The sequence below is a fragment of the Rhinolophus sinicus genome, chromosome 2, assembly GCF_057876585.1.
Source record: "Rhinolophus sinicus isolate RSI-liver-muscle chromosome 2, RSI-T2T, whole genome shotgun sequence".
NCBI lineage: Eukaryota > Metazoa > Chordata > Mammalia > Chiroptera > Rhinolophidae > Rhinolophus > Rhinolophus sinicus.
The window spans coordinates 114,050,784-114,179,742 of NC_142502.1; the positions used below are offsets into that span (position 1 = coordinate 114,050,784).

The 128,959-nt window shown below is 49.2% G+C and overlaps 3 protein-coding genes and 1 non-coding gene across 22 annotated transcripts; 3 read left to right on the forward strand and 1 right to left on the reverse strand.

Moving 5' to 3' along the window:
• Nucleotides 1-580: 580 nt before the first annotated feature.
• Nucleotides 581-24,560, forward strand: LMAN2L (lectin, mannose binding 2 like). Of its 5 annotated transcripts, none has more exons than XM_019725909.3 (9): nucleotides 583-797; nucleotides 1,966-2,084; nucleotides 5,250-5,367; nucleotides 6,144-6,226; nucleotides 18,679-18,711; nucleotides 19,752-19,913; nucleotides 19,996-20,110; nucleotides 22,703-22,822; nucleotides 23,161-24,560. In XM_019725909.3, exons 1-9 carry the CDS (start codon nucleotides 611-613, stop codon nucleotides 23,301-23,303), a joined length of 1,080 nt encoding a protein of 359 aa, XP_019581468.1. In that variant the 5' UTR covers nucleotides 583-610; the 3' UTR covers nucleotides 23,304-24,560. The 5 variants fall into 5 exon arrangements, with proteins under 5 accessions (XP_019581470.1, XP_019581468.1, XP_074188651.1 ...); XM_074332551.2 differs by having other exon boundaries at nucleotides 606-729; XM_019725911.3 differs by lacking the exon at nucleotides 18,679-18,711 and having other exon boundaries at nucleotides 581-797.
• Nucleotides 24,561-25,432: 872 nt separating this feature from the next.
• Nucleotides 25,433-79,805, reverse strand: FER1L5 (fer-1 like family member 5). Its single transcript, XM_019725908.3, has 53 exons — nucleotides 79,721-79,805; nucleotides 76,143-76,195; nucleotides 75,497-75,588; nucleotides 74,686-74,794; nucleotides 72,996-73,050; nucleotides 72,228-72,334; nucleotides 70,294-70,422; nucleotides 69,553-69,615; nucleotides 68,769-68,819; nucleotides 66,465-66,495; nucleotides 65,716-65,831; nucleotides 65,374-65,497; nucleotides 64,912-64,964; nucleotides 63,686-63,754; nucleotides 61,423-61,466; nucleotides 61,249-61,331; nucleotides 61,078-61,172; nucleotides 60,046-60,174; nucleotides 58,248-58,425; nucleotides 42,087-42,211; nucleotides 41,188-41,288; nucleotides 40,474-40,651; nucleotides 40,236-40,391; nucleotides 39,057-39,188; nucleotides 38,230-38,393; nucleotides 37,836-37,950; nucleotides 36,900-37,002; nucleotides 36,236-36,399; nucleotides 35,971-36,144; nucleotides 35,598-35,739; nucleotides 35,395-35,472; nucleotides 34,744-34,925; nucleotides 34,378-34,559; nucleotides 34,014-34,104; nucleotides 32,878-33,024; nucleotides 32,641-32,803; nucleotides 32,525-32,547; nucleotides 31,901-31,951; nucleotides 31,687-31,791; nucleotides 31,264-31,383; nucleotides 30,642-30,803; nucleotides 30,310-30,401; nucleotides 29,735-29,905; nucleotides 29,386-29,534; nucleotides 29,037-29,176; nucleotides 27,817-27,905; nucleotides 27,511-27,606; nucleotides 27,204-27,345; nucleotides 26,907-27,006; nucleotides 26,641-26,834; nucleotides 26,365-26,474; nucleotides 25,962-26,109; nucleotides 25,433-25,845 (listed from the first exon to the last, which is right to left on the reverse strand). Exons 1-53 carry the CDS (start codon nucleotides 79,803-79,805, stop codon nucleotides 25,615-25,617), a joined length of 6,186 nt encoding a protein of 2,061 aa, XP_019581467.3. The 3' UTR covers nucleotides 25,433-25,614.
• LOC141572037 (U6 spliceosomal RNA) lies at nucleotides 47,563-47,669 on the forward strand. Its single transcript, XR_012497048.1, has one exon. It is a non-coding gene; the product is annotated as a U6 spliceosomal RNA (small nuclear RNA).
• Nucleotides 79,806-88,246: 8,441 nt separating the features above from the next.
• KANSL3 (KAT8 regulatory NSL complex subunit 3) lies at nucleotides 88,247-124,117 on the forward strand. 15 transcript variants are annotated; one of them, XM_074332540.2, is made up of 23 exons: nucleotides 88,247-88,322; nucleotides 89,295-89,560; nucleotides 92,252-92,422; nucleotides 101,002-101,092; nucleotides 101,212-101,397; nucleotides 106,140-106,271; nucleotides 106,509-106,625; nucleotides 106,862-106,963; nucleotides 107,067-107,138; nucleotides 108,178-108,252; nucleotides 108,416-108,573; nucleotides 110,398-110,461; nucleotides 110,852-111,052; nucleotides 111,227-111,383; nucleotides 112,784-112,861; nucleotides 114,185-114,367; nucleotides 114,747-114,831; nucleotides 115,232-115,362; nucleotides 115,807-115,860; nucleotides 116,179-116,288; nucleotides 116,667-116,889; nucleotides 117,224-117,357; nucleotides 121,758-124,117. In XM_074332540.2, the coding sequence occupies exons 2-23, from the start codon at nucleotides 89,346-89,348 to the stop codon at nucleotides 121,776-121,778; spliced, it is 2,760 nt and encodes a 919-aa protein (XP_074188641.2). In that variant the 5' UTR covers nucleotides 88,247-88,322; nucleotides 89,295-89,345; the 3' UTR covers nucleotides 121,779-124,117. The 15 variants fall into 15 exon arrangements, 12 of the variants coding, with proteins under 12 accessions (XP_074188641.2, XP_019581453.3, XP_088652055.1 ...); XM_019725894.3 differs by lacking the exon at nucleotides 115,807-115,860; XM_088795929.1 differs by lacking the exon at nucleotides 115,807-115,860 and having other exon boundaries at nucleotides 114,197-114,367.
• The last annotated feature ends 4,842 nt before the right edge of the window (nucleotides 124,118-128,959 follow it).

Here is a 128,959-nt window from a genome sequence, read left to right on the forward strand (position 1 = left end):
TTGGCCCAGACTGAGTCAATGGTTCTTTTGCACCGGAAGAGAATGTGTCGTCCACTGTTATTGGGTGGACTTTCTATAAATGTCATCAGGTCAAGTTGTTTGATAGTGCTATTCAAGTCTTTTATAAATGTGATTACTTTCCTGACAATTTACCAGTTACTTTAACTGTGGATTTGTCTATTTCCCTTTTCAGTTCTATAGCCTCCTGATTGATAAGTCTGCACAGTCAGGAGGGTACTGTGGCAGAGAGGATAGAACGTTTGCGTGGGACAGGAAGAAACTTTTATCTCTTTAAATTTACTCTAGATCGCAGAAGAAACATTTTATCTCTTTAAACTGACTCTAGACCTCAGAGACAAGGAAATCATTACGTATCCCAGCAGGCCTAGCGGAGCTCAGGACAAATGCAAATAAGGGAGGCTAGGCATTCGGCCACGCCTCCTCTATGGGTTGGCAAGGCAACTGATACCCAAGCCAACCAATCGGTGAGATGCTCACCTGTGGGGGCGGGGACTCGACGAGAACCAATAGGACGCCTGCTAGGTTGTTCCATGGGCAAATGGCTTGTAAGACTGGGCGGGCTTTTGATGAAGGGACGGCGGTGGGAAAGATGGCCGCGACTCTGGCACCCTCGGGGTGTTGGCGACGGTGGCGGTGGTGTTTGTCCGCTCGAGACGGGTCCAGGATGTTGTTCCTTCTCTTTTTGTTGGGATCTTGGCAGGGGCCACGGCAAGTCGGGGCGGGTCAGACGTTCGAGTACTTGAAACGGGAGCACTCGCTGTCGAAGCCCTACCAGGGTGAGGCGCCCGGGGCGAAGGTGGTCGTGCTCGGGGAGGGCTTCGGGACCTGAGCGCCTCGGTAGAGGCGGGCGGCGACGAGCTTTGTGGCCCCAGGGAACCACCAGCGGTGGGTGGGAGCCCACGGGGACTCCCTCCGCATTTGGGAGCCACGGATCCGAGGGGCAGGGGTCAGCGTCTCCCCCACCCTTCCTCCTCGCGCACTTAGCTCTGGAAGTTTCCAGCAGGTCAAAGCAGGGCTCTTGGATGCCGCTAGCGCTTGCCCTGGACGAAGTGGGGCTCGGAGTTGCACAGGAAGAATGTGGGGAGGGAAGGGGATTGCGAATGGTGGCTAGTGATGGAGGACCACTGGCAATGAGCTGGTCTCCCGATGGAGCTGTGGATGTGCTTGACCCGATTGAGAAAGAAGATACAATTCTGTTGCCGGTTAAAACACCTGTTCACCAGTCCAGGAGCCTGGTAGCTTTTCTCTGTTTCGGGTTCATAGGCCCCTAGGCACAGCTTATCAACCAACAAATTTATATAATTGGCTACAAAGAGGACCAAATCAGTGCAGATGGCATAACTCACACAGGTCTGTTTCCCCACTGGAGTGTGGGTAGGGGGACAGCAAACAAAGAAGACCACCAAGTAAGAGGACGCTTACACTGCTGCTAAGGGTGATCATGTATTCACTTAGCAGGTGCATCGAATGCCTCCTCCAAACTGGTTGCTGCTAATGCTGTGGGTCATACAGACACACAGTTCTCACTCTCAAGGGGCTTATAGTCTGAGGTATTAGGTTCACGCTTGGATTGTTTAAAGAAAGGATGTGATTAAGCCCCAGAGGCCTGAGAGTCCAGCTCTTTTTGGTTTAATTGGGGAATTTCTTTCTTGGTGCTAAAATTTACTCACATATAAAAATGGAAGAATGGATTTGAGCTATGGTTACTGTGGCACGGATAAAGTCATACCTCTGATGTGTTTTGGGGTCTTCCCCTGAGAAGGGCTTTGTGAAAGGAAGCTGTAAAGATGGTAAGGATTTAAGATTGATGAGTGACAGAAGGTTGGAGATTGAGTGACATGAAAGAGAAAGAAAGATGATGACTCCAGCTCCTGGAGAGCCCAAGGTGGCTTTCTGAACGGGTTGGTGTTGAAGAATGTGAACTGATTTACTTCCTTCCCACAGGTGTGGGCACAGGAAGTTCCTCACTGTGGAATTTGATGGGCAACGCCATGGTGATGACCCAGTATGTCCGCCTTACCCCAGATATGCAAAGTAAACAGGGTGCCCTGTGGAACCGGGTGGTAAGAATCTTTCTCCCTCCTCTGTTGGTTACCCAAAAGTTCTTAAGAAGTTCACCAGGAGCATAGTGACTTAATTTTACTGTATTTCTCCAGGATTCTGACTTCTGTGGATATCAAGGGTTTTCATTTCAGGAATTATGATGACCTTCATAATGAAATCAGCTATTTAAGGAAATGCTCTCTATTTCTCTAATTATGGAAAATAATTCATTTTGAGTCTGTTTTCTGAAATGTCTTTAATTTCTGATTGACCTGATTGTGTGACTTCTCGGAGGTTAACAACTCAACGTTTAATTATTTTGTAAAGTAGAAGACTGCTCTTTTAAATATATCCCAAACGTCACCCCAGTGCCCCCACCCCCAGCCCAGCTTGTTCTTTAACTTTGCAGTCTAATTTTAAGTTTTATTTTCATGTGAAAGCCACTTTGAGCCCTTGGTCATTTTGTTTGTCCTTCTCTGGACCTTTTCTAGCTGCCCTTGAGGAATGGCGGCAAGAAGTACGTGCAGCGTTCCTGCTGTGGCTGCACTGTGATCTTATACAGGTGTACGCTGATGCTTTCTTTTCAGTTTCCAGGGCTCTTTCTCAATCTTTTACCACCACTTTACTTTTGGGAACGACTTTGGCACCCTTTGATACTTGTTCCTTGGGTTTCCATCAGCTAAGAACTTACTTTTCCATGGTTTTTATCATTAGTTATAGATGAGTAAACCTCAGAAAAGAGGAGTATTCCTTTTCCCTGGTCATTTTATGTGCAGTGAATTCTAAAGTTGCAGAGGGAGGAAAGAAGTTTCTATCTGAGCCATTTGCACAAGCTGGACCCTTCCTCTAGGCTGTAGTGCTGAGCCCATTCCTGGACAGGGTTCAGGGCCGTGTGTTCTGGCAGAAGAGGCGAAGGGCCGCCAGTTGAAAGACCTGGGCTCCAGATCTAGCTGCATCACAGCCCCACTGTGAGCCCTAGGCGGTTAGTTAACCTCTCTTAGTTTTCAGTTTCTCCATCTGTCAGATGTGCTTCATAATAACTGTTCTAGTTTCCCACCAGGATTGTGAGAGTAAGATAATAACATAGACACGAAGAAGCTTTGGGACGTTAAAATGGTTACAGAAACATGCATTGTTATGTTCTGCATTTGGTATAAGGTTCATGGATGGAGGTCTCCGGATTACTAAATGATTATTATGCAGGGCTCGATACTTTGCTGCTTTCTTGCCAGCTGTCTCTACATAGCTGTCTTAACAGCAGTTCTAGTCTAGATCTAGAATCTGCCTCATTTCAGCTCCTCTGCTACCTGTATTTTTTGACATCTGACTACCAGAGAGAGATTGGAGTTGTTTCTGAATCATTTGGATACGATGCATTGGTTGAGCTGTGGTTGTCAAGTTTGGTTGAAGTCCATTGGACTTGATGCCTGAGTCCCACCCCAGAGATTCTGATTTAATTGGAACGGGGTGCATCTTGGCCATTGCGATTTTTTTTTAAAAGCCCTCTAGGTGAGTCTAACATGGTTAGACATAGTCCTGAGCTGAACTGCACAGCGTTGTGCGGCACTGAGGCCAGGGATAAGTGGCTGGCACCCCTTGGCTCAGCGTGAAGCTCTTTGGCCTGCCCTCCTCCCAGGGGCATACCTACCCACTGGCTGTGGAGCAGCTTCCTGCCACTGATGTCACTCTTGCCTTGAAATCGAAATGGAACAGCAGAAAGATGAGAAACCAGAATGACAACACAGGGACTGGGTCCATCAGAGTAGGGAGATCTCAGAGGTGTCAACACCCCTTTCATTTGGGCTGTGTTCCCCTAATACTAACACTTTTGGAAGATTTCCCAGAAATTAAACTGAAAACTGAAAATGATCTAGCAGTGTGTTGCTTGAGAGCCAGAACAATATATTTGGAGAGCTTTAGCTGAACCCTGTTGGTCTGTCCTCTCCTCCTTCCCCTCTTTCTTTTTTCTTTTTTTGTTTTTTAAAGATTTTATTGGGGAAGGGGAACAGATTTCATTGGGGAACAGTATGTACTTCCAGGACTTTTTTTCCAAGTCAAGTTGTTGTCCTTTCAATCTTAGTTGTGGAGGGTGCCATTCAGCTTCAAGTTGTTGTCCTTTCAGTCTTAGTTGTGGAGGGTGCAACTCAGCTCCAGGTCCAGTTGCTGTTGCTATTTGCAGGGGGCGCTGCCCACCATCCCTTGCAGGAGTCGAACCGGCAACCTTGTGGTTGAGAGCCCACTGGCCCATGTGGGACTCGAACCAGCAGCCTTCTGAGTTAGAAGCATGGAGCTCCAACTGCCTGAGCCACTGGGCCGGCCCCTTCCCCTCTTTCTTCACAGTGAACTTCAACCAGGAGACTCTCTAAACCAAATACCCACTCTGGTTTCTACTTGAAAGCATTCGACTCTTTAGTGCACTTAACCATCCGCTTACCGTCTCCATTTCCCCAAGGTTTGACACACAGTTCCAAAAAGAAACAGGAGTCTGATTTCTACCCCCTCCTTAGTGTCTTCCCACTGGAAGCTGTCCCGGTGGTGGGGAGGGGGGTGGTGTTCTCAGTTGGTGCATTTATGCTTCCTGGCCACGGGCATGAGTGTTAGGGGAACTGTAACTTACCCCTTCTCATGGGAACTCTGGCTTACCCATCAGCTTGGCATAGGGCCAAGTCTAATTAGAATTGTGTATAGCTTCTGCTAATTATCCCCGGGAACTTTTGCATAGTAAGTTAGTTTTTCTTATTCTTTCGCAATGAATGAGGCTTTGGCCTTTCTTTAAACCCCAGCTTTTTAGAGTCTTTTTTTCAGAGGGGCGATCGTACGTTGCAGATGAGTTCGTTCAGCCACCCATACTTACATGCTCGGCTGCTCTGCTGGCTGTAGCATTCCAGTGGCCTCATGCGGCGTTCTCATGTCTTTTCCAATGTCAGAGTACTATCCAGTTTGTCTAGGAAGATGGTGAAGATAACTGGGAGGTTTATTCACCTTTCATGTTAAATCTCATATATAGTTGAATGGTTCAGTCTGTTTAATTTTATGACAAGCACGTAGCAAGACTTAGATTTCAGTTTTAACCCTTGCCTCATGGTACCTGCATTTGTGTCTTCCAAGTGTGTAGACTGCTGGTGAGGGCTTGAGGGGTTCCGCGTTTCGTGCTCCTCGCTGAGCCCAGTGTCTTTCCTCTTTAGCCTTGTTTCCTGAGGGACTGGGAGCTGCAGGTGCACTTCAGAATCCACGGACGAGGAAAGAAGAATCTGCACGGGGACGGCTTGGCAGTCTGGTACACAAAGGATCGGATGCAGCCAGGTACTGGGGCCCTGGGTGCTCTTGTGTGAGGTGTGACCGGCCTGCTTTCTCGTGTGCCCTCTCTTTTGGGAGGGCACATCTCCATAGTGCCAGCAATTTCCCCTCTCCCTTGATGTTTGTGGATGAAGGCTGGCTGTCTAGTCTCTACAGTGGGGTCTGAGTCCTAACAAGCAGCTGAACTTGACTCGTCCTGGGCGATTTCCTGCTTATTAGTCCCTTCTGATTTCCCTGTACACACTCGGCCTGTCGCCTGGGTAAGAGCACTGGCTGTCTCGAACACTGACACCTCCTCCTGGGCACACACAGGGGCCTATCTCAGTACTCCTAAGTCAGGAGACGAGGGATCTGTTTGTCCCGTTGTGCAGGAGCCATTGCTCTAAGCAGATTCAAACTCCACGTATTCAACCCAATCTATTTTGCAACAAGAAGTTGAACTTGGGAATTCAGCTCTCTCTCAGGGGAATGGTCATCACCAAGTATTTGTGAGGCAGAAATCTTTAGGGATGCCTTACCAACCAGCTGGGGTCAGAAGCAGCTGCGGTGCTAAGCCAGGTTGCCGTGGCCTTCCATCTTTCCTGCCATCAGTGACAGCTCCAGTTGCTCATCTGTGCTTGTGCCAGGCCACGTACGTTGCCAGGTGCTGGGACATGCTTTCTTGTCTTAACTGAGGCCCGGCAGTCATTTGAATGTCCCTGTTTCTCCATCGTAGTGATGTATTATTTCTTTTCCAACTCTTGGCTTTATTTCATTGTTCATCATCTGTTCTCTCTCTCTAGGGCCTGTGTTTGGAAACATGGACAAATTTGTGGGGCTGGGAGTATTTGTAGACACCTACCCCAATGAGGAGAAGCAGCAAGAGGTAATGGCAAGTGTCAGAGCGTAGGGCAGCCACACGGAAGTCCCATTCTCTGCCTCAGAAGCACTGTTCAGGCGGGAGCAGAGGGGACAGGAAGTGAGTTCATTTCCACTTCCTTAGTCTATTGAACTTCAGAAGTGAATGTCTCTGTCAGGCACTTTTCTAGAGAGAACTGTGTTTGGTATACATTTTGGGGAATGGCTGTCTGGATGGGGGCTTTCTCTTTAGTGTTAACGGCATTCTGTCTTGTGTACTAGGTGGCTGCTGGGAGAGCACAAGCTCGGCGGGTTGGTGACTCGGCTACCAGGCCCGCGCCAGAGCAAGCTAACTTGTGTCACTCAGCCCGCGTGACTTAGTATGTCACCGCTGTGCTGTCCCTTGAGCTGGCTCGCCCGGCCTGGCATCCTCTTCCTTCTGCTCTGCCCAGACCCGGACAACACTTCTCCTCTCCTGTAGGAAAGGCCTCAGAGGAAATGGGTTTCCACCATTTCTCAGCCTTTTGTGGGAACCTGGTGTCTGGCTGTTGTTAGAAGTGTCTTGCTTTTTTTTGCTGACCCTAAGGGTTCTTCAGTACTTTCTTATGCTAGCAACAGGTTGGTCCTGTTATCAGATGGTGGGAAAATGGTTATGATGGCTTGTTGCTGGGTATCCTGTAACTAAATAATATTTAGCAAGAAAGGCAGGGTTAAGAATAGAGGTAGAATTCACTTTAGTTTTACCCCAAAAGTTTATGAAAAATTTCAAACTTATTAAAAAATTGGAAGAACAGATCACTGTATATGCAACCCCTACATTCAACAGTTTTTAACATTTCGCACAGTGTTCACATGTTGAAGATGGAAAATGAGACCTGAGTCGGGAATAACCTTTGGGCCAGTTACGGAGTTGCTTCTGGGCCCCTCTTCACCCCACTGTCCGTCAGGCCCTGTCTGGAGCCAGGCCCTGGGAGTCAATGATCCTTGCAGGCAGTAGCACTGATAAGTGCGCATGCTGGTGGGGGAATGGGGAATGAGGGGGTGCAACAGGAAGACGGAGCAGCTGCATTGAACCTGGGGTGGGATGGTATGGCCGCGGTAGCAGGTGGGGTCGACTTTTTTCCAGAAGTGACATGTACATCGAAGTCTGCAGAATGAGGAACCAGTGTTTCATGTGGAGGGAAAAGCATGTGTTAAGGTGATAAAGTGAGAGAAGGGACAGTGAGTGAGGACAGAGACAGATGACGCTAGAAAGAGAAATAGGCCAGCAGTCTTGCCGTGTTGCACAATTCCAGGGGCTTCCATTCCTATCGCATTCTCTACTGTTAATACTGCTCTCTCCTGGGCACGGTAACTGGCCTCTGACGGTGAGCAGTGTCTTGGGTGGCAGGTGGTTTGGCTATTTAGACCAACCCTGGAGCAGTCTGCGTAGGTGTGAGCCACCCCCACTGTGCGCCCTGTGGGGCCAGGTTGTGAAGGGTGGTGTTCCCGTTAAGGAGTTGGGGCTGCGTTCTAAGGGGGTCCATGAGCTGAAGGATTTTAATGAGGGGCGTGTCATGACTCGGTTTGCAGTTCTGCCGAGGACATGGTGGTAGTTAGAAAGCATCTGAATGAGAGGTCTGGGCTTTGGGGCTTGACTAGCGTTTAAACCTGGCTCTCTGTTTCTCCCAGACGGGAATTGTTCAGACTGTCTTAGCTTCCATTCCACCATCAGATAGCAGTAATTCTGATTTGAGAGGGCAGATCTGATGAGCTTATTTTTAAGGAGAGTAGCTGTTAATCAGAACAATTAGTTTCACATGGTAAAAGTCAGGACTTCTTATCTGGCTAGCTGTTATGGTTCTCACTCCCAACTACATGTTGGAGTTACCTGGAAAGTTTCAGAAAATACTGATGTCCAGGCCCAACCTCAGAGAGATTGATTCTGTTTGTCTTTGGTGCAGTCTAGGCACCCTTACTCTTTCAAAGCTTTCCAGGTGAGTCACGTGGATAGCCAGGATTGAGAACCCCGGGACCAAAGTCATTGTTACCTTATTATTTGTTTATCTATTAAACAATTTTTAATTAAAATGAAATTTTAAAAAACCAAATAAAGGGAGTTTCTGTTTATTAGTTGGCCATTACGTGCCAGGCATTTTACAAATATCGTCTTCATCCTCATCAAGTCTCCTTATAGTCAGTATTATTTTTCCCATTTTGCCAATGAGTAAACAGAAGCTTAGAGAAGATAAGCGTCTCGTTCAAGGTGACAGCCAATAAAGGTGGAGCCAGATTTTGAAAACAGGCCACCTGATTCTGGAGTCCGTGCATTTAATGATGATGCTCTGTCACCTGCCACCCGTTGCTTTCTTTTGCCTGGTGGATTTCCTCGAGTCTGGATACATTTGTTATTCTCATGTGATCTCTTGTGCAGTTGCCATTCTTCAGAGCTGCTCAGTACAGAGGGTGTAGAAGGTGTCCTCCTTCCTGCCTCCCCACCATCTGGAACAGTCTTAGAGGCGAAGATCAGATGTGTTTTGTTAGCGGCATGGTTTACTTTGACATGATATATAAAGGTGCCAGCCATTGTTCAAGCACTTTTACACATGTTACATATGTATTCTAACAACCCTTTGGGGTAGACATCATCCCCACATTATGAGTAAGAAGCTGAGGTCCAGAGAGGTTAAAAAACTTGTCAGAGACACGCAGGAGTGGGTTTGACTTGAGGTTCAACCTCATTATTTTGCTTTATTGTGTGGAGCACATAAGGAAAGGGTGACAAATGTCATGTGTAGAAGTTGTGCTGGACCAGGAGGACAGGGAGCTGGCAGGAGGGGTGTGGAGTAGTCATCAGATCCCTTAAGGTGCTGGAGTGCAGGCGTTTCTCTGGTTTCTTGTTTCCTTGTCACGAGAGTGCACATGACCTTACAGGTCAACTCACTTCCTATCATGTTTGTCCATGAGGAAATACTGGGAAAGCGTCAGCAACCAGTAATGCATCCAAAAAGGGGTGAAAGAGTTCAGGATCTGCATTGAGTTTAGGCTTGGCTCTGAAATCAGGACAGACTGTCCAAAGTCACATTGTCGCCCACCAGCAATGCAGGAATTGCAGTTTAGGTAAGTCAAGAGCTTCGGTATTTGGGAGTGCAGGCTACTTACTACTTGTGTCACAGTGAGGTTGCTAGATCATAAATGGTTATTAAAATGATAATTGAAGAAATAGACAATTTGGATACATCTGTAACAAGGAAAGAGAATGAACTAGTAATTAAAAATGACTCACAAGGGAAAGCCCACACCCAAATGGCTTCATTGGTAAATTTTACCAAATATATAAAATAGAATTAATACTAATTCCTCTCAATCTCTTACTAAAAATAAAAGGAAGGGACACAACCAGCTCATTCTTTGAGGCCAGTAATATCCTGATACTAAAACCAGATAAGGACATCACAAGAAAATGATAGACTAATAAATATCTTTTATGAATAGGTATAAAAATCATCAACAAAATAATAGCAAGCCAAATCCAGCAACATATAAGAAGGATTGTATACCATGACCAAGTGTATTCATCCTAGGACTTCACATTTGGTTTAATATCTGTAATGTGATAGACCACATGAATAGAATAAAGGACAAAAACCATATGATCATATCAGATGTGGAAAAGGTATTTGACAAAATTTAATACCGCTCTATGATAATAAAAACATGCAACAAATGAGGAATGCAAGGGAACTTCCTCAACCTGATAAAGGGCATCTGTGAAAAACCCCCAGCTAACATCACACTTAATTATAAAAGACTGGCTGCTTTCCCCCTTAGATCAGGAACAAGACCAGGATATCTGTTCTCACCACTTCTAGTCAACATTGTACTGGAGTTTCTAGTCAGAGCAATTAGGCAAGAAAATAAAAGACATCCAAATTGGAAAGGAAGAAGTAAAACTATTTCTATTTGCAGATGACATGATCTTGTGTATAGAAAAATCCCAAAGAATCCACAAATTATTAGAACTAATAAATGAATTGAGCAAAGTTGCAGGATACAAGATCAACATACAAAAATCGATTGTATTTCTATATTGCTTGCATTGAACAATCAGAAAAATGAAAGAAATCCATTTATACTATCACCAAAAAAGAATAAACTACTTAGAAATAAATTTAACAAAAAAAATTGTACTCTGAAAACTATGAAATATTGTTGAAAAATTAAAGAAGACTTAAGTAAATGAAAAGACATCCCATGTCATGAATCAGAAAATTTAGTATTGTTATGATAGTGATACTTCCACATTGATCTACAGATTTGATGCAATCCCTGTCTATCAAAGGCCTAGCTGGCTTCTTTGTAGAAATTGACAAGCTGATCCTAAAATCAATAAAAATTCAAGAGAATCAGAATAGCCAAATAACCTTGATAAAGACGAGCAAAGTTGGAAGACTCACACTTTCTGATTTCATAACGTGCTACAAAGCTGCAGTAATAAAACAGTGTGGTACTGGCATAAGGACACACATATGGGTCAGTGGGGTAGAATTGAAAGTCTAAATACATCCTCATATTTATGAGCAATTGATTCTTGATAAGGGTGCCAAGACAATTCAATGGGGAAAGAACCATCTTTTCAACAAATGGTGCTGGCACAGCTGGATATCCACAGGCAGAATAATGAAGTCCCCATCACACCATACACAAATTTTAACTCAAAACAAATCAAAGAACTAAAGGTAAATGCTAAAACTATAAAACTCTTAGAAGAAAACGGTTAATTTTTCATGACCTTGGATTAGGCAATGGTTTCTTAGATAGGACATCAAAAATAAAAGCCACAGGGGGCCGGCCCCTTGGCTCAGGCGGTTAGAGCTCCGTGCTCCTAACTCCAAAGGCTGCCGGTTCGATTCCCACATGGGCCAGAGGGCTCTCAACCACAAGGTTGCCAGTTTGATTCCTTGACTCCCGCAAGGGATGGTGGGCTGCGCCCCCGGCAACTAGCAATAGCAGCTGGACCTGGAGTTGAGCTGCGCCCTCCACAACTAAGACTGAAAGGACAACAACTTGAAGTTGAACGGCACCCTCCACAACTAAGATTGAAGGACAACAACTTGACTTGGAAAAAAGTCCTGGAAGTACACACTGTTCCCCAATAAAGTCCTGTTCCACTTCCCCAATAAAATCTTTGGGAAAAAAATAAATAAAAGCCACAAAAGAAAAAAATAGATAAATTGGACCTCATGAAAATTAAAAACTTTTGTGCTTCAAAGGACACTATCAAGAAAGTGAAAAAAAAACAAACACACCTACAGACAGGAGAAAACAAATGTAAATCATATGTCTGAGAAGGGACTTTATATATTCTAGTTACAACTCAGTATTAAAAAAGACAACCTACTTAAAAAGTGGCCAATGGATCTGAATAGGTATCGCCTCAAAGAAAATACACACATGGCCCATAAACGTAAAAGGAGGCTCAACATCATTAGCCATCAGGTACATAATAGGTCAAAACCACAATGAGATGCCATTTCACACCCACTTTTATGGCTAAAATGAAAAAGACAGATGGTAACAAGTTTTGGAGAGGATGTGGAGTAACTGGAACCCTCACACTGCTGGTGGGAACGTGAAATAGGGCTGTTGTTTTGGAAAACAGGTGAGCAGTTCCTTCAAATGGTTAAACATGGAGTTTGCATGATCCAGCAATTCTACTCCTAGGTGTATACCCAAGAGCGTTGAAAACATGTCTATGCAAAAACTTGTACGTGGATATTCATAGCATTAGTCATAATAGCCAAAACACAGATACAACTCAAATGACCATCAACCTGGTGAGTGAATAAACAAAATACGGTATATCCACACGATGGAGTACCACTCAGCATTAAAAAGAAGGGAAGCCTTAATATGTGCTCCAACGTGGATGGCCCTTGAAAACATGCTAAGTGGAAGAAGCCAGTCCCCAAAGACCACGCATTGTATGGTCCCATATATATGACTTGGCAAATCGATAGAGATGACGAGGAGTGGTTGCCCGGGGCTGGAGAGAGTGACTGTTAGTGGGTACAGGGTTTCCTTAGGAGGGGATGAAAATGTTTTAAAATTCATTGTAATCACAATTTTAACTCTCCAAATAGCCTAAAAGGCATTGAATTACAGACTTTAGGTGAATTTGTGGTATGGATTATATCGTAGTACTGCCATTTTGTTAAACTGTGGATTAGAACGTGACCCGATCATCTTTTGACACATGAAATCATCAGCTGATGGTCGTCAGTTCCTCACGAGAACCCAAATGTTGGTGAAAAGTTGCTGGGAACTCTTATCAATTTTGGAGCAGGAGTGTGTTTTTTCATTGGAAATCAGAGTATGGTGATGAGGCCTTGTGGCAGGAGAGCACGGAAGTGCAGCCCTTTGCAGCCTTGGCCTCATCCTAGTGAGACAGTGGGGCCTTGCTCCCTGGAGATGAGACAGCTGGCGGGAGAGTGGGGAGAAAGCACACTGCTCTTGCTGGGTCAGGCCAGCGTGGAAGTCGAGTTTCAGCGGCTCCCCATATTTTTCAATGTGATGATTGTTCTTCCTCCTTTGAAACTGGAACAAAATCAACAACACTGTTCTACCCAGTTTAAAAATACATTCCCTTGATGAAGACACTGATCCCTCTTGGTCTCTGTTGTTGGCAGAGAATATTTCCATTATTAAAGGAGCTCCGTACTTCTTAAATTCTCTTATCATCCAGTGTGGATGTGATTTAGGGTTTTTGTTTCAGTCCCAGGTGAGGCAGTGTTTTCCAGGAGACTCCTTAGGAAAGTAGGTGTGGGGAGTGTTGGCAGGCTCCGAAGTGACTACATGTTGAGGCATAGCTGCACCGGTGAGGGCTAGTTTTCGAGAGGAGCAGAAATGGATGGCTTTCGTGCTGGAATTGAGTGGAAGATAGTGTTTCCTTTCTGAGAGAGTGAAAGAGGGAGAGAAGGAGAAAGCAGGAGCCAGTGCTCCTGAGGACACTTGGCCTTGGGGCGGTTCTAACCTGTCTTTGGGTTTTGACCCTTTGGAGAATATGATGAAAGTGGTGGGCCCACAGAAAGATGCAGGTACACAGAAGACTTTACATGCAATTTTAGGAGGTTCATGGACTCCCCAAAGTAGAACTGTACACAAGGTCCTCATGAATAAGTTGTCACGTTCCATCAGAATGGTGGGCTGCGGTGAAGTGGAGACATTAGGCTGTGTTCTGAATCTTGGCCCTTGTACTCTGGGTAAATGGGCTGTGGACGTCCATGTTTGTTGTTTGGGCAGACGTCAAGTTTTGTTTCCTGATTTCGGAGCACTCTTTATTGAAGCCCTTAGATTACCTTATTTATGTTTGTTCTAGTGGGGTCTCCACTAAGATAAATGGGATGAAAATCATCCCATGGACTTGAGAGCTCATGACCATGTCCACATCTGTGGAAGTGTTCCAGGCGGTCATCCAGCTGGCAGAGGCCCCCTTTTATGTGTCCTCCAGACGAGGAGCTTTAAGACTTGGGGACAGAGCCCTGACGTAGATGAGTAGTAGTTTGGGGGCCTCCTCATGCTGCCAGTGGTGTGGTAGAAGCCCCCGGTCTCAGACTGTGTGGAATGGGTATTGCCGAGTTAACCGGTCACCTCTGTACCCAGAATTCTGCCGGAGGTTACTGTAGGACCAGAGACTGACAAACCTTGTAAGTCTCCAAAGTGTGGAAGTGACAGTGAGGTTCCACTGGTGACCCAAAGGGAGGGTCAAATGAGGCGTAAAGGGAGAGGCTGTGGAAGGGGCATTTGTCTGTTAGTTCTTACTTTATATAAAAGCCCATTAGAGAAAAATCAGAAAGGCCGAAAACAAAAGCAAAACTGTACGAGCATCTTTTTAAAAACAACATTACATCATATGAACATACTTTTGTTTTAAACTTTTAATTTTGAAATTTTGTAGATATATAGAAAAATTGAAAAATGGCAAATACTAGATTCAGATTAATCTTTCGTTTTTAAATTTTGATATAGTTTCAGGCTTACAGATAAGTTGTAAGAATATAGCAAAGAATTCTGGGCTGCTCTTTACCCAGATTCCCCAAATGTTAATGTTTTACTACATTTACTTTGTCCTTTTCTTTTACCTCAGTGTGTGTGTGTGTGTATACACTTCTGTTTTTGTTTGTTGTTTTTCTATCTCACGGCATATACCAAGCATCCTTCCGTATTGGTAGATGTGGGAGCAGTGTGGCATGGTGACCTAGCCAGGGCTCTGGTTCCAGACTACCTGTTTCATATCCAGGTGTCACTACTGAATACCTATGTGCTCTTAAACAAGTGTCCTTACCTGTGAAATGCAGATACTAACACTACCATCACATGGGTTGTGAAAATTAAAGGAACACATACGTGTACAGTACTGAGTACAGTGCCTGGCTCTGAGTAAGCGCTCAGAAAATGCTGTTCTTCTTACCACTAAGTGACATACATGAGGGCCATTCTGCAGACATCTGGGCAGTAGCCGTTGTGGCTCTGTCCTCTCCCCTCCCACCGTCCTTTTCTTCTGGTCTGGGTTCCAGAGAGCAAGCTCAACCGGCTTACTCAGCGCAGGATGGTTTAGATGGCAAAGCTGCATGAGAGGGCTGCCAGGTGTTCAGTGTTCACGAGCTCGTGTTGGTTGGTGACGGAGTTTCACTGGTCTGGGAGTAGGGACAGTGAGGTTACTTTTCATAAATGCCAAATATTTTATTATGACATTACACAGTTCTCTCTTTTTTTTGGTGTTAAAATGTTCTTTTAAAAAATGATGCTTAGAGGGCCGGCCCGGTGGCTCAGGTGGTTGGAGCTCCGTGCTCCTAACTCTGAAGGCTGCTGGTTCGATTCCCACATGGGCCAGTGGGCTCTCAACTACAAGGTTGCCGGTTCAATTCCTTGAGTCCCACAGGGAACGGTGGGCTCCGCCCCCTGCAACTAAGATTGAACATGGCACTTTGAGCTGAGCTGCCTCCCGGATAGCTCAGTTGGTTGGAGTGCAGGTTCTCAACCACTCAACCACAAGGTTGCCAGTTCGATTCCTCAAGTCCCGCAAGGGATGGTGGGCAGCGCCCCCTGCAACTAAGATTGAACATGGCACCTTGAGCTGAGCTGCCGCTGAGCTCCCGGATGGCTCAGTTGGTTAGAGTGCGTCCTCTCAACCATGAGGTTGTCGGTTCGACTCCCACAAAGGATGGTGGGCTGCGCCCCCTGCAACTAGCAACGGCAACTGGACCTGGAGCTGAGCTGTGCCCTCCACAACTAAGACTGAAAGGACAACAACTTGAAGCTGAATGGCACCCTCCACAACTAGGATTGAAAGGACAACAACTTGACTTGGAAAAAAGTCCTGGAAGTACACACTGTTCCCCAATAAAGTCCTGTTCCCCTTCCCCAGTAAAATCTTTTAAAAAAAAAAAAAAGATGCATATAAAGATGGTTGTTCTGTCATTGTTTTAATATATTTAGTAGGTCAAAAAAGCCCCAAAAGAGCAAACCTATTAATCCTCAAAATATTTTTAGAGGTTTTACTGGTCCATGACAAGCCAGCGGTCTGGGAATTTCTGCTGTCAAAGATGTATGTTTGGCTTTGTGCTTTTATCAAGTACCTATGAATACTATTTCTAGCTCGAGATTCATTAATTTGGTCATGGATCGAATGAACACTCCCTCCTGAATGCTGGCCACTGTACTAAATGCTTTACGTGTCTCATTTCACCTCCGTAATTTACCCTGTGAGCTGTGTGTTGTTCTCCCCGCTCTAGTGATGACATAGAATCTCAGAAAATAATAGAATCCACCCAGGGTTACGTAGCCAGGTATGGCGTAACTGCACTAAGAACCTGGCTCTCCCCGATGACAGGCATGTGTGCTCTTTTCTGCCTGTGGTTCACAGCTCCCATGCTCAGACCTGCGGAACGTTAGCCTACAATCCATGAATCCGCACGTTCATGGCTCTCCTTTCAATCAGTATACCGAGGGTATGCCGAGGGTACAGTGATCACGTACAGGATCTCTCTTTTTTTTTTTTAAATTTTTTTATTGCCAAATATTGTGGAACAGTGTGTTTTTCCAGGACCCATTAGTCGTTGTACTTCAATATAGTTGTGGAGGGTACAGCTCAGCTCCAAGCCCAGTCGCCGTTTTCAATCTTAGTTGCAAGGGGTGTAGCCCACCATCCCATGTGGAAATTGAACCAGCAAACTTGTTGAGAGCTTGCGCTCTAACCAACTGAGCCATCCGGCCCCCCTCCAGAAGCTCAGAGGCAGCTCGTTGTCTTGAATCTAGTTGTGGAGGGTGCAGCACACTGGCCCATGTGAGAATCAAACCAGCAATCCTGTTGTTAAGAGCTTGCGCTCTAACCAACTGAGCCGTCCAGCCGCCCCAGGGTCTTTCTTTTTAAGTGGCCTTATAGTACAAAATGTGAACACATTTGTCCATCCTACAGACAACAACCATTTGCTCAGCAGGCAGGAGTTCTTAATTTTTGGTGACTCTTGAAATCGGAATGAAACTGCCTCGGTTGCCTAAGTCAGTGAGCCTTCGGTTCTGTAGGCTGCCTTCCAATAGAAGGAAATCTCCGCTGTGTGAAGTGAGTGGCTACCCAAGAAACACTTCCCGAACTCCTGGCTGGGCAAGAAAAAGAAGATTCATTTAAAGACTTCCTATAATACGAGGGGCAGAGTTGGAGGCCAGGTCACGAGTTGCTGAAGTAGACAGCTTCCGGCTTCCAGCTGTGGGCTCTGGGTGTAGCACGCTGTTCCTAAATTTGTGGTGCTTTTAAAAAAATGATCCTGTGCCCACTCTAGACCCACGGAGTGAGACTCTGACTGAGGGACGCACATGTACGTGCCCCCGAAAAACTCCCCAAGGCGGTCCTGAGGCCCAACTCACTGGTTACTGGGTGCCCCCGCCCCAAGCCTGGGGAGGAGGAAGGCGCCTTAGGCTGAGGCTGGGTGTGTCCTAGGCACTCTTGGGATCTGTGAGTCACCCTGCTGACCAGGAGTGCTGGGGTCACTGGCACTGGAAAGCAGCCTCTGGATCATCAGCGCTCCCCCGCAGCACTTTAACCCCCGCCTTTCACTAAGTGCTCACTGAAGTGAGAGCTTCCTTGTCAAGCACATTTCTGTAACGTGCTTGGTAATCTGCTCACAGATCCTTGTCCTAGATATGAGTTGTACAAGTAGGTGACAGTAGTTTTATGGCAATTTGACCCCCCACGGGTTTCCCTCACACCTTCCTCTAGTCCTGTACAGAGTCCACCAGCGGCCGACGAGGAGAGCAGCTGGGGGCTGCCCTGAGGCCCACCCTGAACTCCTTGCTGGGGCCTCCAGGACCGGGTGGGCTCTGTCTCCTGCCTCAGCTCACACCAGCCTCCCCGTCGCTCGCCGAGTTTCAGATGCTCCTGTCTAGTCCACACGTGTGCCACCCGTGCTGCCGGTGGACCCCCCTCTCACTAGCTGGGTCCCAGCTCACATGTTGCCCCAACATCAGTTTCTACTGTGTCCTCTCTTTTACTTTCAGCATGGTGTTTATCACGGTCTGAAATTTTATTTCCTTATCGTTGGTCCCTACCACTCTGGTGTCAGCTCTGCCTTATTTCCCATGGAACCCTAGCATTTGGAACAGTGCCTGGCCCATGGTAGGTGCTCATGAGGCGTCAGAGGAAGGGGTGCCCTGGGCTCTACACCCTGGCCCACCCTTCCCGCAGGGCAGGGCTGAGCTGAGCCTGTGTGCGTGTATCTTTTGTTGCTAGAACTAGTGGTTTTCTGGAGCAAAGCCAAATACCCTTGAGTCTCATGATTTTTCTAAGTGTCATGTTGCTGCACTCCCACGATTTTCCTTGCCCACATATCAGGTTAGAGTGATGAGCTATTTGGAAATATGTGTCCGTAAGCTCAGTTAGAGGGTAAATGATCCCTTTGGATTAGTGTTAACTTCACAGCCTCTTAAGTGGTGGTGGGCTTTTTGTCTTCTGGGCAAGACCTATATCCTGAGACCGTAGGCAGCAAAGGACGTCTTGAAATTGGAAGAACTTAGACCTATTTGTCACTCCAGTCCCTTTGCTACAGAAATACTGCAGTCTGGGTACAGACAAACTTGATGTCTACAGAATATCCCCTGACTCTCAGAGTCATAGTGGGGCCTGCTTGAATGGTGTGTCACTGTATGTTTCATAAAACTTCTGCAAGCTTCAGGACCTTGGAGAGGTCTTCCCAGTGGACACATCTGAGGCTCTAGTGATAGTTACCACCCTCTCCTCAGGAAACAGGAAATGTATGAATGCCTGTGCATACAGTTGTGCCTATAATTTGGGGGTATAAGGCCTTGAATCCCCTCTGTGGGGATTGAGATTGTTTTGCTCGTCCACCTCCACTGGTCTTAGCTCTTCCCTGGCTGTTTCTTTCTGACTTGGTCTCCTGTCTTCTGTGCCCTCTCTCGTTTTTATAATAACCTGCTGGACCCTCTCAGGCCCAGAAGAGGCGATATTCTCCAGGAGTCCAGGTACTCAGTTCTTGACACCCCACCCCCCACCATCCCTTATTCCCTGTGTGTCCATCCAGCATTCACTCCTGTTTAGCGTCCATGTGGCTGTTGTCTGGAGCGTCACCCGGCTCTGATTATGAGTACGTCTTCACCTTGCATGTTGACTGTTGAGGATGGTGAGGAACTCACCAAGGAAGTGGCATGTCTCATGTTTCCTCCCCTCTCCTCTGCACTGCCCAGCACCCGGCTCGCTCTGGGATGGTTTGCTCATCACCCCTAGGGAAGAGTTTGCTCCTGAACTCTACTGTTGAGAGAGGGCCTCCGAAGTAGGTGGGGGAATGGGTGGGATCTGAGCAGACTTGCAGCAGGGGAAACTCGCCCTGAGTGTTAGATTGGGAGAAGCGGTGTGTGGCTGAAGCTAAGTGGGCCGGAAGGTCTTTTGACTGAGAACAGTCATCACGGCTGGAGATCTGTTCTGGCAGTTCTGAGTCCGCTCCATTGAGCATCACGTGCGAGGATTTTACCATTTGAAAGGAGCTATCCTGAATGGAAAAATTTCCCTGATCAAACAGGTATTTTCAGAATACCTGCTGTGTGTAGGTATTCTTACGGGGTAGGGGCTTAGGGGGCAGGGTGGGGATGGAGCTGAGGTGGAGACATGCAAAGCATAATAAATGATCTTTTTCTCTAAGAAGTTTACTCCCCTCTCCTCTGGCAGTTGATAGATAGGTGTATATGCATAAACAGAAGAACATTAGTCTTGGGCAGAGTATCAGTGCCTGGTAGTCTCTGGGAGGGTTCGAGTCAGACACCCGAGGCTTACAGGGGCCATTTCAGACCCACCCGAGTCTGTGCAACGAGTATTCCTGAAGGCAGGGACAGAGTTCGGTTGCTTCCTGGGCCATATCCCCTGAGTGACCATCAGAATGTGGGTTCTCAGGGGCTGTCAGCGGTGAGGCCGAGGGTCGTGTGGTCACGAAGGGGCTTGGCTAGTATGTGCACAGCTCCTGTTGCTGTTGCATTCCTGAGTATTCCCTTACTGTCGTCTGCTTTCCCAGCGAGTGTTCCCCTACATCTCAGCCATGGTGAACAATGGCTCCCTCAGCTATGATCATGAGCGAGATGGACGGCCCACAGAGCTGGGGGGCTGTACGGCCATCGTCCGCAACCTCCATTACGACACCTTCCTTGTGATCCGCTATGTGAAGAGGCATTTGACGGTAAGCCCGTTCTGGACCAGCCAGCAGTGTGGCTTGTCTGGCTTCTGCTCCGTGGCCTCCCTGACCTCTTTTTCTATTCCAGGTAATGATGGACATTGATGGCAAGCACGAGTGGAGGGACTGCATCGAGGTGCCCGGCGTCCGCCTGCCCCGTGGCTACTACTTCGGCACCTCCTCCCTCACTGGAGACCTCTCAGGTACTGCCACCTGTGTGCATGCCCTGTGCACCCTGACCAAGGTCACGTCTCGGTAGCCAGGCCTCAGTAAGGCTTCTCAGGGAGAGCCAGGCAGGCGGAGCTCTGGGAAACAGGTTTCCTGGGAGTGCTTGTCTTCCTGCACTCGGGTTCCCAGATCCTTACGACCCCAGCTGTCCCAGGAGACGTCGGTGCCAAAGGACAGCAGTGTCTGCCTCTTCACGGAGCCCGCTCCAGCCTGGGTTTAGAGTTCCACACTTTCCTGTCTCTGGGGCCGCCTTTCTACCCTCCTGACGTGCTCAGTTCCCCTTCTCTTAACAAGGCATCCCTGTGACTCTTCCATCCCTCTTCTGACCAACCCCCAAACCCTCCTTTTTGCTCAGGCTTTTGACTGTCATGTTTTCAGATGCTCATTTCCAGCCACCCGCTTCTGTGCTGTGTGTGCTTCTCTGGGCCTGTGTCTGCTGCGCTGTTAGCACTCCTTGTGAGCGGTACCCTTCTGGGTCCTCGTCTGCTCCTCTCCTCTCTCCAGCCCGGCTGGCCCGCTGGCCCGTCACTCTGAAGCTCTCACCCACTGTGATGGTGTGGCCCTAATGGCACCTACTGCTCTTGCTTTCCTGGCTCCTTGGGGCTTTCTTCCTCCTTGTCGCCGTGTGGCTTCTCTTTACACTTGTTCTCCCCCTCGGCTTTAGCCCCCATCATAATGTTGTTTGAGAAGACGTAAAGAACCGGGGGTTTTGACATAATTTACTAGGAATAAAGCCAATATGAAATAGGATTTTCTAGTGGCAAAAAAGGAAAGACAAACACCCACTGAAATGAGCAACAGCCACTCAGTTCCAGCTAAGAAAAACTCGGCTCAGTGAGGCCATGTCTTCTAGTGTTTCAACAGAAGCTGGGAATCTTCGATTTTAAAAATGAAATCTGATTTTTTAAATCCTGGCAACTAATTTTTTTAAAAATCAATTTTATTGAGGTGTGTTTTCCATACAACAGAAATACATAGTGTGAAGAGTTGTGACAAATACTCACGCCTATGTCATCACTGCCACAGTCCAGATGTAGGAAGCTCCCCTCGCAGCGCTGCTCCCTGTCCCGCTCTGCTTGTTGCTCTGCTTGTGTCCCGTGAGGACTTGGCTTTGGGCCGCTGGGTTCTGAATACTGTGCATGCAGGCTGACGCTGTGGGACACCCCTGTGGCTCAGGGCCAGGAGGCAGCCTGAGGTCTGCTACGTAACCCCGTGTATGTGACTCAAGGTGAAAGAGGTACCCGAGGCTGCTGCGAGGTTTCTTCGGGGCCTACAGGTTTCTGTGCCCTATCAGTTAACCTCTCAATGTACTTTTCAATGGGAATTTGTTCCCAACTGTTAGATGTTGCCAAAGAGAATACAGTCATTTTTTGTTCATCCAAAGGAGTTCTTTGCTCTGGTTGTTGGTGGTAATACCTGGTTAGCAAGTCTGTGACCTCTGCTCACAGATACCCCTAAATGCAAACTGTGTCTTACTCTGGAGGTCTTTCTTGTTGATGTCTTCCTACTGTTACGCAGTGGCTGGTCGAGGACATCTGAGAAACTGGGGGCACGTCCCAGCCACCCAACCTTTGCTGCCCCACATGTAAGGGGCATGGGCCTGGCCTTTTATCCTGTCCACGGTTTGAACTCAGTTCTGACAGTGGAAATGTTTTTCTAACGGAAGGCAAATCCAGTATTCTACTGTCTGGGGTCGGCTAAAAATTCTGAGTCCAAGCAGGTGTGGATGTCATCCTAGTAATAGAAACAGCAAGAAATCCAGTCCCCTTAACCAACTGAGTAGCCGTGATCTCCCCCGGCACTCAGGTTTGTGGTCTCTGGAGACCAGTGTCCACTGAGAGGAACTAGGCTTCTTGGAGAAATGGCAGGTCTGAGGCAGGAAGGGTTCCAGCGGGAACTTTCCAGAAGAGCAAGGGAGATATCCAGAACTTTTGGGTTCACGTGCGAGAACTCAGGAACCGACTTGAACAGGCTCCTGCTGGATTGAGCTGGGCGTCAGTGTGGTGCACACTGGAACCCATCACATGTGTTTAATTGATGAGTTTATGATGATATTTCAAAAAGAGAAAAAAGTACGTCCCGAAGTCCTCGATCCTTTCTCTTGTAACTACTGGTGAGATTCCCAGTTACACGGAGCTGCAAAGCATGAGGCCCAGTCCAGAAGGGGAATGCGTCCCATGCCGTAGCCGTGCCCGTGCGGGGCCATCAGGCAGCCCCGTGAGGCCCTTTCCCATCTCGCCCATGTGTGTCCTTCCCACTGAGTGGAAACTGCATGCTGCTGGCTCTCCTCTCACTGCTAGAAGGTTATGCATCATGTGGGGTTCACCCTTGTATTAGCTCTCAATTTTAGGTGATGTTGGTGATGCATGCTTGTTGATAAAAACTTTAAGTACGGAATAGTATAGACTATTCCCCACCCCTATTCTTATTTAGCTGAGAAAACAGAGAGGTCTCAGTTATTTTTTCAAGGGCACTTCTAATCGGTTGTGGAGCAGAAGCTTGACCCAAGATACTCTCAGATCTGTCTTTTCTGGGGGCTTGAGCGATTCTTGTTCTTTTTCCTGTAGACAACCATGACATCATCTCCCTGAAACTGTTCGAGCTGACAGTGGCTAGGACCCCAGAAGAGGAGAAGCTGCATCGAGACGTGTTCTTGCCCTCGGTGGACAACATGAAGCTGCCTGAGAGTGAGCACAGGGACCCTGGGGACCCTGGGGACTGGCCCACAGTGGGGGAGGGGCAGCCCTGTGGGGGTTCTGAGGTAACCTGCGCCCACGGCTCTCAGGGCCACCTCCTCTCTGTCCTCCCTTGAGGAATACAGAGCACTGGCACCTGCTTGTCACTCGTCTGCAGGGTCCAGATGAGCAGGAAGAGGCTGCTTCGTGTTCAGACTGAGGCATCTGGAAAGAGAGAGTCCGGGCTCTGTCCCCGGAAATGGGCGTCAGAATCGGGGAGAGCTTGTTGGGTGGTCCTTCCCAGCAGGCTGGGTCCTTGGTGCTGACTTGCTCCTCTCTTGCTCCCTCAGTGACAGCCCCTCTGGCACCCCTGAGTGGCCTGGCCCTCTTCCTCATCGTCTTCTTCTCTCTGGTGTTTTCCGTATTTGCCATTGTCATTGGGATCATATTCTATAACAAGTGGCAGGAGCAGAGCCGGAAGCGTTTCTACTGAGCCCTCCTGCCGCCACCTCTGTGGCTGTCACCATGGGGTGTAGGAGGGGCAGGTGCTGGCCTGCGCGCAGCCCGGCAGTCTCCTCCAGTCTCCAGCCTCTGGTCAGGGGCTCTGTGGTCACTGGAGCTTTGAATGCAAGGACACTGCGTTCCCGTGGTCACCTGTGGGCCCCTCTGACTCTGGTTCAGGACGCCCACCCACCGAAGGCCACGTGGCGGTGATGTGCCTTTCCCTGAGGCAGTCTCTGCTGTCACGACACCCAGATCACAGAACAGAACTTCAGAGGCGGCTGCCTTGGCGTTGGACTCAGGACCCTCATGCTTCACATTGAAATCTGAAGAGAATGGAAAACTCCTCACACCTTCCCGCCATCCAGTCATTGGTGTTTGCTCTTTGAGCCTCTGTCCACCTGAGGAGGTCTCCTTGGCACTCTGGATGGAAACTCTTCCCGTCTCACCTCCTCACCTCTGTTTAATGTCCTTCCAAGTACAGGCTCAGCTGGAGAAGACAGCCGATGCCTGCCTGTCAGGGCTACAGAACAAGCGGTTTCCCTGGCCCTCACTGGGTGGCCAGAGGGAAGGGCTGGCTGCTTTGGCTCCCTGCGCTAGCCTTTGTCTGTCAGCGTGCATCTGGGTTCTGTTGGCGTGTTCCTGACCTTCCCAGTGAGGTCCCTTTACGCCCTCAGTCACGTTTGTCTGCAAGCTGGTGTGCAAGTTAAGAAGCTTGGAAGATTTCATGGAGGCCGTGGGATTAACTGTGACACTGGCCAGGTCTTGACCCAGAAAGCAAAGTTTGCGTGTGATCTGACCACGTGGAGATGTTTCTGGATCATCTGGAACCCCTTAGCTGCATGTTTTGTATCTGTCATGGTCTTTGGAATCCTGCGTTGAGTGTTCAAAATTCAAGGACACTTTCTTCCAGCCTCGGCCTGGGCACTGCCCGGGAGGAGATCTGGCTTCTCTTCCTAATGGATAAGAGCTGCTGTTCTCAGGTCACTCGTCGGGGGCGATAGACCGTGGTCCTCTGTGCCTGGGAGAGACTGTTGTCACTGAGCACTGGGGCCTGCGTGTCACCCTCCAGGCCCGCCCTTATGCCACTGCCTTACTTGACAAGGGGTCCATGCTGCTTACCTGTCTGCCCCGTGATGAAACCGGCAGGGGGCCAGAGTTTCCCTGAGTGCCTGCTCTGAGCTCCCCCGCCTAGCACTTGTGTAGCCTGAGGGAGATTTGTAAAATGACCGATGGAAACCAAACCCTAGCTCCTGACACAGTGCGCTTCCTTCTGGGGGTGGGGTTGGGGAGGGTCCAGGCCTTTTTCCTGAGCAAGCCCATTTCCTGGGCTGGGAAGTCCTCAGCTCGGCTCACAAGGAGAGGAGGGCCACCTTGGCTGGGTGGGTTTCCTTCTCTTGGGCTCTCATGTCCTGGCCAGGTGCTTACTAAGTGCCTTGGGCTGACTGCAGGTGGGAGTAAGGTGGGATCCTCCTAACACCCCCACAATGACAGCGCAGCTCCAGAGGACGAGCTGAGACCTACAGCCTGGACCAGGCAGAACTGAAAAAAGCAAATGGCTGTTTTGTCTCCTTTAGGTTCAAGGGGAACTTGCAGAGACCCCTGGGCTCTTGACATGGCCCAGGAGGGGTCTCACCGTGGGGGAGGGGTATGTGTGAGTCCGGCTCACGCGTGCCTGAGGCTTTTTAAAGGAGGAGGGGAAGACCCGAAAGCAGTCCCTACCCAGCCTGGGAAGCCTTCGGACCAAGCATAGTGTGTCCTGCCCTACCTCTTTTTGTTCTAGAAACAAACGTTTCCCTCATGAATGGGGCACTGGAATCCCAGCTGTGCCCTAGAGGAGGCCTTGCCCACTCTGTGGTGTGGCTCTCGTGTGCACACACTGAGGGTGACAGTGTGGTCATGGCCAGCTGCTGACCCCACAGAGCCATTTGTCTCCTCACAGTCACCCTTCCCTCTGCTTCCCTCTGACGTCAGAGCGTCTCAGAGTGCAGGAGACCCTGAAGACCAGAGGTGGCATGGAAAGGTGACATTGTGCGCTGTGCTTGTGAGCCTGTCCACAAGCCGTCGTTTTCAGCCTCTCATGTTGTCGTCAGCCCCCCCAAATCACAAGGTGGCTCTCTGTTCTAAAGCTTGTTTATTTTAGTGCAAAAGTACAGCTTTGCCCTGTGCTGCAAATGCTCTGAACAGAATGGCTAGAATGTCCCTGGCCCCTTGCTGTCCCAGAAGATGAGAACAGGGAACTGGCAGGAAGCCCCGGGCAGGGCTGACGGTGGGCAGAGAGAACCCAGGCACATACGGGCAAATTAGCCTTCCGGGGCTGGGAGTTCTGGAAAAATGTCCTGCAGGTGATTCCTGGGGCCGGGGAGGAGGGGTTTCAGGCCATCGTGTGCTGCAGGTTCTGGGCCCAGGGGCCGCGTGGCGAGGGTGGCAGAGCTGCCATTGCTGGTGTTGAGTGAGCTGATGACACTGGTGAATATTTTAATGGGCGCATTCAGTCGAAGTTCAGGTTTGACCCAGCTCATGGCCAGATAGCTCTAAGGAGAGCAGGCGACGGTTAGCCTGAGGTCACGCTCAGAAGCCTCTCTTCAGTCAGCCCAGAGCAGCCCGTGCCTTTGTCCCTGTCCCCACTGTCCCCATGGTCGGCACTCACCGGAGTTGAATACATGAAGTTGAACAGCATAAGCCCGATAATAGATATGATTGAGACAGCTATGATTTTGAAGCGGTAGCGTTTCCAGAAAACATGGCACATGTTTCTAAATGGTGACTGAAACCACGTAAGCATGGGGTTGGTGTGTCTGTCCGTGAGCAGGGTTGATGCCGGAGGAGAAAGGGCAGAAGGCTTATCCAGAGCAAAAAGCTTGCTTTCCCCACTCTGCTACCCCACACCTTGGCTGTTCTCTCCCGATGGTCACTGAGCATTGAGCTAGGGTGGTGGAAGGAACTACCCTCCACTGTACGCCCTCGCTCACCGCCCCATACAAATGGCTGGGCCCCACAGCTCAGCTTGTGAATGAGAAAGCTTTGGCACCCGTGCCCCGCAGGACCCTTACAGGGGAGGGTGAAGTGTGGGGTACTGGTTGGGTTCTGACTGGCCACGCCCGGCTGGCCTGACTAAGGCTTCCTTCTCTGACAGAATCTCCAGCGTCATCTTCACTTTACCCTAGAAACACCGTGGTGCAGGTGGTCAGGGTGGGCTGAGTTACCATAGCAGCAGCCCCCTCCCAGGACCCACAGAGAGAGGGACTAGCTGCAGCCCTCAGGGCGCTGTTAGAGCCGCATGACAGGGCACAGCGGTCCTTGCAGTGGACATCTTCCCCAGCTCCTACCGACAAGCGCCATTTGCCATTCTCGAGGACCTGGCAAGGCCACCAGCCAGTGACAGCCTTCTTCTTAAAGAGGGAGAAGCGCTGGTGCTGGAGGAAGTGGGGCCACATGGAGTCCGTGTCCATCATCCTGACAGAGCACAGCTTGGCATGCTGGGCTGGCAGGGGCATGTCACACAGGTCTAGCTCCAGGACCCCTAAGCCCAGAGAAATGCCGTCAGCAAGGAGCTCCCTGTCCCGAGGTCCCAGGCCCCATGCCAGGACCTTACCTAGGAAGTCATCAGGAGAGAAGATGTCATTGTCCCAGACCTGGATGATGAGCTTGGGCGGGAACTTCATCTCTGTGGGGTCCAGGCTCCAGATGTAGTCCTGGGGGACGGCAGAGGAGCCTGTTACCGCCAGTCTCCTTGGAGAGTCATCTTGGCCACCCTAGGAGGTCCCTACCCTGCATGATGGGCTGTCAAGGAAGAGGGTTTTTCCCGTGGCCTCCTTCCGAGTGTTGTGGTGCAGCTTGCGGGTATCCGGAGGGAGAGGGGGAGAAGAGGAGCCCGCCCCAGGCCGGCTACCTTCTGGCTCAGGACGCACACTTGCTCGGCTGCCAGGTAGTCCATTGTGAAGGTGAAGCGCCAGTTGAAGCTGCCCTCCCCAGTGAGGGAGTGGTAATGGATGTCCGTCGTCTGCCTGTCCTTCTCAAGCCCGAATAACCACCTGGGGCCAGAGTCCTCTCACCTGGGGTTCATGTGCACTGTCCCACCCCTGAGCCGCAGCCCTGTGGGAGGGACGCTGGGCGGAGTAGAAGGACAGGGAGGACCTGCAGAGAAGCTGGAAATGGGGAACTTGGGGAACTGCTGGGGCCCTGCCCGTCTGCCTCACCCTTTAATGTAGATGTCACTCATCTTCTCGTTACTTAAGCTGACGCTCTTCAGGTCCACCTGGGCAGTTTTCCAGATGACGCAGCGCAGCTCATACCTGAAGCCAGCGGCAGCCTTGGTGAGGAAGACAGGCTGGGTGACTGCCCTCTGCCCTCCACCCTTTGTGCCCACAGTCCAGCTGCCCTGGGGGCCTCAGGGTAGAAGCGCCCAGGGTGCCCAGCAGAAGAGCATGACAGCCCTGAGGGCTGAGAACTCACTGGTGTCCCGCCCCTGGGAAGGCTGCCCCGGGAAGTGTGCCCACACTCACCTTTTAGGCTTCCTGGGTCGGATGTTGACTGGGGGGCCAGGAGGCCCCAGCTTCTTAGGGAAGATGTCCACCCACATTTGTACCTTTCCCTGGAACGGAGATGGGTTAGTTGGCTGGGGTTCGCTAGCCTCTGCCCTCAGCGTGCTGGCCTGGGGGGCCTGTCCTTGGTTGCTGATCTCTGTGGAGGCCGTTCCCAGCACTGAGGGGTGGGCACAGTGTCTGTGAGGTGGAACGACGGGAAGTCAGGTAACCCCCCACTAGCTTCCGCTTTTTCCTTTTTTGGCTGGGAGAACAGTGCAGTCAGGTTGGTGTATGATGGCTTCCAGGCTGATGGCCATGGCATTGGGGTGTCATCGTGACTGGGGTCTGCAGGGAGTTTGCCATTTAGCAGGTGACACTAGAAGCCTCTGGACGGCTCCGGGGGCTTCACTTATTAATCAGCTCATTGGCCCTGGCTGAGTGCAAACTGGACGGCCAGTCCAGATTTCCAAGTCTCTCTAGGGTGTGTGACCACATCCAGAAGATAGGAAGATAAAGCACAGAGGTCTAAGAAAGGGCTGAAAATGGTGAGAAAAAGGGAGAGAAAAAAGGAAAAGAATGGGACTGCCAACCTTGGAAGAAAGATAAACATATTATTTCAAACTACCTGACCTAATTTTTATTTTTTTTGAAGTTGACCCCATTTGAGCAAACAGGTTTGATGAGAATGCTTTTTAAAAAAAAAAAAAAATGCTGGGCAGAGAGCTTTGTGTCTAGAATGTGGTATCAGCTTGAGAGATGTGGAGAAGGAGGTGAGCCATTCTGGCAGCTGGAGGGTGGATAATAGGGGCCTGTGGGATTTTTATTCCTTCTCTTTGGGGTTCCTTGCCGTGGAAAAAACACAGCCTGTAATTAACAGACAAACCATGGCTGTGATGTGTGCATCCGAGCCCGGGCTGCAGCCCGCCCGCCCTCAGGAAAGCCTGAGGCGCTGTTGGCCTTGGGTGCTAGCCGTCTGAGTGTATCCTGCAGTGGTGCTCTGCCTGGCTGCCGCACACGGCTTTTCTGAACCTTTCCGTTCTAAGTGGCAGCATGGAAATTGTTGCTTAGTAACCTGGGCAGACTGTGCGTGTCTCCTGCATGTGGGCATCTGCTCGGCCTTTCCTTCCCCTCATCTGTCTGGGGCTCTGTCCTGAGTGGGTAGGCTCCCCCTTCCTGGTCCAGCCCCTGCAGTCTCCTACCTGGTCGATGCCTGGCTGGCTGTCGCTGTACAGCGTGCGGGTCTCGATGTGCTCGGGTACCAGCCCCTGGGTGTGCAAAAGGTGCAGTGCCAGGCGCTCCCTCTTAGGTCCCAAGTAGCGAGCACTGGGGGGCTGGGGCTCTAGATTGGAGCAGCCGGAAGGAAGGGATTGCGAGGTCATTAGAGCCTCCCCCCCCACCTTCCCCGTGCCCAGTCAGGACAGTGCCTGTGGTTGCCCTCCACAGGAGGAAGGGGGTAGGGGTTACCCTCTGGCAGCTCTTCCATCCTGGGCCTCCCTGTTTCCAAGGCCTGGGCTGTGTTTTTCCCGGCAGGCAGTGTACTCTACTTACCAAAGTGCTGCAGTTTGAATTTTCTCCCATTGTAGAAAACTGAGTCGTCTTCAGGGCTAAACAGAGGCGGAGGCAAGCCTTTCCACTTCGCGTGGTGTTCCAAGAGGAAGCTCGGGGGCACCTGATCCCGCCACCTAAAGGGCCCTGACCTGTGGGGACAGGAGAGAGGAAGACGAGGGCCGTGTGGGTTCTGGACAACACGCTCCTTTGAGCTGTAAGCTGCCCAGTGTGCAGGGCCCTTGGAAGGTTCGGGCCCTGGGGCCCCAGCTCAGGATGCAGGCCTCTTGCAAGGGAGCTGTGGTTCACGCCCCTCCCCCCCACCCTTGCCCTGGGTCAGGCTCATGCTCACCTGCAGTACGACTGGGAGAGCCCACAGCGAGCTCCGTAGCCAGACAGGAGTCGGTTTTCAAGGTCAATGACTGTGCTTCCAATCTTATCATCGGGTGAAAACAGGTCAAAGTCATACAGCTCGATCTTCAGGTCCTTCTCCAGAGGGATGGTGCAGCTGAGTTCAAACATGCTGGGGGAGGGTGACGGCGACTGCAGGGGCCGTGGGCCTCGTGACCTGCGACCCCCCGCCAGCATCTCGTCCTGTGGGTCAGGCTCCATCCCCTTGCTTGGTCATGGTGACTGGAGAGCCAAGTCTGGGATCAGGCTCTTGTCTGCCGATAACCAGCCCCCAGGGTGGCTGGAAATAACCTGATGAGCCTAGGCTGTGGGACTCAGCTCCCTTCCCAGACAAAGTGTGTGAGGGAGGGGAGAACTGGGCCGCCCTCCTAGTCATCTTTCATCTTTAGCGTGTAAGGCACTGCTGGGAACTGGGCGTCTAGAAAGGAATGCAAGCACTCTTTGCTTCTGGAGCTTCCTCCTGGCATGGCGTGGATGGGAGTGGAGAAGTGGGGTCGGCGAGTTGGGTCTGCTCACGTGCCAAAGATGGGGTCCAGAGTGTTGGGCCGGTACTTGTCCCGATTGCCAAGTTTCGTCTGTCCCAGTTTCAGGATCACATAACAGTCACACTGGGGGTCAGGAATAAGACAGGGAAGGACAGGAAATGGACAGTCAGTCCAGGTTGGTCAAGAGGTTGGGAGGGGGGCAGAAGTACACCCCTTGTACCAGATGGAGCCTGTGGGGAGGTGACCGTGTGGGCCCCAGCAGCTTGAGAGCTCCAGGACACAGGCTTAGGGAAGGGAGTGGAGGCGCCTGGGCTGGGTGGGGCCCGGGAAAATGGGCGCTGCAGGTCTGGGGCTGCTCGTTACCAGGCCATTGTAGTCTTGGGGCTGCAGGTTGATTGCTCGTACCACGTACACCCGTACCAGGCACTGCTGAGGGAAGTCGTCTTTCTCAGGCCAAAGCTGGAACTGACGGGGGGGTGGGGGGGCTTCCGGGTTCTCAGGAAAGGGGTAGACACGGAAGAGGCCCTGTGTGTGTGTTGGGGGGGGGAGGGGGTTAGTGTTGGCAGCGGATCTGCAGAACCATCCAGGAGGGGCCCTGGTCCAAGCCCGGGAGAGAGTAGGTGTGAGGGTGACAGGGACAGCAGGCCTTGAGGACAGGGACAGTGGGGATGTTAGGAGGGCGCTGGCAAGGCACCGCTCGTAGGTGGTTCCTGGCCTGCTGATGTGAACATTCATCCCACCCCCAGCCTCTTCAGGTCTTGGGAGACTGGGGTAGGTCAGAGCTGGGGGAAGAAGGCCCTCACCCTTCCCTTGTAAGGGGGGCGCACCCTAAACCCCGCATAGGTCAATCTCTGCTCTCCCACTCCCAAAACTTTTTAAAGTCCTCCTTGCCCCATCCTACGAGGAGCATACAGAGCAGAGTTTTCTCTCTTCTGGGGGTGGTGGGGGCACGAAGAGACAGCAACGAGCTGCACTGGACACCCACCTTGAACTCGCCCACCGCAGGGCTGTCAGGCCTGGGCTGTTCCTGGTAGAGTCTGAAGGTCTGGCAGAAGTCCTGAAGGCCTTGGAAAGCTGGCACAGACTCTAGCTCGCAGTCATATACCTGCAGGAGGCTGTGTGGCAGCCAGGCCGCTGGGGGACCAGCCTGGGCGTGACCAGAGGGGCCACTCCTGCAGTCAGGACACTGAGGGACCACCGCTCCCCGGCCTGGCCCCCCAAGCGTCTGCCCACTCAGCGGCCGGGGCAGCCCTGCTTCCCGCGTGGTGTGCTGGTGGAGGTGTGGCCTGGAGTCTTGCGGTGACAGTGAGGAAACCCCCATGGTAGTTCCCAGAGGAGTCCGGGCCAGGTGTGCTGGGCTCAGCATCTGTCATCCCCCCTCAGCTCTCCCTCCTGGGGGCCTCCAAACCTTCAGGCTGTGGTAGTCTCTGTCCTGGTACTTCGGGGACCTGTTGTCCCCCGTGGCCCAGAACAGCTTGCTCCACCAGTCTACCTCTTGGGGTTCGTCTTCATCCTGGCCAGGAAGAGGGGCAGCTGGCCTTCCTCTGCTCAGGCTCATGTCACCCCCAGCTCCCAGCCTGCCTGCAGTTGCTCCTTGACCCCCAGGGCTGAGCCCACATCACCTCGGCTTTGCTAGACTTGAACCAGAACTTTTCGAAGAGGTAACCTAGGAGCTGAGAAAGGAGAGCGGGTGAGTGAGGTGGGGCCGGCAGCCCACTCCAGAGGGGGCGGGGGGGGGGCCAGGGCTGACCTCACAGGGGCCTTTCTATTCAGGGGCCTTGCCACATGGGACTGGTGCAGAAGGGTGGGCAGGTTTTTCGCTGCCACTGCCCACAGCTTCAGACTGAGCTCCAAAGGCTCAGAAGTAAGTGCACAACCCCGACCCACCCCAGACCGACATTCAGACTGTGTTTTGCTCAGGATGTTCCAAGGAGTCCTGTGCACTCAAGTGTGACAAGCGACACTCTAGAACAGCAGCTCGCCCGGTGGGTGAGGGGGGTGGGGGGCTTGTAAAAACTGCTGCTGCCTGGGGCCTGCCCTAGCAGTTCTGATGGTCAACGGCCTGGCTTTCGGGTTGTTGAAAGCTCTCAGGCAGTTCAGAAGGGCAGTCAGTTTGAGAATGACTGCTTTAGCCTTCTCGTGTACAGTTAGGCCTCACGCTGGGAGCAGATACTAGAACTGCCAGGAACCAGGGTTGCTCCCTGGAGATGTTGTGGGAGAAGGTGGGACCTCAGCCCCTTGCTCACCTGGTACTTGTTCACAGACAGTTCTGTGTGGAGAAAGTGCAGTCATGAGTCTTGGGGGGTGGGGTGGGGTGGGGCGGGCCTCGCCCCTCCCGGGGCCGGCCTGGGGGAGGCCGTACTTGGAGGCCGAGGGGGCACGTAGTCTGAGGCCCAGGGGTCGCAGAAGTAGCGCTGCAGGCAGTCGATGTTAGCCTGACCCACAATGGTCTGCTGGCCGAAGTCCCTGTTGTCCACCACCTTCAGTACGAGCGGCAGTGCGTAGTCTGCCTCCGTCGGCATGAACTGCGGCCGGGGAGAGGCCGCGTGAGGCCTCCCTGGAGGAGCGGCTGCCCGAGCCCCGCCCAGGGCCCTCTTACCAGCGTGAGGAAGAGGACCGACTGGCCAAAGTTGGGGTTGGTCTGGTAGTCCTTGATGGGCTCCGTCATCAGGGTCTCTTCCCAGCACTCGACCAGCAGCTGGGGGCAGCGCACCTGCTTCAAGTTCCGGAGGCCCCAGACCAGGATCTGCCAGAGGGAGGGGCAGCGTCTGTGTAAGGGGTCCGGTGGGGGCTGTGCTGGCAGTGACGGTCACCGGGGAGCACGCGGGGCTGTGGCTCAGGGCTGTTTTCAAGGCCTGCTGGACACTGTCCCCCCCTCCATGCAGGAGGTGCCCACTGGCCACAGTGACTGCTTCTGACCTCCACTGCCCCCTAGGTGTTGCCCTCTGTCACCTGCCACCCTGTCTGGCCTGTCATCTGTTCTCTCAGGAGTGAGTTCCTGACACTGGCTGGCTCCAAGGCCCCCAGGAGCAGGGGGAGAGGGCCCAGATTTTTCAGGTGTCCCTAATGCCAACTAGCTCATTGCTGACTGGTCTCCCATACAACACCATGGCTGTTCAGTGACCTGGCACCCTGTGACCTCACTGGCAGCTGGCGGACACTGGGCCTCCCCAGGAAATGTCCACATCCCCAACTCATGAGGGCCTCCTCGGGACCAGAGCAGAGACCAGCCGGGGAGCCTGACCCTGGGGAGGCGTCCACTGCTGGCAGGAGCTGGCCACCTTTTGCTCTTTGCCAGACTTGTGGCCAGACCCATAGGTTCCCACATGGGGACCTCCATGCTCCTCTCAGAAGAGACGTGAGAAACTTGGTCTCCGGAGTCAGCTGAGCCCGGCGCAGTCTGCCTCTGCAACTTAGCCCATGTCCCTGTCTCTCAGAGCCTTGTTTCCTTCTCTGCAAGGACTGCTTCTGCAGGGGCAGCCTTCCTGCAGGCCCAGGTGTGCTCATGAATGCTGAAGCCCTGTGCCCGCCCCCCATGACAGACAGGCCACAGAAATAATGGACAGTGTTCTCAGGACTCCCGCTTCCTGGCCTCTCCTGTGTCTCTCCGCCTCAGGTCTGATCCTCTTGGGGCCCATGCTTTGGATCAGGCGCTCGGGTCAGCAGGGAGCTCCACGGGCCCCAGTGCTCCGGTGAGGCTCACCCCTGCCCGCCCTCGGCCCCACACCAGGGTACCTCAATTGCCATTTTCCTTAACGTGGGCTGCATGCTCTTGGGGAGTGTGTAGACGCCGTTCTTCCAGGGAACACTTAAGATCGGCAGCTTCCTTCTGAGACTCTGAAGGGGTGAGATGGGAGAGTAGGAAGCATGAAGCCCCTTTGGGCGGCTCCTATTGTCCCCTACCCCCAACTCAAGCAGGTGCTTCAGGGTTCAGCTGAGGCAGATGCTGGCAGACGCTGGCTGGCGGGGAGCTGGGGCAGAGGTTGTTGGGCAGGCCAGCTGGGTTCACCAAGGCCCCAGGCCTTTCCTGAGGGAACGGAGTCAGGAACCCCTGGCTATGGGGACTTGTGGCAGGGGTCTGGGGCAGGGGCGTGGGGGCAGGGCCCTCTCTCCCAGTACCTCAGTCTCAAGAATCAGCTCACAGGATGCCAAGATCTCGCCCTTTTCCTCCCCAAACTCTTTCACAAGGGGGTGCCACTTCATGAGGGGCAGGATCCGGTGTTGAACATCCAGCCAGACCACTGGGGACCACATGCCCCGTCCCCACAAGCTCTCCTTGCCCTGGAGGGAGGGGGAGTTCACAGAAATGAAGGCCAGGTGGGCAGGTTCTGGCTCCTCCCCAGTCTAGGAAAAGAGCTAATATTATTAACATTTAAGTCCACACAACACCCTGCATGTCAGGCCCATATATTCTCCTTGAAAATAAAAACTCGTCAGCCACTCTACCCCGGCAAGTCTGCCTCACCCCGGAGTCTCGCTGCCACAGTTCCAACACCACGAGTGGCGGGCTGTCCCTGGTGTCCTGGGGGTTCTCGTACAGCAGGAGGTGCTGGAAGATGAGCGTCTGGGCCCATGTGGGGGCCACAGAGTCCCTCAGGGTCTGCGTGCACTGGCTGTGGTTCAGGAAAACCAACCGAATGAAAGGCCCTGGAGGGGGGAGGGTAGCGTCCTGTTGTGCCCTTGAGCTGTCATGTGAGGCTCTCACCGCTGCTGCTGCCACTGGACCCAGTGCCCAGGGAGGCCCAGGCCAGGCTGCCCAGCCACGGCCAGCTGCCCAGAAGGCCACCTCAGTGTAAGCCTCAGAGCAAATGGGCGGATAACCAGAGGCCAAGGGTCACTTGGTTCCTCCCACATCTGTTTCACACCACCATGGTAGAGGTCTGGGTGTCACACAGGGAGGGCCCCCTGCCGCCTTTGCAGGAGTTCTAGGGACCACGAGTTCATGGACACACCTTGTAGTCCACGTTTTTGTCTTTTCCCCAAACCAGGGCCATGAGCTGCTGGTGGGGGAGGGTCTGCATGTTTGTCACCCTCTCCCTTGCCACATTCTTCATACTGCAGATGGCCACATCAAAGGGCCCCGAGGGCTGGGGGAGAAGGGGTGCCTGCTGCCTACCCTGGAATGTCTGAATCTGGTGGACCATCAGGTTCCGGGCCTGGTAGATGTAGCAGAAAAGCTGGTAGTAGTGGGGCTCTGGATAAGAGAAGAGCCGAGTCCGTCAGTCACCCCCAGGATCCCCACCCCAACCGTCCCCAATCCCTGCCCTCAGGTATGGGGCCTCAGGGGCCACCCAGGCTGACTCTCAATTAAGTGCTTACTGTTGAAGACGCAGTAGATGAAGGGCAGGTGGGGTGTCTGGGTGTCCTCTGCAGCAGGCCTCCAGGAGTCCCCAAATGTTTTGCCCAGATCCTGGGATGGCGTCCCATTCTCCTCCTCAGCCTGCTGTTTCAGGCCCATCCCCTGTGCCCAGGACGGTCTCTCCTGAGGCTCTTGGTGCCCAGGCCCAGGTCACCCTTCCCCCTTCTGGGCTTCACGCTCCAAAGCCTAAGGATATGAATCTGGGGTGCAGACTTCACCCCAGCAGTCAGTGCCCCAACCTGGGGCATGTCTGCTGTCTGCCACCCCCAAGTTGGGCCCAGGCTCCAGGAGGTGGGATGCAGGGAGGAGTCGCCTAGCCCGCTGAGACTTTACCAAGGACCCCTCCAGGAGGAATATGGGTGCAATGCCCTTGTCCTTGTTGGGGGCCAGTCTGCGGTGCCAGCAGCGGCGGCGGAAGCGACTCTGGGGCTGAGGGTTCAGCTGGAACTTGGAGCCCATGGTGCCGTACTCCCAGCCCTCCTCCTCCCCGGCCAGACCGGGGTGGTGCTGTGGGAGGAGATCACAGTCACCCTCCCGCCGTGGCCTGGGGTAGGTCCTGCCTGTGGTCCCGCCAGGTCCCTGCCAGGCAGCCCCTCACCAGCTGCAGGAAGGACAGGGTCTCCTGCTCCAGGCTCAGCTTCCCGTGGTTCCGGCAGCGCACACGTGCCCAGCGCCGCCGGCGACATGAGTAGTAGGTCTTCTCCACTGCGTTCCAGGCCTGGGGCAGGCCCGAGGGCGGGATCCACACGCCGTACTCCCAGCCTGCAGAGGCAGGACCATGGCGCATGGGTGCCAGGTGCCCACAGGCTGGGCAGCTTGGACAGGCCTGAGAGATGGGCCCCAGAGGGCAGGCTTTGGGGACAGTGCTTTTCTAGCCCTGGAAGGTGTGGTCACACTGTGTCACCTGCGTGGCCTAGGCCCAACTGCCCATCTTACAAATGAGGAAGGTGAGGCTCAGAGACGTCGTGTGACCCCTACAAGGTCACACGGGCCATAAGTCGCAGAGTCTGTGTCTGGAGCCCAAGTCCTCCCGGAGCCACCTGGCATGACCCCAGGTTCCGTGACCAGATTCCTGTTCAGATGCTCGGGAGGCACTTACAACCTTTCCTGTCTCAGCACTGGGGCCCATATCTGCGGAAAGGGTGACAGCCCCACTTCCTGGAGGGTGGGGGACCTCCAAGAATTCAGACCCGGCTGTGGGAAGTGTTGGAGCCTGGCGGCTCCCAGCCCTCCTGCCCGCAGCCGGTGAGCAGAAGACTCACCCTCACTGTCCACTGCATGGTTCAGCTCCACAGCCCAGTTCTTCTTCACATACCAACCTTGGGGACACTTCACATTCTCACGGGCCTCCGTGGGCTGTCCGCTCTGTGGGTGGGCAGAGGGGGCGGGCTAGGAGGCCGCCTTCACTCGTCATCCACATGTTGGCTCGCCCACCGCAGCCCCAGGGGCAGACAGCACTTGCTACGTCTGATGTCAACCACATAGTCACTTCATATGCTTTTACCAACTTACACTAACTATAAATGAATGTATTTTTAAAAGGAAAGTTTATATGTCTGCTCGCAGTGGAAAACCAGTATCATTCCCCATAAACGGGAAGCAACCACTGTAATGACTGTGAAAGCAGCATTGTGTGCTGGCTGTCCCCTGGAGGTGGCCGGCCGCTTGCCAAGCACAGGCTGCAGGTCTTTGCTGAGGAGGGGAGCCCAGCATGCATGTGATGGGCTAGACCCATGCTGTCCCATGCAGTAGCCACCGGCCTCCTGGGGCCACTTCTATTTAAATTAATTAAAATGAAACAAAATTCAGAGTTCAGTTCCTCACCCTCACAAGTGCCACATGTCAAGTACTCAGTAGCCACCTGTGGACAGCACAGATACACAGCGTTTCCATCATCACAGAAAGTTCTACCGGACAGCGCTGCTTAACCAGCCCCTCCCTCATTTTCACCTTCACAGGAAGGCCTCCCTTTCAAGAGGCCTGAGCAGGAAACATGGTCCCCCCCGCTCCCGTGCTGTCTCTCGCAATCTGATTGAAGCACCTGTACCCGCCATCACTGGTGCTCGCCCAAGGTCCACACAGTGGGCAGCAGGGCTCAGATGGTAACTCCTGGTCAGAGCCCTTTCCACTCAGGCAAGCTCCCAAGGCACCCACTGCCCCACGTCCCCGTGCCCCGAGGCCGCCCCAGCCCTGCTCACCGCATCCGTGTTGGGGGTGGCAGCCGGCACCCACGCCCCCGTGGCATCACGGTGCTGGTTCTCATACACCTCCTCCAGCACCTGGCTCTTGTTGATGTCTGTGTCCAGGCAGAGTCTGGGGGCAGCGAGACCCAAGTTCCCAGCACATCTCCCTGAACTTCCAGGCCCCTGGGGTCTTCTGCGGGCCGAGTGCTCCCTCACTGGGCAGCCCCACCTGCTCTGGGCAGGGCTGGGCAGTGGGCTGGGCATGCAGGGCCAGGGATGGGCAGAGCCCGTGTGGGCACCCCAGCCCGGGGACCAGGCTCCAGTGGCTGTGAGCCTGCCTGTCGGCTGACTGACTCCTGCGCTGTGTGTCCAAGACACACAGGACCCAGGTCCCACACCCCAGCCTTACCTCCTCTGAGGCTCCACTGTCCACTGCCCCTGCCAGTGCCATCCCGGGGGCACCTTGAAATCCTCCCTGGGGACAGCCTTGCGCCCCAGGACATCGGAGAAGTTGGGGCAGCGGTACAGCCCCTGCGGCCCCCACTGGTCTTTATACTTGGCTTGATTCTCGTACTGGGAGTAGGGGGAGGCCATCAGTGACAGCCACCTCCCCAGCACACAGTGGGACAGCATAGAGCCTGTCCACCTGTGTCACTGGGGTGAGGTGCAGGGACCCCAGCCCTGCTCCGCCACTTGCCACCCCTTTGCTGCCTCCGGGCCTTTCTTCCACGTTCCCTGCTGGGTGGGTGTGTGGTCCCTGCATCTTCCCCTGAATCCCCACTCCATCCCAGGGTCTCCAAGCCCTACATCCAGGCTGGGTACGCATGGCTGCTCACCAACCCCTGGGTTCATGGCTCTGTGGAAAGATGCCTATTTTCTACCCCTCTGACTGTCCCAGGCCATCCCCTTCTGGGACCACCAAACTGGCCCAAAGGACCCAGCTGGGGTCTGTGGGAGTCCCAGGCTGCCCTGTTGGTGACAAACAAGGCCCATGCATGTCGCAGCCTTGCTTACCTCACATGCCCTGAACTAGGAGAAACTCCCCATAAACCTCCACCAGGGAAAGAGGGAGCAGCCCTGAGGGACCACTAAGCTTGTCATCCAGAGACCCCGTGCCGGCAGCATCTCCGTTCACTCTAGTGTCTGCTGCCTCCTTCTCAGACCCGCTCTCACAATCCCAGATTCTTCAGTAACCTTGTTCTCGGAGCTGGGCCATTGCAGCTCCCAGCCACTCACCGTCTCTGCGAACACGACCACCTCGCCTTGGCGGAGCATCTGCAGATCTGTGCTGTCCGTGACGTTGCCCAGCCATATGCAGACCCGGAGGTGGGCTGGGAGCGTGTCCTTCTGTCCTTCACCCTCTGGGTACTGAGCCAGAAGCAGGTCAACCCCCAGGGACGTAGTTCCCACCTGCCCCTTCACCCTGAGTCTCAGCAGCAGGGGCCTCACACAGAGCTGGGTTAGCACACGGTTGTGCCTGTGACCCCATGCCCACAGAGGGGCTGGTTGGGCCTGAGGGGGGGGGGGCGGGGCAGTGCTGCCTAGGGAGCCAAGGAGGCTCCATGGAAGGGTGGTGGTGACGGTGGCGCTGACAGTGACCCCAGCGATCATGATTGTGTGCTCATGGTGCACCAGGCGCGGTACTAAGTGCTGAATATGTGGCATGTGCTCTGACCCTCACATACCACTGTGAGCTGGGTGTCATTGTTACCAGGCCCATTTTACAGAAGAGGAGACTGAGGTTGGACATGGCCAGGAACTGGCCTGGGGTCATACAAGTCAGTGAACGGTACAGCCAGGGCTCAGGTGTCAGTGCTTCTTGCAGGATGAGAAGGACTCAGATGGCATAGGAGGGACCCTTTACGCTGGTAGGGCGGGCAAAGGGCAGGCAGGTGTGAGGGCAGGGACCCAATGTGGCCTGACTGTTGAGAGTAGGGGACCTAAGAGGGCTGATGAGGAGAGGTGGTGGGAGCCAGGCCAGGGAGGGTGAACCTTCTCCAGGAGGCAGTGGGGATGCAGGGGGAGGGCTGAAAGCAGGGGGCTGTCATCAGGCCGGGGGTGGTGGTCATCACCGTTATTTATGGCTCATCTGTGATGTGATGGGCTGGTGACCTTAGAGCATGAAATGTTTTGGATTGTACCCAGATGTAATCCAGGGGAGAGATGACAAGGGCCTGGACCAAGTGTGGTATGAGGATGACGTGGGGCTGAATCTGAGGAGCATGGACGTGGCGTTGGCCCCATGCTGTGGCCATGGGCCCTGCCTTCCCCTGGAGACTGTTGACACCCTAATTCACTTGGTAAAGGCCTGAGAGGGAAGCAGTGGGAAGCCCCCAGAGCTCTGGGCTTCTCCCTGGCTGTGTCTGGGCTTCTCCTTCTGAGGACTGGGGCAGCCGGGGGACCCCCATTCCGCACCTGCAGAAGGAGGGTCTGTGTCTTCCCACAGAACCTGCCGCAGTGCAGGGCCCCGGTCGAGGAGAACAGGACACTGTGGGCGGGCACCTGTGCGTAGGCCACGCGCTGCTCCTTGGCCGTCAGCCAGATCATGATGTCCGGGAGGCTCACCTGGGGCTGCCGGGGCGAGAGGGTCAGGCCGGGGCGAGAGGGTCAGGCCTGCGCCACGGCCTGCTCCCGCGGCGTGTCCAGTGCCCACCTCAGGGAGCACGGCGTTGAGGCGGTATAGCCAGCCCTCCGCGGTGGCCACCATGTCCCTCGGCTGGGCTTCCTTGGCCTTTTGGGCCAGTTCCTGCAGGAGGAGTCTGCGGAGGTGCCACCTTTTCTTGTCCAGGTTGGTGGCTTTGGGCTGACTAGTCATGCAGGACAGAGGACGCCTGTGGCCAAGACCAGTAAGGAGGGGGCTGGACCATCTCATGACCGACCGCCAGGCCTGCCTTAGGCCGATGTGCCTGCGGGCCTGACCCAGGGCGCCCTTCTCTCCCATCCTCCCAGCCCTGCAGTGAGCGGTGCTCAAGGACCCCTTCGTGGACAGGACGTGAGCCAACCAAACCCTGGGGGATAGGGGTGGGGGTCCAAGCGGGATGGGGGCCAGCAGAGGCCTTACGAGGAATCTTCCAGAGGAGCAGCAGCAGGGGAAAGGTATGGGGCTGGGATGTGCAGGGTTCTTCTGGGTAACAGGGAGAGGCTTGCTTTGGGGGGAGCACCAGGCGTGAGTATGGGGACAGCAGGGACAGTGCTCAGGGCGGGGGCGGGGGCGGGGAAGGTCAGGGACATTTTCTGGAAGGCCTGATGGGAGAAGAGAAGCTGCTCTGTTTTTTGAATCTCAAGCTGGGGAGAGATCTGAGGAGGCGGGTGGGGTGGAAGGGCGCTGGTCCGAAGCCCAGCCCAGGTGCAGGCGCTGGGCTCCTACTTGCAGTCCTCCACCAGCTCCCTCAGCAGTTTCTCCCACTGGGGGTGCAGGGCAGGGTCCCTCGGGTTCCTCATAGATTTCAGGGTGTCCAGGTTGGCTTTCTGCCCGACAGGAGAGAAACGGCGGGGAGCATTGGTCACCTGGCCAGGCTGCAGGGCTGATGAGCCCAGGATGTTTTCAGCCCAAACTTAGAGACCTTTGAGAGGTAACATGGGGATGCCAGTTCAAAGCTGTCCCGTGCCCTTGCAGGACTAGGATCCCGTGCACCCTCCTCACCACCCAACAGAAGAAATGGGTAGCCAGGAAGGGGCGGGACTGTGGAGGAGCACAGATCCTGATCCTGGCTTCCCTTCCATGTGTTCCAGAAGGTCACGTCTGAGTTGGAGGCACCTCCTGCCTAAAACTGTGCAGTGGCTTCCCTCCTTGACAGACACCTACGACCTTTTGTGATCTGACTCCTCCCAGCTTCTCTTGTGTTATTTCTACGTCACCTCCATCACCAATGGCTTACACATTTTTCCCTTCTCTGTACCCCACCACGCCCCCAGCAAACTCTACATTCTTCAAGATTCTGCTTAAATGTCACCTTTCAAATACCTTTTTGACTATTCTCTCTTCATCTCCCACCCCAATCTCTGCCCTGATAGCTCTGGGCACTTGTATGTCCACGCAGCCCTAGCTGCACTGCATGGTAACTGTGTGCATTTCCAACTTCCCAGATGGTGAAGACAGGGGCGGTGCTTACTCATCTCTGTGTCTTCAGAACCCAGCACTGTGTCTGGTGTTTCTGTCTCAATCGGTGTGGAGGGCATGAGTGAGCCAAGGGACTGGCTTCCTCTGACAGTGATTCACTTTCCCAAGTTCCCCATCAGCGGTGCGGGTCCTCCTGCATCACTCACCAGGCGGTCCCGAGTGAAGTGCAGGAGGTTGAGGCAGTTCATGCGGAAGCTGACATCCTCCCAGTAGGAGGTAACGGCCACGACCGGCTTGGTGTTGTACCAGGGCACATAATGGTAGAAGTTGCCTGTGACACAGACATGTGGGGGGTATCTGAGGGACTCCAGAAGGTCTCCCCTCACTGTGTCCCCTCAGAGGTCCTTCCCTGAGCTACTTCATTCCTCTAGGATGCCATCCGCTAATAATCCTACTTGACCCCTCCAACCAGAGGGTGGACTGGGGCCAGTGGAGAACGTAGGCACTCTGATGAACACAGCTGGCCTTACAGAGCATTCATCATGCTCAGTGTGTCACACAGCCTTTTGAAGTCCCCTGTTTATGGGTGGGAAAATCCAGGCTATTGGTGGGAAGCAGTTTGCCTGAGGTCCTAACACAGGCATCTAGTTCCAGAGCCCCGTGCCCTTACCCTGTCAGGCAAGCTTCCAAAGCAAGAGGCATGCTTTGAGGCAGGTCTCCCTCTGGGTGGTCTCCCTCCCCTCCCAAGGCAGGGGAGGCGTGGAGACCCAGGGCGTGGCTGGGGTGGGCAGCCATCTAACTAACATAATGGTCCTGCCAGCGAGGAGGGATGGCAAGTATGGATAAAACCTGCAGTGGGTTCCCTGGCAATGTTCCTTATTGAAACAAGGGGGAAAGGGGCGTAAGGGATTCTTTTTCTGAGGTGTATTGCTGAGTTGATGTAAAAGGAAGAAACCCACAAAAACCAAAATTAAAGTAAAAACAGAAATCTGAGGCAAACAGAAGCAACGCTTGCTTTTGTCCTGAGTTTCTGACAAATCTTGGAGATCTTGCACTTCCTTTTGGGAATTGCCAGGGCCCAGGGGTCAGGAGAGAAGGCCTAGCACTGCCCAAGGTCGGCAGTCTAACATAAGATGCCCTGTGTTATGGGTTGGATTATGTCCCCTGTAAAGATATGTTGAGGTCCTAACCCCCAGTATCTCAGAATGTGACCTTATTTGGAGATATGGTCATTGCAGCTGTAATTAGTTAAGATGAGGTCATACTGGAGTAGGGTGGGCCCTTAACTTAATATGACTGGTGTCCTTATAAGAGAAGGAGGGAGACACAGAGAGGAGACAGCCATATGAAGACACAGAGACAGAGGGAGAACACCATGTAAAGACAGAGGCAGAGATGGAGTGTTGTGTCTACAAGCCAAGGAACACGAAAGATTGCAGGAAACCACCAGCAGCTAGGAGGGAGGCCTGGAAGATTCTCCCTCAGATCCATCAGAAGGGACCAACATTGCCAACACCTTCATTTTGGACTTCTAGCTTCCAGAACTGTGAGAGAATACATTTCTGTTGTTATAAGCCCCTGGTTTGTGTTGCTTTGTTATGGCAGCCCTAGCAAACTAACACGCCATGCAAAGCTGTTATTCCAAAACCTAATCCCACAGTCAACAAGAAGTAATCCACCATACAGAAGAAGACAATGAAGAAATGTTTCTATCTCCAGCATGGCTGGGGGACAGGGGCAGGAAATTTTCCTGAAAGTTTGTAACCACAAGCGGATCCTCACGCAGGCTTCATTCTGCATTCATGCCACCCATGGGGTCTGCAGAAAATTTAAAGTGGTCTCTGGTTGGCAGTGACTCAGGTAACGGGAGGAAGAAAAGACAGACCCCCTTTGGAGCATGAAATTTTAGTCAAGTTCCAAAGGACTCCACACATGAAGTGCAAAGAAAACAAACAGCTTAGAACAGATGTAAATACTCTCTAGCCCAGCAATTCCGCTCCTACAGAAAGGCATGGGTAAGAAAATGTTCATAGCAGCACCACTCGCATTAGCCCCAAATTGGAAACCACCAAACTCTCTCTCACAAGTAGAAGTGATAAACAAATTATGGTGCATTTGTACAATGGACTACTACACGGCAATGAGAGCAGACAAGCTACAACTACACCCAGCAACACCTAGGTCTCTGGATGTTTCACAAAGTAAACAATGAGCAAAAGATGCCAGACACAAGTGAATAAATACTATAGCACTTCCTTTATATAAAGGTAAAAACCAAACAAAATAAATTGGAGGCTAGGAGAGTGGTTGCCCTGGTGGGGGTGGGCCCCTCCCCCGAGATGATGGGGCTGTTTCACAGTCTGGATGTCATTACACGGATATGTTTGTTTCATGATAATTCATTGAGCTGGACACTTTGGTTTGTGTACTTTTCCACAGGTATGTTATACTTGAATAAAAAGTTTACTTAAGAATTTAAAAAATAGTGGGGGAAGGAAAGACAAAATAAATACATAAAATACAGTGTGTCAATAGTGGAAAATGCTATGGGGAAGAATAGTAGAGAAGGAAAACAAGAAGCTACCGAAAAATTTTAAATTAAATGGCTAATGCCTTTCCTAGAGGATCTAGAAGAAATTATGCAGAATGCAGCCCAGAGAGATGAAAAATGTGGAAAAGAGATTTAAAAACATGAAGAATAAAATGAGAAGATCCACAAGGGATAGAGTGAATTCGAGAAAGAGATACAAGTGAAAAGGAGAAGAGGTAATTTTTCAAAGACAAAATATAGTTTTCCAGAATTGTTGGAAGACACCAGCTTCAGACTCTGGCAGTGAGGGAATCAATTGTTAGAATAATAAATAAACAGAGACAAAATAAATACAGAGATGAGCATGGGGATATAAGACAGCAATTTTCTTCCTCTACTCTTGGATGGCATACAAAAGCCACAGGAGACAGATATAATCTGCAGTCTCAAAATACACCTCAGGACTGCCAACAGCAACTATGACTGCAGTAGGGGCCACAAGGGCTGGAATGCAGCGGGAGTCACCTGAGGGACCTGAGGAACAAGACAGACAGCTGGGAGCCCAGCTTGATGGGAGCAGAGTGCAGAAAGTGCCAGCAAAAATACACTTCCAGAACTTATTCAAGACTCACGTGAGGAAATGTGAGCCAGCAAAACTCTGAAAACAAGTAAAACAAAAAACAAAAGATCACAGAAAGGAAGACAATAGAAAAAGAAGCCCCAGGAAGATTAGACCCAGCAGACAAGGCAGTGAGAAGCATAGAAATAAGGAAAGTGACCAAATAAAATGGAAATAAAGAGTCAAAAAGGATCTGGGAGGAAATGACAGATATAGAAGAAAACCAAGGAGAACTGTGAAACCCATAAACGGAGCCCCTAAGTAGAAAACCTAAACAATGGAACAGGATATTTAAAAACATAATTTGAGGAAACTCACATGGGAGAAGGATAATCTTCTTAACAAATGGTACTTGAAAATCTGGATATCTATATACAGATGAATTCAAAATGGATCACAGAGCTAAATGTAAGAACTAAAATTATAAAACTTTTAGAAGAAAAAACAGGAGAAAGTCTTCATGACCTAAGGTTCAACAAAGAGTTCTTAGACATGACACCATAAAAGAAAAAAAATTGGACTTCATCCAAATTAAATGTTTGCACTTCAAAAGACACCATGAAGAAAATGAAGAGACAAGTCACAGACTATTTGCTAATCATGTATCTGATAAAGGACTCATATCTAGAATATATAAAGAACTCTTACAACTTAATAATGAGATAAACAACCCAATTAAAACTGGGCAAAAGATCTGTATAGACATATCATCAAAGAAGGTATATGAATGGCCAATGCACAAACAAAAATATGCTCAGCATCATTAGTTATTAGGGAAATGCAAAGTTAAATCACAATAAGACACACACCCCCTTTAATAGATATAATAAAAAAGAGGGGACAAAATTTAGGGGAATGACATCATAGAAATGGTGGCGTGAGGAGAGCCTCTTGAAATCTCCCCTGGAATTTACAACAAACTGAACAGCTATAATTCCACAAGGACTCCCTGCACAGCAGACAGGCAAGACTAAGAGACATGCAACTGAAATCATCTAAAGGTGGGCAAATTGTGTGAGCAGGGGAGGAGGAGAGCAGGAAATGTGGAGATGCGGGCCATGCACGGCCACAGGCCCCAGACCGAGCTCCAGGCTCCGCGCTTGTTGCATTCTGGAGCTACCGCAGCTGCGAGAGAGGGAAGAATTCGGACTGCTAGTGCTCTGCTTATGACCCAGTCCTGCCTGAGGGATCAGTACATAACACGGGTGAACCCAAAGCTCACAGCAGAGACCTCAGAGCAAAGACTGAGGAAAGAAGGGTGAAAACGGTGGTTTAAACCCTCACTTCCAAGCAGAGGATGGAAGGCATAGGCATGGAGCCTAGCCGACCCCTCCCGACCCTCCCAGAGCTCACCCGACACCCACCTGACCAGTGCTGGAAGTGGAACAGTAGCAGTGTCAGATCAAAAAAACAGAATATTTGCAGTTCTGAGAACTGTGGTCCGCAGCCATGGACTCACAGCCCAACTAGGTCTAGCAAAGGGGAGGGAGCCTTGGGTGCAGGACTGGCTGTAGTGGTGGTCACCACCATTGCTCAGAGCCACCTCTCACAACCAACCCCGCGCCTGACCCTCCAGTCTGGGCAGATCCCTGCAAGGGTAAACAGAGCCACTGAAACACGCAGGCCCTGAATCTGGAAGAGCTGTGGAACTTTGGAAGCTCTCCACATCTCCCATGGAGGCAGTGGCCTGAGACCCAGGTGACCTGCTCACAGAGGAGAAGTATACCTTCCAGGGAATTGTGTGAGAAGCTGGAAGAGTGAAGAGAAAATATAACACTATAGCATGAGAGAGAATAAAACGCTGCAGTCAGAGAGAAAATAAAGCATTCTACCAACACCTACTGGAAAGCAAAAGAAAGACCTCTTGCTACCAACCTGTTGCAGAACCCACTCTTGTAGATGCCTAGGAAGATAAATAATAATTCATTAATTGCCATAAATAACCAAGGTAACAAGGCAGCTCAGAAAGAAAATGAAAAGTCTCAAGAAAATGAACTTAAAGGCATGGAAATATGTGACCTAAATGACAGAGAATTCAAGATTGCAGTTCTGAAAAAACTCAACGAGATGCAAGAAAATACAGACAGGCAGTTTAATGAACTCAGAAACACAATCAAAGAACAAAATGGGGCCGGCCTGGTGGCTCAGGCGGTTGGAGCTCTGTGCTCCTAACTCCGGGGGCTGCCGGTTCGATTCCCACATGGGCCAGTGGGCTCTCAACCACAAGGTTGCCAGTTCGACTCCCGCAAGGGATGGTGGGCTGTGCCCCCTGCAATTAGAAAAATGGCAACTGGACCTGGAGCTGAGCTGTGCCCTCCACAACTAAGACTGAAAGGACAACAACTTGACTTGGAAAAAAAAAAAAAAAAGTCCTGGAAGTACGCACTGTTCCCCAATGAAGTCCTGTTCCCCTTCCCCAATAAAATCTTAAAAAAAAAAAAAAAAAAAAGAACAAAATGGACATTTAACCAAAGAGAATGAAATTTTAGAAAGAACCAAATAGAATTTCTGGAGATTAAGAACTCAGTAAAATGTGCTTGCTTCGGCAGCACGAATACTAAAATTGGAACGATACAGAGAAGATTAGCATGGTCCCTGCGCAAGGATGACATGCAAATTCGTGAAGTGTTCCATAAAAAAAAAATAAAAAAAGAACTCAGTAAAATGAAGAATGAAATACCCAGCTTAGCTAATAGAGCTGACCAGATGGAGGAAAGAATCAATGACACCGAAGATAGAAATCTGGAAATGACACAGATGGAAGAAGAGACAGAGACTTGAGAACTAAAAGAAATGGAAACACTCTATAAGAACTTTCTGACTCCATCAGAAACAGCAATATAAGAATAATGGGCATACCAGAAGGAGAAGAAATGGAGAAGGTCAACAGAGCGTATATTCAAATAGTCAATGAGAACTTCCCAAACTTGTGGAAAGAACTGGACTCTCGAATCCAAGAAGCAAATAGAACACCTAATTACCTCAATCCCAACAGGCCTTCTTCAAGGCACATTGTATTGAAACTGTCAAAAATCAATGACAAAAAAAGAATCCTCAAGGCAGCCAGGGAAAAGAAGATGATAACCTACAAAGGAAAGCCCATTAGGTTATCATCAGATTTTTCAGCAGAAACTCTACAAGCCAGAAGGGAGTGGAGCCAAATATTCAAACTATTGAAAGAGAGAAATTATGAGCCAAGAATAATATACCCAGCAAAGATATCCCTTAGATATCAAGGAGGAATAAAGACCTTTCCAGACACACAGAAGCTGAGGAAATTTTCTAACACACAACCTGCACTACAAGAAATACTGAAGGAGGCTATTTGACCTGAAACAAAAAAGCAAAATAATACAAAACCATGAGTTAGTATTATGAACAGACAGATAGAAGCAGGAAATGGCAACCCTACACCAAATAAGACACTATACAAAACAATAAAGACACTAAACATAACATACAGGATAAAGAAGAAGAAAAAAAAAACTTAAAAAAAAAAGAGGGGCCAGCCCAGTGGCTCAGGCGGTTAGAGCTCTATGTTCCTAACTCCAAAGGCTGCCGGTTCGATTCCCACATGGGCCAGTGGGCTCTCAACCACAAGGTTGCCGGTTCAATTCCTCGACTCCCGCAGAGGATGGTTGGCAGAGCCCCCTGCAAATAAGATTGAACATGGCACCTTGAGCTGAGCTGCCGCTGATCTCCCAGATGGCTCAGTTGGTTGGAGTGCATCCTCTCAACCACAAGGTTGCCGGTTCAACTCCCGCAAGGGATGCGGGGCTGCGCCTCCTGAAACTAGAAAACGGCAACTGGACCTGGAGCTAAGCTGCGCCCTCCACAACTAAGACTGAAAGGACAACAACTTGACTTGGAAAAAAGGCCTGGAAGTACACACTGTACCCCAATAAAGTCCTGTTCCCTTCCCCAATAAAATCTTTAAAAAAAAGAAAAAAAGAGGACAAAGACAACTTGCTACTGAAGTGCAGAAATCAACTCACAGCATAAATAGGGATAATTTGGGACAACAAAAACATAAAAGGGGAGAGAGTAAAGGTCTGAACTGGCACAAGGGAATGGAGAAGGTAAGCGTGCTGAAGAAAATGGAGTACTCTAAATATGAAGCTTTCTTTTACATAAAGTTAATGGCAATCACTCAAAAAAAATCCAGAACTGAAATATATAACATAAAAAAGGAAGAAACAGAGGGAAACATCATAGAATACCACCACACTGAAACAACAGACAACAACAAAAAGGCAAAGAAACAATGGAGACATAGTCCTACTAGAAAACCAAAGATAGAATGATAGGAAATCCTCATATATCAATAATCACCCTAAATGCAAATGGACTGAACTCACCAATAAAAAGGCACAGAGTAGCAGAATGGATCAAGAAACTAAATCCAACCATATGCTGCCTCCAAGAGACACATCTCAGCTACAAGGACAAATATAGACTCAAAGTGAAAGGGTGGAAATTGACACTCCAAGCAAATGGTATTCAGAGAAAATCACGTGTAGTCATAATGATGTCACATGAAACAGACTTCAGGATAAAAAAAGGTGACAAGAGACAAAGATGGGCATTTCATAATGGTAAAGGGGACTATACAACAAGACATACAGTCATCAATATTTATGCCCCCAATCAGGGAGCACCAAAATATACCAAGCAACTACTAACAGAACTAAAGGGAGAAATTGACCAAAACACAATTTTACTAGGGGACCTAAATACAGCATTGATAGCTACGGACAGATCATCCAAACAGAAAATAAATAACGAAATAGCAGCCCTAAATGACACATTAGATGAAATGGACATAATTGACATTTATAGAGCACTTCATCCTAGAACATCAGACTATACAATCTTTTCTAGTGTACATGGAACATTCTCAAGGATAGACCATATATTGGGTCATAAAATCAGCCTCAGCAAAGTTAAGAAGATTGAAATCATACCAAGCATATTCTCTGATCACAAGGCTTTGAAATTGGATATCAACTGCAAAAAGAAATTGGGAAAAAACACAAATATGTGGAGATTAAACAACATACTTTTAAAGAACAACTGGGTCAAAGAAGAAATAAGAGGTGAGATCAAAAGATACATAGAAACAAATGAGAATGAAAATACATCCTCCCAAAATTTTTGAGATGCAGCGAAAGCAATTTTAAAAGGGAAATTTATATCTTTACAGGCCTATCTCAAGAAAGAAGAAAAATCGCAGATAAATAACCTCACGTTACACCTTAAAGAACTAGAAAAAAAAGAACAAATGAAACCTAAAGTCAGCAGAAGGAAGGAAACAATAAAAATCAGAGCAGAACTAAATGAAATAGAGAACAAAAAGACAATAGAAAAAATTAATGGGACAAAGAGCTGGTTCTTTGAAAGGATTAATAATATTGACAAATCCTTGGCTAGACTCACTAAGATAAAAAGAGAAAAGACACAAACAAAATCAGAAATGAAAGAGGGGAAGTTACCACAGATGCCACAGAAACACAAAGGATTATCCAAGAATATTATGAAGGGCTATATGCCACCAGATTCAATAACCTAGAAGAAATGGACAAGTTCTTAGAAACATATAGCCTTCCTAGACTGAATCACGAAGAATTGGAAAATCTAAATAAACCGATCAACAGTAAGGAAATTGAATCAATCATCTGAAACCTTCCCAAAAGCAGAAGTCCAGGACTAGATGGCTTCACTAGTAAATTCTACCAAACATTCAAAAGGATCTAATACCTGTCATAATCAGACTCTTCCAAAAAATTGAAGAAGAGACAATACTCCCTCGTTTTATGAGGCCAACATTACCCTGATACCAAAACCTGGTAAGGATAACACAAAAAAAGAAAACTACAGACCAATATCTCTGATGAATACAGATGCAAAAATCCCTAACAATGGGCCGGCCTGGTGGCTCAGGTGGTTAGAGCTCCATGCTCCTAACTCCAAAGGCTGCCGGTTCGATTCCCACATGGGCCAGTGGGCTCTCAACCACAAGGTTGCCAGTTCAATTCCTCGAGTCCCGCAAGGGATGGTGGGCAGCGCCCCATGCAACTAAGATTGAACAGGGCACCTTGAGCTGAGCTGCCTCCCAGATGGCTCAGTTGGTTGGAGCGCGTCCTCTCAACCACAAGGTTGCCGGTTCGACTCCCGCAAGGGATGGTGGGCTGTGCCCCCTGCAACTAGAAAATGGCAACTGGACCTGGAGCTGAGCTGTGCAGCCCTCCACAACTAAGATTGAAAGGACAACAACTTGAAGCTGAACGGCACCCTCCACAACTAAGATTGAAAGGACAACCACTTGATTTGGAAAAAAGGTCTGGAAGTACACACTGTTCCCCAATAAAGTCCTGTTCCACTTCCCCAATAAAATCTTAAAAAAAAAATTATACATCACGACGAAGTGGGGTTCATTCCAGAGGCACAAGGATGGCTCAACATACACAAATCGATCAATGTGATACACCACATAAACAAGATAAAGAACAAAAGTCATATGATTATATCAATAGATGTAGAAAAAGGTTTTGACAAGGTATAACATCATTCATGATTAAAACACTTAATAAAATGGGTATAGAAAGAAAATACCTTAACATAATAAAGGCCACATATGACAAACCCTCAGCTAATATCATAATTAATGGGGAAAAACTGAAGCCCTTTGCTCTACATTCAGGAACACGACAGGGATGTCCCCTATCACCTCTGCTTTTCAACATAGTGTTGGAAGTCCTCGCCAGAGCAATCAGCAAGAGAAAGAAAGAAATGGCATCTAAATTGGGAACGAAAAAGTTAAATCGTCACTTTGAAGATGACATGATGCTATATATAGAAAACCCTAAAGACTCCACCACAAAGCTTTTAGAAACAATAAACAAATAAAATTGCTGGCTACAAAATCAACGTACAAAAGTTCATTGCATTCCTACATACCAACAATGAAATCTCAGAAAAAGAAATTAAAAAAAACAATTCCTTTCGCAATTGCAACAAAAAGAATAAAATACCTGGGAATAAAGGATGTGAAAGACCTATACACTAAAAACTATAAGAGATATTTAAAAGAAATTGAAGAAGACAATAATATGGAAAGACATTCCATGTTCATGGATTGGAAGAATCAACATAGTTAAAATGACCATATTACCCAAAGCCATATACAGAATTAATGCAATATCCATCAAAATCCTAATGGCATTTTTTTAAAGAAATAGAACAAAAAATCATCAGATTTGTATGGAACCACAAAAGACCCCAAATAGCCAAAGCAATCCTAAGAAAATAGAACAATGGTGGAGGTATCACACTTCCTGACTTCAGCTTATACTACAGGGTTACAATAATCAAAACAGCACGGTATTGGCAGAAAAACAGACACACAGACCAATGGAATAGAATTGAGGACCCAGAAATAAACCCACATAAATATGGAAAATTTTCAACAAAGAAGCCAAAAACATACAATGGAGGAAAAACAGTCTCTTCAATAAATGGTGCAGGAAGAATTGGAAAGCCACATGCAAAAGAATGAAACTAGACTGCTATCTGTCACCATGTACCAAAATTAATTCAAAATGGATCAAAAACCTAACCATAAGACCTGAAACAATAAGCTGCATAGAATAAAACATAGGTACTAAACTTATGGACCTTGGGTTCAAAGAGCATTTTATGAATTTGATTTCAAAGGCAAGGGAAGTAAAAGCTAAAATAAATGAATATATCAAACTAAAAATCTTCTGCCCAAACGAAAAAGCAAAAGAAAACATCGACAAAATAAAGAGGCAACCAACTGAACGGGAGAAGATTTTTGCAAACACCGCCTCTGATAACGGGCTAATATCCAAAATATATAAGGAAGTCATACAACTCAACAACAACAAAACATAATCCAATTGAAAAATGGGCAGGGGCCGGCCCGGTGGCTCAGGCGGTTAGAGCTCCATGCTTCTAACTCCGAAGGTTGCCGGTTCAATTCCCACGTGGGCCAGTGGGCTCTCAACCACAAGGTTGCCAGTTCAATTCCTCGAGTCCCGCAAGGGGCTCCACCCCCTGCAACTAAGATTGAACAGGGCACCTTGAGCTGAGCTGCTGCTGAACTCCTGGATGGCTCAGTTGGTTGGAGTGCGTCCTCTCAACCACAAGGTTGCCGGTTCGACTCCCGCAAGGGATGGTGGGCTGTGCCCCCTGCAACTAGAAAACAGCAACTGGACCTGGAGCTGAGCTGCACCCTCCACAACCAAGACTGAAAGGACAACAACTTGAAGCTGAACGACACCCTCCACAACTAAGATTGAAAGGACAACAGCTTGACTTGGAAAAAGAAGGCCTGGAAGTGCACACTGTTCCCCAATAAAGTCCTGTTCCCCTTCCCCAATAAAATCTTTATAAAAAAAAAAAAATGGGCAGAGGACCTGAATAGACATTTCTCCAAAGAGGACATACAAATGGCCAATAGACATATGAAAAAATGCTCAACATCACTAATCATCAGAGAAATGCAAATAAAAACCACAATGAGATATCACCCTACCCCAGTCAGAATGGCTATCATCAACAAGACAAATAATGTGTTGGAGAGGCTGTGGAGAGAAAAGAACTCTCATACACTGCTGGTGGGAATGCAGATTGGTGCAACCATCATGGAAGGCAGTGTGGAAGTTCCTCAAAAAATAAAAAATAGCATTACCTAGGAATAATCGAGCACATATATCTTTACAGATAAATGTTTTCAGATTTTTTGGGTAGATATCCTTTGATAGAAGATTGGATAAAGAAGTTGTGGTATATATACACAATGGAATACTATTCTGCCTTAAGGAAAGATGAAATAGTGCCATTTGCGACAGCATGGATGGATCTTGAGATTATAATGCTAAGCAAAATAAGTCAGAAAAAGTAGAGAACCATATGATTTCAATGATATGTGGTATATAAAACTGAAAACAACAAAACAACAAGAAAAATAAATGAAGAAACAAAACTTAGACACAAACAATAGTTTAGTGGTTACCAGAAGGTAAGGAGGGGGTGTGATAGATGAGGGTAAAGGGTATCAAATATATGGTGATGGAAAGAGAACTGACTCTGGGTGGTGAACACTCAATGTGATATATAGATAATGTATTACACAATTGTACACCTGAAATCTACGTATCTTTGCTCATAATTGTCACCCCAATAAACTTTAATTTAAAAAGAATAAACAAATCAAAGAAATTTATATAATACAAAAAAAAAGAGGTGACAGCAAACAGAGGTGGGGGTATGGAGAGACTGGAACCCTGCTGGCAAAATGCAAAATGGTGCAGGCACTTTAGAAAAGTTTGGCAGTTTCTTAAAAAGCCATTCCCCTTCTGAGCATCTCTCCAAGCAAAATGAAAGCATATGTCCACACAGAGACTTTACACAAACATTCACAGCAGCTTTGCTCATAATAAACAAGAGTGTAGAAGTAGAAACTGTGTTCATCAACTTATGAATGGAATACTATTCCATCGTGAAATGGAATACTATTTGGCAATAAGAAGGAATGGAGTGCTGATATATGCTACACCGTGGATAAACCTCAAGACATTACTCCAAGAGACATAGGAAAGACCACACACTGTATGATTCCATTTATGTGACATGTCCAGGAAAAGTAAACACAGAGACAGAAGTAGATCAGTAGTTCTGTGGGCCGGGGGATGGGAAGGGGAGGAAGACTGCAAACAAGTGAATTTTGTGGAATGCAAATTACACCACTAAATGAATTACAACAAAAAAAAGTTGGATCTACATATTGAAAGAGTACACCATGTGCCAGGGGAAATTGACCTAAAAGGATCAACATAGACATATCCCAGTGACGTTATTGGACTTACAAGATGAAGAGAGACTCTTTGGGCAGCTGGATTAAAAAAATCAAGAGATTATAGGGGAAAATATCAGAACAAGAAAAGGTATGAGTTATGAACCTTTAAGAAACCACAAACTTCTAGAAGAAAAGATGAGATAATAAATATGGAGTGGAAAAGACCTTTCTAATTATGACTCAAAAGCCAGAGCCATGAAAGAAATTGAGAACATTAAAAAAGTCTTCATGGGAAAGAAAACCTCAACACCATAAGCAAAGATATGAGACAAATATGGGAAACATATTATTTACAGATCATATTATAAAGGTCTAATCTTCCCCATATATGAAGGGATCCTAGAAATGAATAAGAAAATGACCAACATCGCAACAGAAGAAAAGAGAAAATTATACGAACAGGCAATTAACAGAATGGGAAACACAAATGACTTTTAAGCATATGAAAAGATGTGTAACCTCATTTATAATGAGAGAAATACAAATTGAAACTACACTGAAATGCCACTTTTCACATCAGATTGATAAAAACCCAAAAGTTTATACCAGATTTGCTGATAAGGCTCTGAAACATGGCTGATGGGAGCGTAGGGTGGAGGACGAACAGTCAGGGGCCAGCCAGGAAAACACCATACTAGATATTTTAAATAGAGTGAATTTGACAGGAAAAAAGTGTTGGAAGGGCCAAGAGACCTGGAAAGCGAGGATGCCCAGAGATTAGTAGCAGGAGGCAGACCCTGTCACTGTACTCCTGGGGTGGGGGCACAGGGAGGCAGTGGTGGGACCAGAGGCAGGTGCATACCCACCCTGCAGGGAGAGGTTGCTGTAGAGGGTGCCGGAGCCACAAAGAAGGTGTAGTGGGATTGCAGAGAGGAGCTGCCTGGCTAAGGCAGGCATCCTGGAGGAGGGGGCAGCCAAAGCTGAGGTCTCTGAAGGGATGCAGCCACTTCCAGACATTTCTCCTGAATGGGGGGGAGGGGAGGGAAAAGGGGCGGGAAAGAGAGGGGGGAGGAGAAGGAGAGGGCAGTACAACAGTATCTCCCCTTCTAGTAGTTGGCAAGGGAGTCTGGGAAATGTAGTTTACAGGTATCTAGCCCCTGAGATGTAGAGCAAGGAAGGGCAAGAATGAAGCTTGACAAAGACTTGTACAAGAATGTTCATAATACTCCAAACGCTGCATCAAGCCCAATGTCCATTATGAGGGGATGGATAAATAAACTCTCATGTTCCTAGAATGGAATGCCATCAGAAAGAAAATATTGACACATGCAACAACACAATGAATGTCTAAAAGCAGTGCTGGAGCCAGTGTCTTTTTGTATTTGTCAAAAATCATCAAGCTCTACACTTAACATCTGTGCACTTTATTGTTTGTAAATAATACCTTAATAAAAAAATATTCACCATTAAGAGAACGAAAAGCCCCAAACATAGAGAAGATATTTACGATACACACATCTGACAAACAATTGTCCCTGAAAAAATTACGTACACATCAATAAGGAAAATACAACCAAATAGAATAACGGGTAAAAGATATTAATAGGCTTTTTACAGATGAGGAAAAACTAATGTTTGTAAACACATGAAAAGATGCTCAACTTTCATTTATAATCAGGAAAATGCAAATCAGGATCATAGCAAATAACATTTTACATCCACCACATTGGCAAAAATTAAGACGCTGGGCAATAGCAAGTACAGTGAGAACGCAGAGTAGCAGGGACTCTCATTACCGTGCTGATGAAAGTGTAATTTGGTAGCATTACTTTTGCTTTGAATTTCTTCTCCATTCCTGGGCATATAATTTAGCAGGAAGTCTTGCTTTTGTGACTAGGAGACTGCATATGAATGTTTATCACAAAATTATAGTAGAAAAAAAGATACAATCTAAGTGTCTTCACATACCACATAATTAGAGGTGGGTGCTACCAAACATTCAAGGAAAATTATAACCAAACAGTGGGATATATACAGAAATGGAAATGAACTTCAGCTATGAATGCTAATATAAAAAAAAACAGTATTGAGCAAAAGATGAAAAAGCAGATGAATAGAGACTGAAAGCTTCCAGCGATATAAAATGTAACGATAGCGTGCTTGTTAGGGCTGCACACACATAGGTGGTAAAAATGAAAAAGAAAAGCAAGGGTGTGATTACCCCAGGAGTCAGGACCATGATTATTTCTTGAGTAAATGGACCTGGGAAAGGCCCACAGGGGCCTTCTTTGGGGCTCACAGTTTGCTATCTCTGAAGCTGTGCTGTGAGTTCAACTTTTATTTTTCTTTAAACTATATATACATTGTATATACTTGCTGTCTACATATTTCATAATTTAAAAACAAGTAGAACATAATGCTAAATGAAAGCCAGACGCCCAGGACCACATCTTGTATGAGTCCAGGTATGTGAAATGTCCAGAACAGGAAACTCTACAGAGACAGAAAGTAGATTAGTGGTCACCTAAGGTAGGGGACGTGGGGGAGAAGAGAAAGAGACTGCTAGTGGGCGCAGGGTTTCTTTTTGGGGTGATGAAAATATTCTAAAATTGACTATGGCGATGGTTGCACAACTCTGTGAATATACTACAAACCACTGAGTTGTCCACTGTACATGGATGAATTGTATGACATTGTGAATTATATTTCAATAAAGCTTTTTTTTAAAAAACAAGTCGAGAAGAGGGATGCTCTCAATGGGTAATGAGATGGTGAAGCTGACGGAAAGGGAGACCGGATTCCTCCAGAGCAGGGGTTCTCACAAGTTAGCTCACATCTGAATCGCCCTGTGGGCTTGGTAAATCACGGATTGCAGGGGAGGGGGGGAAGGGGGCATCCCCAGAGTTGCTGATTCTGTATGACAGGTGGGGCCAGGATTCTGCTTTTCTCACAGGTCCCAGGCAATGCTGCTGCTGTTGCCCAGTGACAACACCATGAAGACTGTTCTGATAGTGCCGAGTGACCAGTAAGTGGATGGACAGGTGGATGGATGGATGGATGGATGGATGGATGGATGGATGGACAGAGGTGAGCAGATGAGCAGTGGACGGCATGGATGGATGGGGCTGCTTCCCAGTAATCCGGGAGAAGATGGGGTTGGGGAAGTTGTAATATGGAGAGAAAGGCTTGAAGTCAAGACCTAGTTTCAACTCCTATCATGGGTTCACCGCCCTCTAGCTGTGCACTGTTGGGCGGGTGACCTCCCCTCCCTGAAGCTGAGAACTGTGGGTTAACAGTGCCTATCAATGTCCCATGAGCTAATCCCCTTAGAGGGCCAAGCACAGAGCCCAGCACGTGGTGGGTGAGCGCTCTGCTTTCTGGCTGGATCTGACTGTTACCATCGTAGATCACTGGGCTGTGCTGTGTGGTGGAGACGAGAGGCTTGTAGTTCAGGTCCATCTTGTTTCCATAGTGGCCAATGCTGACCTCGAACTGGATCAGCTCCTTGAATTTGGGCATCATGGTACAGGAAAGGAAGATAACGCACAGGCCATACTTTTGGCGGTTCTGGTGCTTCTAGAACAATAACCCACAGCACATGAGCCAGGGATGGACAGGCTATAAAACAGGCAGGGGCAAGGATGAGGTGCCTGTTTCTTTCAAAAGCTATCTTTGCTTCTCTCAAGGTGAGCTAGACCATGACGGACCTCGCCCGCCCTCAGACCCTGCCTTGACTTCCACTCCCTTACCTGGCTCATCAAGGGGGAAGTCCCTCCCAGGACCCCCAGCACCTGGCCCCCTACACCCTGCCCACCCTGGGTCTTTCCCTTCCTGAAATTGGACAGGTGGCTCTTTCCCTGTCAGGTCAGTCTCTGGGTTAGGCCACTTCCCCCCACCAATGTTTGGCCACCCCACCCCTCTCGTTTCTGCCTAAATGCCCTCCTCAGATGAGACCAAGTGTGGGCAGGGGTGCATGGTGGTAGTTGCACACACTCGCACATCCTCTCTGGGTCCTTCACAAGCCCCCTCCTCCCACCATGCCCCTCATCTGCTCAGGGTTCTCACCCATCATATTAGCCTGTTTCTGTCGCCAAGCTCAGCTCTACTCTTGCATGCTCCCACTCTTGTTCACTAGCTCAGGTCTCCCCTGCCTTAAAGATATTCCCCCCCTCCCTCTGAGCTCCTATTTAGCTACCACCTGATCTTGTCTCCTGTCACTCTCCAGCCAAGTGGCTATGCACTTGCCTCCATGAACTACCTGTGACCTCTCCCTCCCTCCTAGGGCACCTAGCTGCTCTCGGGACCCAAGGCTACCGGTGTGCCTTCCCAGTTACCAGCGCACACTTCTGAGTCCTCAGCCTTTCTCTCCACCTCACTCAGGTCGCTGACAGCCCCTTTCTGCAGCTCCCCCCCTCCGGAGGCTGCCGCAGCACATTTCTCTGCAAACTGCTCCTCCACGGCCCCCTAGGCTCCAGCTTCAGCTCCCTTTTCTCTTCACTCTGCCTACTCCCCCCGGGCAGGTCCCACACAACCATGGTTCCGATCCTGCTGGGCTGGTGGCACACCCATCTGTCCAGCAGCCTTGGGGACTGGCCTCACAAGCACAGATCAAAGGTGGGGTTCATCGTCTCCCCCAGACCTGCTTCTCCTTCAGGGAGCCCGTGTTGGGGCAAGCCGCCTTACCACCTGGCCACCCAAGGCAGAAAATTGGTGTTAGCTTAGAGGAGTTGGCCTTACTTCTATGTCCTGTTAGTCAGTGGCTCCAGTCATTCTGCTTCCGAAAGGACTCTGAAACCAGCACCCTCTTCCCCAACTCTCCTCCCCTGTGACTATATCCCGTTCTCTTGAGTAAGTGGGTGGCCCACCTTACTCCCCTCCATCTATTCTTAACACTTTCCTGCCTCAGTGCCCTGCCCCTGCTTTTAGGAAGAAATCCAAACTTCTCAGAATGTGCCTTAAAATGTTTCTCCTTAACTAGATGACACATTTCTTACACTGAAGCTTTATCTTGTCTTTACTGGGTCCCCTGGACACCTGGGATTTGGCACAGCATGAAACCATAGCAACTCAGTAAAGACTCAGGTAGCTTGACCACCGTCCTCATGGGCGATCACCGCATTCAGCTTATGGCCAGGCCCAGAAGCAGGACGCACAGTCGACAGGGGCGGGCAGAGGACCCCTTTCGTGCTGGAGTACCTCTACACTGGTCACTTCTTGGGAGAGGCTCTTCACCATCGTGTCTTGGTGGGACTTGATGTGGGTGACTAATTCCAGGAAGACTCGGCCTCGATACGCCAAACCATCCTTCACAGAGCTGGGGCTGTTCTAAGGTAACCAGGAGGAAAATGGTGAGAAATGGGATGAGAGAAACAGAGCAGGCCCATCTCTCGATACCTCTGTAGCAAAGACAGAGTTGTCTACTAACTTCCTGCCCAGGGCTGACCATGACCCAGGGAGGAATTCCAGACCCCTGACATGACAGTGCCTGGAAACCTCTGGGCCCCTGACCCCTCTTCTGCACCCTTAAACCCACTTGGCCCTACGGCATTCTGCTTGCCCACCCCATAAATGCTTCCTGATGGGAGGGAACTGTGATGACTACCGAGAGTGCTCTCTCTGCCAATCAGGGCATGCCCTGCCTCCTTGCCCACAGTGATTGGCCCAAGGGGAGCAGATGTGACCTGAGGAGGCCAATTACAGTGCTTCCCTGGGCTTCCCTGTTAGAGGCTCCTGTGGCCACATTCCCAGGCCTGACTGCCATGGGAAAGAATGAGGCCCAGGCTGGAGAGCAGGAGCGATGAGAGATGAAGAGAGAGTGAGAGTCCTCAGGTGGCACTCGTGCCCCCGTGCCTGCCTCTTCCTCGCTCAGAGTCTTTCCTAGCCCCATTTCCTCTTGTAAGCCAGTTGGATTTGGCTTTCTGACATTTGTCACCAGACCTAAATAAAAAGGCTTTTCTGCATTGACTTGTGTTTCTTTTGTCTCATAGGTTCTTTCCACCTGCTGAAAATCTTACCCGAGGTTTCATCTCAGCGCCCCCTCTCTGTTCTGTTCTTGGGCCACAGAACATGCCCCACATGCCCACCGCCATTCCTGTACAGGCTTCATGTTCTCCACAGCGTGTGATGGACAGAAATGGGACCGTGTCCTTTCCGGGCATCTCCAGGGCCCAGTGCCTCACACATGGTTGGTTTTACCTCTGTTCCCTAGAGCTGGAGTGAGAAGCTTACAGTGCCGTCTTCCTGGATCTGGAAAGGAGCCTTTTTGCCCCCATGGAGAGTCAGGAAGCTGGGGCCAAAGCAGGGCAGGAAGCCAGAGTACATTCCTGCAAGGAGAGGGTGAGAGGGCAGACCTGGTGGAGAGGCGCAGCAGTACGGCAGGGTAGGGTGGGGCTCGCTTGCCTTCCATTTCTGCTCCTGTGGATGAGATCTGGTTGAGGGAAAGGCTGGCAGTCCCAATCTCATCCCGGCAGTTGCTTGTGGAGCTGGAGAGAAACACACTGCAGTCTGAGCCCCTGGCCGGGCTCTGATTTTCTCCTCCCTGGCATGTTTTTCAGTCTCCACCCAGTTGCTCACCAGTCCAAGACTCTGAATTTGATGTAGCTGGAGAGGCAGGGCAGCTGCAGGGGGGAGGCGAGAGGAGCAGTGGGCGCATGCTCCTACTTGGAGGGTCAGGTCCTTTCGGAGACCGCAAGGCTTGGAAGTCTGGGTCCAGGTCCAAGGCCTGGCTCAGTTACCAATGCGCCATTTAACTACCACCAAAATTTCCCATGGGGGCTTCTGGGCCCATGGCCTTGGGGCCCCCACTGACATGGACCTCTTGCAAGGCCCTGGGAGAGACTAGGACTGCATCCTGTGATCGTTTTGTATTCTTGTTCTTCAAATGGCCCACTAACTGCATGCGCTCAGGGCCTGTGAGATCTGTGGACTTGATGCTTCAGTGCTTGCGCAGCCCTGCACAGTCTGAATGCATAGTCACCAAACCATCTCGTGGGGAAGTCGTGGGCCTAGAATGTCTTCATCGCATCTAGCAGTGGGACATCTAGCTCCTCAGAGAGTAAATAATAGTGGCTGCCTGTCTGGGGAGGGGCTCCTTTGTCCCCTGACCTACTGAATGATCTGTCTGGATTCACCTGAGTGACCCTTCCTGACACCCCCACTAGGCAGGTGCTGTTCTTAGTCCCATTTTCAGACAGGCACAGAGAAACTGAGTTCCTGAAGTTCTCATGTTACACGCAGGAGCTGAAGCAGCCTCAGAGTTCCTAACCAGTCTGCCATAACCCAGTGAAGGCTGGGATTGTCCCTGTTTACAGATGGGGAATGAGGCCCAGAGAGGCAGAGGGGCTTGCTCAAGGTCACACAGTAAGGGGTGGAGTCAGGACTGGAATCCACGCTTCTGAGTCTCATCTCCACTCTGCTACAGGGTTTTCTCAATTATGAGAACAAAAGAGTCCATCTATAAAACAGCTGCTAGGGTTTAGGCCTGAGTGAGACCCCCATATTCTCAGCTGGGGCCTCTTCTCCCCTCACAGAAGTTCCCCCCACCCTCCGTTCTCCACTCTCCTCGTCCGTCCATGTCCCCCTTGCTGTGCAGGCTGGGGTCTAAGGGGAGGTAAGGAAAGGGCTTTCCAGTGGGGCAGCTGGCTAGTAAGAAATGCGGCCACATCAAAGTGAGGTTCACATCAGCCTGCTGCATTTCCAGAGGGAGAGTGACAATTAGGCCTGCATCCACATGGCCTCAGCCCTGGACACTGAGTTCTGCCAGGAATGGGGGTGTGTGGACACCTTCATACATTAGAAGGTTGAAGGAGGGACTGGTTCTGTGCCACTGGTTCTGAGCCTGATGGCAGCTGGACACAAGGGAGGACTTCCAAGGCTCTGAGCATCCATTAAGCACCTGGGGGGCTGGCCATGAGCCCTGTCATAGCCTGGGATAGGTAGGAGGGAGTTTGGCAAGGGTGGGGGACTAGGATGGACTAGGCCCCCTCTAAACTCTCTTCCTACTTTAAGAGTATATAAAATCATCCACGAATGTGGAGATTATGAGGAATGGTTAGAAGTGACTCACCAGGAGGCAGACTGACGAAGCTTCTAGAAGCAAGGAGAAGGGCCCACAGGAGTGGGAAGGGGAGCTCACTGGCTAATTTCATGTCACACAAACATAAGAGATAAGGAAAATGAACACTCTCTCTGTGGCCAAATAGATGCCACCCAAAGTTCTGTCCACTGGCACTCATGACAGCACTCAAGTTCTCTCAGAACTGTCATGTCTTTTTTGCACACAGCTCCCAGAAGCCTGGCTCCTGGGCTGGGCGACACCTGGCATCACCCACACTGATGACTGGTGACTGAGAAGGACTGCAAAGCTATAAAAATCAGACCGTAGAACCCCACAAAGAAGGGCATCTTGGGGCATTTAGCTATGAACGAATAATAACTACTCCAGAATAATAACTAAGAATAAAAACTAGTGCCCTGGTGCCTCTAGACCATCAACAAAGGGCTGTCATTGTATTCAGGGCCCTTGGCCTAGGAAATAAGAAAATGCATAATACATAATACTATTTAGAATGAGTCTTTAAAGTGATGGTTGTGGTGTACTTTTTAATGCAGGTGAGAGGGCACATTTACATTTTCTGGAAAGTTCAGTTGTATGGCCCACTCGTTTCTTAATACTGGATAAAGTAAGGTTTTCCAGTAGTCCTGGGCTTCCTGTGTGCCCTGTCAGCCAAAGCCCTCCCCCCTCAGTGCTCCTTGGCCCTTCCTTCCATCCACACCCCTACACACACCAACACCCCATCGTTCCTCCCATGTGTGAGGCATGATGGGATGGCAGTACCTGAATCCGGAAGGTCAGGATTTTGTTCCAGGTAGGGTTCTCGGTTTGGGTCTGCACCTGTGTCTTGAGCTGGGAACATCCCAAAGCAGTGTCAGTGCCAACCTGTCTCCCTCCCTCCGCTGCCTCACCTTCCAGCCCTTCCAGTCCAGCCCACAGAGGGACACTGTCCCTCATGGGAATCCCTGGTCTAAAGACACATGGACAACTTCTCGTCAGCTACAACTTCAGTCCTTTGTGTACCCACTCAGGTCCAGATTCCTCAATATTTGTCCTTAAATCAGCTTTCAATAGACTGAATTAGTAAATAGATATAAGGCTCTAAATTTATTACATGAGTGCATAAACAAACATAGATTTTGTTAGATAAACTCTAAGATCCCAATAGAAAAGTGAGCAGAAACAGTGCTGATGGCAACAGCACACATGGCACCCCTTCTTGAAGCATCACTTGCCTTCATTTATAAACCTAGCTTTATTCTAAGCAATCATGTTAGGGAAATCAAGGGTTGGTTGGACTGGTTAAACTTTTTAACACATGCTCAGAAAAACACAGAAATAAAATTTTTGAAGTGTGTGGCATCTCCCACCCATGATCATCTCAGCAGGAGCCGGCGACAAACCGTGCTCGGTGTGGCGGCCTAAGGCACGGGCACCAGTCCTTTGGTGCTCCTCCCTTCGAAGCGTGCACCCTGACCCCGCTCCCCTTATGTATGGGCCAGATTCAATGACTTCTTCTCACAGGTAGAATATGGCGGGAAGGGTGGTTTATAAATTTGGAGGAAAATTTATTTAACTTAAATCCTAGCATTTCCCAAATTTGAACATAGGACCTTTTTTTGCACATAATACCCATCAGCAAACTTTGGAAAACGCTACTCTATTTACAGAAGTTCATGGAATGTCTGCAACTCTTTTGCCCAGAACTTTCAATTTATAGATGAAGAAACTGAGGCCCAGAGGGAACAGAGACAGTTTCAATAACGGTCATGTTCAGGCATGTTGTTTCATGCACTCATTGGGCATCTGTACCTTTGGTTTTCTCGGGGGTGTCTTCTCCATGGGAGGCCCTGGGCACTGAGGTCCTGGTCCAGTGGGATCCCATTGTCCATTAATGGATGTACTGGGATACGATCCCTGGGGTCCTGCCCACCAACCCAGTCTTTTCCCCTACACTATTTTTTTCTAGGTGACCATTTCTCTAAGCCTTGCACCCTTTCTACACTTACCTTTTCCCCAATTAGTTCCACCTCCAACAGAGGACTCACTAGCTGGTGTTTCTCTGTGAACAAGAAGTTAAAGGATTCCTGAGACAGCAGCATTTATTTTATTTTATATATATTTTTTTTTTGAGGAGGGGGAAATAGAGAGGTGACAGAACAACTGAAAACCCTCCCCACTCTGGGCAGACCACTCCCATTTCCACTCTGTCTCTTTGTGCTCTTTTGTGTCATGACCTATATTGGCAGCAGGGGTGGGGGCCGGCATAAGGAGCCTCTGCACATCAGATAGGTCAGGGTGTCCATGAGGCCGCCATAAAAACAACTCTTGGTGGACTTTAGTCTCACCCTCTCCCTCCACCCTCCACCATGTGGGTTGGTGCCCACGTGGAACAGGGAAGCCCCATGAGGACCCAGGTGCCTGTGAAGGGAACCTGAGGGCCACTGTCTCCCCGCCACCCTGACTCTCACTGAAGTGAAGGTCCTCTGCACAGTAGATGAAGAACTGTAAATAGGCCATGTTGATTGGGACCATTGTTGACTTGAAAATCTGAATATCGGTGTCATCAGCCCCATAGGGCAGCTTTTGATCTACCTGGAGAAACCAGAGAGCTGGCAGGGTCAGAGTCATGGGGAGGCCACCAGATTTGGCTCTCCTGACCTTCCACTTGGAATAGGGCGAATGGACAGCCCTAAAGTGACACAGTGGACAAATGAAAGCAAATGAAGGTCAGTGGCCACTTGGAGGGCCCAGGGGTGTCCCATAGGAGCAGCCAGGGTAGGAAATATTACTGGGGTAGGGGCTAGCCTCACCACGGCCTGCTCTCCCACACTGAGGGCACAGATGGTGACTTTCAGGTAGCCTCTCACACCACTGCTGGGTTCATTTGGCTGGCAGAGGCCTAACCATTTCCTCAGGAGTGTGTGACCTGGAGAGGTAGAGGGTCCATGGGAGACCAGCCTCCAGTCTCCATCCTTCTCCCCTGAAACCAGTCTTTGTTTGCATGGGAGAGGGGTGTGGAAACATGTCTCATACATTCTTCCCATCCAGTGGTAGGAAAATGGGAGTGGCTCCTATCCTGAAGCCGAGATTGCACACACACCAGGCTGCCAGCTACTGCATCTGGGAAATAGGGACCCCGTATTCCTATCTGGGAACCTCAGCTGTTACTGTCCTGGTCTGAGAGAGGCAAGCATTTTCCCCAACCTTAAGTCCCAGCCTCAACCTCGTATGCATGTTATGGCCAGGTCACAGAGGAGACCTCCCTGCAAACTCCAATCCCCAACACTGGCCTTGAAAATAGAAATTCAACCCAAGGCTGTAATAAAAGGTTAGCATTTGACCCAAAGGGATGCCTTGAGTTTTGCGGAGAAAGATGTTGTTCTTATAAAACAAGATAAAATACCATAAATTACAGTAAAATGTTGTCAAGTACAGAAAATAATTTGCACGCTCGAATACTCTCCCCCCGTGTATTGAACGTAGAGGGATTTGGCGATGTTTTGACACCTAGTCTGATTTTTCTCAGAAGACACACATATTTGCAGTAACTGTTACCTACCTGGAGAATGGTAGATAAAACCAATATCTGTCTGAAAAGACAAGAGTGGAGTAAGAAGATTTGTAACACCAACTAACTTCATGACAATACCAAGCACTCGCACTGCCCTGACTCCTTTAAACTTTACAATCTAGAAGTTGGTCCAATATCACCATCACTCTGCAGAGGGTACTGAGTTTGGGGAAAATGCCCAAGTCCTTACTCCTAGTGAGTGAGGAGGCCCGGATTGCTCTGTACCCACCATGTGGCACTGGCTGAGCACAGCGCTGACTCTTGATGCCTGGGGGGCGAGGGTCTGTTCTGTCTTGGGGAAGAGGATGGTCAAGGGAAGAGTTGGCAGAGAGACTGTGGGTTTCCCTTTTCCCTGGGAGGAGGTTTCTGACTGAGGTGACAAGGAGGAACTACAAAGGGGCACAAGGAAACTTTGGGGAGTGATAGATACATATGTTCATTATCTTGATAATGATGGTGGTTTAACAGGTGTGTACATATTTTTAAATGTATCAAATTATCTATTTTAAATATGTGCAATTCATTATATGTCAATTATACCTCGATAAAGACAGAAGAAAACAAAACAATATAAAACTCAGTCGCCTCTAATGAAGCAATAAATCTAGGCACTGATCATTAGTAGTTGTTAACAACTTAAAAAGAGCCCAGCAGACATTTTGTGCCTTCTGCTGAAGTCATCTTGCCAGGTAATTGAGTTAAGTCTGATGGCGCCTCTAAACGGAAATGCTGGGCAGAGGGCCCTGTGACCTGATCCCCTGGAGATGTGTTGAGCAAGATCCAGAGGGGGGGGTGGGGAGGGGGGGGGCAGGGGGGGACGCGGGAAATGCTACCGGACAAACTATCCAGTTTCTTTAGCAAATAAATTGCAAGGAAAAAAAGGGGGTGGGGCCAACAGAATAAAAGAGACCTGAAAACACATTTTAACCAACTGCAAGGCATGCATCTGGTTTGGATCCGGATTTGAAAAAAGTATAAAAAAAATTCATATGACTATTAGGGAAATTTGAACACTGACTAGATATTTAATGCTATCCAGGAATTAGAAGTTTTTAAATATGATAGTTGCACTGGTTATGCTTAATAAAATCTTTATATTTTAAAAATACATACTGAAATATTTTAAAATAAAATGATATCATGTCTGAGATGTGATTCAAAATAGCCCAGTGGAGGAGGGAAAGTGGGTCTGGTGTAGATAAAACCTGACTGGCAATGAATTAGTGAAGCTGAGTGATGGGGATATGGGAATTCATACTATTCTCTCTACTTTTCTGTATGTTTGAAATTTTTCAAAACAGTACTTTTAAAAAAAAAAAAAGCTCAGATTTTCTCTGCCCTCTGTAATTTACTCAACAGTTCATAACTTTGGTCACTGACTGGAAATTGCACAGTGGCCTTTGTCAAAAGCACAATGTTTTTGACCTCCTGTCATCTACCCTCTCTAGAATTTTAATATTAATAGTTTCTAAGCCTGTGCGGCTGCTGAAGGTGAGGTCGGGGAGGGGCAGCTCATGACTCTTCATGTGCTTATTACCAGTAGTGAGAAAGAAACCTAACATTGCTTTGTCCTAAATCTGCCATTTTCCAAGGGTGAGGACCTTTTCCATGGGTTGTCAGATTTGGGAAATAAAAATACAGATGCCAGCTTAAATTTGAATTGCAATTAACTATTTTTTCGGTATACATATGTGCCCTGCAATATTTCATGAGGAGTCATGCAATATTTGGGGCATACTTCTACTAACAAAGTATCTGTTGTCTGATTCAAATTTAACGGGGCATCTTGTATTTAACCAGGCAACTCTTCCTTTCTTCTGATCTTTCTGGATTTGGGGGGTCTTCACATAGCCCCTCATGATTGTGTGAACTTTCCTCATCTTCCAGCCAATGTCTTTCAAAGCAAACCTTTCCACTCTGTCCCCACAGGCAGCAATCTTTCTCTGGGTTTCTCCAACTCCTAAGGTGGCCTGTTTGGTCTGTGCTTCCATTTCCCAGAGGCAGAGGTTTGAACTGCGTCTGTCATATTATAAGTGTGGGGACTTCAACATGACACCCAGCACTTTTGTAAGTGTTACACAATGACCTTGTAGTTGAGTAAATTATCACCCTCATTTTACCGACGAGGATGTAGAGGCTCAGAATAACTTGTCTAAGTCACCCGCTTGGTAGGTGGACCCAAATCTGGATCTTTCTGCATGAAAACGCAAGTCTTTTTCCTGGCCTCGTGCATGGAGCCCCAGGTAGGGTTCTAACCCGTTCCCCAAACCTCCTCCTTTCCGCAGTGCTCACTTGGAATCTCCCAATCTCCGAATTGAATCTCATCACTGAGGAATTCATCACCTGCAGAGGAGTTCCCGAGAGAGCTGTTATCCGGTTATTGGTTATTCACAGTGGCAGTTTCCCCCACCCCCTCGGGAGGAAGTGTAAGGGCCCATTCAGGATTCTCAGGGTTTACTCCACGCTTCCTAGTAGCCAACACTTCCGCAGAGGTTTTCTCCTTTAATTTTCAGAGGAGCCCTGTGAGGGTCAGGTTTTTATTTCCATTTTCCTGATGAGGAAATTGATCACAGAGGCCAACAACTTGGTCCACCCAAAGGGCAACACGAAGGCAGTGTTGCTCTCAACTCTCTCCCTGCCCACTACCCTGGTTGTCTCCTGCACTCCCACAAACGTGGAAACTCTTTGGGGGCGGAGGGGCTCCTCGTTCTCCTCAGCCCTATGCTAGGCACAGAGGAGGCATGTGATAAACACATGTTCACCACTGTTACCAGGCTCCCTCTGGCCAGGGAACAGAATGTGCCACATTGAGGGGACACTTGAGGGGTCTCTGGTAGCATGAGTCCCAGCACATGAAAAGGGGCTGCTTTGTTCACCTCAGTGCCCAGCTCAGGGCCTAGCAGTTGGCGTTTCACATTTGTTGAATGAATGAATGAATGAATCAAGATCTGGGCTGCAGGGGAATAAAGAAAGTGGTGGAGATGCTGCCTTGGGGTCAGAAAGTCCATCTGAAGTGACTGTGGCACTAAAGGTGAGGTGGGACAAGAGAGTGGACCCATCTCATCTGGCTCTTCACCTGGATTAAGATGCTCTCATCGAAGATCTTTGCAGGAACCTCATGGAAATTCTGGAAGAAGATCTGAAGGAGAGGATGGGGGTGAGAGTGGATGACATTTCTTCCACCACTTCACGCAGTGACTCAGCATGTCTGAAGGTTCAGAACAGTTGGTGTCTGTCCATTTCCACAGCGTTAAGTATATATCACCCTCATGCTCCTCCTCCAGAAGCAGAGGTCTGCCAGGCTCCTGGAGGGTCTTCTGCCCAGAAAAAGGGCAAGGGTAGTGGGTCCTCAGAGAACCTGTCATGAGCAGCTCCAGGCCCAGCTAGCTGCCTGGGATGGAGATTGGAGCCTTCCCGTCCTTCTAGAATGCCCTCTCAGTCCACCACTCCACTCCCACTCCTGCTGAAGCCAGACTTCCCTTTCCCAGTGCAAACCTGACCCTGTCACTCTCCTGCTTCAGTCCCTCCATCGCTCCCAAGTGCCATCTATGACGGGCCTCAGTGCATTTTGTAGGCTCCCCTCTGGCCACACCCATGTCTACAGGTCTATCAAGAATTCCTGCCAGTTATCCCTGCTGTATTCCCAGTGCCAGACACAGTGCTGTGCCCTCCGCAGGCGCTCAGTACAAGTTTGTGGAACAATTGAAAACACTTTAGTTAAGGGGCAAGCTGGGGGGCTGCCTGCAGGAGACGCCCAGCCCAACTGGCCCACTTGGCTGAAGGGCCTCATTCAGCCCTGAAGGGCATGTGTACCCACCTCATTGAAGAAAGGGTTGTTCCCCATCTTGATCCTTGTGTAGTACTGCTGGCCTGCGATGACGACTTTCACCACCGGCTTGAGGTTGTTGCCCATGAGCTGGCGGGCTTCAAACACCCTCACTCGGACCTACGGGGAAAAAACTCGACCCCGACCCCCGACGTGAGGGCTAGGCTCCCCATTCCCGCAGGGACTCCTCTCTAAAACAACCAAATGTGATGAGAGACATCTCCTGCAGGTAGAAGGGGAGCCTGGGGAGAGGCTGGCAGGAGTTGGATCCACCTGCTGGAGACACGCCTGGGGACGGCCTTGGCTCCTGTTTCCTTCTGGGATGTCACCTCCACTGCCTGCCTTTTTCATCTTCAGTGGACTTAGTGATTTCTCCATTTGTTGGTTTTTATTTTTCTCCATTTGTTGGTTTTTATTATTTTATTTTTGTGATCTTTTTAAGGAATTGAAAATTGTTTAAGTTTCACGCAGTTGAACATATGATCTGATTTGTGATTCCTTCGGCTGTTTTTGTGTGCTTTACTGAGCCTCAGTAAAGGGACTATAACATCTGAGGGACAACGACATCTCAGTAATGGGACTATGACTCAATAAAGGGACTATGACATAGAATTAGAAGGTGGGTGGGAGAAGAGCAACTTGGAGCTACTGACGTGCAGGCTGGCGGAGCCTGGGAGAGAAGCCTGGCAGCGGTGAGCAGGGCAGTCAGGGGGCTGCCGTCTGCCTGTGAGTAGTAAATAGCACACGGCATTCCCAGCCCACGCCGGGAGTCCCGCCACGCTCCATGAGGCCTCCTGTGGCTCCATCAAGTCCAGGGGCCCTTCCGGGACTGACACTCATGCAGTTATCTGACCATCAGAGGCAGGGTGGCCACACCAGGTTAACAGCCCGCGTGTCAGCATTTTGGCCTAACCACTAGGATACAGGAAGGGGAGTGACATGGGTTTGCTGACCTTCTGTCGCACGCGGTAAACTACCTGGTGAAGGGGGTTGGGGCCACAAGGGAGAAGGAAACTATTCCAAAGGCAGCATGTGCAAAGGCCTGGGGGCTAGAGAGATGCTTGAGAATAGCGCAGGGTGGGGACGAGCAGGGGCTGGGGACAGGATGGCTTGGAGGGGCAGGCTTGGGGTATCAAGGGACTGGGAAGCTATTGTAAGGGACTTGGGTTTTGTCCTGAGGACACTGGGGTGTCCTCATTTTTAAGCAGCTGCATGGCATGACGAGAATCACATCTTTGAAAGACCACTTTGAAGAATGGACAAGAGAGAGCTGGAGGCCAGGAGTTCGGGAGGTGATAATGGTGGCTCGGGCCCAGGAGTGGAAGTGCGATGGAGAAGTGGGTGCTGGCAGGTAACACTAAGAGTTGGCCTTGGCCAGCAACTGAATGCAGAAGTAGGATGAGGAAGAGGGGCAGGCAAGGATGACCCCCAGGCTCCTGAACAAGTGGCAGGCCGGGCAGGCAAAACCATGGCAGAAATGTTATGTCACCAGCTAGAGGACGGAGGGACATTGGGAGTTCCAGAATTCACAGTGGATCCCATGGACCTTCCCACGGATCCCTCAAACTTCCCTCAGCCTCTCCCACACAGCTGACCTCACCTCACATGTGGCTAGCCCTTTGTTGTCAACTGCCCTGAGGACCCCGAAGGGCAGGCCAGGCCTTCTGCTCGGCCCCCCGGCGGCTGCCAGGGCCCGCTGGGGCCCAGCCCCCATGCTTCCTACTACCCCATGGGACTGTCGCTAGCTTCAGCCACATGCACAGGTTTCCCAGAGCGGTCCCCAGAGGAGCAGGGATGGGATGAGTCTCTGAGGACCCGGAGCTCCCACCCTCTGTGACACACAACCTGCTGGAGAGGCGGGGGAAACCTGGGAACCGTGAGGGTGTCAGACCAACCACGTCAGCTTTCAACCTGAAGGTCCTCACCTGAAAGTGCTGAGGCTTTGAGGGCAGCTCCTTGGGCACAGCAGAGCCAGGAGCCACCAGTTTCTGCCTGGCTGCTTCTCGCACAGCTGTGTCCAGGTTTTCATCCCCTGGGGGAACACAGTGCAGGGTGAGTGCACAGAGGGCTCAGGACATTTGGAGGCGTTTTCCCCATTTTATCATTCCTTCCCCACTGACCAGCTGAGAACACAGCCAAGACCCGATAGGGACACGTGTTCTCCCCAGAACATTCCATGGGCCTTCTCTCACCCTTAGTAACCCCAGGTCCCAGTCTCTACACATAGGGCTCTTTGGAACGGCCATCCTTACCTCCCTCTGCAGCCCATTGGAGGCGGAGTCTTATGTCTAGCGATGACAAATGGACATATTGGGGTGACAGATGGCCTCAGCTAAGTGTCTGGAGAACTGGCCCCTAGACCCTAACTTGGTCACAATCCTTCTATAGGCCTCAAACAATGGGTCTTTTTTTTTTTTTTTTAATTTTTTAAAATTTATTTTAAGTGTGTTTTTCCAGGACCCATCAGCTCCAGGTCAAGTAGTTGTTTCAATCTAGTTGTGGAGGGCACAGCTCACAGTGGCCCATGTGGGGAATCGAACCGGCAACCTTGTTGTTAAGAGCACTGCGCTCTAACCAACTGAGCTAAGCGGCTGCCCCCAAGGGATGGGTCTTGAAGGCCCCAAAGAGCCCATCCAGCTATGCTTGGGGAGAAGCGGGGAGGGGGGGGAGGTAAGCTCAATGGAAGGACATACCTGTCTTCTCAATATCCTGGCAGGTCATATGGGCCACCTGTAGGGTGACAGTGCACTGCAAGGCAAAGACAAGGGAGCTGTAATCCAGACTGTGTGATCTGTGGCCAAGTCACAGTGGCGGTGCCCACCCCAGGCAGGTGCGTTTTCACCCAGTCCTCCAGGGTAGAGAGGCTGGTCACAGGGCAGGACCACAGCGTGGGAGCCTGTGCAGTCTAGGGTACAGGGAGGTGAGAAAGCAGTGGGTTATAGCAGAGAGGATTTGGAGATTAGAGGAGCCACGTGGCAGTGGTGATGATAAAAGAGGAGGCAGCAGGGTGGGGAGGAGAGGGAGAGGTGCCTTTGGACCAGTCTAGAATTGTTGATACTAATAGCTCTTCTCCTAGCCCAACATCTCATGATCTCATATGGAAACTCCTACAAACCCCTCTTCACTGACTTCCTGTCCCCAAGTGCTCTTACTGCCCATCCATCCTCCAGATTATAACCAGGATTGTCCCCTAAATACTCCCCAAGGGCCCTGAACAATCAAAGTAAAGTCACAACTCACCAGCATAGATGCCAAGGTTCTTCACCTCTGGTCCCTGGCTGCCCACCTCCCTTCACTCACCCCTCTGCCCCCTGTGAGATCAGTGCAGGCGGCCAGCACTTCTCCCTCCAGCCTTCACACGTGACCTTATACCCTTGTAAAGATGGGCTTCCTTTCCTGGCCATTGGGCAAACTCACACCCTTCCTTAAGACGTGTCTGGGAAACCGAACAGACAAATGGACAGTGGCCAGACCATATATGAAAATGGCACTCTGACCCACAATCTGCAGCATTTAGCCCAGGGAACCAACCAATTATCTACAGTAAGAAGACTAGAAAGCCAGCCTGCTGTAAGCCAGACATAGGAAGTCAGACCACCGGCTCTACCAACAATCCCAGAAGCCATACAATACTGATCAGCCCCAAATGGCCAGGACTTGATTAATATGTAACTGACAGCTTCCCTAACTTTTGTCCTCACTTGCAGTTTAGGACAAACCAGAGAAAACCAAATCGCTCCCCCTAACCAATCACATAGCAAGCCCAGCTTCTGTTAGCCCTCTCCCAATCCCCTGTGCCAGCAGCCACCAATCAAGCCTGGAGCCTTCCCTTTTTTCCATTATAATCTTTTTCTCTCCTTTGCCTATCTTTGAGTTTCTGCCAAAAACAAGTAACGGTGGTTGCCTCCCTCACTAAAGAAAGCTCTGAATACAAAGTCTCTGCTTGTTCTCATCTGGTTGGTCTTCGTTTGTTTCCACACGTCTTCAGCACCTCTTCTGTAAAGCCTTTCCATGACCTCCCCAGTGGGATCATTCATTCATTCCCTCTTGACCTCAGTGACCTAGCTCTCCTCACCCTGGCACATGTGAGCTGGTGCACTGGTCACTGTGAGTGGTGTCTTCTCCAACAGACCGTGGGTTTCATTCCATATTGTATCCCAGGCCTCGCACAGTCACTGACTCATTGGACGATCAACTAAATAATCTAAATGGGTGGGTGGGTGGTGGGAGGGGGGAGTTGGGGAGATGATGGCAATGTGATGGGACCCACCAGGGCTGGAAGTGCTCTCGGGGTGGGGGAACTGGGCCTCTGCTGGAGTGGAGTAGCCCAGCTTCTCTGGTTGTCCCCACACCTCCCGCCATCCCTCCTGGGGCCTGACTCACATCTGTGGGCATCATGGAATGGTTGAGTAGGGTCAGGTCCTTCACAAAAAGGACCTCTCTTGGTTTTTTCACCAAGGGCTTGAGCAGTATTGTGGCCAGGCCAAGGAACCTAGGGAGACGAGGAGCAGGTATAAGAGCCTGAGCCAGAGGAATGGGTGTCCTTCTCCATCCCAGGCAGAACTTTATCTAGAGGTGGTTTTCTCTCCTAGAGGCCTTGTTATCCACAGAGAAGCTGAAGGAGGGACACAGTGACGAGGACCATCCACCAGAGAGTGCAGGGCTCCTGGGTCTCTGGGAATTGACTTTTGGGCTCCCTGGACAGTGGGCACCCCAGTTACTGGCTCTGGCCTGCCCAGTCCCTTCCCGGGAGCTCTGCTCCCACAGCCTCTTGAATGGACACTGTGGCAAGTAATAGCTGATTGGACCAGGGGGTGGACACCTGACCAAACTTGGGCCAATCAGATTCTCTCGTTCCAGAGAAGGGCCATAGCTTCCATCTCAGTGGATGTCAGTCTCTGCTGAATGGAGCCTTGATGGGAAGCAGGGTCAGGCAGAAAGGGGTGGAGATTTGAGATTCCCTTGGCTTCAGAACTGCTGCTCCTGGGTTCCCAGGTTCCCAGTTGTAGCTGATCTGCACTCCTAGCCTTGCTACCCTTCCACAAATCCCACCGCCCACCCCCCTTTTTCTGCAGTAGCTGGCTGGAGTAGGTTCTGGTCCCTGTCTCTGAGTTATGGATGAGAGACAGGAGATGCAGCATTTGTTGGAGCTTTGGTCGGAGAGTCAGGCTCCTCGTGTGTCTCTCTGTCTCACCTTTCTTCCTTTATTGAACCCGAGTCCCAAAGGACGACTTGCATGGAAGAGTCACTCTGTAGGGGCCAGTTCCAGAGGTGCCATGTTAAGGTCTGTGGGAGGCACGGAGAGGTCAGCACCCCTCCTCTACCTTCCCCTTCCCGTCCTCTAGGAAACAAGGAAAGATGCAGACAATGGACTGGCACTGCTTCTCTCTCAACCTGATGAACCTCCCTCAAGTCTAATTTCCTCAAAGGATGGCATTTGCTACCTTTCACCAAGGTGCTGGGCATCTTACCCGGCCCCCATGGCTTAAACATCAAAATCGTATGCATATTAAGAGGTTTGGGGACCAAGGGTCAGGGAGATACGGATGGCTTGAAGGTGAGAGGGGATCCTGCACAGGGAAACTTGTCTCTGCTTCAGGTTTTTGGGGACACCAGAGTGGCCCGGTTGAACAAGATGGGCCACACCAAGGAGAGGAGCCTGGGCAGCACTGAACAGAGGCTGCCAGCCCTCAGGCCTCATCAGCTCAGAGGCTACTCCCCAACCTCGGGAAAGGCTTGTGAGGCCCCCTGTCCTCTCCCTAGAATTCTGAGCACAGCCTGACCCACCCTCACTATTGTGGTGTCACTGCCTCTTCTGGGCTTGCCCTGATACGTCTTACCTCGTTCCAGGTAGGGTTATTTCCTTCCACTTCACGAGTTTTCCTCTTGACATCTGCAAGGACACCAAGGGGCTGGCATTGGTGGCAAGAAATATGTCAAAGTCCAGGTTCGAGTAGGGTAAAGGGAGGTGGAATGCTCCAAGAAAAAATTCAAAGTCCACATGGCAGCTGTGCTATGACACCAATTCTTTCTTCCTCTGGGAGTTTCAAAATTTCTCACTTTTTATAAGCGTAACATCAACCCACGTGACAGATAATGTTATGTGTTCATTTTCTTTTGGGGTACATAGTTCCCAGCTGTCTTGCAGCCAGGTGGGGCTGTGTGACTCGTTCTGGCCCAAGAGGCAGAGGAATGACATTCACCACTGCCAGGCCTGGTTCCTAAATTCTGCCAGGAGATTCTCCACTCTCCTCCCTACTCCCCACACCCACCCTCATGATCTGCTGGCAGGATGGTGCAAGGGGGTAGGGGATGGACGACTCTGCAGCCATGAGCAGCAAGTGGTTGGTCTCTAAACCACTCAGGAGAGTTGCCTGACTACACCATCCACACAGGGCTTGGTGTGAGCAAATATGTTTATTGTGTTCAAGATTTATTCCCAGGGAAAAGCCCAGTATACCCGTAGACATCCTAAAATATCTCTAACGGGTTGAGAGCTCTTCATCCACTAAAATGCCTGTCCTCCAAACATCTTTAACAAATGTCTATAGCCCTGCAGAGAACCTCTAAATCACTAAATTACTTGGAGAGTGCCTGTTAGGTACTGGGAAGGGTGCAGGGTAGTGGTTGATATATGGAGAAAGAAGGGCTGGGAAGGACAGGTGAAACAGGAATAAAAAATATCAAACAAGTATTCAGTTATAAGAATTTATAGGTAAATCTGTGGGTCAATCCAGGATTCTGGGTTTGGGGCATCTTTGTGAGAGATATTTCTAGGAGGAGAAAAATGGTACCCATCTGTCAAGTTCAGGAAGCACATTTGCACAGACCAGAAAAATAATGGAAGTAATTTCATTCTTTTTTTCTCTCTTTTTTTTTTTTTTTTAAGATTTTACTGGGGACGGGGAACAGGACTTTATTGGGGAACAGTGTGTACTTCCAGGAATTATTCCAAGTCAAGTTGTTGTCCTTTCAATCTTAGTTGTGGAGGGCGCAGCTCAGCTCCAGGTCCAGTTGCTGTTGTTAGTTTCAAGGGGCGCAGCCCACCATCCCTTGGTGGGAGTCGAGGAATCAAATTGGCAACCTTATGGTTGAGAGCCCACTGGCATATGTGGGAATCCTCCCGGCAGCTTTCGGCGTTAGGAGCATGGAGCTGCAACCACCTGAGCCACCGGGCTGGCCCCGGAATTTCATTCTTGACTCATGTTTCTTACAGAAATTACTGTGTCCTTTTCTCTTGGCCCCGATTTTCTCCCTCCCCACTCTTTCACTCTTCCTGGAAACCTTACCTGCCTTGTAGCTACCTCTTCAGCCTCTCCACCAGCAGACAGTTCATTTCCCCCCCTCCTTCCCCTTTTGCTCCCAGCTCTTTGTTGCGAAGACAAACTTAATCACTTGCATTCTCTTTCACACCCTTTCACCTCCTCCCTCCCCAACTTTCTTGGGCTTTTTTCCTTATCTATAAAACCTGGGGACAATTGGGATGGCTGGCTAGCTCAGTTGATTAGAGCGTGGTGCTTATAACACCAAGGTTGCCCCGCATGGGCCACTGTGAGCTGCACCCTCCTTAAAAAACATAAAAAAATGGAGACAACAAAACTTGTCTCATTTGCATTATATTGTTGAAAAATGTAAATTTTTGGTGGTTATAAAAGTAATTAATAGGCTTTAGCAATTACTAGAAGTTGTACAAAGAGCTGTACGAGGTGTGCTCACAAAATATGGTGAATTTTTAAATAAAAAAAATTACTACAGTAAAATACATTGCCATTAATCCCCCTCAAAATACTCCCCCTCACTTCGAACACACTTATCCCATCATTCTTGCCACTTCCTGAAGCACCCCTTTCTGAAGCACTTCTGGAAGTCCTCTTTCGTGAGTGTCTTTACTTCATACGCCATCATGACAATGCATTGTGTCACACATGGCTTCTGGTATGGCAATTTCTGTCAAATCAAAACATTACAGCAGGGCCAGCGTGGTGACTCAGGTGTTTGGAGCACCATGATCCCTAGGTCACTGGTTTGATTCCCACATGGGCCTGTGAGCTGTGCCCTCTACAGCTAAGATTGTAAACAACAGCTCTCCCTGGAGCTGGGCTGCCATGAGCAGCCAGAGGTTGGCATGAGCTGCCGTGGCTACCGTGTGCTGCTGTGAGTGGCCAGCAGCCAGCGTGAGTGGCCAGCAGCCGGCAAGAGCTGCCGTGAGCTGCTGTAAGCGGCCACCGATGACTGGCGACCGACTACCTCAGCCGGGGGCAGCACAAGGCTCATAACACCAGCACGGGCCAGGGAACTGTGTCCTGCACAACTAGGCTGAAAAACAATGGCTTGAACTGGAGGGTGGAGGGAGGCAAAAGAAGGAGGGAAAAAAATTCTGGTGTGTCGTCATCCACCTTATTCACTGGGTCTGGCACCATGTGACCTCTGGCTCTTCCCCAAAGTCGAATGACCATGAAAGGTAAACGTTTTGAATCAATTCAGGGTGTCAATGCAGCCACAACAGTGCAACTAAAGAAAAGACACTCGCAAAAGAGGACTTCCAGAACTGCCTCAGAGAGTGGCAAGAACGATGGGATAAGTGTGTTCGAGCTGAGGGGGAATATTTTGAGGAGGATTAATGGCAATGTGTCTTTTACTGTAATAAATTTTTAAATTTAAACATTCACCGCATTTTTTGATCACACCTCGTGTATCAGCTTTTTAAATCTTCACATTGCTCCTATAAAGCAGGTACTTTTGGGGCCAGCCCGGTGGCTCAGGCGGTTGGAGCTCCATGCTCCTAACTCTGAAGGCTGCCGGTTCGATTCCCACATCGGCCAGTTCAATTCCTCAAGTCCCGCAAGGGATGGTGGGCAGCGCCCCCTGCAACTAAGATTGAACATGACACCTTGAGCTGAGCTGCTGCTGAGCTCCCAGATGGCTCAGTTGGTTGGAGTGCATCCTCTCAACCACAAGGTTGCCGGTTCGACTCCTGCGAGGGATGGTGGGCTGCGCCCTCTGCAACTAGAAATGGCAACTGGACCTGGAGCTGAGCTGCGCCCTCCACAACTAAGACTGAAAGGACAACAACTGACTTGGAAAAAGTCCTGGAAGTACACATCGTTCCCCAATAAAGTCCTGTTCCCCTTCCCCAATAAAATCTTTAAAAAAAAAAAAAGCAGGTACTTTTTTTCTTTAAACCTGAATTTGTGCCACAGCCCTAGCCATGCCCTGGAATAAGTGGGAGGGAGGCAGAGCTGTCATAAAAGAAAGAACAGCAGAAAAGGTGATCAGTTCTGAAGAACTGGAGGGTGCTACCTCAGCTTTCTGTCACAAAGGGCGTCTTTCACATAGGAGGGCACCAATAAGCCTATTTTCACTGAATGTGTGTTGCCTCTTGGGGTGCCTCTCTCCCATCCAGAACCCCAGTGCTCACCTCTGAAGTAGACGGTTACACAGGGTCTGGGTGGGGGGGTTAGGGGTGGGTTGATCTTGGCCGACTCCATCACAAGTCGAAGCATGGCGTCCACCTTCTTTCCTCGTTCCTCCTATAGGAAGCTCCCTTCTTGGAGGGCCTTGGTCCAAGGCTTCTCCCAGGGCTCACAGGGCAGTGGAGCCCTGAGTCTGTTGCTTAGCAATAATGGTGATGTCACAAAGATGGGTGGTTCCTGGTTCTGGGGAGGATCTAGGGGAATGAGAGGAGGAAGAAGTCGGAGTATGAAGCCCAGGGCTAGAGGTGACTAAGGCCCTAGAAACAAAACAACACAGCTGTTTTTCATTTCCTCTTTCTTTTCTTTTACTCTTGCAGTTGTTCTGATTTCAAGATCAGACAGAAGGGTAATGTTTTCTCTTTGTACAAGCAAGTTATCTGGAGGGAATTTTTGCCTAAGTCACACAGTTCAGATGAGAACATACAAGAAACAGGTGATTTGAGCAAAGGAATAGGAAAGTCAAAGACAGTTTCAGTGGTGTTTTGAGAGAAGTCTTGCCTGATGTGTAAGCAAACATTTAGGGAAAATCTCTTCTGAAGGAAACCTAAGTTCAGATATGAGTCTCTTTTTAAACAAAGGAAATTAGCTTTTAAAAAAAGATTGTATTAAAAATATAGCTAACATGCAATATTATTAGTTTCAGGTGTACACAAGTTATTCAACATTTATATACCTAAAGAAGTGACCACCCTCAAGTCCAGCAACCATCTGACACGATACCATGCTATCACAATATTGTTGACTATATTCCCTATGCTATATGTTCATCACATCTCATGACTTGTTTCATACCTGGAAATTTGGACCACTTATTCCTTTTCACCTTCCCTCCCCCCTTTTTAATTTTTCCATTACAGTTGACATTGAATATTATATTAGTTTCAGCTGTATAGCATAGTGGTTAGACACTTACATAATTTAAGAAGTGATCCCCCTGACTAGTCTAGTACCCACTTGGAACTACACATAGTTATTACCATATTATTGACTATATTCCCTATGTTTTACTTTACATCCAAATGACTATTTTGCAACTACAAATTTGTACTTCTTAATCCCTTCACCTTTTTTCAACCACCCCCAGACCCCCTCCTGTCTGGTAACCATCAGTTTGTTCTCAGTATCAATGAGCTTGTTTCTGTTTTATTTGTTTGTTTATTTTGTTCTTTAGATTCCACATATAAGTGAAATCACATTACATTGGTTTTTCTCTGTCTGACATACTTAACTCAGCACAGTACCCTCCAAGTCCATCCACGCTTCCGCAATGGCAAGAACCCATTCCCTTCCCCGGCCGAGCCATATTCCATTACACAGAGGGGGCCAAAAAAAAAAAGTATACACATTTTAAGAGAGGAAAAATCTATTAAAATTGTAATACTCAATATATACCAATAACAAAAGATGAATACAAGTCACGTTTGACTCTGCAATTACAAGAGGTGCTCAAAGTGGTTACCATCAGTGTCCAGACACTTCTGATTACTGCAAACTACTGCTTGAGCAACATTGACCAAAGTGTCCACTTGTGTACATTTTTTGGCACCCCTGATATATGTGTACCACCTCCCCTTTACCCATTCTTTTATTGATTCAGGCTGCCTCCACCTTTAAACCTTGTAAACAATGCTGTAATGGACATATGGAGGATGCACGCATCCCCTAGAAATAGCGTTTTGGGTTTCTTTGGATAAATACCCAGAAGTGGGATACTGGGTCCTTCTTTGTCTCTTGTTATAGACTTGTTTTAAAGTCTAGTTTCTCTGGTATAAGTATTGCTACCCACTTGTTGTTTTTTAATTTCCATTTTCACGAAATATCTTTTTCCATCCCTTTACTTTCAGTCTGTGTGTGCCTTTTGATCTAAAGTGAGTCTCTTGTAGGCAGCATATATATGGGTCTTGTTTTCTTATCTATTCAGCTGCCCTATCTTTTGATTGGAGCATTTAATTCGTTTACATTGAAAGTAATTATTGATAGATATGTAGTTATTGCCATTTTATTATTTATATTTTTATCTTTTTGTTGTTGTTGTTCTTAAAGACATCCCTCTAACATTCCTTGTAATACTGGTTTGGTGGTGATGAACTCCTTAGCTTTTTCTTGTCTTGGGAAACCCTTTATCTGTCTTTTTATTCTAAATGAATAATCGTGGTTGTAGGTCCTTATTTTTCATCACTTTGAATATTTCATGCCACTCCCTTCTGGCCTGCAAAGTTTCTGCTGAGAAATCAGCTGACAGTCCAATGGGAGCTCCCTTGAAGATAACTAAGTGCTTTTCTCTTGCTGCTTTTGGAATTCTCTCTTTGTCCTTAACATTTGCCATTTTAATTATGATGTGTTTTGGTGTGGGCCTCTTTCAGTTCATCTTGTTTGGGACTCTCTGCACTTCCTGAGCTTGTATGTCTATTTCCTTTGCCAAGTTAGGGAAATTTGCTGTCATTATTTCTTCAAATAGGTTTTCAATTCCTTGCTCTCTCACTTCTTCTGGTACCCCTATGATGCGAATGTCAGTATGCTTGATGTTGTCCCAGAGACCCCTTAAATTCTCCTCTTTTTGTTTTTTGGATTCTTTTGCTTTTTGTTCTGATTGGGTGTTTTCTGCTACCTTATCTTCTATATCACTGATTCGACCCTCTGCTTCATCTAATCTATTGTGATTCCTTCTAATGTATTCTTCATTTCAGTTATTGTATTTTTTATTTCTGACTGGTTCATTTTTGTTTTCTATCTCCATTTTTATGTTTCCGATCTCTTTGTTGAAGTTATCCCTGAGATCATTGAGCATCCTTATAAGCAGTATTTTGAACTCTGTCTGGTAGATTGCTTGCCTTCATTTTGTTCAGTTCTTTTTCTGAAGCTTTGTTCAATTCTTCCATTTGGGATAAGTTTCTTTGTCTCCCCATTTTGGCTGCCTCCCTGTGTTTGTTTCTCTGTATTAGGTAGGGCTGCTGTCTTCCAGTATTAGTAGAATGGCTTTATATAGTAGGGTGCTGTGGGGCTCAGCGATGCAGTCTCCCTGGTCTCCTGGGCCAGGTGCTCCAGGTGTGTCCCTTGTGTGGGTTGTGTGTGCCCTCTTGTTGTAATTGAGTCTTGGCTGCTTTTTGCTTGTCAGTAGGAGGGATTGAGCCTGGGGCTGATTGGCTGTGAGGACTGGTTGTGCCTACAGTGGAGGCTCTGTGGTGCAGGGACTGACCCTACAGGATAGAATTCACTTTAGCAGTGCTCTGGTACCCGCCCAGTGACCCTTTTGGTGTGTCCTTTGGGTGATTCTCAGGCTGGGTCTGATGCTGGCTCAAAGTGAGTGGATCTGACAGCAAGTCAGTCTATGTACGGGCCCTTTAAGAGAAACGCCTGGGACTCCAGCTGCCCTCCACTCCACTTGGCCACCATCCCCACTGGATTTCACAGCCAGAGGTTGTAAGTACTTCTCTCCCTGGCACTGAGCATGCCAGCCAGGAGGCCTTCTGGGAGGGGACCCACCGCAGGCCAAATTCTGCTGCATACTGTGCCCTGCCCCGGGGCCACCTGGCATGAGCCACAAAGCAATCCTCAGATGGCTGCCACTCACTCTGGGCTCGGAAGTGCCTCAAGAGACCAAGCCGTGAACCAATGCCAACTATCACTAGTGCTGAGCTCAGCCAGAGGTACAGGACATGCCAAAGCCAGATGCTGCATGTTTGGGTTTTGTGAACCTTTGAGAGATTTTAGGAAAGTCTGCAGCATGAACCAAGACACGCCGTTTATATGGAAAAGCCACTGAAAGCAGCTTGGATGGGCCTGGAAGTTGGGTGGGGGGTCTCAGGGAATCAGGGCCAATGAACAGTGTTAGCCAGGTTGATGGAGACTGAGATATGGTGGCCACCTGCATCTGCTTGCAGGGAGGCGGAGGGCTCAACAAAGAAACAATGGCTTCTACCAGCTCCTCTGGCGAGAGGAGAAAGCTGCACCTCCAGTCCTTGCCCTGAAGCCAGACAACTCCGTTCCTCCCATATGTCCCTGGCACCTTTCGATCTTCTGCCCCAGTGCTGGAGCTCAAAATGAGTGGGTCTGACAGCAAGTCAGTCTATGCATGGGCTCTTTAAGATAAACGCCTGGGGCTCCAGCTGCCCTCCGCTCCACTTGGCCACCATCACCACTGGATTTCACAGCCAGAGATTGTAGGTACTTCTCTCCCCGGCATTGGAACCCTAGGCTGGGGAGTTTGGTGTAGTGCTGGGACCCCTCACTACTCCGGGACAGGGGCCCTCTGCAGCCGAGCTATCCCTCCCAATTTTTAATGGTCACACGTGGGTGTGGGACCAGCCAATTCCACATCTCTGCTCCTTCTACTAGTCTCAAGGTGGCTTCTTCTATATGTCCTTAGTTGTGGGGCTTTGGTTTAGCTAGACTTCAGGCGATACTCAATAATGGTTGTTCTGCAGGTTAGTTGTAATTTTGATATGGTTGTGAGAGGAGGTAAGCACAGTGTTTGCCTACTCTGCGATCTTGAACGGATCTCCCAGAAACTAGCTTTTTAATTAATGAGCTCCTATATTGGCTAGTGCCATTGGAATTTTGCTGTGGCATCCTAACTGCTCTCAAGGACTCTGGGCATGAGGACGGAGCTGAGTTATTGACTCTTGCCACCCACATGAAGGCTTTTCCTGCTTTAGGGTTGAACATTGTATAAGTTACATCTTATCCAATGATTAATGTGAAAATTAATGAATATTTTAAAAAATGTATATTAGTTGATGAAACCGTTTGAGTGTTTGCAGATCTGTACATGTGTTTATTCTGCCCTTGCCCTTGACTGACAACCTGGTTGGATGTGTCAATCAGGATGGGCTCTGTTATGCTGAGGTAACAAACAAAAAATCTCAGTGGCTTGAAACAATAAACATTTTCCCCCCTTTTCTCTGCCTCCCCCCCTCCAGTTCAAGCCCTTGTTTCTCAGTCTAGTTGTGTAGGACACAGCTCCCTGGCCCGTGCTGGTGTTATGAGCCTCGCGCTCCACCCCCTCTCCCCTCCGGTTGTTTGTGGGCCCAGCCACTCTCAGCAGTCGGCCACTCACGCTGGCCGGCACACCATAGCCCACGGCAGCACTCAGCAGCCTGCGGCAGCTCACACCAACCTCCGGCTGCTCACAGCAGCCCAGCTCCAGGGAGAACTATTGTTCACTATCTTAGCTGTAGAGAGCGCAGCTCACTGGCCCATGTGGGAATCAAACTCATGACCTTGGCGTTTTTGCATTAGGAGCACAGCACTCCAACCACCTGAGCCACTGGGCTGCCCCCGCCTTTTTTTTTTTTTTTTTTTTAATAACAGCTTTGCTGAGATATAATTTACATGCCATAACTGTATAATTCAGGTTTTTAATATGTTCACCAGGTTATACAATTATTATCACCACTATCTAATTCCAGAACATTTCATCACCCTGAAAAGAAACTCCCTACCTCTTAGTATTCACTTCTCATTTCCCCCTTCTCATAGGCCCTGAAAACCATGAATCCAGTTTTTGTCTGTATAGATTTGCTGATTCTAGACATTTCTTATAAATGGAATCACACAATAGGTGGCCTTTCATAACTGCCTTCCCCTCCTTTTTCTCCTCCTTGTCCTCCTCATCTCCTCTTCCTGCTCCTTCTCCTTGAATTTTTATAAGAGTTTATTTGAACCAAACTGATAACAGTTGCTGGGGAGCAAAATCTCAAATGCTTCTATGATGGCTTCTTTTACTGAGCATGTTTTCAAGGTTCATCCATGTTGTAACAAGTATCAGCATTTCATTCCTTTTTATGGCTTAATAAATCCATTATATGAATATACCATGTTTTGTTTATCCATTCATCAGTTGATGGAAATTTAGGTTGACACTATTTGGTATTATGAATGATGCTGCTTTGAACATTTGTATCCTTGTTTTTATGTGAACATACGTTTTCAGTTCTCTTGCATATGTACGTAGGAGTAGAATTGCTGGGTCGTATGGTAATTCTGTGCTTAACTTTTTGAGGAACTAGCAGACTATTTTCCACAGTGGCTGCACCATTTTATAATTCAGCCAGCAACAGATGAGGATTTTTATTTCTCCACATAATTTCCAACACTTTTTATCCTGTTTTTTGTTGTCACCATTGATTTTTTAGCCATTCTAGAGGTTGTGAGGTGGTAAAGATTTATTTTTCATCTTCAACTGTGTCTCTTGTTCTGGTGTCAACCAACAGATCAATCATCAATCAGTCAACACAGGAACCATCCCTTAAGTCCTGGGCTATGTTCTCTGAAGGATACAAAATAGGTCAATGTTCCTGACTTTGATGATTTATGCTCTCTTTACAAAACAGAGGAAAATTAACACAAAGCAGTCTACGGCCAGTACCAAAATTCTTACTGGGGCCTCTAGGTCCCTGCAGGCTTTGGCTTATGTCTGTCTCTCCACTCCCTGACAATTGCTTCCTAGAAAACATTGTCCTCGTTTTTTTGTTTTGTTTTGTTTTAATGTTATCAAGCTGCTTTCTGCCTCAGAGCCTTTGTCTTTGCTGTTGCTTCTTCCGGAGAGCTTCTCTCCCAGCTTCTAACCATGTTACCTCATTCCCCTCTTGGTTCAATGTCACTTTCACAGGGACACCTTCCCCATCACCCAAACCAAGACTGGGTCACTGTTCTCATCACCTTGCACTTTTTCTTATCGTGGTAGGCATAGTGGAGAGCAGAGTTGCGAGGGGTTAATGCCTAGGTTCTGGAGCCCCACTGCCTGGGTTCCGGTTCTGCCTTTGGTACTGACTGTGTGACCTTGGGCAAGGTACTTTATCTCTCTGGACATGACTGTAATAGAACCTTGCCGACAAACTCACTGAGAGGGTTAAATGAACTAAGTCATTTACGTCACTTAGAACTTTTTTGGCATTCTCTAAATACTAGCCCTTGTTATCACAATTATGAATTAAACAATTATTTATGTAGATTAAAAAGAAATATGCCTTGTCAATGCTGTATCCTCAGCACCTAACACATTACTTATCACAGAGTAGGAATTTAAGAAATATTTGTGAGTGAATGAAGGCCAAGTGCATCCTACAGGATATCAGAGGAAGGAGGAATGTTATAGGAAGAAATGGCCATCTCTAATCCATTGATAGTGACCACTTGGAGTCCTGGGCAGAGAAAATGATTTTAAAGCTGCATCTGCGTTCAGAGCAAGTGGACTGTTATTAACTAATCATGTCTGCTATGGGCACAGAAAAAGAAAAAAAACACCTACAGGACGAGCACTACGGGGTTGACAGCCCTGCTATAGAGAGGCTGTCACGCTGGAAACAGTTCAGAATTGTGAAGTGACAATTTGCCTCCTTTCTTCCACTGCCTACCCCCAACCTCCACCTTTCCTCTAGACGCTCAGGACTGCCTGTGGCATTGTACAGGCTGTCTGGAGCACTGTGTCTCTTCCCACTATTTCCCTTGCCATTACAAGTCAGCAGTTTCACTCCTGCCATGGTAGGGCAACCAAAAGGAACCAATCCCCTAATCACCCTAAAATGACTGGACTTGACCTCTGATTGTGTTTTCCATCCCAGGGATATCTGCATTTAAATCTAGCCTGGGGGTGTTGTGCGAGTGAGTGTGCGGGCGGCCCACTGCTGAGTGAAGCTGATGCAGACCCCTTGCCTACCCCACCGGAAGATGGGTCCAGTGATGCCACAGCCACCAATTTTTCAAGAGAATCCAGAAATCTGGATGTTTACATGAAATCTCCCAAGTATAAAGTTTGCAATGGAATAAAATTTTAAGAAAGTAATGTGAAGGAAAAGGAAAATGGTTTGGGGGCTGTATTTGGCCTATTGCTATTTCTGCAGGGGCCCTCACCAACCTTTCCAGTCCTCCTGCAATGGCCTGGTCCTTCAGAAACCAGCCTCTGGTGACTTCCCCTTCACGACAGCACCCCACCCCCTTGTAGGAAATCTTCCTTCTTCTAGAACACTCTGGGGGTTCCTCGTGGTAATTACCGTCTTGAAATCTATTTGTGTTCTTGTCAGGTACCATGCATTATCCCATTTCAGCAGCACTCGGGAAAGTTCTGGATGTTTTATTTATTTTTAACAGACTTCAGTTTTTCTAGAGCAGGTTTAGGCTCACAGAAACTTTTTATTTTTAATTATATATGGTACTTGTTTCTTAAGAGTAAATTCTTCTGGAGCCTATTTGGGGGGCCTGGTCTGGGAGGTGGAGGGCGAAGGAACAACGGGGTGTGGGCAGCAGACACGGGCTGCAGAAGCCACTGTCCTCCATGGCCCTCGCTTTCCCGCTGAAAATGCAGGAGGTGGGACTCCGGACTCGGCGCTGACTTTTTGCCTCCCATACCCCTGCTTTCCCGACTCTCCCCTTCCCGCCTTAGTGGCGCAGCGCTATCTATTCCGGGTTTTCCCGCCCCCCGCCCCTCCCTTCCCAGGCTGTGATCCGCTTCCGCGTTTTGCTGGGCACCTGGTCGCTAGGCGTGGGGGCGGTGACGCGCACGCGCGCAGAGAGTCGGCCCGGGCCGAACGTGCGGCCCGCGGATTGCGGGTGAGGGAGGGTCGCCCTGGCGGGTGGCGGGCCCTAGGGGTCGCAGGCCCGGGCGGAGCAGGCGGGGGACTCGTCGAGGGCCTCGGGGTTCCCTGGCATGCGAGGATCGGGGGCTGGAACCCAGGCCGGGGCGGCCAGGCGTGTTGGGCCGGGGGCCGCGGGCGCCGAACCGGGCCAGGCCCGGCGGGTGCGAGGCCGCGCTTCGTCACGAACTCTGGGTGACCTTGGCCAAATCACTTAATCCCCTTGAGCCGGTGCCTTCGTCTGCGAAATGCGAGCGATAAACCCCGCCAATTGGATGGGGCCGTTTGGAGATTCAGTGGCGAGACCCCCAGGAGAGGCCGGAGTCCCGGGCGGTTTGCGGGGACCGCCCACCCCGGGTGAGGGAGAGGCCCTCCTGGGATGGCATTTGTTACCGGCTTCCGGGAGGAGCCCTCGTGTGTGTTTTTTAAAACTCCAGAGTATTATGAAGTCGTTGCAAAACTTTTAACAAAAACGAGAGCCTTCTGGGGCTTCCTTCCTTGAGGCCCACGTTGCCCCTCTGGTCCTGCGACGCCTGGGAAGCGTTAGGGGGGGAGTGCCGAGGAGCAACAGCGACCCTTAGCTTGGGAACAGTTAGTGCTTGTGGTTCCTGTGGTTTGCCAGGACCCTCCTGGCCCACACAGGAAATGGAGGCGCTGGCCGAGCTAGTTTAGTACCTGCCCGTGGGAGGCCTTTGGGACCAGTGGAGTCACTCGGCTTTCCAGGCAACGCATTTGTAGAGATTGAATATGGAGGAACGCATGGTGCCATAGCCTTTTTGGGGAGGTGGTGTGGGATCTCAGGAGCCCTCCCCATGGTGGATGAGGGTCTGCGGTGTGATAAATACTCAATTATGAATGATAGAGGGGTCACAAAAGTAAGAAGCATAAGAGATGCTCCAGGTTGGAAGAAATTGAGACTATTTGAATTGACTGAAATTTTCCACTTCAGGCAACTAGCATACAGACACCGGGGTCTCTGACTTGCTACCTCTCTACTGACATGGCCCACCGGGGTGCGGAGAGAGACTTCCAGACTTCAGCACGGCGCATGGGCACCTCACTGCTCTTCCAGCTTTCAGTGCACGAGCGAGAGCTGGACCTGGTTTTTCTGGATCATAGCTATGCCAAGCCATGGAGTGCCCACCCAGATGCCAGTAGTGCTCGGCCCACCCGCACACTCTTTGTTACTCCCCGGAGGCAGCACGAAAGTACCATGTGAGTTTGGGCTCCTCTCCTAAGGGCTGCCATTGCCCTAACTGGGCAGTGATCAGATGGTGGGGATTCGAGAGGATTTTTACTGTGGGAGACTGTGTGAGGGGCTTGGATGTTTAATTCAGGCATCTCTGGTAAGCAGCGGGAGGATATCAAGCCTATATGTGGACATCAACATTCAAGACATCTAACGATTTAGGAAAGCAAGATGTTCAAAGGAAAGCAAACAACCTGTTCCACTTAGGTAATAGGACTTGTTTGGAAAGAGGAAATTGAAGAGGATTATTTAACTGGTGAAGAAAAAGACTGAAGAGTTGACTTTTAAAAACTGCCATCCAGGATTAGACTCATTTCTTAGTCCAGTGTTCTGGCTTGCTCCAACTCTGGCAACAGTAACCTTTTTCTGGTAATGTGGTTTCTTTTCCTGGTTTCACCCGCACAGTTTAGGAGCATATTCCCAAAACCTTGCTTTCTGCCTTAGCTTGTTACAGAACTGTCACCCAAGGGTGAGCTTACCTTCTTAGGTCTCATTGTATTTTCAGCCGGCCTACATTATAGGGTAAGGAATTGTTTTCATAAATTTAGTATGTAAAAGGTGATACAATTACATTTGGCCTAAATAAACTTGTTTAGCAATTCTTTTGAGCTTTAAGGTGTTCTGATTACTTATATTTCAAGATTTGTTGATATATTCTATTTCGATGATCAAATCACGCCCTTAATTATTTTATAAACTGTTTTGGGGAAGAGGTTTTTTTTGTTTGTTTGTTGTAATCTGACCTAATGTTTAATCTTTCCTTTAGCACAGGTTTTAGGTTTGTTGGGGAATATCTATAGTTTGTATTTTGCTCCTTTAGGTCCCCTACTCAGCTGTAATGAGCTTGGGATGCCATGATGTGTATGTTTTAATCATGTGCAGAATAGTGGTTTTTATTTCATTTCCCAATGAGGGCAGCATTTAGTTGGCTGTTTGGTTGTACAGGGCACGGGATCTGTGATTTTAGGAAATAATCTAATCCTTACGCCTCTGGCGCAGGGCATAACTGGTGAACTCCTTCAAACAGAATCAGAAATCTTTTTCTCTTAGTTATGTAATAGCGTCTTGTTAACATGAAACTCCTGTGTTTAAAGTGAGATTTTTGTGGACTTGGTTATTTCTCAGTACTTAGAAAATTATTTATAAACCATCTCCATAAATAGGCCTTGAAAGTGGGAGTTTGGCATGTTCCAGGAACTCTTTTTAGGTTGTTGTGTCTGGAATATGGTTGCAGCTGGGGTGTAAGTGGGAGCTGGGGGAGAAGTTGGCAAGGCTACCTCATGTAGGAATTTGATTCGAGGAATGGTAAGAAGTCATTGAAGGGTTTTAAGCTGGAGATTGGATTTATATTTTTTAAAGATCACTGAACTTTTGTTGAAGAGATTATAGTGCAGGAGTGAAACAGAGAAGACCTGCTAGGAGGCCATTGCAGTAATGAGGGCCAGAAATCACGATGGCTTGGATAGGGGCAGCAATAGCACAGATGGAGAAAAATGGGTGGCCTTGAGGTACATTTCATAGGTAGAGTCATCCACTGGACCTGCTGTGGTGAATTGCAAAGAGGGGCCAGCATTAAGGGGCAAGGGGAAGTTAGGATGACTCTTAGGTTTCTGACTTGAGCAGCTAGATGGTGCCATGACTTGGGGAGGACAGGTCGGAATGGTGAAATCCAGAGAGCTCTTTTAGGCACACAGGTCCGTGTGCCTCGCCCGCTGTCTGGTCCAGAGAAGACAATCAGCTTTTTCACCCAACACCCAAACTAGCTGCTCATGATTTCACTTCAGTTCATAATCATGTGATTATTCCAGCCCTTGGGAATGGATGCAGTAGGGTCACTGAGGTCCAAAAGTTAAAGGTGATGTTTGGCAGACAGCCATTAAACCGGTTTGATTGGCAAGTATTTTGGGTGACAGAGTTGGTGATAAAGGACCCTTATGGCATTAGAATTTCATGAACAACATTTTAAAATATGAAAGCTCCTTCAGCTGTCCATTCTAGTTGTTTCATTGTAGGCTCCTTTCACAGTGAGTTAAATAGCTAAGGTGTCTCCATTCCAAGTGCTCTGTCTTAGACAATCATAGGCTTTTACAGCATGTAATTAACTACCTGTTGACTTGCTAGTGGAAGGAGAAGTTTGTGTGAATAATTTAAAGCTCTAGCCCAGCACTGTTCAACAGAACTCTCTGCAATGATAGAAACGCTCTGTGTCTGTAGCCACTAGCCATTTATGTCTTTTGAGCACCTGAAATGTGGCTAGCGTGACTGAGGAACTGAATTTTTAATTCTGTTTAATTTTTATTTATTTAAATAGTTGCGTGTGGCTTATAGCTATTGTATTGGAAAGTACATCTAGGCAATCAACTATTTGCTATGGAATGTATTTGTCTTTTTTAAAAAATAGCTGTTTGTCATTTTTTGCATAAACTCATTTTAAAACGACTTTGTGTCCCCCCGCACGTAAGCGTGTCGGAGGGCAGAGATCTGAACAAGTGTGGGAAACATGACTTTGGATCATAATTTTCTTGTGAATATAATGTGCTTATCATGCTTTAAAGCTGATTATATCAAAGAGATGTTTTTGGCAACCAGATGGTCATTAAACACTTGTGTTGTTTAAAGTCCGTGTGGCCTGGTCCTATTTTCTGGCTTGTTTACAGTGAATCAGATGTCCCAATAGACGTGGAGACAGTCACTTCAACCCCTGTGCCACTCTACGACAATCAGAAGGCACGCAGTGTGATGAACGAGTGTGAACGGCATGTCATCTTCGCCAGGACGGATGCTGACGCCCCTCCCCCACCAGAGGACTGGGAGGAGCATGTCAACAGGTAGGCCGCTCCTCAGGGCTAGTGTTCCCTGCACAGCAGACGTGCTGCGGCATCTTGGCACTGAGACACACTCCTGGGCACTTCGTTCATTATTTCATTTGCACCCACACAGAGTGCTCTAACCCTGCGTGCTGACTGTCAGCTCACTATGCAGTGCGCTGCTGGACAGGAGGGCTTGCGTCGCAGCCATTGGTGCATCCCTGACACCTAGGACCCTGCCTGGCATACAGTAGGCTTAGTAAACATTTACTGAATAAATAAGCGAATTAAATTTGATAGGTATGAGTAACTCTGTAGTTTATATAGTAAGATATGATATGGGAGTTAGCCAGATTACAAAAAAATCCCTGAAAACCATTAAATAAAAATACAATTGTAAGATAACTGTTTTATGTGGTCTACAACTAGAGTAATGAAAATGTTTTGGAGTCACCTGCAAAGCTAACATGTTTGATTTGAGTGGTTTTTAAAAACAGATTTGCGGTCTGCTTTTGAGGGAACGCTTTGGCCCCTTTTCGTGAGTCTGCTGGCTGCTTTTGTTCCCGTGCTTCCTACCGACCCAGGACTCCACTCTCCTCTCCAAGTCCTGTTGTTGTTCATTTGGCAAACATGTGTTTATTTTTTATTTAACTGCATGACAACTTGATGAAGTCAGAACTGACATACCATACCATTGACATTCACTTCTTTAGTGTGTACATTTTAGTATATTCGTCACCACGACGTGATGAACGTTTTCGTCACCCTAAAGAGAAACTCTCTATCCATTAGCAGTCACTTCCCAGTCCCTCCACCCCTGGCAGCCACCGCTACCTTCTGCCGCTCAGTTTGCCTGTTCTGAACATTTCACATGAATACCATCTTGCAACGTGTCCTGTGTCGGGCTTCTCTCACTTAGCAGATTGTTTTCAGGGTTCGTGCGCGTGGCAGCGTGAGTCAGCACGTCGTTCCTTTTTATTTCCAGGTGCTATTCCGTTGTGCGAATGGACCACATTTGTTTATCCATTCATCTGTTGATGGGTGTTTGGGTTGCTAGTACTTTCTGGCTATTGTGAATATGCTGCTGTTAACATTCATGTGCTTGTTTTTGTGTGGACACAAATTTTCAGTTCTGTTGCATGTACACTTAGGGCTGGGATTGCTGGGTCATACAGTAACTCCATGTTTCATTTCTGAGGAATGTCCAGACTGATTTCCAAAGGGTCCACACCATTTTACATTCCCACCAGCACTGTAAGAGAGTTCCAGTTTTCCCCATCTTTGCCAACACTTGTTATTATGTCTTTTTCTTTATGAAAGAAAGTGGGTGTGAAGTGACCTGTCATTGTGGTTCTAATTTGCATTTCCCTGATGGCTCTCTCTGTACTTATCTCCTTACACACTTGCCATAATGTTGGAGAGCTCTTGTTTTATAATAATGGCAGAGAAAGAAGACATTTGTTAGGAAGAAAGGTAGGAAAGTTGCAGGCAGTTGTCATGATTCATGAGTCTGGGCGGAAGCAGGGGATGAGATGGAGCAGGTGTGCTCGTGCCCTCAAGGTCGCAGCTACTGAATGAGGAACAGCCCCACACCTTGGTTGAAGAGCTTTCGAAGATGTTGTTTGGGATCTTGAATTGGAATTAACGTTGTGCCCTAAACAGGGACATGTTGTCCAGAGCTTCCAATAAGGAGGGAAACTCTGCTGTGAGTGAAGATCAGCTACCAGAATATCCCCGGGCTCGGTGTCAGCAGAACGGTGAATAAGGAAACACAGTGGCAGCGGTAGGAACAAAAAGCTACCATTTGTCGAGTGCTTTCCAGGTGCCAGGCATCGTGCCAAGTGGGTCATGGGCCTGATCTCCAAATCCTCACAGGAGCTTCGAGGTAGAGCCCTTCTTCATCTCTTCTACAAGGTGAAGAAACTGAGCTCGGAGAGGTGAAGAACCTCAGGTAGGAAGTAATGGAGCAGGAATGTGTCCGCTTCCAAAGCCCAGTGTTCTCGACTCCTCCCCTCTCCTCAAGGGCAGTAAAAAGAGACCAGTTAGTGGTGGCTGAACAAGGTGGCCCCACACGGTTATGTGTCCCTTTGTGGTGTCTTCAGTGTAGTCTCAGAAACTGCCTGGGAGAACTGCATTAAGGTTTTATCAGGTGACCCATGGTCATTATCAAGAGGTTTTTGGGGATTTTGTACTTACCAGAGTTGTCAGAGACTCATACATATGAATACCAGCTTTTTAATTTATAAGGAGAGAGATTGCTGCGAAGCAGAAGGGACACTGGGTGGCCTGGCCAGGGCGCTGACTCAGTGGAGGAGGCTGGGAAGCCATCCTAGTCCCGAAGTGGATGGCCCCCTTTTGCAGCAGGGTAGTCGGATGCACCCATCTTTCCTCAGAGCAAGAGTGGACCAGGGCATGCCTTCACCTTCCCAGTCCTGTAGAGAAACAGGCCACATTCTTATCTTTGGCCTGTTTTTCTCCATAAGGACCTCCATCCTTCTGTTATGACATTGCCACGGATTGATGTGATTAATTAGTACTCATTTATCTCAGATTGTTTTTTAGTATCTGATGAGGTTTTTGGAGGCATCCTTCTCTCATTAGCAGCAGGCTTACAAACCCTCTCTTCAGGTAGGTCACTTTTGCACACAGCTGGTTTCATTGGTGATACTTACGGGCTTCACTTTCAGAAGTCGTCATTTTATGATCTTGTCCTCGAACTCTGGATCCGTAGCCTGTTTGGGGCTTGCAGTCAGTTCCCTCTGCTCTGCTTATAACCACCTTGACTTGACTGTTAAATTGCAGCTTCTGTTCTTCCTGTATAAAATCATGTACAATTACAGTTTCCCACATCAAGAACTCATGGGCTATGGGACTAGAGATTTGTTTTTCCTCAGAGAGCTTACTGATCTATCAGTGGAGTCAGAAACTTAATTTTCTTTGTGAGTGCCCTGTGTTTCCCTCTTAATTATTTCAGTAGAAACTGCCTTGAGATAACTCTCTGTATATAGAAAATAAAGATAAAACTCCCCTCCCCCCAAAACAAGTGACTCTGAACTTTGCTGGTAATGCCTGATACTTTGTGAATGTTTAAATATTCCTCATACCCAATCAAATTGTCTAGATCAGGGGCTAGCAAGCTGTGACCTGTGCACCACATCGGGCCTGTTGCTCATTTTTGTACGGCCCGTGAGCTAAAAATGGTTTTCATGTTTTTAAGTGGTTGGAAAAACTCAAAGGAAGACACGTGAAATTTAAATTTCAGTGTCTGTCAGGCAGTTTTATTGGCCCACAGTCATGCCCATTCATTTAGGTGTTGTCATGGCTGCTTTTGTACTTCAACCACAGAGTTGAATAGCTATGACAGAGACCACATGGCCCACAGACTAAGGTATCTACTATCCCCGTCCATTATAGGATGTTTGCTGACCTCTGGTCTAGACCATCTTCCTATGTCTGCATGCCAAGGTCATATGACTCAGAGAGGTACTGAGAACGATTTACATTTCACTGAAGTAGTAATATAGTCCTGAAGAAGTTGGACCAACTTTTTCTTTTTTTTCCCAAATGTTTCTCAAATGCCAAGTTTAATTAGATGCACAACTTTTGAAAGACATTCAACAAAATACTCCTGACACATGATACATCTCAGCATTGCTCAAATGGATTTTAGGACATTTCCAATATTTCAGTAAAAGAGTCTAGTGTCCTAAAGCAGGTTGTCTTATCTTAGAAATCAGAACGTCTCTGAATTCAGCCAAAAGAAACCCATTCTCCTTTTCTGAATTTGCCTTAATTATATTTCTCAATATTGTATGTATCTATCTGTGTATCAATCTTAGGTTGGATGTTTGAAATTTTGAGTCCAAGATCTTTGAGTTGTTTATTTCTCCTCTTTCATTTCTTCCCCTCCTTTCCTTTTCTCCTTTATTCTTTCTTATTCCTGGTGTTTAAGCAAAGTATTTTTATAATCTGAAAAAGGAAGTGCGACCTATACTGTCTCTCTGATGTTCTTTGTCTTTCTCTGTTAGACTTCTGGTTTTAAAAACAGTCCTTTAGACATTTTAATATTGAATTCGTCTCCCTTGCAAAACTAGTCTCTATCAGAGAAAGAATAATTCCCTTTGAAATTATCAGGCTTTTCTAGGACCAATATGACTTTCTGGCTGCTTTGGATAAGATGAGCCAGAGATCAAAACCTCTTAGGTTCAGTCAGAGGACCAAGAATATAAGATTATCTGCTCTCATCTAAGAAATGAAGAACAGGCATTTTTGCACTCATGAAAATTGATAGGTTTCGGGGGGGGGGGTGCGCATTGACTCACCACAGTTCCCAACAGCTATTAGACTGTTTAGACTTGTATTTAAATTCTGTCTCCTGTTTTTAAGATTTTCCTCAATTATATCTTTTGCATGCTCTTTATCTTAATCTTGGGTCAGATTTTTCTTCCTGCCCACTTAATTTCCCAGCCTCCCACGAAGCTGACAAAATATAGAGAACGTTTCAATTCTTAGAATCACTTTGTTACTGATCCAGGAACAACCCCAGAACTTTCTCTGGGATTTCAGACTGTCAACGTTGTGGTTTTTCAATTTAATTTCAGCTGTCATTGGCATATGGGAGTCATTTCTAAATAGCTTCCTAACCCCCTTCCCATTTTGTTTGCATCATTTCCCTTGCTCCCGTCATTTTGAGTTTCAGAATAAATATAGAGTAAGAAAAACAACTGGAGAAAACATCCTGTTATATAATAAAGAACGGGAAATGCTATTGATGCCTCATAAATAGGTTATGTTTCGTAAGTACATTATACCTCATTTGCTGTCCTTGGCATTAAAGCTTGCAACGTGATCAATAGGCTTTGATTATCAATGAGCACTACTCCTGGGGTGCGGCTGCAGTGTGATTCCACTCTCAAGATGTCGCAGGTTCTTTACTCATATTATTTTCACAGAACTGGGAACTGGAAAATTTTAACACAGTAGCCTTTGAACTTCCATTTCTACCTCTCGAAATTTGTCCTACAGAGTTGCACAACCATAGGAAGGTCACTGTGTGTGTGTGTTGGGGACAGGAGGGGTGTCACTGCGGCTTTTCATAAGAGCAGTAAAAGGGACACAACCTAAAGGCTCACCACGGTAGAACTGGCCAATAAACGAAGAAGTGTATTAATACGAAATACATCCATGTATCTCCGAGAACTTGTTAAACCACCTGCGACCACCTGGTCTCCTGGCATCACCCCCAGACCCTCAGGCCCACCCGAGACTCAGTCTGCATAAGAGAGATACGACTCTGTGTGTGTGTGTGTGTGTGTGTGTGTGTGTGTGTGTTGTGCATTGAAATAATGTGAACCAGCTGCTTCCCACAAACCTCCTGGTCCCAGGGTATCCTGAGTCCCGAAACTGAGTTGAAGCTTCCACTCCCTGTCTCTCAAGTACAAAATCTCTGAATATTAAACTGCAACAAAACCAGACTGGATCCTGATGAAGTAGCAGGAAAAAGCCAAGAGAACTAGGGGAAAATAAGAAAGAGGACAATTCCAGGGGCAGACGGGTGGCTCAGTTGGTTAGAGCATGAGCTCTGGACAACGGGGCTGCTGGTTCAATTCCCACATGGGCCAGCGAGCTGCACCCTCCGCAACTAGAATGAAGTCGATGAGCTGCCGCTCAGCTCCCGGGTGGCCAGATGGCTCAGTTGGTTGGAGCACGGACTCTCAACCACAAGGTTGCGGGTTTGACTCCTCGACTCCCGCAAGGGATGGTGGGCTGCGCCCCCTGCAACTAACAACGGCAACTGGACCTGGAGCTGAGCTGCGCCCTCCACAACTAAGATTGAAAGGACAACAACTTGACTTGGAAAAATCCTAGAAGTACACACTGCTCCCCAATATAGTCCTGTTCTCCTTCCCCAATACAATCTTTGGAAAAAAGAAAAAGGACAATTCCAAAAACCTAAGACTGCTTCTAACCGACAAGTGCGTTAGGAAAGGGTGGGCGCTTTGGAGTTAAGAAAGGTTGTGGTGTGGCCAGGAAAGGAGAAGCACCTGTGCCTGCGGGCTTGAACAGCTCTCGCACCTGCTGCTTCCATCATAAGCGTAGCTCAGCTGCGGGACCTTCGAGAGCATCTCGTCCAGGCTGTTACACAGGAGACGAGGGCGCACGGCCAGGTCGCTGCTGCAGAGCTGGTGGGAGTCCTGGCCCCCGTTAGTATCTCCTGGACCATGGAGCTTCGGTCGATTGTAAAACTGGAGATTGTATTTTACAGGAGAAGAAGTTGGACCATTCTTTTCCTCCTTTCTAGAGGGTATTTACTCCAAGGGGTAGTTGTACAGAGTCAATTACAGAGGGTAGTTGTCCCCCTCACATAGTGACTGGGCCATGCTCTCAGTGTTCTTAGAGAGAGGAGCTATACAAAACAGGTACCTCCTTGGTGGGGGGTGATGGGAAGGATGCCAGTCGGCTGTAAAGTAAGAGGCATTGACATTATTTGGCTACCTGGTGTGGCGAAGGGCTCGACTCAGTCACTGGAAAGTCACGTTTCAGAGTCCAGCTGCTCGGTCCCCATGGACTCCATGTCGGGGAGGGGAGGGTTTGAGTGTGCTCAGCTGTTACAGGACTTAGAATGGCGGATGCACACATTTCATCCATACTGGCTCAAGTCCCTACTGTGTGTCAGACACTTGCACAGGCTGGCGTGGGATCTAGCGCTTAAAACCGACAGGTCCCTGCCATCTTGGCCTTCACATTCTAGCAGCGGGAGCCAACAAAACAATACATACACTGGGTAGAACGTGGCTGGAGAGGGGGCAGGGAAGCTGGGGTCAGAGTGGGGTGTTGACAGTTTTAAATAGGGGTGAGTCAGGGGACCCCTCCGTGGAAAATTACTTCTGAGCATCGGCCTGAAGGAGGTGAAGAGGGAGCCATTGTTCCAGGCAGAGGAAATGGCTGACTGGCGGCTGTGATGCTGGAGCATGCTGGGGGTGGGGCTGCAATCCTGTGAAGCCTGGGGCCACTGAGGGCTTTGAGCAGAGTGACATGATCTGACTTAGGCTTTTTGATTGATTTTTTTTCCCAAAAGTGATTTTCCAAAAGGTTGTACTAATTTATATTTCCAGCAACAAAGTATGGAGGGACCTATTTTCTCAATACCCTCACAACACAGAGTAATTTTTACTTATTTGGTAGGTGAAACACACTTAATTTTTACTCATTTGGTAGATGAAACAATGTTTTATTATTTTGATTTCTGTGTTTGAGTTTGAATGGAGTTGACTATACTTTTTTGTGTGCCTTTTCATGTTTTTTGCCCACTGTTTTTGTTTTGAGTATTTTCTCTTTTTCTTAATTTTCTATTTTAATGAAATGGCACTTAATTTTCCATTATTTATGATCTTTATTTTTTTCCTTTACGGAAGTTTGAAATTCTTACATAGTTAAATTATCTTTGTTTTATGGATTCTAGATTTTTAGGTCATACCTAGACAGGCCTTACTCATTCTTAGGTAGATAGGTAGACATCACTATTTTTTCCTAGAATTTTAGTAATTTTATTTTTTGATCTTTAACTTTTTGTACCAATTGAAATTTATATTGCTGTGCAGAGTGGTGAGTAGGGGTCCGGGATTCTTTTTCCAGTTGGCGCCTGGCTGTCTCAGCCCCACTAACTTGATCCCCACTGGTTTGAAATGCTGCCTTGGTTTCGTTCCACATTCTTGTTCAGGTCTGGTACCCACTTAAAAGAGTTTTTAAAGGTAATCTAATCACCCAGTCATTTTCACGGCTGGGAGATTTGGTAAACAAATATTGATTGGGTGTCTTCTATACCTTTCTCTTAGTGTCCTTAGGAAGATGACTGCCAGAGTTGGGGTATCAGAGTAATTGGCAGGAATGGGGTGGTGGGGACTTTAATAAGCTGCGCCTCACTGTGTGGGGACAGCAGTGAGACAGGTTTCTAATAGGGGTTTCCAGCTGGGTTGGAGGAGGACACGTGCCACAAGCAGGGTAGGAGTGCACACGGGCTGCCTGTGCTGGGCTGACGCAGTATTAAAGGAACAGACATTCAAAAGTAAATTTGATAATTGTGTGATATACAGAAAAAATATACCCGTGGAAAAGGGAGAGAGGTTAGTGTGGGGTGGAATATTAGGGAGCGGGAGAATAGCCACTTGGTTTGCTGTTTTTCTGTTCTACTTTTGTTCCTGAAGCTAATTTAAGTAGGCCTCTTATCTTAGCCCGAGGTTTCAGTACACTAAAATGCTTGCTCATCTTGTCTGCCGTTTTATGTGAAATTCGAGTATGTCTGCAATAGAGCCGTGCTTTCATTTACTAATGTATTATTTTAGCTGCCAGGTGAATAATTAGCTTGGCTGGCACAAAAGACTCCATTGTGACTGGTTCTGCCTTGCAGGGCTGTGGTGGCCCCACGGCAGAGCTGGGACCAGGGGCTGGCTCTGTGCTTTAGCTCAGTGGTCTCGGACTAAGTGCCTTCGAGTTGCCCTGTTTCGTAGTGGCAGCAAAAGATATAGCATAACCTTTGTGCAGTGTGCATGCGTGGGGAGCATCTGGGGTTTAACTTTAACTCCTTGGAGTTTCTCTTGCAGGACGGGCTGGACAGTGGCCCAGAACAAGCTATTCAACAAGACCCTCAAAGCATTGCAGTCTGACCGGCTTGCCCGCTTGGCCAACGAAGGGGTGAGGCTCCAGAAAGCTGCCTGTGGTGGGCTTTCCCTAGTTCAGGCCTCAATGGCTGGCTGATGTGTCCCCCCACCCCCAGCTCCTGACAAGGTGGCCCTCACGTTTTGTCACTCCAGGCTTGCAACGAGCCGGTGCTGCGCCGCGTGGCTGTGGACAAGTGTGCGAGAAGAGTGCGGCAGGCCCTGGCGAGTGTGAGCTGGGACACCAAGCTGACCCAGTGGCTGCACACCACTCTGGTGGAGACCTTGAGTCTGCCCATGCTAGCAGCCTACCTAGATGCTTTGCAGACGCTGAAAGGGAAGGTAAGGCTGTGCATGACTGGCGTCTGCCCTGTCCTGGGGTAGCCTGCCTCTGCTGGGGTTCTGGGAGTGTGGTTGGACAAGGTCATTGCCAGGTCAGCCTGGAGGCCATGGCTGAATCTGCCAGGTTTGCTACTGAAAATGGGAGACGTGGTGTCATTTCATGTCTTCGTCTGGTGTAAACATCTTCGGCCCCACTGTCTCCAGGATGAGGTGTGGGGCCTGAAAACCAGAGTACACTTCTAACCTCTGCAGTCCTGAGCTGTGGTTTGAGTCACCTCTGAGGTGAGAAAGGAATTATCACAGAGAAGATGAAGAGTTTACCAGGGAGGAGTGCTGAGAAGGGGCCAGACAGAAGCAGCCGTGTGCTCAGTGCAGGGGTCGGGGGTGGGGAGGTGCCCATGCAGGGGGGGCCGGTCGCATCTCCATCTGTCATCACGGGTGAACCTTCAATAGCAATACTTGGACTTTAATAGTTCTCTGTAAAACGTATCCTTATATTTCTCTGCTTTCTCACTGAGATAGTATCCCACAAAGTTAAACTGTTTTTCTTCATGATTCTACTTTGTTGTGATTTCAGTTACTGTCCTGGGCTTTGTTCAGGGTGGTGGAATGGAGTGCTCAAGGCTGATCCTACTGCCGTCACTAAGTGGCTGTGTCACCTGCATTAGTGTCTCAGTTCCCTTCTCTGTAATCTAACACCTAGCTAGGATTTTTGTGAAAATTAAATCAGCTAATCCAGATAGAATGCTTGGTATAACATTTGGTCCATAGTAAGCCCATGCTTTACGATGATGGTTTACGATGATGTAAGTGGTGCCGTCATGGGTTCTTGAAATTTTTAGTTTGCTCTGATACAAAACAGCCTCAGACAACTTGGATTGCTTCAGTTCTTAACTTTTTTTTTCTTTCTTCTCCTTTGCAGGAAGCTGGCCCATCTTGTTGCTATAGTTTGCCTGGCCAACAGCTTCCCCCAGTCATATCCCCCCAATTTTCAGACTCATTGTTTCCCACCTGTTTTTCAGTTGAAGGGTGCTGAGTTTGTTTGAAAGCAAAAGAAGACTGGTTTAGTGCACAATAAAACAAAACTCAGGACTAGATACATGAATGATATGTATACAAGGTAGGAAATTTGACATTAACTTATTTATTCAACAGATAATTTATTTTGCACCTGTAATGTGCCAGGCACTGAGGTGAGCAAAACAGAAATGCCCCTACTCTGATGGAGCCTGTTTTTTGTTGGATAGACAGCCCAGACGTCCCCTGTCCTCTTCTGAAGCAGATTCCTGGGCCCAGGAGGTGAATGGCAGGTGGGCCTGGGCACAGGTGGGGTGTAGGGCCAAGACAGCACCCCGACAGAGAGTGTTTCAGTCATTTTAGCTGTCTCCGTGGGAGAGGTGCACACAGGCGCGTGTGGGCTGGGGGTGCGTGTGCCCAGAGTCCCACTTCTCTAGTGACTCCTTGCTTCGCACAGCCCCAGGGCTGCGATGTAGTTCCCCTCGCCCCACTTCCGCATTTAAGCTGCTGCCTGGATGTTCCCAAGTGAATGAGGTGGCGTCCAGGTTTTATGAGCGTCACGGATGTCTGGTGGCACTCCACAAGTGCGCACAGTAGTGGCTGCCCAGCCGCCTGCCGAGTCGTAGTGTGTGTTAGTGGGAATGGCGGAGGGCACACGGAGAGAGGCCGTGCTCTCAGCAGTGGTCCCTCTACCGTCAGACTCTCACTGCCCATGACACAGAGTCACAAGAAGTACTTTGGTTGTTTCCCACAACTTTTCGTGTGCGTGCTGGATGAAAATGCAGGGCATTGGCTCCTGTTCTTGGCCCGGCCCCTCCATTAGATCCGCCGTGAAGGGAGCAGAGAAGGTACAGACCCAGCCTCTTCACTGCTGAGAGAAGCAGTGCGGGAAAGACGGTCAGCTCAGTCAGCCGAGCTCCCAGCACAGAAGAGGGCTACTGATTAATAATTTCTAAGTCTTCTGTATTGACAGAACGTGGGTTTCAAGGCTCTGTCCTTTCAGAAGTGCACTCTACTGCTGGATAAAAGCTATTAGAGTCTAGTCAGATCATATCCTGTGTCTCAAGGTGGTGAGGGGCATAGAGTTGTAGAGTAAATTACAAAGAAATGGCCAGTTTGCGGTGAAGATCCTGTGCAGTTTGGCCCTGGCCTTGGATCTAGCCTTCTGTCCTCCTCCCTTACTCGAACCCCGACTTCAGGCCATCTGTGCCTAGAATAAGCCCCGCACATTCTTTTGTTGTTAACTATTTTTTATGATTTTTTAAATTACAGTTGACCTCCAATATTATATTAGTTTCAGGTGTGCCACATAGTGGTTAGACATTTATATAACTTATGAAGTGGTCCCCTCACAAGTCTAGTACCCCATCTTATTGACTATATTTCTTATGCTGTCTGTACTTTCCATCCCGGTGACTTTTTTTTTTTTAGTGAATAAAAGACACCGATTTTACTGGATAGACTGGTTTCCTAATGAGAGAAAGAGTCAATTTGCTGCCTTACTTTTGAAGCACAATTCACAACCTTTTAGGAAATTCTTTCCAATGTTGTCACCCCATCTCTCTCCAATCATTTTTGATAGGTTCAGCCATGCAGAACTAATAGTTATTAAGGGGAGAAGTGTGTGCCAGGCATGCATCTGGTTAAACAGAGCATGACTGTACACCTGAAAAATAAGATGAGTATCAGAAAAGAGCGATGTAGTACATGTTGAAAAATACGTTAACTCCTTTCCCCTGATGATTTCAAAGTTTTACCAGAACTTGTTTATTTTTGTGACTCAGATAATCGTTCAGTTTATTGGCGTTTAACCAATAGCCTTCAGAACCCAGCTGCAGTCTGAGTCATTCAACATCGTAATTTGGTGAGAACCTTATATCCCAGATAATAGAATATGCCTTTGCATATAGGAGCAGTATAGATGATTGAAAGATTTAAAAAGTGGATCAGTTTAAGAAAAGTTATGAAAAGGATGTTAATTTATTTGGAGAAGTAAATAAGAGTTTTGTCATTTTCAAGTAGGAGGATAATTACTATGGGAAGAACTGAGAATAACCTAGCAATTTTGAAGAAAGGAGACACCAATAACTAATTGTGTAATTATAGAAAAAGAGAAAATTTTCATGAAACAATTTATGGAAATCGATTTAGGTGATGGCTTTTTAAGTATGACATATGATCAAGGATTAGAGATCGAAAGACCATCACAGAAGATGAACAACTTTCAAACTTACTTCAGATCATATTGGTCAGTTCTAGACACGATAGTGTGTCCTAGGCTAATAACTGGGTTATATAGGGTTGACAACGGGTTTAAATTCAGCTTCTTTAAATTCATTTAAATTCAACGCCAATGAATTTAGAAGTCATTGAACAAGTACTAATAATTCATAAAAGTGCGGTTGCTATCCAGTGTTAACTCCCTTCCTTCTTCCTCAGTCACTTCTGGTTACTATTTTGTAACTACCAATTTGTGTTTCTTAATCCCTTCCCCTTTTTTACCCATCCCCCATCTCCCGTCCTATCTGGCAACCATTGATTCTCTGTCTATGAGTCTGTTTCAGTTTTGTTTGTTCGTTTATTTTGTTTTTTAGATTCCACATATAAGTAAAATCACACGGTATTTGTCTTTCTCTGTCTGACTTATTTCACTCAGCATAATACCCTCCAGGTCTATCCGTGTTGTCACAAATGGTAAGATTTCGTTCTTTTTTGTGGCTGAGTAATATTCCATTGTACATATGTATCACCTCTTTATCCATTCGTCTATTGATGGACACTTACGTTGCTTCCATGGCTTGGCTATTGTAAATAATGCTGCAGTGAATATAAGGGTGCATACGAGCGTATATCTTTTGAATTAGTGTTTTGGATTTCTTTGGATAAATACCCAAGAGTGGAATTGCTGGGTCATAAGGTAGTTCTATTTCTAATTTTTTGAGGAAACTCCATACTGATTTCCATAGTGGCTGCACCAGTCTGCAATCCCACCAAAGTGCATGAGGATTCTCTTTTCTCCACATCCTTGCCAACATTTGTTGTTTGTGGAATTATTGATAGCAGCCATCCTGACAGGTGTGAGGCGCTATCTCATTGTGGCTTTAATTTGCATTTCCTTGATGATTAGTGATGTTGAGCATCTTTCACATGTCTGTTGGCCATGACGCCATAAAGAGAACTATTAACATTTTGGCATATTAATATTTTTTTCCTGAGTGGAGATAATTTTATACTTTGTTTCACCTTGAACATTTTAGCAAAATTATGCCCCTACATTATTACAAATTTTTAAAAACATTTAAAATTAACCCTTAATAACTAATCATGTAGATAATTTACTTAACCACTCTCTTACATATGCATTTAAGTAGTTTCCACTTTTTGATTGTTACTGAAAGTGAATTTGTCTTTTTCCAAACTCCCTGCTGTGTGTGTGTGTGTTATATTTTGTTAGGAAAGGTTCTCAGAAGTAGATTCCTTTTGAGAAGGGAGTTTCCTGATGCCTATCACCAGGTGTCTTTCCAAAGAACGATACCCATCTGCCTTTAGTGATGGAGGCTCACCTTTCAGCCACGCACTGGCCTGCACCTCTGCTCCTGAGGGAGGTGTGAAGGCACAGCCGCAGTCTGTCTGCTCACAGTGGGACTCTGCTGCTGCCTGGTTGCTGCTGGTGGGCAGGTCTCCTGCTTCGCACTGGAAGCACCTTTGCTCTTCCTGGCTTCTAGATCCCTACCTTGATTGACCGGATGCTTGTGTCGTCCAACACGAAGACGGGGGCTGCAGGAGCTGAGGCCTTGTCCCTCCTGCTGAAGAGGCCCTGGGACCCTGCGGTGGGGGTGCTTTCTCACAACAAACCGGTAAGTCGCACAGCTCAGGACTTCACCGTGGCCTATGGAGTCTAGAATCTGGTCTTAGAACTTTGGCAGGAGGGGGATAAGTGGCTTGTTTAACTTTCCATTAATAACTGGTTGTTATAGTCTTAACATAGTTTCATGAGCAGATCAGCACTGGTTGGGATGGGAAGGTCTGGGGACACTTGGGGTCTCATGGAGGGACACTTCACTCCCGTTCTCCGGCGGGTTCTTTCTCCGCAGAGCAAACTCCCGGGCTCTCCGCTCATCCTCATCGCCTCCTCTGGGCCCTCCAGCTCTGTGTTCCCCACCTCACGCCGTCACCGCTTCTGGCAGTCTCAGCTGTCCTGCTTGGGCAAGGCATGTGTGGGGACCAGAGGAACTCTGTCCTGGGTGGGCATGTCGTCTTGGGGTGCTGGGCAGACAATGCAGAGGGGGTCCAAGTGGATGAGCTTAGAGGTGGAGCTTCCCCAGCTTCTGTTTTGTTTGGAATTCGAAGGGTGCTTAGCCCAGTTGAAGGTTTAGGGTAGTTAGCAGATCTGAGAGAAGACTTGAAACTTACCTCTGCTGGCGTGGCTGCCACTTCCTTCCATTAGGTCATCCCTGTCGCTACTCACCTGCTGAGCAGTGGAAGTGGGGTCGGGGTTCTGCAGTGTCTCGAGCACATGATCGGGGCTGTGCGAAGCAAGGTGCTGGAGGTGAGAGCCCCGGCCGGCGTGCACGCGGCACCCCAGCCTCTGGGCTGGCTCTGCAGCCAGCGGCGGCCTCCTGGCTTACTGTCGTCTCTCTCTTCCCACAAAGATTCACAGCCACTTCCCCCACAAGCCCGTCATTCTGATTGGCTGGAATACAGGAGCTCTGGTGGCCTGTCATGTAAGTCATGCCCACTTCCTTGGAGGTTGTCCTGGGATAAAAGACGGCTCTGAGAGTCACCGCGGAGTCCCCTCTTCGCTGCAGACCCTGTGCTAGCTGCTGCACCTACATGATTACGTTGTAAACGCTAGAAGACAAAACAGACTTACAGGGGGCACAGACTAGTGTAAAAAAGCCCTTGGGCCCTCACCCGGCTTTACCAGTGATCAACTCATGATCTGGACATTTTCATCTTACCCCTGCCCACTTTCTTTCGCTACAGATAGTTTGAAGAGAATCCCAACTAACATATCATTTCATTTACATGTATTTCAACATGTGTCTACGGGAAAAAAATTCCCTCCCCCCCCCCAAACATAAGTTCTATTCTCGCACCTAAAAAACAACCAAAACAACAATTTCAGCAGGCAGAATTTTTACTAGCCTGGAATTTCCTGTCCTGTCCCTTTCCGAGTCATCAAGGAATCTTTTCTTTATTATTTTCCACACGTTTGTGTGTATGTTAGTTTGTGTAAGGGTCTCTGACCTGTCCAGAGCCCCAATTCTCAAGCAAATCCAGTCAGCGAAGGCTGTGCTGCTTTGTGTGGTCTGGTCAGTATGACGTCTCGGGCCATGAGACAGAAGGCCATTTCCTCATGACCCTGGTCCCAGGACGGCAGGACTCCATTAGTGACTGTTCTAAGAAATTTGGGATGTCTGGGAGCTACCCATTAAGTTGAGAAGGGAGCGATTTCTTCATTTAAGGGAGAAGAGCAGCATTTGTGTCCTGGTTGTGTTTGCTGGACATGGAGGAAAAGGCAAGCGGGAGGCCTCTGGCCTGGAGTTGGGATGGAAGTGTCAGAGCTACAACCCTGTGGTCCAGGCCCAGTTCTCCAGGTGGCAGCTACTTATAGAACAGCCCATCTGTGCGCTGCGCCATTACTGCTGCCGCTGTGGCTGGTTCTCCTGGGGGTTAGGATGGGAGGAGGAGATGGCACTCGCTGGGCTCGGGGTAGGATGAAGCACTTGACCTTGAGACAGAATGTTCTGTCATGTCTAGGTGTCGGTGATGGAGTACGTCACTGCAGCTGTCTGCCTTGGTTTCCCTCTGCTCACTGTGGATGGCCCCAGAGGGGTAAGCCTGGGCGCCGCTGGTAGCTGGGCGGTGAGTGTAAGGAGCGCATGGCTCACCCAGGCTGGCATGCAGGAGACAGCGGCGACCCCGCCGACTGCCCTGAGCAGCCCAGCCCGGCCCGGCAGCCCGCGCTCAGCCAATCGTTGCCCTGTGCCTGTTGCAGGATGTGGATGACCCCCTCTTGGATATGAAGACTCCAGTCCTCTTTGTCATTGGTCAGAATTCCCTGCAGTGTCACCCTGAAGCCATGGAGGACTTCCGGGAGAAGATTCGGGCTGAGAACAGCTTGGTGGTGGTTGGGGGAGCCGATGATAATCTCAGGTGGGTGGGCCCCACAGGGCTGCGAGAGAGCCGTGCTGGAGAGATGCCTGTGAGGCTAAACCTGAAAAGGGGCGTTAAAATTTTTTTATTTACATTTTTAACTAATTCAGATTTGTAAAATGTTGCAAAATTAGTACAAACATTTCCTATATACCCTTCACCCGGGTTTCCCAAATATTAACCAACGTATAATTCTCAAAGTCAGGAAATGAACCTTGACCTGATACTATCATCTAATCCAGAGACAGATTTCATCAGTTGCTATTGGTGTCATGTCTCCTCCGCCTCCATTAATTTGATACCGTTCCTCAGTCCGTTTTCGTCCTTTCATGACCTTGATGGTTTTGAAGACTTCTGGTCCGTTATTTTGTAGACTGTCCCCCAAGTTAGGTTTTTAACATTTTCTTATGGTGGAGAAGAACGTTTGTAGCAGGAATGTCACAGAGGGGAGGTGCCCTGCGTGCACCCACATGGGATACCTGACGACCCGTCTTATCACTGTGATGTTGACCTTGATCACCGGTTAAGGTGGCGCCTGCCAGGTTTCTCCACCATAAAGTTACTGTTTTCCCTTTGTAATTAGTAGCTGTCTTGTGGGGAGAAGACACTTTGAGACCCTGTAAATATAGTCTTTGTCATCATGGTTTCACTGGGATAGGCATTTCTTTGCGTGTTGTTCCTACTAAGGACAAATGTGAACACAGATCGTATTTGTATCAAATACCTTTTATATATTTTGGAGTATGAACAGCCAGAGTTTGGGAGGGATTTAAGAAGGCCCCTGAGTCACTCTCAGATTTAAGGACACTCTTCCTTAAAGTCTGGCTGCCTGTAGGGCCTTCAGTTCCGTTTTCATGCAATGTACTAAAAAAGAGTTTGTGTCATGTATCGGGCCGCCTTTTCTGATATGTGCACCCTTAGCGGTTCAGTCATTTGTGTGCTTTAACTAGAGAGCTTAAAGCATGTACCTGCTCACATCTGTCTGTGGGTTTCTTACCCAGAGGCGTTTGGGAGAAGTCCTTTTGGTCTTGGTTGTTTGACAGCTTCTCGTGGGCATGGAAGCTAGTCCTTGGATGTTCGGGGCCATGTGTTCTTGTAAATGCATCACCTCTCATGCTGTTCAGACAGACGGGGACAGTGAGGCCACCACTGTGAGGCTGCTTAGGGGACAGGTTGGCATGGTGCGCAGAGCACTGGACTGAAAACCGAACCTCCATTTAGCCTCGGTCCTTGGCTAAGAAGCTCGTGTAAATCACTTACCCTCTGGGACTCACTGTCCTCATCTCTAAAATGGGGTGTTACACACGGTCAGAGACCAATAACCAGTATATCGGGGTCTCAGAATTTGGGGGCTCTGGACGTGTTCCACGCTGTCACATGGTGCCCTGTTTCTCTCTGCCCACACCCTGCAGTCAGAAGGCAGGCTCTCAAAGAGGGCAGTGGTGCCAGCTGTAGGCATTTCTCTTACCCTTCAGAACTAGCATTTGGCCCCTTTTCCTCCTGTCCTGTGAATCTCATTTCAACAGCACACAGAGATCTTGGGGTCTGGGCCCATGTTGGGAGACTTCAGTCTGTGAGGCCATAGCTCTGGGACTCCTGGAGCTGTGTTCTGTGCAGCCCCCCAACTTCATGAGTAAGGCGTACGAGTCCCCGTGTTGTAGATGTGGGAACTAAGGTTCAGAGAGGTTGTGACAGCTGCCTGAGGGCTAACGGAGTCCTTCCTGGGCCTACAACACCCCCGACATAGAAGAGAGACCCATCCTTCGCTCCACGTGGTGCCATGCGCGTCCCGAAAGTGCGCACTGCCTCCTTTTTGTCTCCTAGGATAAGCAAAGCCAAGAAGAAGTCAGAAGGGCTCACTCAGAGCATGGTGGACAGGTGCATCCAGGTACGCCGGTGCTGCGCGCTTCCTCGCTGAGTGTCCTTTATGGAGCCGTTTTAGCCTTGGCTCGTCGGCAGCAGCCTCTGGGCTCCAAACAGGAAGGGGGTGCCCCCCGGGGCCTCCAGTAACCCTGAATCATAAGCAGTGAAGGGGGAGAGAGGGAAAGAAAGGAGGCGAGGAACGAGCTAGGAGGTGGGTGGAGCACCAGGAGAAGGAGTTGGGGGTGTGGGGCGCACGGCCACCTGGGTGCCCCCTCACAGGGGCTCCTGCTTTAGGCATGAGGGGAGGGACTGGCCGCTCTGACGCCAGCGCCAGAGCAAATCAGCTTTAGGCAGAACTGTCGGGAAGATCCCTGTTCTCCAGATGAGCTCAGGCGTCCATCCCTCTTTACACCAGGATGAAATCGTGGACTTCCTGACTGGCGTGCTCACTCGCTCTGAGGGGCATGTGGGCACCGAGCCTCGGGACCAGGATGCTGAGAAGAAGAAGAAGGCCCGGGACATGGCCCGCAGAGACCTGGCCTTTGAGGTCCCCGAGCGAGGCAGTCGACCTGCCTCGCCAGCTGCCAGGCTGCCTGCCTCCCCGTCAGGCTCGGAGGTAATGTGGCAGGGAGGGGGCACTTGTGCTGGAGAGCCAGGACCACGGAGCTGCCGCCTCCACTTCCTGGGGACACCTGTGCACCTGGCCAGTGCTGTGGGCCTGTGGGGTCCCGGGGGAGAGTTCCTGACCCAGACAACAGCGGCTCGGCCCTTGTCCTACTCCCCTGCTCAGGATCTTTCCAGTGTGTCCAGCAGCCCCACCTCCAGTCCCAAGACCAAAGTCACCACTGTGGCCTCTGCCCAGAAGTCCAGTCAGATGGGGAGTGCTCAGCTGCTGAAGAGACACGTGCAGCGGACGGAAGCTGTGCTGACCCACAAGCAAGCCCAAGGTATATGGGCCTGGCCCAGGGGCCTTTCTCGGGCTCTGTCCTCTGCACTTGACTTCATGTGGCCATTGGCAAGTGTTGGTATCAGCTTTCTCCAGGGGATGTGGGAGGCAGCTTCCTATATTCTGCCCAGGCAGAATTAGGTCGACACGAGTACAAGGGCTGGGTGCGGGGTAACGCACCACAAGAGGTCTGTGTGTGAGTGGGGCTGCATCGTCCCACTGGGGATGGCTTTGCCTTGGCGTTCTGGGCCCCTGGGCTCGGTGCACTGACTACACACGTGCTGGCCTAACTCGCAACCGGATCAGGCCCTGCCCGGCCCCCACACACACACATCATGTTGGCAGGTGATTGGCTGCTTCACCAGATTCTACGGCAACTCAGCTGGACTCCTGCTTTCTCTGTTTTGTCCTTGAAGAGTTAAGATTTCCACACTGGGACTCCAGTGAGGTTTATCAGGGGTCTCTGCAGGTAGGGTTTAGATTAGGCTTGGAAATATTTGTGTGGTTAAGATTAGAGTTTGGCGGTCAGTGAGTGCTACGTAAGAATGTGGGGGGAGAGAAACGGTGGCTCCACTCTGGCCCCACTTTGATCCACTTGAGCGGCCCTGAGGTGAGGCCTCAGCGCGGGTGTGGGCTGTGTCCAGAAGCGCGTCATCAGGGTCAGGACCGAGGCTGTAAAGGCGAGGGACGCAGAGATGTAGGGGGCTGATCGGCTTGCGTGCTTCCTGTGTTTCCTTTAGTGGAGCCGAGGGGCAGGACATGAACCCAGGCCTCTTAGGAGGTCGCCCTTCAGAGTGACGCTGACAAGGAGCAAAGTGCGAGTGATCTGTGAAGGCAAGAAAGAGGCCAGGCCGCAGGCCCACGTAATGCTCTGTGACCTGGATCTGGGGAGTGGTGGCCAGAGCCAAGTTCTGGGTGGCCAGTGGTGTCCCCTCAGGCTCTCGATGAAGAGAGAGCCAGTGGTCTGCGGCGCTAACGGAGGAATGATTACGGTAGTCGTTAATTTAAGGCGTTCTGGAAGGCTGATCAGTGATCTGCGTCTGAAATAGGACCCAGAGTGTCATGAGGAGAGCAGCAGCCATAGCTCCTGGCTTTGGCCAAGCTCGTAGGCCAAGGTGCTGATGTGAGCGATGTTTGTGGAGCCCGCACTCTGTGCCACACCCTCTCCTGACACCTACCTGTGGCTCCGTGGACCTCTGTGGTGAGGGCCTCACCAGGCAGGCGCGTCTAGTATTGTCACCTTGTAGTTGACTCCATGGAGCTGCAGACCCATGCAGTAGTTCCAGGAAAAGCCCCTGTGGACCATTTTCTAGAACTTTTTCCTATCTTTTTCTTACTCCTTCTCATTTTCTCCTTTCCCTGGCTGGCTGTGATTCTGTAATTCTTTCTGATTCATTCCAGCACAGTTTGCTGCTTTTCTGAAACAAAATGTGCTGGTGAGGAAAGCTCTTCCTCCTGGCACCTCCTCCTGTCTCTTCGGTGAGTATTGCTCTCTCACCTCCTCCCTCTGCCTCTCCCCTACCTGGCCTCTCGCTTGTCCCTGCTAGTGTCCCTCTGTCCTTTTCTCTCTGCCTTTTTCTGTCTTCTGGGTTTTTCTGACTCCTTTTGGTCACTCCAGCCTTTGCTTTTTCTCCGTTGTTTCTGTTTGTCTCCCATGGTGTTTCTCTTTTTGTCTCTGCCTGTGGTTCTTGGCTCTGCTTCTCCCATGTGGGCCTGTGGCCGCTGCCTGTGAGCCTGGGTTCCCTTTTGTGTTTCTCTCCCTGCCTCTGGTCCCCTCCCTCCATCCTGACCGCTGCAAGCACACCAGCCACTTACCAGCATAAAACTTAACTCCTTTCCCTCTTGTTACCTCCTTCATCCCTGATTTTAGCCAATGCCTTTCCCCCTAAGCGAGCCTGCTTGCTGGTTATGCCCTGCTGTGGTCTGGGGTAGCTCCCTGGGGCCCGTGCCAGCCCCCTCCCTTATGTGACTGCTGCCCCCACCCCTGATTGCTTGTGCTGAGAAGGGGGACTGGGCAGGGGTTCGGGGGCCTTCTAGGTTTAAAGAGGAGGGGCTCTACGAGGAAGCTGAAGGGTGACCTGAGTCCAGGAGGCCTGGCCTCGCGCAGGATGGGTCTGACTCAGGGGAGGGAGAAGCCCATTGTGTGAGCAGGTGGCCTTTTTCTCTACTAGCACAAGTGACCTGGGACCAGGTGGTGACATGGGCCACTGTTGCCCTGTTACTTTTGAGCAGGAGCTGCACAGGGGTCTTGGCTGAGATGCTTCCTTACCTAGGAGCTCCTCAAAGCCAGCCTGAAATTCCCGTGGCAGCCCTTCTCGCTGCCTCCGCCCCATGAAGGTCCCCGTGTAAGAAGGGTGTGTGAGAGGAGTGGGCGGCCTGCTTCCCCGTTGCTTCTCCCTGGAACCTTCCGCCCTCCAGCTGTGTGGGGTGGGGGAGGGCTTACAGCAGGCAATGAGCTCATTCTGTGAGCACGGGAAGTGCTGTTCCGATCTGCTGCATGAGCCTGTGTTTGGGTTGGCCGCTGCTAGGCAGGGCCGGGTATCTTTTCCTTTCTTTTTGTTCCCACGACTCAGCCCCTTCCTTCCAACCCCAGGACAGGGTGAGGGGTGGGGCTGGTGTGCCATTCCCTGAGAGGGGCAAGGTGGGACCGAGGCAGTGGCCCTCATGTTGGGAGTGTGACTCCGGGCATGGCTGCTACTCCTGTGTGTCCCCACACACAGCTGTGCCCATGCGGGTCCTGGCTGTCGGTGTCTGGCGGCCTTTTTGGGTCAGGGAGGACCTCAGCACAGCTCCATGTCTTAGTTCCCGTTTCAGCAGAACACGTGGAGGAAGCAGAGAAAGAGGACCTCCGGGCCCAGCTGAAGCGGCAGCAGCCCCCCAGTCCTCTCCCGGGCAGTAAGGCCCCCAAGCGGCCCAAGATCAAGGTGGCCCTTGTTGCCCAGGGGGACCCGGCAGGAGGACCTTCCCAAGGGGGAGCCCCAGAAGGTGAGTTTCCCCGGCCTTTCTAGGAAACGTTGCTTGAGCTATTCCCAGGGCGCATAGCGCTGCCCTCGAAGCTGCTTCAGGGCGAGACGTGCCTGGAGTGAGGGCTCGAGTGGCCGTGGGGACAGGGATGGGGAGGCAGGACGAGGACCAGAGGAAGCACGGGGGCATTCACAGCACCGTACGTTTTGGGGTTTTGTTTTGGTTTCTATTAAAGATAACAAAATATTCTAGAAAGTTTAGAAAATAGAAGGAAAACAACTCCACCCATCCCTGCTCTTTCCAGTCTTTCTCCACAGTATCTTGCATTCGCCCAGCTGTGGAGCCTGAGAAAAGTTGGCTGAGCAGCACTGACCAGTAGCTTTGGGGTTTTGTTTTGCAGCCGCGGGAGGGAGGCCCGTCACCATGACACTGGGGCAGGCGTCAGCAGGGGCGAAGGAGCTCACGGGGCTTCTCACCACAAGCAAGTGCGTCTGCCATTGGTCTGTCCAGCTTTGCCCCTTCCTTCTCGTCATGCTGCTTCTGGTACACTTAGCGCCTGGGAAGATGGTGGATTCTGGATTCTGTCAGTTTGGGGAATGTGACTTCTTTCGAAGTGGGAGCTGTGTCTTTCTTTTGGGTCAACTCAGAGTTCATTTGTCCTTAGACTTTGCAGAGTGTCCCATAGCTCTTGCGTTAAGTCCTGCAACCTCTACTGTAGGCCTGGCTCTAGAAGGACTAGAGGCTGGGTTCCGGAGCTCGGCTGAGCAAACCAAAGATTCTGGTGTGTCCATTGCTGAAGCCTTGCTAGGCCCCACCCTGGACCCCTGTGTTGCCAGGGCCTGCGCCCCTGACCTCTGGGTAATGAGGTCCTGTCTTTGTGTGCAGGCCCAGTGCTTCTGAAGGGGGTGTCTCCGCCGGCCCCGTCCCCTCTGTGGTCCCCAGCAGCGCTGCGCCCAGTGGCTTGCACACACTCCAGAACCGCCTGGTGGCCACCTCTCCTGGCAGCTCCCTTCCAGGTACCTGGGGGCCCAGCATCCCTGCCTCCTGGCAGAGTCTGGGCTGCTCCTAGAGGGTGGTCCTGGGAAGGCATCACTGGAGTGGAGTCTGGAGGACGCTCCTCAGGGTCTCGGGCTGTGAGGCTGGAATTCACTTGGGGCAGGTGGGTGGGGGGTGTGTGATTCTTGTGCTTACTGCGCACAGTGCGTGAATACCCCAGTCTGCAGCCAGTGTGTCCCAGACTGTAAGGAGGAGAGAGCCGGTGGGAGATGCATGTGCTATGTTTCCTTTTGGTATTTTCAACACGTCTGATTGAATAAAGCTGGAGACATGCGAGAGTGGGCCTTAGCACTTGAGACATTTCTGCCATCACGTGTGCCCTCCCCTTAACCCCCACCCGACACTGGAAGGCTGGCGGCCTGTGCCCAGCGGGCCAAGGCACTGTAGCCATCCTCCTCCTACAGGAGGACCTCCCTCTGCTGTGAGGCCCCTGGACTGTGTGCAAGGTGAAGTGGAAGGCAGGTACTGGAATTCTTTTGCCTTCAAAAGTCTTTCCTCTTCCCTGGAAAGAAGCGAGGGAATTTCAAGCTCTGAAAAGTGGGATTCAGGAGCTCTTCGGTTTCCCTAAAACTGTCCAGAAGGTAGGGCCGATGCTTTGGAGCAGGCTGGGGTGTGCGAGGGACCGAAGGCTGTGTTGCCACAGAGCTCTCCTCGGGCACCCAGCCTGCATGCCGGGGAGCCCTTGCCGGCGTGTCCAAGGGAAAGGGCACGGTGTTTGGCATCGCTGCCATCAGGAAAGGTGCTTGCGCTATGCTCATGTCTGTCATACTCTCCAGGGGCCGCGTCAGCCAGCAGCCTCCTCCAGGGGCTCAGCTTCAGCTTGCAGGATATCAGCAGCAAGACGTCCGGCCTCCCAGCAAACCCCTCCCCGGGGCCAGCCCCACAGGTGCACACCGGCCTTCAGCGGGCGGGCAGGAGTGGCAGGGGGAGGCCCTCGCTTGGTAGGTTTGGGCAGGAAGCCTGGGTCTGTCTGCAGCCTGGGTCAAGGACAGACAGACGGCCTCTGACTTCCCAGCTGGGAGCTATCAAAGGTTAAGGCTCTGTCACTTACAGTGTGGCAGTGGGCCAGTTTCTTGATCTCTCTGCATCTTTGTCTCCTTGTCTGTAGAATGAGGATAATTGTTTGTCACAGAGTAGTTTTGAGGATTAATGAGATAGTATGTGGGAAATACCTGGAAGAGATTCCGTTGTGTGCTGTGGGCCCTTCGCTCGCCATGTGGCTGGTGGGCGGCAACTGCTCATCACCTGGGCTTGTGTCCCCTAGGCCACCAGTGTGAAGTTGCCCACCCCCATGCAGAGCCTGGGTGCCATCACCACAGGCACCAGCACCCTTGTCCGCACCATCCCTGTGGCCACCACTCTGTCCTCCTTGGGTGCCGGTCCTGGTGGGAAGCCCACAGCCATCCACCAGCTGCTGACCAATGGGGGCCTCGCCAAGCTCGCAGGCAGCCTCCCGGGCCTGGCCCAGATCTCTAACCAAGCATCAGGTGAGTCTGTCCTGAGAACCGTGAGGACTCCCAGGGTGTGCCCCCCAGGGCCTTCCCGTCTCACGTGGGCAAGGTGTGCTGTTGAGCCCACCCCCAGTGTCCTGGCATGGACCCTCAGGGAGTCGGCTGTGAGGGCCCATCCCCAGGGAGGTTGAGAGAACGCAGGCAGTTTCCTGTTGCCTTTCAGACCGACTGAGAGAGTGTAGGTGACCCAGCCGGGGAGGAGGCCAAGGTGGGAGGCTAAGGGGTGTGTTATGTGGGGCAGAAGGTCCCCAGGAAAGGAGGGTGGGGAGGTGACAAAATACCTCCCTCCCTCCCTCTCTCTCTCTCTCAGGTTTGAAGGTCCCCACCACCATTACGCTGACCCTCCGTGGGCAGCCAAGCCGAATCACCACGCTGAGCCCCATGGGCACAGGCACAGGCTTGTGCGAAGAGCCCACGTCCCAAGCCCTGCCCTCTAGCTCGCAGGTGAGTTGCCAGGACGACGGAAGATGCAGGCTACAGCGTGGGGAGCTTCCATGCCCTGGGCCTGCAGGCAGACCAGGTTCAGGTCCAGACTTGGGGTTCGTCGCCTTGGGACCCCGGAGCCTCCTTTCCTGCCCACTGCCTGCGTTGTTGTGAGGATTCAGTGTGTAGTGTTCAGGGTGTCGCAGTGCCTGCAGCTCGGTGTTTTTGTTTCCTCTCCCTGTCTATCCCATTCTCCTCCTCTCAGCCTCACTGTGCAGAGGTCGGGGCAGAGGCTCCCCAGCACCGTGCCCTTTCAGGCCTTGGCACCCACTGCCGTCCTTTCAGGACACGTGGGTTTTCCTAGCTCCTATGCCATCAGTCCCTCAGCTGATCTGATGCCCACTACAGTCTTTGCACGTGAAGCATTCCTGATCTGGCGCGGTGGTCAAGAGCCACCCAGAGTCCAGAGGTTAAAACAGTGGTTTGCGTCCAGTCTGAGACAGCACCCACTGTCTCAGCCAAGGCCTCCTGTGTGGGCAGGGTGCTGTGCCACCTGCTGTGGCTGAAGGCTGGCCCTGGTCCCGGTATCGCCACACCCACCTGTGGGAGCTGGGGACTGGGGACCATTGGCAGGGGCAGTTCCCACCTGGCCCAGAGACTCTTCTGCATGAGGTTGCTTCCCAGCCTGCGTTGGTATCATAGCCACCCTCCCCCGTCTCGTTTCTTTATTTTAGTCATCATTTGCTTAATTATGAAGGTGATTATGCTTATTTTCAATAATTTAAACATTACAGAAATAATACAACTTAGAAAGTGAGAATTTCCCATGATACCATTCTCAGAGATGGCATCCACTGTTAGGAGCTTGATATGCATCTTTCTAGATTGCTCTTTCTATAAAAAATATTTTCTTTTTTGACAAAAATGGGATCACAGGATATGGACTTGTGTAGCCTTTGTTTATAGAACATTGTGACATGTTTCCCTGTTTGTTACATAGCGACCTGTCTGTGTCTTACACGTGGCTGCCTGTCTGGGGGGAGTGGTACAGAAGCAGGTCACCACCTCCTGTTAGATAGAGTTGGGTTGTGTTTTGTTTTTTGATATTGTAAATATTGGTCCAGTGAACACCCCCGTCATGATTTGGGTGCCTCCGGGAGATTTCTGCAGGCTGGAGACCAGTAAGTGGAGGGCCTTTAGAAGGATTTGCTGGTGTACAGTTCAAACCACAGTGACGTGAATACCTGTTTTCCTATACCTTTGTCAGTTGTGGAAATCAGTATTCTTAATCTCATTAACTTCATGGGTCCAAAGGGAAATTGTTTCAGTGTGCATTTTCCTGATAACTTATGAGGCTGTTGTGTCTTTTATGACTTGCCTGTCATATTCTGTCTGTTAATTTTGTAGCAACTTTATATATTCAGATGTTACTCCTTTATCTGTTGCATATGTGCTGCCGAAGGGAGCACTCCTTTATCTGTTGTAAAAGTTGTATATACTTTCTTCCAGTCAATTGCTTATCTTTTTTTTCTTTTTTCTTCTATTGAAGTATTAAGTGCTTGTCTTCTAACTTTTGTTTCTGGATCTTTTATCATATGGACATTAAAAATTTTTATACAGTAAAATCTTTAAATCTTTTCCTTTATGGTTCCAAGGTTTTGTGTCTTTAAATCTTTTTGCATTTTCTTTTTTTATGTTTTTTTTTTAAATTGTGGTATAATATACATACGTACAATTGACCATTTTAGACTTTTTTAGGCTTGCAGTTCAGTGTTATTAAGTACATTTACGTTGTTGTGAAACTGTCACCGCCCCACCATCCAGCTTCAGAACTTGCTCACCATCCCATATTGAAACTCGCTGTTTTCTTATAATGCTTTTGTTTGTTTACCTTTAGTTTTTCAGTCCACTTGGAATTTATTTTTATATGCTGAGTGAGGTAAGGATCTAAGGTTGCTGAGTTCATTCATCTGACATCTCTGCTCTCACACCCTGGCTTCCTGTGCACACGTGGGCCGCCTCTGTAGCCCTGACCTGTCTGTCCCTACCCTGGCTTGGTGTTCCTGTTTGATAATGCAGGTCCTCAAGTGAAGGAAGTAGCGTTATGTTTCTAGTTTGCTAATTCTTTTCCTTTCCTTAATAAATAGTAAGGTTTGAATTTTGTCCATTGCCCTTTTGGAATCAAAGGAGATGAGTGAGCATAGATATTTCCTTGTAGTCAGTTAAAATGATGAATTATTTGAATGGATTTCCTAGTATCGGACTGTCTAAATTCGAGATCCCATATGTCCTGTTCTTTTTTGCACATGCCCACATTGGTTTTTATTGTGCATACAAAGGAAACAAGGCCCTATCACAGGAGAACAAAGCAAAAAAGAAAGAAAGAAACCAAGCTTTCAGAGGAAAAGCACATCTCCTCTTCTGATTGCTTTTATTGTACTTAGGGTGTTGGCCTCTGTGTTAATAGTGAGATTGGCCTGTAGTTTTCTTCCCGTCTGCCCCTGCAGCTTTCCTTGTCCAGTTGGTCAGGTGTGTGTCTGTCCTTACAGGATGAAATGCAAAATGTTCTGTTTTCTTCTCACATGCTAAGATATTTACATGGCCCGGAAATGATCAGTTCCTTGATGGTTTGAGGGAAACGACTTCCAAGCATTGGGGCCTATTTCCAGGCAGCCCTGACCTTTGCCAATGGCACGTTGATGACGAGGGGGACCGGATCCTCACCAGGGGACACCCTCTGTTAGGTGGGCCTGCCGCTCACTGCGGCTGGGGGCTATTCCGTGTTCGGAGCAGAGGTCACTGAGAACCCTGGTTCGGGGCTAAAGGGAGGCACACAGTAGGTGAAGGTGTGATGCTCCCTGATGGTATGAACGTGAGAGCTGTTTTTCCCTCAGTAAAAATGGGTGTATGCTCACTAAGATTAGGGTTCTAGTGGTGATTCTTTTCTTACAAGCAAAGGAGGTATTACTGGATTAAGACTTGCCAATTCGAACGCTTCTGACAGTTTCCTGTGTGTGTAGGCTGCCAGACTGTGATACCCAGAAAAGCACTGGGCTATGGGCAGGACCTCTATCTTCAACAAGCTGTCTGATCCTGGGCAAATCACCCAACGTCTCTGGACTTTGGTTTTCTCATCTAGTCTAGTGAGGTGGTGATTATTGTGGTGGAATTAGTAAGGGCTCTTAGAATCTACTCAGGCTTTGGAAGGTGAGTTTCTAAAGGGTGAAAAACAAACCACCCATTTATGACATTTATGAGACAATTGGAAATTTGAACAGACCACATAATTGTTAATATTAAGGAATTGTTAGCCTTTTTATGTGTGATAATGGTGTTTAAATTTGAAAAAGTAATCTATTTTTATTATGTACTGCAATATTTATGGATGGAATGAATTTAAAAAGAAAAAGATCATAAACACCGACTAGACTTGTCTGAGGCACTTAGTCTTCTGTCTCGTTTCTGCACCGAGGGGTACTTACTGTGTGTTTCCTTCATGGAGCTGGACTGTTGGGCTCCTTACAACTAAGACGCTGCAGTAAAGAGGAAGGGGGCAGGAGACTGCCGTGCTTGCGTCAGGGTCCTGAGAACGGACCCTTGCCTGTGGTCCCCAGGTCTTTGTCCTCTCTGGCCATGCGGCCTTGCAGCCGCTCCTGGGAAACAGGCTCATTGTCAGGTATATTCCTCCCAGGACAGAGAGAGTATCTGTGCACAGCATGTCATGGGCATCTGGGACGCATGTCCTTTCCAGTTCTGACTGTCAGGCCCTCCTCAGCCCACCTCTGCTATGCCCTCTGCCTTCCCCTCTTTACTGCATTCTGAGACCTGAGGCGTTTTCCAAAGGTGAGATCCAGAGAGATGGGGGAACGTTGGTGGGGAAAAGCCCACCCTCTCTATGTTGTGTCTATCTCCTGAGCTGCAGGGCTCAGCCATTCATGGCATCCTCCGCCACACCTACCCCGAAAGTGTGGACAGATCTGAGAAGTGATGACATCAGAACAAGTAGGGCAAACTTCCCTTCAGCTCTGTCGCCCTTAGCATTCACCTGTGTTTGCCCTGCATTCTCTGCCTGGCCTCATCGTAATCATAGGAGCTCACCTTTGTATAGTTGTATAGGGGCTTTATGCAGATTGTCTCATGTCACCTCACAACCACCTGGGAAGTCGGTGCTGTCACCTGTATCTTATAGATGAGGAAAAGGGTGGTCTGAGAGTAAGTCACTGGCCTAGAAGGTGGTGGAGGTGGGGGTCTGATGCAGTGTCCATGTTCTGCGAACCACACACGTCCTTGCACCCCCAGCCTGCCTCTGCCCTTTTGAGAATTACTTCAGCGTAAATTCTCAGGAGTTGGGTGAGGGCTCAGGATCTGGCTGTGTTAAGCTGGCAGAGTTCTGACCCTTATTCATACCTCTCCTGCCACAGCGCCTGCCGCCAGCTCCCTGAAGACGCCGTGCGACTGTTGTCCTTTACCCGGTGGTGATGGCTGCTGCACAGTGAGCCTGGGCGTGTGTGCTATCCTGCTGAGCTGTCCACTTGTCCGAAGACCTCTTAACCACTTGTTTTGGCCTCCTCCCCAACTGTTTTCAAGGTTGGGCCTCTGGGTCTTATGAAACTGTTGGGCTGAGTGATATGGTGCCCACAAGGGGGCATTGCCCTACAGCCTCTGTTGGTCTGCTTCCCAGACGCCCCAGCTCTGGGGCAGACCCGGCCGTGCACAGACCAGAGGCCCTTCTTCCAGCACCAGTTATCACCTGCCCTGAGTAGCGGTGTTGGACCACTCGCTGCATTTCAGAAAGGAGCCCCTTCTGGAAGTCTGTGCTGCCTCTGTGCCAAGTTGGGAGACGTGTATGTGGCCAGGGCGGCAGGAGCTTGGACTGAGAGCCCTTGTCTGAGGCCCAGGCTTGTCCATCCACCGGCCGCTGTCAGCACCAGATGGGCATGCTCCTCGTGCAGCTGCCTCTTAGTAGCCTGCTGAGACCGGAAGTCCTCATTGCAGACCCACGAGAGGGCTGGGAGAACTGGGCCATCATCTCAGTCCCTTGGCCACTACATGTGGGGAGCAGTAGTTGCCAGGAGGTGAAAGCTGGCCGCTTTCTCTCTTTCGTCATGCTCTGGGCAGCTCCTGCATGCAGAAAGCCTGCGGGTCCAGAAAGGCTGAAGAAGAACGATGGGACAGCAGCTGAAGTGGCCTCAAGGACGTACCAGGAACTTCTACAGTGAAAATGACCTGGGCTTGAGGCTTTGTTTCTGGTACCTAAGGAACTGTTGAGTCCGCTGGAGTGCAGAAGAATTTGCCATGTTATCGGGGAAGAAGCCCCAACCCTCCCCCCCCCATCTGTCTCTAGTGCTTGGAGGTGAAAGTTAATGTCTGGGCTGTCCCAGGAAGTTTAGGCGTCAAGACAATGAGGCCATGCTTCAGTGTTTCTGTTTCTGTTCCCTGCGACTTTTGTCTGCTCGCTTAGAAGTGGGGAAGTGATTGGCATGGATGCCACTGGGCAGGGTTCTTGGTGCCAGCCTGGGCCGGAGGTGGAGGTTCCTGGAGAAGTGATCGCTGAAGACAGAGCTCAGAGCCCCTCCTCCACCTCACAGCACTTGTGCGCAAAGGTAGTTGTAGATTTGACTTAGGACCCACCATCCAGGGTAGGCTCCCCTCCCTTCCATACTCTAGAATGTTTCCAGCCACAGTGACAAGTCAGGCAACCCAAGTGGGACTCTGGTCTGTATCTATGGGCAGGGAGGGCCCACAGCACTCCATGGCCAGAACTGTGGTCCAGAGTCCTGACCCTCGTGCACCAAATATCCACACCAGGCCACCTGCATTCAATCCGGGAGCCTCAGCTGCCAGTCTGAGTGGCAGGCAGGAGGGGTGCACAGTGTGCGGGAGTCTCAGGCAAGACAGATGGGGGTGGCCAGGAAGACGACATCTTCAACCCTTACCCTCCCTCCCTCCCTGACTTCTGCAGAGCTGGTTCTCTGGTGATTCACACAGAATTAGGCTGTAATCTTAATTAGCTGGTAGGTATCTGCTTTCTGAAATTCAGGAGGCAGTTAGTGAGTTTGAGGAAGCTATGAACTCTGAAAGAGGATTGATAACTTACAGTAAGATAACAGCAGCAGGACCCGAGGACAGTAGACCGAGACTATGTGACACTTTCAGGAAATATTTGGGACAAGCAGAGGGTCCTGAACAGGCAGGTGTTCCTCACTCAGGAGCGCAGGTTAGGCAGCGCTGGAGGGACTGCCCCAGAAATGCTGGCCCTGTCCGCCTGCGTGTAAATCCTCGTATGCTTCCCGCGGTGAGTTCCCTAGGCTTGGGCCGTACACCCTGCAGAATGCCGGAATTGGAGAAGGGGACTTGTGAGAACATGGATGCTTTTCATCTTGGAGGGACAGGCTAAAGGGAGGCCACTGAAGCCCCTAGTCACATTCCCCGATTTCACATCTGCAACCACCCTGCTTGAAATGTAACAGGAAGCTTTCCTCTACCTGTCACATAGCAGACCTGCAGTCTACAACCTCAGACAGGGATACCTCTGGCCAAAAATGTAGAAGGATCAAGAAAGCTTTAGTTAAATTCCCGGATGGCATGCCTGCTGATGCCCCGTGGGAGATGGCCTTATGCTCTGAGAACAGGCCGCTGTGGAAGACGTGTCTGTCCTTGGCCCCACCACTCCCGCCACTAGAGCAGTCATGGGCTGCGTGGGTTATAGACCGAGCCGCCGGGATGCTTCTGTTCTGACATTGGCAAAAACAATTAATAAAAGCAACTGTGCATTGCTCCAGCTCGTTTACAGTTGACTTCCCATGTTTATTTGGTAATCGCCCGGTGAGGTGGTACAGAAAATACAAGCTGAGGTGCTGTGGGAATGCCTGTGGGCGTCTCACTGATGCCACAAGGTAGGTACTGCTGAAGAAACGGAGGCACAGAGAAGTCACATGAGAGGAAGCGGCAGGTGCGGACTAGAACCCAGGTTTCCTCGTGCCGGTGTCTGTTCTGTTCTGCACTGTGCTGGGGTTCTGAGATGGGAGCCCAGAAGTGAGGGTTAGCCCAGGACGGAGGACATGGTCGCCTGGCCTCATGTGACCCTTTTCAGTTTCCTTCCCACCAGGCCTTGCGTGATTGCTGCTGCCATGGTGGGGCTCTTGACTGGGCCCGAGTCAGTATGGTGGGGTCCTCGCCCTGGGTCCTGAGAGATTGAAGTCCCTCTGTATATCCTACACTCCACCCCAGCCGATAAAGATTTAGAGGTGAATGAATGAATTCCAACCTCCAGGTTATTTGTGACGTTGCGTTCAAGAGGACCTTCCCTCCGTCCTTGGAATTCCATGCCCGTGACCTGGCATTGGCACCCTGCATGGGTGCAAGCTGTCATGGTGGTAGACTGGAGTGTCCCATATGTGTGGGCTCACTGTTAGCCCATAGTGGACTGACGCCTTCTCCTCCCTCCCAACTCGGCTCAGTGACTCGGGGAGTCAGTAGGATTAGCGTTCAGGTGATAGCTGTCTTGAACATGAGGAGTATAGGGACAGGCCCGTAGCAAACTATGATGCAGAAGCTTTGTTAACCTTTTAGCTCCTTTTCTAAAGCATGTGTTAGCCAGGATCCATGCTTACAAGCAGCAGAAACCATTCACCACCCAAATCAGTTCTTAAAGGAAATCTCTCAGTAGGCATTCTCGGACCGGGGCCTGACACTCTGCTACTGACCTCAGGGCCTCAGGGCCTCAACGGACTCGGACTTGCCAGGGACCGGTTTGGATCCTGTTGTCCCAGGACTTTCCAGTTTGGGGGCCCTTCGTGGATGGCCAGTCTCTGTCTGTTGGGTCAGATTCTGAACACAGTGACCCTGACTGCCTCAGTCCCACTTGTGACTGGCTCTTACATCTCCCACCCCAGTCTAATGATCGTGTGTAGAGCAGGAAGTTGTGCGGTTCATAGTCCTGCCTTTCTAAGAAGACAGGAGAAGGGATGGAAAAACAAAAAACCATTAGGCTCTTTAGAGGTGTTTGTTTTTTTTAAACTTGCAGTGACGTTCCCTTCGTCCAGCATCCCCCACTGCTTGCATCTCACAGACCTAGGGCCAGATCAGAACCAGAAAATGACATTGGTACAGTGAGTGAGTGTAGCTCTACGTCATTTGATCCTGCAGCCACAGCCATGTCGAACCATCCCATCACCAGAGTTCTCCCTTGTAACCACACCATCCCCTTACCTCCCCACTCGGGACCTGTAGCATCCCTGTTAGAAACGACAGATAAGTACCGTGTTTCCCTGAAAATAAGACCTACCCGGAAAATAAGCCCTAGCATGATTTTTCAGGATGATATCCCCTGAACATAAGCCCTAATGCATCTTTTGGAGCAAACAATATAAGACCCGGTCTTATTTTCGGGGAAACACGGTAGAACGCTACGGTGCCTGGCCTCAGACACTGGCTTTTCCTCGCTCAGCAGAAGTCCGTTGCTATCCCTCCAAATTGTGTGTATCAGTAGTTCTTGTTATTGCTGAGTGGACGGACCGCAGTTTCTGTAACCACCTACTGAGGGACATCTTGACTGTTTCCAGCTGGAGCTGTAACACATAAAGCTGCTCTGAGCAAGTGTAAGCAGGGTTTTGTGTGAACATTCGTTTTAATTTCTCTGGGATACATGCCCAGGAGTGTGATTACTGGGTCATGTGGTAAGTTGTTAAGTTTTTTATGAAAGTGTCCAACTGTTTTCCAGAGTAGCTGTACCGTTCTTCATTCCCACCCGTAATCTGGGAGAGAGCGTTTCTCTGCTCTCACCCGACTTGGGTACCGTCTCTTATTTATTTAATAATAAATATTTATTTATATAGCGATTCTAGTAGGTGAGTGGTGATACCTCATGAAATGTGTTGAGGTTTGTGTGTGGTCCCGGATATGGTGTCCTGTCTTGGTGTATGTTCTGTCAGCACTTGAAATGAACGTGTTCTGTTGGATGGTGTATGAGTGTTGGTAATTCTGTTGGTTGATGGTATTGTCAGGTTCTTATGTCCTTGCTGATTTTTTATCAAGTTGTTCTACCAGTTGTTGAGAGAGTGGTGTTGAAATTTCCCACCGTAATTGTGGGTTGCCTGTGTCTCCTCTCAGTTCTGTCCATTTGGGCTGCACACATTTTGCGGTTCTGTCATCTGGTGCATACACAGTTAGGGTTCTGGAGTCTTTTTGGTGGATTGACCCTTTATCATTACGTAATGTCTCTCTCTGTACCTAGTAATTTTCTTGGCCCTGAAGTTTACTCTATCTGACATTCTGATGTCAGTCTCTATCTTTTAATTGGTGTTTTTAGACCGTCCCCACTTACTATAATTATAGATATGTTAGGGCTTAAGTCAGCCATTTTCATTTTGTTTTCTGTTTTTTTCTTTTTGTGTTTCTTTTTCCTGCCTGCAAGTAGGTTACTTGAATATTTTTTGAGAATGCCATTTTGATTTATCTGTAGCATTTTTGAGTGTATCTCCTCATACAGCTTTTAGTGGTTTGCTCTACATGTTGTATATAGAAAAATTAGCACAGTCTGCTGGTGTCCACATTTTCCCAGTTTAAAGTATAGAAGCTTAACCTCCCTTTATACCCCTTTACCCTCTGCCATCTCTAATAAAATTGTCCGTATATGTTGAGAACCACATTAGACAGTGTCATAAGTTTTGTTTCAAACATGATTTAGAAAAATCAAGAGAAGAAGGAAAATCTATTGTATTTACCCATATTGTTATTTTTACAATGTTTTTCCTGATGTTCCAAGATCCCTACTTTGATCATTTCCATTTTGTTTAGAAAACTTCCTTTAGCCATTCATATAGAGAAGGTTAGCTGGCAATAAATGTTTTCAATTTTCATTCATGTGTCAATGTTTTAATTTCCTCTTTATTTTTACTGGATATATATAATTCTGGGTTGACCATTCTATCAGCACTTGAAAAATATTATGCTACTTTCTTGGTTTCTAATGAGAAATCCACTATCATTCAATCCCCCTGCCCTGCCCTCCCCCATAGACAAGGTGTTGTGTCTCTTTGTGCTTTCAATAATTTGTCTTTGTCTTTAGTTCTTAGACTTTACTATGATGGGTCTTGGCCTAATTTTCTTTGGGCTTGTCTTGTTAGGGTTTGCTTAGCTTCTTTGCTGAATTTGAAGAATTTTCAGCCATTATTTTCTCAGCCCCACCCCCCTTTCCACTCCTCCAGACTCCAAAAACATGAATGTTAGATCTTTAATTAGAGTCCCACAGGGCCCTGAGACTCTTCCTTTCTCTCTCTCTTTTTTACTCCGTTTTCTCTCTATTGAGAATGTATAATTTCTGTGGTTCTGTCTTCAAGTTCACTGATGCTGTCCTCTGTCCCTTCTATTCTGATGTTGAGCCGATCCATTGAGATTTTCACTTAGATGATTTTTCAGTTCTAAATTTTCTATTTTGTTCTTTACATCTTCTGTTAACCTTGCTGAGAACATTTTTTTCACTTATCTTAAGTGTGCTCATAATTGCTCACTGAACCGTTTTTATGATGACTGCTTTAAAATCCTCATTGGCCGATTCTAATATCTGTGACACAGCAGTGTTGTCAATCTGTTGATTTTACATTCAAGCTGAGATTTTGCTGGTTCTTGTTGTGTTCTTTGAGTGGTTTTGATCGAAACCTGGACATCTTGGGTATTATCTATGAAACCATAGATTTTATTTAAATTTTCTGTTTTAGCAGGCCTTGTTTGAGACTGTTGTCAGAATAAGGAGGGGCTGTTTTGTTACTGCCAGGTGAGATGGAAGTCTAGCATCCCTACTTGGTTTTTGTTGACACTGGGGTAAGAGAGGGGATCCTCTTTACTGCTGGGTGGAAGTAGGATTTTCAGCTCCCCACTAAGCCTCTGCTAGTGTCCACCTGGCTGCAGTGGGAACGGGTCACTCATTATTCTTCCTCACACTGCTTCAGTTCACACTGCAGGGGTTACGTGTCCTTGTCTCTCCTGGGCAGTGGTGAATGTTCTGACTCCTCTAGACCTTTGCTGACAGTACCCTGGTGGGTGAGGGTGCCTTGTTACCTCCAGGTGGGGCTGGATGATCGGGCTAATCAGATGGTCTCCAGTGATGCAGTGGGGATGGGGGATGAGACCTCATCACCACTCATTGGATTGAAAGCTTTGGTTCCCCACTTGGCACCCTTTGACACCAACACCTAAATACTAGACATTTGAAGAGACATCCACCTCATAAAAAGACATCACACTAGACAACATGTACGTATGAAGCAGTCATTGGAAGAAATTGACCAAGAAGTTCATATATGATAAATACATGGAAGGAGTTAAGGCTAGAAATCATAAGATGAAACAACAATAAGAAAACACCAAAAAAAAGAACCAGATGGAGATATTAGTTATGGAAAAAATATAATTAAAACAAGATAATGATGGGGTAGCAAGTAGAAGGGATATGTTCAAGAATGAATGAATGCTCGGGTGCAAACCAGCGCACGTCCCCCGCGGGTCTCCGCCTCCCAGCGCGTCCCTCCCGTGAACCTGCTAACAAGAGCCGGCCCTGCCTCCAGATGACAGGCTGCAATCAGGAGCGGTGGGGAGGGGGCTCTGACGCCACATAGGTCACGTT

Bases quoted from the DNA above. Each gene is read 5' to 3' on its own strand.
- FER1L5 (XM_019725908.3), bottom strand. From the start codon at position 79,805: ATGCTTCGACTTGTGATGGAGTCGGCCAAGATCAACCCACCCCTAACC. The intron at 70,423-72,227 runs GTGAGGACCTTC...TTTTCCCCGTAG, and splicing joins CAAAGCCTCAGCACTTTCAG to GTCCGAGTGAGGGTGTTTGA. The intron at 42,212-58,247 runs GTAACAGTCAGA...TCTGTGTCACAG, and splicing joins CAGCCCAGTGATCTACGATG to GCAACTTCTACCATTATGTG.
- KANSL3 (XM_074332540.2), top strand. From the start codon at position 89,346: ATGGCCCACCGGGGTGCGGAGAGAGACTTCCAGACTTCAGCACGGCGC. The intron at 111,384-112,783 runs GTATATGGGCCT...GATTCATTCCAG, and splicing joins GACCCACAAGCAAGCCCAAG to CACAGTTTGCTGCTTTTCTG. The intron at 115,861-116,178 runs GCAGGTACTGGA...CATACTCTCCAG, and splicing joins TGTGCAAGGTGAAGTGGAAG to GGGCCGCGTCAGCCAGCAGC.
- LMAN2L (XM_019725909.3), top strand. From the start codon at position 611: ATGGCCGCGACTCTGGCACCCTCGGGGTGTTGGCGACGGTGGCGGTGG. The intron at 19,914-19,995 runs GTAAGCCCGTTC...TTTCTATTCCAG, and splicing joins ATGTGAAGAGGCATTTGACG to GTAATGATGGACATTGATGG. The intron at 20,111-22,702 runs GTACTGCCACCT...TTTTTCCTGTAG, and splicing joins CCTCACTGGAGACCTCTCAG to ACAACCATGACATCATCTCC.